We start from the raw sequence: 115,784 nt of genomic DNA, 5'->3' as shown, positions 1-115,784 counted from the left end.
CTCGGCCAGTCAGAAGATGCAGTCTTCCTGCTGGTGGGAAAGTCTCAGAGGTGATTGGTCGGACTTGAACTCATCACTGTGTCTGAGATATTGGGGTCCTCTGATTGGCCAGCCTGGGTCACAAGCCCACAGTGTGGTGTGGTGTGGTGGCAGTGCCATGACTGATGCTTCTCCAGGACCACGTGGAGTAGGACACAACAGCTCTCCCAAAGGACGGAAGACGAGCAAACTACAGGATGTATCCACTCACCCACCACCTGCCCTTCTAGTCTTTACCTACACGAACTCAGTCTGTATATGGTTGTAATTATAGTACAGATAAATGTGTACAAGGCACTCAAGATCATAACATCATAAACATCGTACATGGCTTCGTAGTTTTCATTTTAATCAGTGTGTAACTGTCCATGAAGGGAGACACCAGGTAATTGAAGCTATGGGTTTGGATGAGATCACCTAGGGAAGATGGTAGAGAGTAGCAGAGGGTCAAGAGAAAGTCCTGGGAAAGACAAACATGTAAGCGGTTGACAAAGTCGAGTAGAGCCCCTGAGAGACATAGAAAAATAGGGAAACTAGAAACCAGAGGAGGAGGAAGTTTCTAAAAGGAAGGATGGAGAATAAAAAATAGCTGGAGAATGTAAACTTCAGAAGATGCTTCTAAAGCGGGGTGACATGGACATTAAGTCAGAGCAGTGTCAGGAGAGGTGACTCGTCCCAGGTCCTACAGCCAGAAAGGTTCAGAACTGGCAACAGAACTCAGGTGTTCTGGACCTTTTTTGACACCGACTGTCTGCAACCACGGATAGAGCTGAGGTGGACAGTTGTGCTGCGGAGACAGGACAAGGAGCCAAGTCCTGGCAGCCTAATTAGGAGGATTTAGATCGGATACCGAAAAATACTTACAAGGTTATAAAGGGCTGAAATGACGCTTGATGAATTGTGGCTTATTTTTAGGAACCACTTGAGAGCAGGGGAGCCGCAAGGCACTGACGAGGGGATCCAGAGACAACAGGCCAAACGGCGTCTGCTGGGGTCTCTCAGGCCGGCAGCAGTTTTCTTCTGCTATTAGCCATCGGGTTCTTTCTCCTTGCTGAGATTGCTTCACCTTACCGTCCCATTGGATGCCAAGGAAACAAAATACCCGAAGCCATTTTTTTTTTTTTTTTTTTTATGTCCTTGCTCACATGGACAGGAAAATGCGAAATCCAGGGACTAGCACAAGATGACGTGTCTTGGATGTGAGTGGTATGAAGGTGACGCTGGGGCTCTGTGATGATACGGAGGCGGGGGCTGCGGAGGTGAGAAGGCAGGGAGGGGACGAGGGCCGGGCCCAGCGCGGGAAGAGGGGAGGGCAGCGGCCCCATCACAGGTTCACCATCAGCCAGTCCAGCAGCTGCAGCCGCGTGACGTTGCCCGCAGCCTCGTGCAGCTGTCGTTCCTTCTCATAGCGCAGCACCGACTGCAGAACCTCACCTACGCTGCGCCCTTTTTCCATGGCGGCTGCCGAGAGCTGAAGTAGCTGAGGGAGGGAAGGAAAGCAGTGGTGAGCGGCCGAGCATCCCACCGAGGGCGGGGAAGGGCTGCCGAGGCAAGGGCAAAAGAGCCCCTGCGGCGGGGGGGCCTCGAGGGGGACGCTGAGGAGATGTCCGTAACCGGGCCGCTCGCTGGCCTGTCTGACAGAAGAAAGGTGGTTACATCGCCCTTAATTTAAGTAACATCCCCCTGTCCGTGATACGGAAAATGTGATTTCCCACTAAGACTAAAAACCTCCTGCTCCCAGTGGGTGTTTGGTCAATGGTCTTCTTGCCTTCTCAGGATTCTAAAGTTCTTAAGTTCACTGTAGCATCATAAAACGGGCTCCATCATTGTCCCAAGACTGACAAGGGCAGGAGAGAAAGAGACAAAGGACAAATGTGGGTGCTGCTTTCCCTGCCCCATAGACCAGACAACACTGGGATGTTAGAGCAGGAAGGTGACTCAAAGATCCATTCAACCCCCACGAAAACGCTGCCCGGAGAGGTGAAGACTGTCAGTAATACAATGCTAGAAATTAGCGGAGGTAATACTCATACCCAGGTCTCTTCCCAAGCTTAAAATGAGAAACCATGAGCCAAAGCAAGTATTCTAATGTGAGCACAGTCCATTGCTATCCCACCCGGAATCCTCGCAGCAACAAAGGAATCAAAGTTTATATTTTGTGCATTCCGCACCTGACTGTGTGAGAAAGTCAAAGGGCAAATGAACAGGCCAAAAATCAGGAACTGTTCCAGGGGAAATTCCGTGCAGACTGAAGTATTGCGTTGGCCAAAAAGTTCGTTCGGGGTTTCCCATCACATCTTCGGCTACACCCAAATGAACTTTTTGGCCAGCCCAATAATGAGGATACTCCTGAAACAAATGGAAAGACAGAGTCTCCGCAAAGAGGAGATATAGAGAAGACCCAAATGGAAATTTTGGAACTAAACAATAATACAAAATCCCAAATGAAAACTAAATGGACGGAGATGAGAGAGGAAACCCAGTCAACCTGAAGAAGTGCGTCACGCTGAACAGGGTAAGAGACTGATTCAGCCTCTTTCAAAACGACTGAGAAAATAAACAATTCCGAAAGGTTTACCTCTATGCCATTAGAATCCCAGAAGGAGAGGAGAAAGAGGGGAGTACAGAACACATACTTAGTGAAAGCTTCCCCTATTTGCCAACAGACATAACTGACACATTCAAGAAGCGTAGTGAAGCTGAAACAACATGAACCCAAAGAAATTCACTTCAAGACCCGCTGCAGTCAAATTGCTGAAAACTGAAGAAAAAGAAAAAAAAAAAATCGAAAAGCCGTCAGAGAAAAATGGCACATTTTGTGAAAGGGAACAATTCGAACGACAGCAGGTTTCTCGTCAGAAACCATAGAGGACAGAGGAGGTGAAACAGCACTTTTTAAGCACTAAAAGAAAAGAACTATCAAACCAGAATTCTATGTCCAGCAAACATATACTTCAGGAATGAAGGTCAAATAAAGAAAAATTCGTATTAAATTAAGAGAATTCATTGCCAGAAAATGCACTCTTGTTGTTCAGGCAAAAGGAAAATGGTATCAGAAGGAAACTGGGAACATAAGGAGTGAACAAAGAACAAAAGAGACAGTCAAAATCTCAGGATAAACGGTAAACGATTCGCCTCCATTCTTTAAAATGTGCTTTACGGTTGAAAGCAAAAATAACATTGCCTAAGGATTTTTGCAACTAAATACATAAAATAACTGCAACCTAAGGCAGAAGAGTAAAGGGACCTATATGGTAGGAAGATTTCTACATTCCAATTGAAGTGGTAACTATGGACTCTAGTTAGACTCTGAAAAGTTAGGTATGTTATCGTGATCCCCAGAGAAACCACTAAAAAACTACACAAAGAGATGCAGACGAAAACACGATAGATTAAAATGGACAACTAAAAACTGTTTAAATAATCCAAAAGAAGGCAACAAAAGGAAAAACAGGAAAAGCAGAGAGACTAAGCATAACTAACATTAAAATAATAGGCCTAAGTCCAAGCATATCAATAATTAGGCTAACTGTAAATGGTCTAAACACACCAACTGCTGTCAGAATAGTTTAAAAACATGACCCTACTTACGTTGCCTATGGAAAATGGTAACGTGAGCCACCTTACGGTAAGTATACTTTCTTAAGGAACTGGCAAACTCTTTTCCAAAGTGGCTGTGCCATTTTGTGATATAGGTAAGCTAAAAGTAAAATTATGGCAAAAGACGTACCATGAAAACACCAATCAAAAGAGAGCTTGAACCTCAACATTTGTGGTGATTCTGTTGGTATAAAGGGGGAAGAATTCAAAAGGGCCAGATGTCCATTTGTCTTTTCGACAAAGGTGCTGAAGACAACTGCATACCCACACGCAGAAGTGTGAATCTAGAATCTAGACACCTACCTCATATTATACATGAAAATGAGCTCAAAATGGGTCACAGACCTAAATATTAGAGCTGAAATTATTATTTAGAAGAAAAGAAACAAGAGAATCTTCATGACCCTGGTTATTAGGTCAGGGTTTCGCAATCTGGCTCTACTGACCTTATGACCAGGTAATTCTTTGCTGAGGGGCTGTTCTGTGCACTGTAGGATGTTTATAGCATCCCTGGCCTCTCCCCACTAGACTGCCCCTTCCCAGTTGTGACAAGAAAATACGTCTCCAGGCACTGCCTAATGTCCCTTGGGGGCAAAACTGCCTCCAGTTGAGAACCACTGAGTTAAGCAAAGATTTATCAGATATGACATCAAAAGCACAAGCAATGAAAGCAAAAAGTGATAAATTAGATGTCATCATTAAAAACTTTTGCTTTTTGAAGCAGTCCATTAAGTAAAAAGACAAGATACATACTGAGAGAAAATATTTGCAAATCATACATATCTGATAAAGGACTTGTATCCGGAATACATAAAGAATTCTTGTAACTTTATATTCTTGTAACCCAGTCAAAATATAGGCAAAAGATTTACACAGAAAACTCATCAAAGAATATATATGAATGGCTAATGAACACATAAAAAAGATGTCCAACATCTTTAGTCATTTTAATGTATGTATGTCAAATTAAATCCACACTCAGAAACCACTGTAACAGCTATAATTTAAAAAAAAAAGAATAATGAGAAACTGAAATCAACAAAAATTGCTGGTAGGAACGTAAAATGGTACAGCCACTTTGGAAAACAGTTTGACAGCTTCTTAAGAAAGTACACTTACCGTAAGATGCAGCAGTTACACTCCTTGTCACCCAAGAGAAATGAAAACGTTACGTCCACACAGAGATGTGCATGTGAATGTGCGCAGAAGCGTTATTCATAATAGCCAACTAGTGGGAACAACCCAAATGTCTGTTAACTGGTGAGTGGACAGAGAAAACATATAAAATATTCAGCAATAAAAGAAATGAACTACTGACATATACCGCAGTATGGATACACCTCAAAAACGTTATGCTAGGTGTACAGAGGCAGATGTAAAAGGCTGCACAGTTTATGACTCCATTATGTAAAATGTCGGAGAGGCAAATCTGTAATGCTAGAAAGCAGGTTGATGGTTGCCTGCAGCTGGGGGTGAAGCTGAGAAATAGCGCCTAGAAAATTTCTGAGACAGAGAAATAAGGAGTCTCTAGTCCTTATCAGATATTAAACCATATTATAGAATTACAGTAATTAAATCAATATGCTATGAAAATAGTATTAAACTAGTAAGAATAGACAAATGATTCAATGGAATAGAAGGCTTTGGAAAAAAAACAAAGATAGCTATCTGAGCTAGTGGGAAGCAGCTGCATCGCACGGGGAGATCAGTTTGGTGCTTTGTGACCACCTAGAGGGATGGGATAGGGAGAGTGGGAGGGAGACGCAAGAGGGAGGGGATATGGGGATATACGTATATGTATAGCTGATTCACTTTGTTATACAGCAGAAACTAATACAACATTGTAAAGCAATTATACTCCAATAAAGATGTTAAAAAAAAAAAAGACAGCTATCTGGAAAAAAAAATAAGAGATTGCATCCCTACATCACACCTTATGTGAAAACAAATTCAACATGGATCAAAGTTTTAAACATTTTTTTTAAAAAATCATAAAGATACTAGAAGAAAAACATGGGGAAGTCTTGTTAATATTTTGTGGTAGAGAATGTTTTCCAAAATATGACACAAAATCTAGGAAAAATAAAAGATAAACTGTCATATTTGACTACATAAACATTTTCAAAATTCTGTATGGCAAAAACAACAAAAAACACCAATCAAAAGTCAAATGATAAAAATATCACAAAGGCTAATTTCCTTGTATATAAAAAAACTCTCAGAGATAAAGAAAAAAAGACCAACAACCCAACAGAAAAATGGGCAGAGGGCATGAACAAGTAATTCATCCATGAAAAAGGACTGAAAAATGGCTCTTAAACATATGAAATGGTATTCACCCTCGTTCCTAATAAGATATGTGAAAAGTAAGGCGACACCTGGCAAAGGTCAAAAGTCTGGAATGGACTGTTGGTTAAACTGTGGCAAGTAGACACTGTCATATTGTTGGTGCAAGCTCTACAAAAGGCATTGGGGAATACATATCCAATCTACAAGCACATGCTCAGATACATTGGAATCTGTGCATACAGCATTGCTTATAGCAGCAAAATACTGGTAACTGAAATGTCCATCCGTAGAAGAGTGGTGACATACAGCACCTGCATACAGTAAATATGCAGCCATTAGAAAAGAATGTGGCAACTCTATATGTTGCAGAAGAGAATATATACACATAGATAAAAGACTACCATTTGTGACTTAAAGAAAGATAAGTATATAAAAGTATTAACTTGTACATGCATAGGCATTTCTGGAAGGATAAACAAGAAATTGATCAGAATGGTTTTCTCCAGGGAGGGCAATGGGATGGGAGATAAAGATGAGAAAAAGCCCTTAATTTTAAGTGTGCATCTTTTTTTGTGCCTTTGGATTTTGAACTATGCACACATACTTCTTCAAAAATGGATGCAAATTTGTTTAAAGGAATTGGGCTCATGGGCATCCCAGTGTTACCAGGTTCAATCACCTGCATCGCGTGAAAACGTTTGCATATGTTAATTAAATCTCTTTCCAAAAACAAATTGTGACTCATTTTTAGGTAGTTTCTTTGATGTAGACTTCGTCCAGCTGTTCTTAAACATATACTGACGCTCAGAGCAAATCCACTCAGTTGAAGTTGGACACGCTGCTGCCCAACCCTTCCACTCTTCAAGGAAAGAGATGACAGTCTTTACTTTGGGCAAAGATGTGCGTGTGTGTAGAACAAGGAGGCCTGCAAGTCCACTGTCCCCATTTTAGAGAATTCTATCACAGACATTCTGATTCAAAATAACCTAAAATCAGAATGTGTTATGTATGATGGGGATGACTTAAAAGATGGTGTCAGAACAAAGCCCGCTTCACACTGTGCACATGAAAGCTAGGCTTTTTAGATTTTTTGCATCCGTCTACAGCTTTTGTGAATACAGGCCCATCCGCTAATTACTACGTGCCAAAACACTTGTCTGTTGTACAGACTGGAAAAACTGTAAAGAGACAGAACTTGCCGAGGACTCTTAGGGATAAACCTAAGATTGGATCTCCACGTTCTGTCCTTTAGCCCAAGTGGAACATATGCACACAAATCACCTGGGGATTTTGCTAAAGCGAAGACTCTGATTCAGTAGGTCAGGAGTGGAGCCTGAGATTCTGCACTTGTACTGAGCTCCCAGGCGATGCCAATGCTGTCGGTCCACAGACCGCACGAGTAGCAAGTCTACAGATGACACAGTTTCTCGCTTAGCCTGAGTGTGGCCTATTCTGTATGCTACACAGTTCTGTGTCTTCCCGGTCATCAGATAAACCAAGTAACCCAGTTACGAGGGTTACTGATACCCCATATTAAACAGAGAAAGCCTCTTTCTCCACATCCTCTGGTTTCTAAGAAGATGAATGCTTTTTATAAATAATCCCGGCCTCTCGTGCCACCTTCTACTACTTAAAATGCCATTGTTCTACTTTTCTCAATTGAGGGAAAATAATAAAAAATCCTGAGTGTGTGTGTGTGCGCGTGCGTGCTGTGGAGATGGCCTCTCTTAATTCTCCCACACTAGCATGAAACGGCAACTACATAAACAAAAGCTTTCTGGACCCCAAATTTCCCTTCAGTGAGCAGTTCCAAGGCCTAACCTGGGAGAAGAAAGGAGTTAGAAGGCACACTTACCTTTACCAGTAAGAACAGTAATAAGCTGATTTTCCATCTGCCTTATTCTTTGGTCTTACTTCTCAACTGACTCAGAACCCACGGTGAGGGGTAGAGGGATGTTATTTATTGAATCCCTTCAAATCCCCAACACTTCCTAGACCACCAGCTAAGAGAGGAATGACAGGCTTGAAAAGGCCATCAGTCCACCCTTCACCCCCCCCCCCCCCCCCCCCGCCTCCCCGGCCCAGCAGCACATCCCCAGGATGGGATGCTTCCCAGCAGCTCCTTCTCGTTCTTTGGGCAAAGCTGTCATGCAGAATTCAACCTGAGCCCAGACCTTAATCTGATTCTTTCACCAAGTCTCTTGGAGGTTCCTTATTTGTGCACTCCCATCAATATACGCAGAAAAAAAAAGAGGAAAAAAAATGATTTCTCTCCCTTTTACCCTTTGATACGCCTCCTAGTGGGCAAAATTGAATTTTAATTTACCCATTATCTCTACCACGAGGCATGAGCTTCAAATTTTTACTGTCCCCATTCTACCCTTCTCGTGGCTCTCTTTCCATTCAGAAAGAAAAAAAGAACTTAAAACCCTAATTAACCCCTAAAAAATCTTCCCAAATTCCCGATTCTACTTCCTTACCTTCTCCTGGATTCCTTCATCATAACCAGCAAAGTACAACACGGGGACATTGAGCTCAGAGGCGGCCACCCATTGAAGAACGGCTTGGAGTTGCTTGTTCTGAACCGTATCGGCTAGGTTGTGACTGCTGACAATCACTTTGGGTGCTGCAGACCCTTCGGGGAGCGGTGCTGATATGCCTCTCAATTCGTTGTAGATAGCTTCATAAGCATTCTTCAGGAGGATCTCTGCTGCCCCTGTGCCCTTGGTTGACAAACACTCATGTAGACTATCTGGGGAGGATGAAGTTGGCCTGTTGGTGTCCCCAGACTTATTACTTTCTACTTCTGCCAATGGAGAGTCACAGGACTTGGCAATAATGAGACACAGCTTCATCACTGAGTCCATCAGATGTTCTACCATTTGCTTGTTCATGTGGTCATCTAGCTGGTTAGCAACCTTCTTGGTCAGCCCAGCAAAAGTACCTCCAGCCTCATCGCCTTCATTTAGTTTGATGGGAGAAGGACTTACAGGTCTTTCACACTGGGGACTGTCTTCTTCCTTAGTTGGCTTGGGTTCAGAGCTACGGTCGCTCTTGAAAATGGTCTCACCGAGTAAGTTCCGGATGAAGTTGAAGAAAACGCTCATTAGATCCTTCTTTTCTGCTGCTTCTTGGTCAACCCCCATATGAGGAGACCTAAGGCCGGACTCATCAGAAACTGCAGGGGACTTGTTGTTGGCCTGCAAGTTGGTGCCGCCAGCAGCTTTAAGGAGACTCTGTGCATCCATGCTTCCCCCCTGGGCCAGGTGGTACTGAATCAGAAGTAAGGCGGATACGATCAGGTCCCTGGCCCAGGACTCAGAGTCATGCATAAAATTCTCCAGTTTCTCTGGGTGATGCATAGAGGGACTGAGGTTGCTAGGATCGAGAGGAACTCCCGAGGGAGAGTCTGGCGCAGGTTTATGCTGTTTGTTGGAAGCTGCAAGCGGTGCACACTGGAGGTCTGGAGATTTTCCTTCTTTCTGCTGGTTTTTATGCCACAGGGACAGGCCCTCTTGGATGATGTGCTCGCCCAGAGTTTCAACACAAGTCTTCTCCTTCTCGGGTTTGGGTGCAGGAGAGCCTATTTTTTCCCTCAATTTACCTTCAGATTTCATGGATGCAAAGCTGACGTTTCGGTTTTTAGGGTCACTCGTTCCTTTCACGGACATGAGGGAATAACTCTCAGACTTGTCCTTGGTTTCCCTGACAGTCTCAGGAGGTTTCTTGGCAAATATCACTGAGTAGAGTTTACTCAGCATGGCATCCATGATATCTGTGGCCTTCTGGCTTCCATGAACGAAGAGACTTCTTTTCACGGCCGAGACAAAGTCCGTATCAGTCATGAGGGCCCCTGTGACGTCGTGGAGGTTCTTCATGAAGGAGTCGATGAGATCTGAGACCACCTCTTCCGCGTGCTTGATCAGGACCTTCTTTAGCAGGATGGTGGCAATGGTCGTGTCCTTCACTTGGATCTTCAGTGTCTTCATGATGGAGACCATCATATCAGACACCACACTGTTAGCATAGGTGATGATCCCTTGACTGACAGAAGCTGTGAAGTCATTGGGCTTTTCCTGCTCTCTCAACATCTCTCCCTCTGCGGGTAAGGACCTTCTGCCCTCTGTGGCATCACTTGCGTTACAAGATTCAAACACTTCCTTATAGAAGAAAGACTTCTTAGAAGAAGGCTTGTCGTCTGGACCCCTGCTTTCCTTGGTGCTGTCCTTGATCTTCAAAGCACTTTTGTATTTTAAATTCACGGGACTCTGTGATGTTCCTGAGGCTCTGTCAGAGGAGCCAGGAGGCTTATCCGAGGTGGAGTTTCTGGAACAGGCAGAGACAGTCTCGTTCACCAGCTCTGATGCCACCTTGCTCAGGCTTTTTTTGGGTGCGGGCTTATCCCCCACGTACACTGACTGATGGATGCATTTGCTCTCAGAGCCGTCAATCCTCTCGTTGATCTCCTTGCGGGCCATGGCTATGACGAGATTTGTGAGGCGATTGGCGTAGAAGGAAACTTCGTCTACTGAGCTCCTGTTACCAGCGTGGGCACTGGGGCCCTGACAAGGGTTCTCTCTGTGACTCATCTCAAAATGCAATCTCCCTGGACTGCCCTTGCTGGTGGTGTTATAATAGTCCACACAGAAACTTTTGTGTGGGTCTCCTGAGTGGACCATTTCCCCACCTAATGATGCTTCTCCAGGCTTGAATCTAACATCTTGGAACTCTGCTGTGCTTTTCTCCAGGTCTCTGCGGAGCCAGCTGAGCACCCTGATGGGATCATGTGAGTCTTCCTGAAAAACAGACAAGGATTCATCCAACTACAACAACGCAAAGATATGGGATATTCAGGACAACCTCAAAGAGCAGTTACAAAAATGGTCGCCTCTCTCAAGTCTTAACTGCTCCGTCAGCCCCATAGATGTAACTGACATTTATTGAGTGCTTACTAGGTATCAGGCACTGCTGCAAGTATTTTAGGCCTGTTATCTCATTTAATATTATTCTGGCAGTAAACTTAAATGCTAGCTCTCTTATTACCCACATTTTACAGAAGAGGAAATTGAAGAACTGAGAGATTTAAGTCAGTTTCTTACCTCAGGTTATACAGCTATAATCATTGACGGAGGAGGAATTCCAACCCAGGCAGTGACTCCAGGGCCCATGCTCTTGGCCACTGCACTATACTGACTCCAAAAACAACTGTCCTTAAGATATGACTGTCAGGGCTCCCCCAGTGGCTCAGTGGTTAAGGATCCACCTGCCAAAGCAGGGGACATGGATTTGATCCCTGGTCCAGGAAGATCCCACATGCCGAGAAGCAACAAAGCCCGTGCGCCACAACTCCAGAGCCTGCGCTCTCGAGCCCGTGAGCCACAACGACTGAGCCCGTGTGCCACAACTACTGAGGCCCACGCACTTAGAGCCCATGCTCCGCAACAAGATAGCCACTGCAGGCTTCCCTGGTGGTGCAGTGGTTAAGAATCCGCCTGCCAACGCAGGGGACATGGGTTCGAGCCCTGGTCTGGGAAGATCCCACATGCCGTGGAGCAACTAAGCCCGTGTGCCACAGCTACTGAGCCTGAGCTCTAGAGCCCAAGAGCCACAACTACTGAGCCCGCGTGCCACAACTACTGAAGCCCGTGCGCCTAGAGCCCGTGCTCCGCAACAAGAGAAGCCACTGCAATGAGAAGCCCGGGCACCGCAATGAAAAGTGGCCCCACTTGCTGCAACTAGAGAAATCCCGCACACAGCAATGAAGATGCAACGCATCCAAAAATAAATAAATAGATAAATAAATTTTTAAAATACTTTAAAAAAGAGAGAGCAGCCACCGCAATGAGAAGCCCGTGCACCGCAACCAAGAGTGGCCCCACTTGCTGCAACTAGAGGAAGCCCGTGCGCAGCAACGAAGACCCCATGCAGCCCAAAAAATAAATTAAATAAATAAATTTATATATAAAAAAAGATCTGACTGTCAGCAGCTACAGAGGTAGCATTTGAGCTGAATCAGAGATTTCATGTATTGCTACTAACTGTTATTTTTTTATGGTTGATCTGTTTTGTTTAGGTCTCTTTATTCCAGCATAGTTTTCAAAAAATTAGAAAATTCAAGGACAGTTGTGCCCAATTCATCGCTTTACTGGGCTACACAAGCACAATCTGATATGTTCAATGGCTTCCAGTGGACTCTTTGACGTGACTTAAGTTAAAAATCTGATTTGTAATTGAGGACTTAGTATCTGTGGACAATTTATTAGTTTTGAGTGAATGCAGATTCTTCGGTGGACATTAGCTGTGATAAGCACATGGACATATTTATATGTTCACCTACTGTAATCTACAATCTTCACTTGAACATAGGCTAAAGTAAGAATGTATGTAAAAGTATCCTACTTACCATCAAATGTAAGGGATCGTTGTAATAACGAGTTATATCTATCTGGGGAGGACCACAGGTACTGCCCATCTTTAAAGCATAATTTGCTACTTTAACTACCAAGTATCATAGAATTGCTGGCTACTATTTGTTCAATACTTAGGTCTACTACCAGGCACTGTGCTTAGTGCTCTATGCATGTTATTTTATTTAATTCTCATACATACCCTGTAAGGTGGGTATCCCTCTACCAGTTTCACAGGTGGAAAAGAGGCTTAGAGAAGTTAAATACTGACTAACATCTCACAGCTACTACACGATGGGGGCTAGGATTCAAATCTAGTTTGGACTCTAAAATTGGCACTCTCCACCCCTACAGTATTCTGTTATGTTTGGATGACTTGGGAAGAAGAGAAAAGCAGCTGGACCTCTACAGGCTGGTTTAAGTTGCTTGTGGGCTACCGAGCTTGGTTCAGAGTCCTCCTAAATGGTTCTGCTAATTTGAATAATAGCTACTATAAGGAAATTTGTGCTCTAGTAGAAAACTATGCATAATCTATAGCATACCTTTCCACATTTTCTGATTCTGATTCTCTCAGAGCTATTTGATAACTCTGTAAACTGTAGATAACTGATAGCAATGCAATATAATTCTTGTCTACACACATGTTAATTCTGACCAGGGAAGAATTACTTACTGTCTCTCCCACTGTGGAAAAGGTCAGTTTTGCTTCCATTTGCACATTCACTTCAATATTCCTGATCTATATATGTCTCTTTCCTTTGATTCTCCTTTGAACTGCACCAGCTCCTCATTAATGAGTTAAATAAAATCTTTCACGATTTATTTTTATATTCATAGGAGAGTCATTATTTCACCTTTCTCTGAAAATGATCTTTTAACAGTTTTGGAAGTCTCTGCCAGATGTCCAGCAGCTTTGCCTAACAGAGGTAAACGTCATCATGAGGATGGTGTACCAGGTGCGTCTTTCCTTAGGCCCCCAGAGGTGAATCCAAAGGGCAACAGAACTTTGCAGACGTTCTGTTTTTTAGTTTTAATTTTCCTCTCTACGAATTTTGGTTTTGGTTTTCATTTTGGTTCTTCCATGGCCAATAATCACCAGTGGCAGCAATGCTTGAGAATGTGGTTTTATTGTATCACCATTTGGTGATTTCTTTAATGGATTAATGGTTTATAGAGATCTATTCTCTGTTGGTGACAGACAACAGAAAATCTATTTTGCTAGTATTTTTTGCCTACCTTAAGCTCAAATCAGTTTGGAATTTCGTGCCTAGTTGGAAGGAGAAGGGTTCTTTAACCTCCGGACAGGTGAGTTTGGGGTTTCTATGTTTACCTTTGACACATGACTAAAAGTTTTTTTTTTCCATTGACATATAGTTGACATATAACATTACATGAGTTTCAGGTGTACAACACCTGTAATCATTCGATATCTGTATACGTATTGTGAGATGATCATCTCACAACAAGTCAAACGTCCACCATCACCACACATAGTTCAAAAATTTTTTTCTTGTGCTGAGCTCTTTTAAGATCTACTCTTTTAGCAACTTTCAAATATACAAAATACATACTACAGTATTATTAACTATAGTCACCATGCTGTACATTATACCCCCAGGATTTATTTATTTTATAACTGGAAATTTGTACCTTTTGACCTCCTTCACCCATTTTGCCCACCCACCTCTGGCAATCACCAATCTGTTCTCTGCACCTATGAGTTTATGTGTCCTTTTTTTTTTTTTAGAGCCCACATATAAGTGAGATCATATGGTATTTGTCTTTCTCTGTCTTACTTATTTCACATAGCAGCTATTGTCACAAATGGCAAGGTTTCCTTCTTCTCATATTCCACTGTATATATGAACCACATTTTCTTTATTCATTGCCCGTCAATGGACACTTGGGTTGTTGTCCATGTCCTGGCTGTTGTTAATAATGCTGCAATGAACACAGAGGAGCAGATATCTCTTCGAGATGGTGACTTTGTTTCCTTTAGATATATACCAGGAAGTGGAATTGCTGGATATGGTAGTTACTATTATTTTTAAATAATTTCCTCATATGATTGTAAGATTAAATGAGATAATGTGCGCAAAATAATCTGTACCCTTGAAATGGAATGTATCAGACAGGTAGTACTCCTTAAACATGTCAAGTGAAGATTAGACTTCAGAAGGGTAAGAGAAGAGGAGGAGAAGTCAAGACGCTTGATCGTAGGGTAATGTGGTGAAACGCGGTTAACCAACTGTGGAGTACTAGGGAATATAACTTGACTTCCTACGTGTATGGGAAGTAGTGCTCTGGGTGAAAACAGAAGTGCCGGAAGAGAGCATGGCTAGGGGTGTGTCCTGCAATTCATTCCCATCAGCCTGGGTGGGAGGTGTGAAGAGACTACTGAGTTTCCGTATGAATCTTTTAAAAAATTATTTTTCTGAACCAAAGGTCAGTAACAAGGGTGAACTTCTAAAAGGACAAAATTTAGTTTTAAGAAGAAGCTGTAGGAAAGAGAGCTGCCTGTATGCATGTCTGAGAAAGGGACAGAGAAAAGGTGGTGGAGTCAGAGCAAAGACTTCCAAGAAATGGAAAACTCAGTGGGTTCCAGTGTACAAACTATTCACCAGGGGGACCAACCTGATAGCCCACTTTGCGGAGGTGATTTAGGGGAGATGAATGATGTGTATCATAAACTATAATAAAACAATTCAATATGTATATAGTGTCTGTGTGTAACGTCATTTAGAGAGGGCATTTGATGAGCAGCCTTCTTTGCAGTGACTCAGGGACTCAGGCTCTGCTTTTGCATGGTTTCACCCTCCCTTAGGGACTCAGAATCTTTCCTTTGAGCCAGTGTATGGGAAACACCAGAGACTGTGGAGGATTGAATGAGAAACTTTTGTTGTCCAGGCCTGGAAGTGACAAACATCACTTCTACCCATATTCCATTTGTCTTTGCCTTTTTTTTTTTTTTTTTTTTTTGTGGTACGCGGGCCTCTCACTGTTGTGGCCTCTCCCGTTGCAGAGCACAGGCTCCGGACGCGCAGGCTCGGCGGCCACAGCTCACGGGCCCAGCCGCTCCGCGGCATGTGGGATCTTCCCGGACCGGGGCACGAACCCGTGTCCCCTGCATCGGCAGGCGGACTCTCAACCACTGTGCCACCAGGGAAGCCCTGTCTTTGCCTTTTGAAATTGTGATTATGATGTACCCCAGTGTGGGTCTTTTGATTTCATCCTATTGGGAGGTCACTGAACTTCTGGATGTTTATATTCACATCTTTCATTAGATTTGGGAAGTTTCCAGCCATTATTTCTCCAAATATTCTCTCTGTCCCTTTTTTTCTGTCTTCTCCTACTGGGACTCCCATGCTGCATGTTTGTTCTCTTGATGGTGTCCCACAGAGCACTTTGGCTCTGTTTCTTTTCTTCAATCCTTTTTTTCTTTCTGTTCCTTAGACTTGATCATTTCCATTGTCCTATCTTCAATTTTGCTCATTCTTTCTTCTGCCTGCTTAAATCTGCCTTTGAATCCCTCTAGTGATATTTTCATTTCAGTTATTGTACTTTTCAGCTCCAGAATTTCTTTTAGTTTATCTTTAGGTTTTCTATCTCTTTATGGATATTTCCACTTTGTTCATACACCATTTTCTTGATTTTCTCCACATTTTTCCCTTGGTTCTTTGAGAATCTTTAGGACAGTCGTTTTAAAGTCTTTGTCTAGTAGATCTGCCACTGGGTCTTCTTCAGAGATCTTCTTCAGAGATTCTGTTGATTTCTTTCTTTCCTTTGAATGGGCCATACTTTTCTGTTTCTCTGTATGGCTTGTGAATTTTTTTTGGTTAAAAACCGGACATTTGGGCTTCCCTGGTGGCACAGTGGTTGAGCGTCCGCCTGCCGATGCAGGGAACACGGGTTCGTGCCCCGGTCCGGGAGGATCCCATGTGCTGCGGAGCGGCTGGGCCCGTGAGCCATGGCCACTGAGCCTGCGCGTCCGGAGCCTGTGCTCTGCAACAGGAGGGGCCGTGACGGTGAGAGGCCCGCGTACCGCAAAAAAAAAAAAACACTGGACATTTGAATCTACTGGATGAAAGTTTAGAATTGAGGCTCTAAGCTGTTTATCAGTGTTTGAATCATTATGTGTCTGCCATTCAGAAAAGCATTAAGTGTAAGTAATAATGTCTTCCTACCTCCACATGGTATTAACAAGTTAATATTATAACGTTTCTTGAGCAAAAGAATCTCTATTCTGACTGGAAAAAGTATTCTTATAGAGCCTAACTCAGAAATATTTTAGGAGTCTAAGTTCACATAGTTGGGTAAATTTTTGGTAAATAAGATTAGTTTAATAACTTTGGTTTAATAAGAACAGCTACATCTTTTCTGATTTACCAGAGTTAGGTATAACATTAAGTATGTGTTTTTATTTTATGTTGATGTGCTCTTCATAAACTTATACAGGTTATGCAGATCCAATCAGCTAGTATTACTTGTACTTAATGTTTAAGATCATGAAAAATATAAATGTGTTTAATCAAATTGAATATTTATCCTGACCAACTTTGTTTCAACAGTTATTATGTTTTATAGTATGTCAGCTTGATGATAAAGTTCCAACATCTTTATGTAACTTAAAACACTGGACTGGTATTAAATTGAGCTAATTAATGGATATTCACTGGATACTTAGATCATTTCTAAGTAAGATAGAACAGTGAAACACTAATAGCTAAGCATAATTTATATGCTTTTGCTTTCTATTTTTATTACTATAGAGAGGTTAAATCTTTGGGTCTGTTAATGAATGTGTTTGTTTTTGCCACTTAGATTGTATAAGGGATGTGTATGTCTGTAGAGAGTCGTCCTGTCTGGTCCATAAGCTCTGTTAGTCTGCACTTCAGCTGCTATGTGACAGTTCACCATTGTAAACCTCCTCTCTCCCAGGTTTCTTTGTGAAATAGATTGGAAAGTATTTAGGTTAAAAATTATGATTAATATAAGTGGCTGAGACTCTGTTTAGGAACAATAGTTTCACAGGAATCCAACAGAATGCATGCCTATTTTTCTAGGGACTGCAGGTGAAACCTGGTGGAGAGAGTTTCTTAGTTTTGACTCCCTGCTCTCAGGACAGCAAACAATGGAGGCCTTTAAAAGCCAATTTGGAACTTCCCTGGTGGTCCAGTGGTTAAGAATCCACCTTCCAATGCAGGGGACATGGGTTCGATCCCTAGTTGGGGAACTAAGATCCCACATGCCACGGGGCAACTAAGCTCTCGCACCACAACTGCTGAGCCCACGTGCCGTAAACTACAGAGCCCATGGCTCTGGAGCCGCATGCTGCAACTAGAGAGAAGCCTGTGCACCGCAGTGAAGATCCTGCGTGCTGCAACTAAGACCCGGCGCAGGCAAAACTAAAATAAAATAAAAGATCCTGTTAAAGGCCAATCTGTGACTCCTTATAAAAAGTTCCAGTAAAGCAAACTTAAGGCTTATCTGGTTGCTACAAGTATATAAATAATCAGACCAAATCTGACGAGACTAGCCTTATTTTGTGATCAAAATTTATCTTATTTTGAGATTTTTTTCAATAAAAATGGAGGTAAGTGTAGGAAAAACATTTGTGCTTCAATAGAAAACTATGCACTATCTATAGTCCATAGTCTGTAGACTGAGCATTGCATATAGCCGTCCACATAACCTGATTCTGATTCTGTGTGAGCTACCTTACAACTCTGTAAGCTGCAGATAATTAATAGCAATGCAAAATAATTCAACGTGTCTACAAACACGTAACTTCTGTCCAGTGGAGGTTTAGCTGTGGAAGAGGCCAGTTTTGCCTTGATTTGCACATTCGTTTCAACATTCCTGATCTGTAAGTATACCTTTTAAAAAAATTCTCCTTTGCACTGGCTGTAATACGTCTCACCAATTTCCTCATTAATTAGTTGAAAAAATCTTTAACATGCATTCATTTTTGTATCTAATTAAGAGTCTCGATTTTGCCTTTTGAAAATTATTCCTTAATGTTACCTACTTTTACAGATGGGCACACTATTTGCAAATAGGCATGTTTCCAAAATTAGGCTGTAACATGTACAGTCTTATTATAATGCAGACGTAGATTTTACTTTTCAATCCTTTTCACAGAACATTAAGGAAAAACAACCCTCTAGCACAGCAGCGAGCTTCGTGATGGAGTCTGAAGAGCTGTGTTAGCTTGGTGGGTTTTAGCTTTTCAATTGTCTCTATTTACGTTTTTTAAACTAAAATGTGTGCACCCTATGTGCATGACTCCACTCAATCCAGAAGAATTTTGCAGAAGTAGCCGATGAAGTCAGAGTGACTGGCGGAAAGACTAACCCTGTTTCTTTTTCTGTTGATGGAGTTGACAATCAAACACCCATCTCCTCCAAACCTTTTGCCCTCTTGCATCCTTTAACTTTCTTATAGACTAGCATCTTGAACAGTTGGGGAAGGTGGATGCCCCATTATTTCTGAGTCTTTCTTAATTAAGAACAGGGAAAATTTTCATGGCCCTGAAGGAGAATATGAAAAGGGTTAAGGGGTTTAATTTTCTCTCCTCAGCCGTCTTCTGCTTCAGTAGCTTAGTGTTAAGTCAACACATACACCTCCCGTCCTATTCTTCACCTCTAACTCAATTAAACATACTTTATAAAATGTTCCCTATCTCCCACTTCTAAATGATCTGTTCTGTAAACACCCAGAGCAATTGCTGTCCAGAAAATCCATTTGGCAAACTACCACGAACTTCTTATAATTGGTGTCTACTAGTTATTTAGAGCACATGCGTATTTTTTATTTTCCCAAATGAATGATACGGTCTACGAGGACAGAAACTTTAATTCTTTACTACATCCGCTAGAGTGCTTCTCACTTATTGAAAAATTGAGAAATTTTTGTTAATTTAATATTGAAACTCATTTTTTTGTTGTTTTTCTAAAGAAAAGGGCAGGAGTAAATAAAAGATCTAGTGGAAGCAGTTTTAGTTAGCACTCATTCTACATTAATTGGATATCTAGTATCTGTATGTCCGAATGTCTTAATGTAGATTTGTTAATGTTTTCTTTCTTAGGCTATGTAAGGCAGACCAAATAGACTGTGGACAAACAGAATATGGATCATGTAACATTACATGCAAGTAGATGTTTGATAAATGCTAGTACTAAGGATGAGGATTACAATGGGGATTCCATTAGATTGTGAGATCCTTAAAGGGAGAGAATTCTAATTTATTTTTCTATCTATCTCTGACCCTAAGACTCAGCACAGTGTCTGTGCCAGTTATTCATTGTTGTCTCTCAACTCCAGGTCCACCCTTTTTTGTCTTGCTTTGTGACTCTGGAACTGGACTCTAAACACTTCTCCTTTGGCAGCTGGCTTTGTTGACCTAGGGCACTGGAGGGACACTATGTGGTCATCACAGGTGGGAGGCGTTTCCCTTCTGTCCCCCCTGTACCCTCTGGCAAGTGTCTTCAGCACCACTGGGATGCAGGTGGCTGTCCTGTTGCAGCTCACTCTCTCCAAGGAGATCTGAAGCAGCCTTGGTTGAGGGCGAGGGAGCTTTCGTGAGCCTTAGTTTCTTCCTTGTTTACTCTTTCAGCCTAGGGGTAGTAGCTGCCTTCTGCGTTTGCTGCTTCTGGAACTCTTTGAGTCTTCTTTCACAGCTTTTAGTAGTTAACTTAGTTAAATACTTTTCACTGAACAGGTTTTTAATATTCAGTTACTGGTGCGGTTTCCATCTTCTGACAGGACTCTGACTTACGGTGCCTGATACTAAGTTGAATGATGTAGGCAGAATGACAATATCACTTGTTCTAAAGGAGTTCATCTTTCCCCCAATAACTTCATCTTCAAGAATAAGAGGTGGTGGTGGAGAGAATAAAGCTACTCTTAATGGCACAGATTCCTAACTCAGTACTTATAAGGCGGCTCACACTTACCATTTTCCAGTCCTGGGGTAGGTCATCTCCGGGGGAATAGACATCAACTTTGCAAACTCCAGTTTGGCTTTGTAACCAGTCAACCCTATCCGACATCTGCAAGAAGAAAAAAAAATGAGAATGGGTCATCAAAAGGGCTAGTTTTACGGAAGGAGAAATAAGGTAAAAGGCTGAGATGTGGAAAACAGGTCTCCACAGAGACCTGTCCCAAGAGCTACTCCACACCCACTTAACTCTGGACCTTTTCATCCTCAGCTCCCAACTGCAGGAAGATTTCTTAAGCATATGTATCTCTAGTGCAGAGGCCAGAGGCTGGTGTATTCTAGAGGTGCTTGATATAGATTTGCTCATGAATGAACCTAAGCAGACGTGTCCTGCTCTCTGTGTCCTGGCTTGACAGACCTTCCAGATCTTGGATTTTCAGTACAGGCTCAAAGCTCAATGTGATCAGAGTAGAATTAATTTACTTGTCCCTCTCTGTTCTTGCCTCCACCAACTTTTTACAGTAACGTAGGCTTCACTGTAATTAATTCCTAGAGCACTAACTTACTTATATTAGCAGCAAGTCTAGTATCTCTTCCTTAAGATTAAGGGCTTCCTTAATCCCTCTTCCAATTAGCCAGGGGTCCTGGAGGAATTCTCATTCTCCAAGGTTCCACCAAGTATCTGAATGCCAGGAGAAGGGAGACGTCATATGCACCATCCAAAGGGCCCTGGAGGCAGTGATGTCCTTTCGCTGACGTTGATTTTTTCATAAGCTTCCCGACTCTTTGCTCTGTTCCCTAACCTCTGTAATGGCACCGCCATCTACCTGGTCTTCCAGAAAGCTGAAATTTATTTTACATGTATTCTTCCCTCCCAAGCCTCCTCTAGCTACTATTTCTCTCTTCTCTCATTTGTAGTCATTTTTCTTGGAAGAATTGCTTATACTCGCTGCTCTCACTGCCTCATCTCACAAGTGAGCATCATGGTCCCTAATCCACTTACTCCTTGGCCTTTGGCCTTAGTCTCATCCACTTTCTGCAGCACCACATCTTTGCTAGTTCTTGGAAACAGGACTAGTTGTCATATTTGCCCACTGATCATCTACAAGTATGGGCAGCTTCTCTCTGCCCTCTTTTTCCATGACAGAATGCCATTACTAGGCTTCCACACTGAAGTTTCCCTTCTTGTGTTATAAATGTTGCTTAGATCTATACTTCTTAATAAGCAACATGGGATAAGATGGCCAATTTTTCCTCCCCAATGCCTCACAAACATCTTTGTGAAACAGGCATATATATTTATATTTTAATTCCAACAAATATACTGGTTTAAAATTCTGTTATAATAAAGTCCAAAAGCTTACCCTAATTTTTTTAACAATGAAATTGTGTTGTAAAAATAATTGCTTGAAATAAATGGAGCATTATTAGCGGTTGAATATCTGGTTAATTGGAAATATTTGCTTTAAAGGACTTTAGATCGTGGTGGGCTATACATCTCCCCCACAGATAAAACCAACACAACTCAAACACAGATTACACATGATTTAAACTTAATTGTAAGTGGATTTATTATTTTTGTTATACGTAACATTATGGGTAATTACTAAAAAGAAAATATAAGATCTTTCAAGAGCCACCTGTTCTTTGCTCCCAAAAGAATGCGTTCCTGTTTTCACATCCCACTAACTTAGATTACTGAGCTGGGGAAACTGCTTTCTTTTCTCTTCCTAACACTGCAATACAGTAGATTCCTTGAATAAGCAATGGGTTTTCCACCCTGATTAGACCTTAGAATCGCCCTGTTTAAAAATACTGAAACTTAGGATCAACTGTTTAAAAATACTGTATCTGAGAGACCAATCCCCATAGAATCTTATTTCAGTGGTTTTAGGCTGTGGCAATGTAGGCACTGAATTTCTTAAAAGCTCTCTGGGTGATTCTAATGTACATCTAGAATTGAGAACCCCTGGGCCTGGGCTTATATGGAGAGATCCTCTCCGCAGTAGACTTGCAAGCTCCGGAAAGATAATTATTCTTTTCTTTAAAAATTTTCTCTGAGATTTCCTAACCTTCTTGGTACCTTATTTTAATTTTTTTTTAAACCCTAACAAGGAAGCTTTTAATGTCAATGAAGTTAAACCCTGTATTGTTTCTCAGCAGCTCACTATTTTGTGTATATATTCGAACCCTTGAACCATTACCATGCATAAGGAAGGGAGGGCACTGTTCTTTGGCCAAAGAATCAGAAGACTTGGAAACAGGCTGTCCTGGACTGTTGACAGTGCAGGTCTTTTAATCTCCAGTTTACATTTCATCTTAATGAGTTACTTCTAATAGAAAATGACAAAATCAATAGGATCTACTGACCTTAGATTATATAGCACAATTAAAAAGCAAGGATGGAAATGAAGTACAGAAAGGAAGGAAGCTGTGTGATCACTTACTCTTACTGAGGACAGGTTCTGAGCTATGAGGAAAGCTCTGGACTAATTTCTTGTTGTCTTCACTATTCCTAAGTTTATCCACCCCTCCTGCCATGAAATATAAGGAACCTGCAATGGAAAGACACAAATAAAAATGGCTGATTTTACATATGAACTTTATTGCTCTTATTACCAAATAATGATTTTGACCTATTATTTTTCACATGGGGTACATAAGTGATGAGCACAAAATGACATTCACATTCAAATTCCAGGTCTCATTCTTGGTGCAGTCTGATGGTTCCTACGTGACAACAGAGGTTTCATCATCTGGCCAATAATTTCTGAAATGACTACTGTTATTCTCCACCTTCAAATCGTTGGTAGACAGACTAATTTAACAACGAGGACGCTGAAAGTTTTTAGCCTAATCTCAAACCTGGCTTAAATAGGAAGTCAGAAGATAAGTAGCTAGAATGGAGAAGAAGTGCCCTGAGTTCATGAATCTCAAAACACTTTTGGACTTCCCTGGCAGTTCAGTGGTTAAGACTCCGCGCTTCCAGCATTTCCACTGCAGGGGGCGCAGGTTAGAGCCCTGGTTGGGAAACTAAGGATCCCGCATGCTGCATGGCAGCGGCCAAAAAGATAAAACAAAAAATCAAAACACTTTGTAGGCACTCCTTTGAGGACTCGGGAGAAACATACATCCTCATGTTACAAAGGGAATTCATAATTAACTTCAAAACCAGCTTCCAGATCAATTATTTTCCTTCTAATTGCCTGCTGAAAAAATGACTATACGAATACAGCCTATTTCTAATTCTAGATGGCTCAATTTTTCTTTCTTAAGGTGGAGAATCTGAGAAAAAAAGAAATGACTTGCTCAAGTGTGCTAGGCTGGTTAAGACCTGCATGAAGCTTGACTCTTTTAGGGGATATGTTCACCCCAGGGACTTATCGAAGGTGTAAATATTTATCCAATGATTTACTAATAGACCTCCTATCCCAATAAAACAAATAAATCGATATGCCAAAAGCACTCTTGTACTTCTTTCACACCTGCTAGTTATATAGAGTCAGCAAACACTTCCACTCACATATGTCCTGAGGTTTTTATTCTATTTTCTATAGCTTCTGTATGTTGGTCTGCATCCATGAAGTTTGTTTTAGACTTTAAATTCCCTAAATTGTCCTGGATAATAGTGTATATAAAGAGGTACTTAAATACCTTTGGATGATAGTGATATTCAGACTCCTGAATCTGTATACCTGTCTCATAACGAAATGGAAAAGAGAGGAGGGTCTAGAGACTAATGGAGCCAAGGAGTGGATTCATCCATTTCTTAACCTCAAAGTTAGTGAATAATATCCTGGAGTTAGGGTGGAAAATAAAAGACGCAAAGGATGCTTTGTGTTATCTATTAAGTTTGATGAGGAAAGAAGGCTAACTATATACAATGTGAAGATAAATGGACCTTAGGAACCATTTATTGTAACATACTCATTTTAAAGATTAGGAAATTGAGGCCCATAAAGGGAATATTAAAACCAATGGATAAGGCTTTCCTGGTGGCGCAGTGGTTAAGAATCCGCCTGCCAATGCAGGGTACACGGGTTCGATCCCTGGTCTGGGAAGATCCCACATGCGGTGGAGCAACTAAGCCCGTGCGCCACAACTACTGAGCCTGTGCTCTAGAGCCCGCAAGCCGCAACTACTGAGCCCGCGTGCCACAACTACTGAAGAGCCTGTGCTCTGCAACAAGAGAAGCCACCCCAATGAGAAGCCCGTGCACTGCAACAAAGAGCAGCCCCCGCTCGCTGCAACTAGAGAAAGCCTGTGCGCAGCAACGAGGACACAACACAGCCAAAAATACATAAATAAATAAGTTTTAAAAAAACCACAATGGATATATTCATTGAAATATTTACAGCTCTGCAGGTTAACATTCCGGAAGCTAAGAATTTTTTCTATGGCCAATAGAGGGACCCTGTGGACAATGGAAGGACTGACCTAAAATGTTCCTTAAAAATGTCAATGTGATTATTACCTCAGAGATAACTGAGGAGTGCCTGTCATGAATCAGGAGTGCACAACAATACAGGGGCTTGGTTATGGTGCTGTATCCCAGACCACAGCTCCCTCTCGAGACATGTTTCCTGTATTCATCATAAGGATGAGCTCTTGTTTACTCAAGGTTCCTAAGCTCACAGAAAAACTCAAATTTACAGGCAGCATAAATGAAGCTTTTGCAGGGTTGATACATATCTGATCAAGTTTTGAAATTTATTCGACTAGTTTTGTTTTTTTTTTCCCAGCCCACCCCTCGACTAGTTTTTATTACTAGTTTAAAAAAGGAAGAATATATTCTATTACATCCATTCTCTTTTTCTCTCTCACTCCCTTTCTCTAAGTGCCTGGCGTATAGTAGACACTCAATAAATTTGGTTGTTGATGAAATCAGTTTCATGCGATTTTGTTTAAATAAGGATTAGAAAAGTGTGTGTGTGTGTGTGTATCTTTTTCTCAGTGATACCACTCACTGTTCAGCTTTCCTGTGGTTCTCCTATAGTTTCACTTTCCCTTAGTAATAACCTCTTCCTCCATTGCCCTGTTAGTACAGACATTTTCTCCACAGAGCTACATATATCCTGCCTTCCCCCAGTTCTCTGTTGTCTAGCCACCGAGTCAGAACTAACAGTGAGAGGATGGAAGTGGATGAGAATTGGGGCTCTAAGCTATACCAGTCTGACTTTGCTATTAGAGCACTGGGAACAACAACAAAAACAAAAACAACAACTCTTGGAACAGCCACACATGAATAGGAAAAGTCAGCACACAGTCAAGCTTCCAGTCACATCACGAAATTGGAAAGCAGACAGTAAGACACCCTCATGTACCCAAAAGTATGGCCAAGGAGATCTGATCAATCTGCAACAAAATTAAAACTTCAACAGCAAAGATGGTACACTCAGCTATCATGGTACTGAGGGAGAGGCTCATTTATTTCCAGAAGATTCTGATGTGAAACTAAAATTGACCGGACAAAGAGGGAGGCGAGGTTGAACATTAAAAGTTAGCCCAGCACTTATCACTGAATTCTCCCTTTTAACCACAGAGGATCAGAAAATGGGCTGTTTTCTCAGTCCAGTGGGATTTCCTACCTCTGTAGAGCTGGAATAGTGAACCACAGAAGACTCCAGAATATACTTTTAAAGTCAATGAAGATGCTGGGATGTTCGTGCTCAGCTCAAGATCTTGTTTCCTCCCCTCAGCCTTCCGTGTACCTCCCCCTTGTTGGGAATGGAGAGTGACATCAGAATCACAACTGGTGATATCACTGTCTCCATGGCAACAGTGCTGAGGCTGCCAGAAACTGAGTGATCAAAGGCCAAGGGGAGGGGTGAAGATACATTCCAAGGCTCGGATGCTTAGTTTGGAAGGACCGGCCTTGCTTTCTCCAGATTAATTTTCTCATTTAAGTGTCTAATTTTGGTAGGGGATATGGGAGGGGGAAGTTATGCCAATGGATTCCATTTAAAAGAACAAAGAAAGTATTACACATGAACAAATCCAGATGGGTGCAGAGCATAAGAAATTAAGGAATTGAGGGTCTACTAAATTTTTTTATGCAAAGCCCATGGAATCACTTCATTTTGTGGGGTCCAGCCTGGACTCTTCTTGACTATAAGCATCTTAACTTTTATATAAAAAAAAATTCTGAGATATTTTGCCTAAACTGACCATCTCTGGGTGATAATAAATCTTAGATGGTCAGATGCAGTAGCACTAATCCATCCTCTGCAATTCTCGACCTGAGGAACCATACTGAGATTGATCAGACCAAGAGCGTTTGGTTGGCCATTTCTAGGCTTGAGGAGACTTTAATAGCAGTACACTCTCTTTGGAATGTTACCTTAGGTACTCTTAATGACTCTCTGAACACCGCTACAGGATAAAGATTACAACTGTTAATGAATTCAAAAACGACTTACTGGTTTACAAGCTTCCTTCAACAAGGTTATTTATCTACTGATAATCTTTTATATTGTTTCAGTTTCTTCATCTTTAAAATAAAGAAATTGAGTTTGCTGATCTCTTAAGATCCCCTCCAGCTCTAACATTCTGTGATTTTGACACTTGAGTGCGATGTGAACAGAACACACGTACACTCACACAGCACTTTGCAGCGGACAAAGCGCCTTCACGTCCATGTCACTTGATCCTTCCGGTAGCATTCTGAGGAAACAGGACAAGTGTTCTCTTCCCTGTTAGACAGATGTAGAAGCTTACCCAGCTCACAACAGATACCTGGTAGACTAGAACTGGGCTCTAACATTCTGAGTTTTTGAGTTTTAAGTCGATGCTGTTTCAGCAATACCATGCCACCTTGAAAGTAGTATTGAGAACGTGAAGCACTCTTTGACGTGGAGATGAAACATAACTGGCAATATTACACAGGTGTTAGGATGCGGCCAATGATAATGGGATCTATCAATTCATCAGAATCAGGAAGGTATGTTTTTATTCATATCGACTCCAGAATCAAATATTAGCAAAATGTAAGCTGAGTGAACATAGGATGAGACCAAGAAATGTAATAGTGTAGCGTTAGTAAACTTCTCTGATAAAATTTCTTCAAGAGTTTCTTTCCTCTTCCAATTCACTGTGGAAGATGACGTTTCAGTAAGCGGAGGGGGCGGGGTAGAGTGGGACCAACCAACCTTACAAGCCTAATAACAGGCCACTTCTGATCACTACATGTCTTTTGTCTATCCCAGCAACGCACATTCCTTTCTTCCTGAAAACACAAAGCACTGAAGAAATGACCGAGCCTAGAAAGATTCCCCCAAACGATTCTGTTTTCTGATACGCCCTAGGTAGATGTCTCACGACAGGCTGCTGATCGCTGTCCCTACTCAGGGAGCTTGAAAGGTTGCCCCGAAGAAAGTATTCAAAAATGCAAATCTTTCTGGAATTTCCATAAGCTCTGGATACTATTATACTTTCTGGAACAATGTAGACTCCCAACGGATCCACAGTTTAAAAAAAAAATTGCAAACCTTTGCCCTAGAGAGAGCCATCTTAAGTTTCCTCCTAGAAAAACGTGCAGATGGCATACACGCCCACTAACTTTGACACGACACTTCAGGAAGTTCGCAGACTTCCTGAAGCCCACTCCTTTTTCTTTGGCCACTCTATGCGGCCCGCAGGACCTTAGTTCCCCGAACAGTGTTCGAACGGGCACCGCCTGTGGGTGGCTGTGTTGGGTCCTTCCGTGGAAGCACGGAATCTTAACCAATGGACCACCAGGGAAGTCCCCTGAAGCCCACTCCTGGGTGGCAGTCCAAGTTAAGAATCCCTGGATTCATGTCAGGTGGTGAGATAAAGGCTATGATAAATCAGAGTAATTAAAGGACAGGTGGAATGATAGAAGACGTCAGACAAGTCGTCTCCGAAGTCACCAACCCGCAAAGACTTGAGCTGGTGACACGCCAGGAAAAAGGAACAGCAAGAGCCAAGGCTCCGGACGGAACCTGCTCCGGTTCCACGACGGCATCCTTTCTCATCCTCACTTTTTCTCTCTTAGTCCCCGCCCCCTCCAGTCCCCTGGGCCCGAGTTTTCTCCTTGAAGAGCGTCCCGAGCGCAGGGGCCACGCCTCCTCCTTCCCCACCTCACCGGGGCCGCCCCATTTGACACTTTCAGGGCACGATGAACTGAGAGTCGGGAGAGCTGCGGTGCTGCCATTTTGCCCTTGAGTCAGTCCCCGGTCCACTGTGAACTTCAGGTTCCTCGACAACACGAGGTTATCTTTACGGTGCACTCCAGACCGGGGATTCCGACACCAAGACTCCTTTCTTTCTACTTCCCCTCCTCCCCGTCTCCCTCGCGTCCCCCCAGCCCCTCCAGCTCTCTCCCCAACACTCTTCCCGCCCACTCTTCACCCTAGCCTCGGACCCGCCCCTTCCGTTCCCGGTTAGCGCCTGCGCAGACAGTCGGGAAAGATACCTTTTGACCCAGCTTAGTGGCCGTAGGCGGCCGAGCGCCGGCGGCGGGGCATTGTGGGAGAAGATGGCAGCCGCCGTTCACCCCCGAGTTGTCCGGGCCCTGCCAATGTCACGTAAGTGTCACCGGGAACGGCGGCCCCGGATCGGGAGTCCAAGATGCGGATCTAAAGTTTCGGGAGTGGCTCCGTGGTGCAGCGGTCACGCTGAGTCCCTGGGCACCCTGGTTTTTCCAGGTCCGGAGCTGCCTCTGTCCAGTTCCTCTTTTTTCTCCCCTTCCCCGGCTCACGTATTAAATTGTGCACCTGGGAAGGGGTCTTCGCTGGGAGAACGTGAGCAACGCGAAGGGGAGAGGAAAAAGGGGGACATGTGAAAGACCGAGAAAGTACTGATAGGGTTGTAAGCGTTTGGGATTATAAGAAATATTGGGGGGAAGGCGGGGGAGGAATCTGAAAATGATGGGGGGAAAAAAGGGTAGTGGAGAAAAGGTTCTTCATGAATTGACTTTATGACGTTGCGCAAACTCTTAATCGGCCTCAACTTCAGATTCTGCGCATCACAGTGGAAATGATCATACTACAACGTCAGGGAGTTTCCGAGAAGATTCAGTGAAGTAGTATTTGTAAAAGCACTTTCTAAATCAAAACCATTCCTACAAATGTGGAGGCGTTGAGGCCTCGGGGAGCGAGGGATGCTCAGGACAGAGAAGAATCAGGACATTGGTGGAAAAAAAGGAAGAAGAATAAAAGAATATCTTAGGATTTGTCTAAGTGTAGTTTATTTTCCCTTCTACTCTGATCGGATCTGCTGTGGTCCTCAAGTTGAAAACACGCATTTGCTCTTACACTCACTAAGAGAGGCTAGAAAAGCAAGGAAATTGGGAATATAGTTACACTTCATCATCATTATTTCACCCTCCTCTCCTTCACAAACATGCCCTGCATCAACCTCCAGAAACTGCATTTTTCCATAGTGTATTTTAGTTATTACAGAATATCATTTGCTCTCAAAATTAGGTGCATGTCAGAATCATTCTTAGAGCTTTATAAAAAAATAGAAATGGAGGGCTTCCCTGGTGGCGCAGTGGTTGAGAGTCCGCCTGCCGATCCAGGGGACGCGGGTTCGTGCCCCGGTCCGGGAAGATCCCACATGCCGCGGAGTGGCTGGGCCCGTGAGCCATGGCCGCTGAACCTGCGCGTCCGGAGCCTGTGCTCCGCAGCGGGAGAGGCCACAGTAGTGAGAGACCCGAGCGCTACCAAAAAAAAAAAAAAAAAAAAGAAATGTAGACTCATTGAAGAGCTATTCAATCAGAATTTTTGAGACTGGCTCCTTGTACCTTAAATTTTAAAAAGCTCCACAGGTACTTCTAATGTTCAGCCAGAGGTGAGAGTCAGGAGTATTTGGAGGATTCTTTTTTTTCCATCTTGGGTAGAGCTCCTCCACGCCTCTGGGCAGGTGGTTGGTGCACATCACTTATAATGGATGGTTTCGTAGCGCTCACTTCTTTGCAAAGACATTTGCTGGTTCTTGTTAAACTGTTACATTGGTGCCACATTAGTGTAGGTTGTGAATGGTAATAACGACAATTTACTGAGTTCCTGCTGTCGGCTAACCACAGTTCTAGACATTTTCATAAAATTTTTTCCTTTAACATTTTTTTTTTAATTTGACACGGTAGCTTGTGCTGTTTACCACTCTGCTTTACACTCTCTGGTAAAGTAAGCTTTTGAGTAAACTCGGGAGAGGCAAGTCTAGTGTGTAACATAATCAAAACACTACAGAACTGTATAAAACATATATAGTGAAATGTGGCGAGACTATTAAGTACCACAGGAAATCAGAAAAGGGAAAAAGTAGATCATCTGAAGTAGGGAGGGAAGATTGAAAGGGCAGTGGAGAATTGCAGCGCTTCCATTGATTTAAAAAAAATTTTTTTTTAGGGTTGTTATGATCTGGAAAGTCAGAGGGGTTGGACATTTTCCTGGCACTAGCAAGGACAAGGGGGTGAGAATGGAGGCAGTGAGATGACTACCTGAAGATCTGGAATAGTAGGAAAGGAGGTTGAATACGTTAGATGGGGTCAAATAATGGAGGCCTTTGAAAGCCAAGCAGAGTTTAGACCAGTGGTTTTCCAAGTGGATTTTGCAAGAGGAACCAATGGTGTATAAAAATACAGCATTAGAACTTAAAGAAAAAAAGTTTTCTGTAGTAGTAACAATAGCTAACACATGGTTCAAACTATACAGCAGACACTGTTCTAAGGGCTTTCATGTGTGTTGCAAAATGTGTATAACATTTTGGTGCTACATAGAACGTGCATGTAATTCACAAATAAATACTTTAAAAAAAACCCTTACGCGGTGTGGAAGCAAATATGTTTGGAGGCTATTGGTTTAGATACTAACAGTAGGAAACCAAAGTAGGTTTAATGAATAAAGGATATTATTTTCCTAATGGTGTTCCTAATAAATGGAAGAAAATGGAGAGGCTGGAGCCAAAGAGGGTAATAACATATTTATTGAGAACCTACAGTGTGCAAGGCACCGTGATGTACTTACCCATTTATTATTATTTTTAATTAATTAATTGATTTATGGCTGTGTTGGGTCTTTGTTGCTGTGCGCAGGCTTTCTCTAGTGGCGGTGAGCGGAGACTACTCTTCGTTGTGGTGTGCGGGCTTCTCATTGTGGTGGCTTCTCTTGTTGTGGAGCATGGGCTCTAGGCACGCAGGCTTCAGTAGTTGTGGCACGTGGGCTCAGTAGTTGTGGCTCGCGGGCTGTAGAGCTCAGGCTCAGTAGTTGTGGTGCGCGGGCTTAGTTCCTCCGCGGCATGTGCGATCTTCCTGGACCAGGGCTCGAACCCATGTCCCCTGCATTGGCAGGCGGATTCTTAAACACTTAGCCACCAGGGAAGCCCTTACCCATTTATTATTAATTTTCGTATCAGCCCTCTAAAATGTAACTTTCATGAGGCCAGGGACTTTGTCTTTTTTACTATGTTAGTCACAGTTTCTAGAATAATGCTTGGCTGGTAATTGTTGAAAAAACAAATAACCATGTGAGGTTAGTGTAATATTACTTTCTGAGGAATTTCAAAGTAATAGTAAAACACTCCTGGAATTCTTAGTGTGTGCTTTACACACATTGACTCCAATCCTCATAACAGTCCTTGCAGATGTTCATACCTAGACTCCAGTAATTCTTCTCATTTTATTTGCTCTGTCCTTTATCCTGTGCCCTAACTTCCTTACTCATCATTCTAATCATTCCCTTTCATACATTCTCAACTCCCCAGCCCTTATCCCTTTGACATAAAAAAATCAATACTGATTAAAGCAAGCTTTCCACATATGCTTTCCACGTATTTCCTGCCTGCCCCTGAGCGGCTGAGGGCTAAGCTAAGGAAAACCCCAAACGAATTGAGTGTCCTTATTTTAAATCCATGAATGCAAATCTCAAGTGGATTTTCAGCACATTTTTTCTAGGAAATTTGCTTTCCCTTTCTCCATATGACTAGTTAACACTGCCAGTCTCCTAAAACTTTTAACACGTGCTTCTGTCTTATTCTTAGCGTTACAGAGAATGGAAAGGAATCAGATGGGAACAATCTTTTTCCCACCATGAAAATCTAATAGCTGAGCTGGGATAATTCTCTGCTTTCCCCCCTCTTACAGTGTATGAGCTTCTCCTGGTCTGATGGAAGGCCAGTTCCCTCATTTGGCCTTTGATCCCATCCTCCCTTCCCTCTTCCTCCCCTCTCCTGAGTCATTAACATTTCCCCTCTACTGGGTCGTTCCCATCAACATCTAAATATGTTATAATATTTCAAATTAAAAGAACCCTTCCTTGTCTTTCTGTTCCTCTAGTCCCATTTTTCTTTGTCCCTTTACATCGTATCCCCAGAGAAGAATTTTCGATACTCCTCTTAGGACCTCCCTGCCGCACTCTCCTAATCCAATCAAATTGCTCTTGTTCAGGCCATTTACAGCCAACATTTTCTAGATCCTAGGGTCCTCTGCCCTCCTCTTACTTCACTTTTCAGCAGCATTTGATAGAGTTGACTATTCTCTCCATCAATCACTTTCTTCTTTTGGCTTCTGGACACCATTTTCTTTTGTTTCTTTCCTCTCACCTCACTGGGCCACTTTTCAGTTTCCTTTGCAGGCTCTTTGGGTTAGTCATGTAACCCCTCTGAGCCTTGGTTTCCTCATCTGTAAAGTGGCAATAAAGATAGTGTGAAACAAAATAATATCTATTAAGCGCTAAGAACGATGCCAGGTGCCTTTGTAAGTTTAGCTGTTATTTATACATTATTATTTTGTTACTATTATGTGTCTGATCTGCATTGTTTGTTTCTAGTCTCTATGGTTGCAGTAACTATTCGGTAAGCTAGGCTTTTTCTCCAATTCCATACTTTTAGATGGGAAAATCAGTGGTTTCTGGGCATAGTGCCACTGGAAAGTCAGCTCTAGAAAGCAGAACAGACTTATTGATACTTTCTTAGTTACTTACTTATCTACTTTTGATGATTTTCATTAGTTTTTTATTAAGTCTGAAGTGTACTCTTATTTTTATTTTTTTAAAACTAATTAATTAATTAATTTATTTTTGGCTGTGTTGGGTCTTTGTTGCTGTATGTGGGCTTTTCTCTGGTTGCAGTGAGCAGGGGCTACTCTTTGTTGCCATGCGCTGGCTTCTCATTGCGGTGGCTTCTCTTGTTGCGGAGCATGGGCTCTAGGCCTGCGGGCTTCGGTAGTTGTGGCGCACAGGCTCAGTAGTTGTGGCTCGCAGAGTTAGTTGCTCCACGGCATGTGGGATCTTCCCAGACCAGGGCTCGAACCTGTGTCCCCTGCATTGGCAGGCAGATTCTTAACCTCTGCACCCCCAGGGAAGCCCCTGAACTGTACTCTTTTAAAAAAATAATCTCTAGGCTTCCCTGGTAGCGCAGTGGTTGAGAGTCCGCCTGCCGATGCAGGGGACATGGGTTCGTGCCCCAGTCTGGGAAGATCCCACATGCCGTGGAGTGGCTGGGCCCGTGAGCCATGGCCGCTGAGTCTGCATGTCCAGATCCTGTGCTCCGCAATGGGAGAGGCCACGACAGTGAGAGGCCCGCGTACCTCAAAAAATAATAATAATAATAATAATAATAATCTCTTACCTCTACCTCCAACCCATATCATCAACTCTGTTTTTCATTCATCATCAGTTTTACAGTCTGTTCCAGGTACGTCTTTTGCTGTTCCCTGTGCTGGGCTTATTCATTCCCACCCCTACGTTGTTAGATGTGTTATGTGTTTCACGTGCAAATCTATCTTTCCTGTTATTACTCTTACAGATCTTTCTCAAAACACTTTATTCAGGAGTCCTTCCTCATGATTCTCTAACTTACGGCACGTTTACTTTGCATTCTCTCTGCTCCTTTCATGTAGAGATTTATACTCTCTTAATTTGTAACTGTTTATTATTACCTTTCTCAACGTGATTTATCTTTTTAGGTAAACTATATCCTATAGGGCAGGGAGTTTGCTTTCTAACTTTTATACATTTCCTTATGTCCTATGGATTGTTTGTTGCAATAATTTGGTTTATTATTGCTGTTGTTACTTAAATTATAAAAGTTAAATTTAAACTGTAACCTAAGTAAATGAAAATACTGATAGCAAAATAATGTCGTGTTTCTAGGAAAAGAAGCTGTTTGAGTTCATGGTCAATTTTATGTATATTCTGGGGTTCTCTTTAAGGTTCTTCTGTTACTACAATAGCCACATCTGTGTTTCGTGGCCCACCCCAGCGCCAGCTTCATCCTGCACTCACACCTCATGGGAAAGGTGGGCGTTCCTCAGTCAGTGGGATTGTGGCCACTGTGTTTGGAGCAACGGGATTCCTGGGCCGCTATGTTGTCAACCACCTTGGTAAAGTTCCTTGCGTTCAACGTACTCCAAAGCCATTTATTACAGTTGCCTAATGAGAACTGTTTCTTTTCATTGTAACGGTGTTTTGAATTACTCCTATCTTGGATTTATGTGATTTTGGTCTGCTGTATGTTATGAACAGGCCCAGACTTCCTATGTTGGACGTTAATACAGGAAAGGGGGCTCTGAAAAGTTATGACATCTCTAGCATGGCAAAATATGTTTCTTACTAAAAATAGAATCAATTCACCTATCATACTAGAATTTAAATGTGACAAAATCACTGTTGTATAATGTAACCATATTATGTTAACGTTGACCCTTGTTCCAATCCATTCTTTTTTAGGTCGCGTGGGGTCACAGGTGATCGTCCCCTACCGGTGTGAGCCATATGATACCATGCACCTTCGCCCAATGGGTGACCTGGGCCAGATTATCTTTCTGGTAAGAGCCCCTGTTACTGATTATTGGAGTTGATAAATGTAAATTACTAAGGTCATTTTTAGCATAGAGAGGCAGTATAATAAAGCAGCAACTTCATCCCGGAGTGGACCAAGGGCATCCTCCATTCACAGGCCATTCTTGTAAACCCTAGTCCAGCAGTTAGCAAACATTTTCTCTAAAGGGCCAGATAGGAAATATTTTAGGCTTTGCAGGTCATAGGCTCTTTGTCATGTTTACTCAGCCCTGCCCTTGTAGCCTAAAAGCAGCTACAGATAATATACAAACAAATGGCTGTGTTCCAATAAAACTTTGTTTACGAAGCTAGATTGCAGGCTAGAGTTGCCTGTGGGCCATAGTCTGCCAACCTCTGCTCTAAACCTGTGCTGGCCAGTAGCCATCAGCCATGTGTGGCTCTTGAGTCCCTGAAATGTGGCTGGTGTGGATTGAGGTGCGCTGTAAGTGTGAATTACACATCAGGTTTCAAAGACTTGGTTCGAAGAAGATAATATTCAATATATTGTTAATAATTTTTTACATTTATTACATATTGAAATAGTATTTTGGATAAATTGGGTCAAATAAAATATTATTAAAATGAATTTCACCTGTTTCTTTTTATTCGTTTAAAAGTGGCTAAGAGGAAATTTAGGATTACATATGTGCCGCGTGTTATGTTTCTCTTGGGCAGTGCTTCGATAGAGAAAATCACAAGTAGGGTGTTTTATAACTTGGTTGGCTTGGATAGACTTGACTTCCAGCACTTCTTCCTGAGCATTCACTGTCGTTATTCTTCAACCTGCAGGTTCTTCCTTTAGGCCAATAGTTAGTTGCCAGCAGGGTAGGGGAAATTGTGTGGGGAGAACCTTCAAGGGAGTGATGAGAAATGCGTGGGCCCTTCTGGCTGTCCCAGTGACCGGAGACCGTACTGGTTTATTAGGCAGGGGCCAGGGATGCAGAGCACCCTACAGTGCGCAGGTCCTTTCCACAGAGAATGACGCTGTCCCGGTGCCTGCAGTTTCCTGTGGAGAAACAATCTATTTTATTCACACAGATTATTTGTGACCTCATTAAATTTTGACTTATTTTTAATGGCATTTTCATTTATTCTTTACTGAAGGTTCACAAGCTAAATATAATATTTATATTGGAAATTTCTTACTTCTGAAGTGTTTTTCTTTTCCACAATCTTTTTTCTCAAGTATCTGCTTGGTGTTACAGTCAGAGGAGCCTAGCCTTTTCCTAGTTCTCTGTGACTGAAGATCATCAGTCATCTTGTCAATCCTCAAAACTGACGTATTTCACAAGTGATGGATGAAAACTTTTACCGGCTTGCAAATGTGGAGTCATTGGAATTAAGCTGAATGACATGTATTCCATGCTTTCCATGGGTGTTTATTGTGTCTGCTCCCTTCCTGGCGTTGAGCTAAGCTCTGAGTGTGTCTTGTTGAACAAGACCACAGGGAACTCAGTCTTAACAGGGCGTACAGACACAAAGTGCATAACTTTGAATACGGTCATGTTTATGAAAGGGGAAGCCCGGGAAAGTTGTAACAGGGGGGACGCCTCACTATATCGTTGTTGTTTATTTTTGAGAAGGAGGGACCACATGGGGTGTGGGGTGCCGATCTCCCCACTTTAGTCTCTGTTGGAAACTGCCGTCTGAACAGCCGTTTGGTTCCCCAGCCTGATCGTGCCCCTGGGCCTTTATTCCTGGGAACTTGGTTTCCTTTTGACTGCTCCTCTCCGGGCATCACTCTTGGGCCATTCACGCAGTTATGCCGCAAGCTCTTCCCCTCTGAGTCTTCTTGGGTTCACCCTTTCCCGCCTGTGTCATCTTCTCTGAAAAGGCCGTGTTAAGCTCATTATGTGTAGAGCGCTTTTCTCGTTGAGTGTGTTGCTCAATGCTGTGCTGCAGATTTTCTGTATATTTCACTTACTCGTCATAGCAACCCCGTGGGGTAGGTCGTATTTTCAAGTTTTGCATGGAGTCTGGAGAGAGCATTTGTACACTGATAGTAAATGGCACGGTGGAATTTGCGTTCCGTCTCTTGTACTGCATCCTCCACAGTCAGTTGTCACCAGCGCTGCCTGGCGAGGGCTTCATCTTTTTACTCTTGAATCTGATTCCCGTAGCCCTCTCTCTCTTTTCTAAATTGCACAGGCATTCTATTGCTCGCTGTCTCTCCTTCTCCCCCAGCCCCCCGCTTCTCTTCCGTTCTCCCCTCTTTTCTCACTCTCCCTCCCACCCCCCTCACTCACAGATACAACTAAGAAATCCATACTACTTATTATCTTCCTTCAAAATGCTTTCAAATTTTATTTTCGTTTTAACACAGAAGATGCTCTGCCTTTGTCCGGGGGTCTTTAGTCCCTTGTCACTGTTTTGGACGAGACACATTGATCTGACCTCAGTCCTAAACGCCTGCTCACAAGTGCAGGTCTCCACCGAAGTCTGCCATCAGCTCACCCTGAACTGATAGGCAGGTCACTTCTCTCTGAGTGCTGTTTTCATGTCTTTAAAGCAAAAATGACCAGATCTGGGATTATAAAGAGTAAAGAGTTAAAAAGAAATAAGAAAATAGTCATGAGTATTCCCAATTTAACGTTAACCTTTGAGAGACACCCCTCCTATCTTCCGTCTAACTGGTTGGTGCTAACAAGGGAAAGTCAGTTTACCTCCCAAATGATCCTCGGTTCTTTGGCTGTATTTCATTCAGGAAGGGAGACTGGATTGCTAGATTCCTTTACAGGCTTCTGTGGGGCAGTTGGGAGGACAAAAATTGCTCTGCCCCGTGAAAATGAATAGTGTCTTTTCTAGTTCTGTCACCTGCTATTACCTGAATAAAATGTGCTTTGAACTCTTTGTTTCCAGAAGAGCCAGAGAATCAGCAGCGTTTCTGTTGTAGTCAGTGGAGCCGGTGTGAAAGGGCACCGTCTCCTGACGACAACAGAGGGCTCGTTGTGAGTCTTGCTGATGGGGGGAGCTACAGACGTGTTTTGTGCCAGGGCGCACCCCTGATGTTTTCATGTGACTGGCTCCTGCTCTTATAGGAATGGAACGGGAGAGACAAGGACTCGATCCGAAGAGCTGTGGAGCACAGCAACGTGGTCATCAATCTCGTTGGGCGAGAATGGGAAACCAAGTAAGTCTTTGACCCTCGTTTCTCCTTTGCAAAGCTGGCTTAAGGTTCAGTAGACATTTGTTGGGCACGTAACATGCCAGGGATCGTAGTTGTGATATTTTTCATTAGTTCATCAATGAGTATTGACTGAACAACCTTTCCACAGCCAGTGACCACCCTCCCCACCTAACCCCAATCCTCCCCCAGCCGGGGATTCAGTTGGTGGTAAGTCTGGTATAAGAAGCAATAAAAAGCCACTGCGATTGTGCCAGTGTGGTGCGTGTCATCACCAGCTGGGGTGGGGTCAGGAAGGAGGGTTTTCCTGTCCCACTGACCGGCAAGCTGAACCCTGGGTTTTCTCGCGTGAACAGCGTTCTCGATCTGTTCTCCCTGTTGTTAATCAAAGATGGCATGAGTACCAGTTTGAACAGTTCCTTTTAGCCCTTGTGTGGGTCGTTTATCAACAAATAATGTTTGAATCCTGTGCTTCCGCAGCACTCTGTTCATGCCTCTTTCTTCACATTTATGAGAGTTTGACTGAGACTCATTTAGAGACGTCTGCCTCATCACATAGTTTTAAGTTCTTTGATGACTTGGAGGGTCTTATCCAACTTTATAGCCCCCGTGATGACCAGCAGTGCTTTGTACAGGGCAGACACTTCATTCGTGTTGTTGGATCTAGTTGGTGACTGATGCATTTTTTTTCTTTTTTTAACATGGAACGCTCCATGAATTTGCGTGTCATCCTCGCCCAGGGGCCATGCTAATCTTCTCTGTATCGTTCCAATTTTAGTATATGTGCTGCTGAAGCAAGCACTGATGTATTTTTTTAGTTTCCTTGTTTTCCCCTAGGAAAGCAAAGGCCTGGGGGTGAGCAGTGATTTCCCCTCCAGCACCCAGTGCTTCTCCCCTCCCCGCCCAGTCAGTGCAGCCAGATGTTTTTGAAGGGCCTCAGCCTTGGGATTCCTTGAGGACAGAGAATAGTATGCATGCTGATTTATGACTTATAGTAAGACTTACATTATGTATGGTAATGGCAGTGAGGAGGCCTGTAAAATGTTTTTAAAATATTAGTTTTGACTTTGGGTGAAATCGTTGCTACTTAAAAGTGTAACTGCTGATATTATGAATTCCAGCAATAGTATGAAAACCGGCTTATCACAGTATGCTTTGGAGTCCTGAGTCAGGTGTTCTTAACCGATCCCTATTTTTTCCTGCTAGAAACTTTGGTTTTGAGGATGTTTTTGTAAAGATTCCCCAAGCAATCGCTCAAGTGTCCAAGGAAGCTGGAGTTGAAAAATTTATTCACGTTTCACATCTGAATGCCGATATTAAAAGCTCTTCTAAATATCTGAGAAATAAGGTAAGTAACAAGTTGATCTGGGGAGTGGTTCACAGAGCTTGAGTTTCTTAGCCCGTTGGAAACGTGAGTTTAAGTGAGAAAGGTTTCTCACTGATGTACCCAGAATCAAGGGGGATTTCTGATTCTCCATATCCAGGATGTGATTGTCGTGTGGCTGAGTTGTAGCTGAGTGCCTGCTGTTTGCAGGGAACTGTGCTAAGCGGCCTCAAAGATGGGTCGATCATACTATTACCCACCCTCCAGGGTGTAAAGTTTCTTGGCACATCATAGAATTACAGAGTAAACACAAAAGGTAGAGTATGCTTCCTGCATAAGAGTCATACCTGTGTCAGCCACCAAAGCTAAAGGACCATCCTTCTTTCTCTGACCCCTTGCATAGTCATGATCTTATGCCATGCTTGGAGGGGTAATGTGAAGGCTGGGGGTGACAGGATAAGTATTTGCCAGGGAAAATGGCTGTTCACATTGTAGTCAGCCTTCTTGGACTCCCAGAAACCCCACTGCGGTCCAGATCGTGCCTAGGGATTGAGCAGCCTGGTTTGGAGTCGGTCTGTAACCTGCAGTGTTTTATCATCAGGGACTCAGTAGGGATTGTGGTGCCCGGGAATGCCTTCAGCAGTTGGTTCCTGCCGTAAGGAGCCTGCTTTGGGTCAGATTGATAAGGACCGCAGAGTCCCTTGACACCGGCTCCAGCTTTTGGTTCCACTGCATTCTTTAATTGACCAGATTATTTGTTAAGCACCTACTGTGTGCTCCATGTTGTAGTAGGCGCTGGGGATACAGGGTAAATAAAACACACATGGTCTTAGCCCACATCTAGTTTCTAGTCCATTGAGGGAAACAATTCCAGATGCACTAGGTGTTGCACTAGGGGATGCACTAGGGGAATCTTTCCAGAAACATCCTCAAAACCAAAGTTCCTGGAAGGAAAATAGGAATTGGTGCAGAACACCTGACTCGGGATTTCAAAGCGTTCTGTGATAAGCTGGTTTTCATACTATTGCTGGAATTCATATATCAGTAGTTACACTTTTAAGTAGCAACGATTTAACCTGAAGTCAAAATTAATACTTTTTAAAAATTTTACAGGCCTGCTCACCGTCATTACCGTACTTAACGTAAGGCTTACTATAAGTCATAAATCAGCGTACACACTATTCTCTGTATGAGAGCGAGGGAGAGGGAGTGAGAGAGTGAAGCCCGTGCCTGCCTCTGCCCTAGCTTTCAGAGAATCACCCGCATTCGCAGTTGTTTGGAGGGGGCGGAGGTGCGGTAGTCAGTGGTGAGGGTGAGGGAGGGGTTGGCGGTGCCCAGCCCGCAGGCTTAAACCCCTGCGTGGATGGCGCTCCTGTTGAACAAAACGAGGAACCCTTGAGAAGGACCGGGTGCTGGGGGCGGGGTTCTCAGCCTTAGTGGCCCATTAGAATCATGGAGGGGACTGAACAATCCTGATGCCCAGGGCACCCAGACCAACGGAAATAGCGGCTCTGGGGGTAGAACTCGGACATCAGTGTTTACACGTCCCCCTGTGTAGTCCCAGCGTGTAGCACAAGTTGAGAGGCGTTATTTGTGGAGAATGGAAGAGGATGATCCAGTTTTGGACTCAGGTTGCAGCTCAAGTGCATGTCAGTCAGCCAGGTCCCAGTGGAGAATGGGGTTTAAGATCCTGGAGCTCCGAAGAAAGAGCGTGGCTGGGGATATGAACGTGGGAGTCCCCACTGTTTGTTGTTAATTGAAGCAACACGAGGGGACCAGGTGGCCTCATGGGAATGAATCGAGAGCAGAGAGCTCTGGACAGCACCCAGAGGAGCACTGACGGGGGGTGTGGGGGACGAGGAGAAGGGTGCTCCTGCAAAAAGCAAACAAGAGGACTGAGCAGGGCGGACGGAGGGGCAGGAGGGACGCCAGGAGAGTCTGAGGTTACAGAAGCAGGGGGAAGATGAAGAGGTGAGTCAGAGCTGCAGGGTCAGCCGGGGTCTACACCGCAGGTCCTCGGTGGGCTTATCAAGAGCAGTTTGAGCAGGTGTCGGGGCAGCAGTGAGTGAAGAGCAGGCAGGGGCGGAGGCAGCAGGGACAGTAAGACAGCACTGTTCTCAGGTGGTTTACTAAGAGGAAGGAGGGGGCAGGAGGCTGGAGGGGCATGTGGAGTTGGAATTTCTTTTTTCTTTTAAGGTAGACGACCTTGACGTTGAAAGCTGGTGGGAAGGTGCAGGTAAGGGGAGCCTGACTGCAGATGTGTAGGCTGGAGTAATGGGCAGGTTTCTGAGAAAGTGACAGGAGGTGAGTTCCTCCACTCTGGTCAGGAAGGAGGAGAGAATGTTGCTTCGTGCCCCTGGCTTTGTAGATTCAGCACTGGGAACACCAGGTGGTTTTTCTCTGCTGCTGTACTTTCTCCTTGAATTAGAAGATGAAGTCATTTACTGGAAGGAAGAGGGGAAAGTAAGGGAGAAATCTGAATAGAACAGAAAAGGTTTGAAATTTGTCAACTGGAAATGTAAACTAGTTAGAAGGAAACCCTATTTCTGGGAAATGTTACGAGCCCGGTTAAAACTGGGGACAGGAATTTATGTGTTACCAATTGATGATTTGTACTTGTTTATTTTCCTGTAGCTCTGAAGGCAGCAGGAGTGCATGGCTTAAAGAAGGAGGCTAGTGGGTTCTTCCAGGACTGGGATTTTGCCTGGTGGGTGGAGTAGAGGACAAGGGGACAGGTAGTCTACAGTATCGCTAAGAGAGTGATGGACAAGTTGGGCCATGGAATCTAATGTGGGGCAAGGGACGTTCGGAGGGATTGGTGTGGAGGAGGGCAGACCCAGTGGAATGGGGTCCCCGAGAAGCTGAAGGAACACATCTCAGGAGCAGAGGAGCAGAGAACAGGCTGGCGGTCCAGGAGCTGGTCCTCTGAAAGCGGCACGTCTTCATGTAGGGCTCAGAGGAGGGGCACTTGGGTTGTTCTGGTCTGAGGCCTCCAAGTGGAGAGTGGCTGAAGTGGGGTGAAGACGAGGTCCCTGGAGTTGAGAAGCTCAAGAAACGGAGGTCCAAGTCCACCGGGGCTCTGATGTCACCCCCAGCGGGTGCGGGTAGGCAGGATGGCTGAACCAGGTGCTGGTATCTGCACCTTGTCTAGGAAGTGAGTCTACTCTGATTTTTCTTCTTTCTTCTTCCACATAAACTTCCTTAGAATAAATATGGGAAGAAACCCAGCAAGAGCTATAAGAGGTGGAGCGTTTTTATGTGTTAGTATTTTTTAAAAAATTTCCGTGTAGACTTGTCTCCTCCTTACCATGAGGAATGTATTCCAAATCCCCCAGTGGATGCCTGACACCGAAGATGGTACCAAACCCCATATATACTTTGCTTTTTCCTATATGCACATACCTGTGATAAAGCTTCGTGTATGAATTAGGTACAGTAAGAGACTAACAACAATAACTACTAATAAAGTAAACAGCTATAACAATAGACTATAATAAAAATTTCATGAATGTTTATGAATGTTTCATGGATGGCCCCCCATTCTCTCACTCAGTATCTGCTGATTGTACTCCCCCTTCTTGTGACGATGTGAGATTCACGTGCCAGCAGGCCTGAGCAGGATGACATGAGATTTCATCACGCCGCTCAGAACAGCACACAATTTAAAACTTACGAATTATTTCTGGAATTTTCTGTTTAATATTTTTGGACCGCAGTTGACCGTGGGTAACTGAAATTGTGGAAAGCGAAACTGAATATAAGGGCGGGGGCGGGGGGTGACTGTACCTGAGTGTTATGAATAATATGATTCCCTTAACCTGGAGGAAGCACGACCTTGAAATATGCGTAGCGTCCCCGTAGTGGAAGGAGTGGGAGCTTCGTTAACTCACCGCAGAACTGTTGTGTTTGGTTGTTAAGGCTGCTGGAGAGAAAGAAGTGAGAGACGCATTTCCAGAAGCTACCATCATAAAGCCATCGGACATCTTTGGAAGAGAGGATAGATTCCTCAATTATTTTGCAAGTAGGTCTTTTTCCTTAACAGTAGGAGGGGGAATGCTGGTTAACCAGGTTGAAGTTAATCACAAGCAAACCATGTTCTCTGGCTGGAAGATGGAGGTTGAATTTTTTTCTCCTCGAGTTGCCCTTTTCTCCCCAAAGGTTCTCTTTTTCCAGTCAGCATGGTCCCTCTCTTGATCTTCGTCACTCTGTATCAAAAGAAGCAGCTTAGATGCCTGGAAGGAGCCTGGACTTGGGAGTTCGAGACCTGACTATGAATTGGGTCCTGGGACTGACCAGCTCTGGGACTCTGGCAGGTCTTTGAATACCGCAGCTTCTTCATCTGTTAAGATGAACATGATGATGTCCCCCTGAGGACCAGTGTGCTGGTTAATGGAGTAGCTAGCTTATGTTACAGCACCTGGCATGGGGTCAGTGCCTCATTTGTACTTGGCCTACGAAGCCCCGCTTTTCTTAGTGCTGCCTCACTTTCAGTCTGTTTTCCAAGTCACTTAGGTGTTGGTTTTGAAAGACAAAGAGGTAGCATCCTATTTTGTCAGACACATGTGATAGGTCATAAGAGTGGGGTCCTAACCCACAGGATTAGTGGCCTTAGGAAAAGAGGAAGAGAGAGATCATCCTCTCCCTCCCTGTGTGCGCTGAGGAAAAGCCATGGGAGAACGTAGCCGGCTGCCTGTAAGCCAGGAGGAGCGCTCTCACCAGAAACCAGATCAGCCGATACCTTGATCTTGGATTTTCCTGCGTCCAGAGCTATGAGAAAATAAATTTCTCTTGTTGAAATAAGCCACTCAGTCTGTGGTATTTTATTGTGGCAGCCCGAGCAGACCACACAGTCTTAACCATTTCTAAGTGTACAGTTCAGTACCGTTATGTGTATTCACGTTGTACTGCAAACAATCTCCAGAACTCTTCTCATCATGCAAAACTGAAGCTCTGTATCCATCAAAAAACTTCCCATTCCCCCCTCCCCCCAGCCCCTGGCAACACCATTCTACTTTCTGTCGATGAATTTGACTACTCTAGGTACTTCATATAAGTGGAATCAGACAGTTTGTCTTTTTTGTGACTAGCTTATTTCACTTAGTATAATGTCTTCAAGGTCCATCCATGTTGTAGCATGTGACAGGATTTCCTTCCTTTTAAGCTGAATAATAATCCATTGTATGTATAGACCACATTTTGTTTATCCATTCATCTGTCAGTGGACACTTGGGTTGCTTCCACCTTTGCATTATTTTATCTGATTAATGCTGATGGACACGGGTGTACAAATATCTCTTTGAGACTCTACTTTCAGTTCTTTGGGATGTATATCCAGAAGTGAAAATGCTGGAGCATATCGTTCTATTTTTAATTTTTGGAACTACCATGTGTTTTTCCTTAATGTCTGTACCATTTTACATTTCCACCAACAGTGCACAAGTTCCAATTTTTCCATATCCCCGTCAACGACTTGTTATTTTCTGGTTTTTGATAGTAGCCATCCTAATGGGTATGAGGTAATATCTGATGGTTTTGCCCTAATGATTAGCGATGTTGAGCATCTTTTCACGTGCTTGTTGTCCATTTGTATATCTTATTTGGAGAAATGTCTATTCATGTCCTTTGCTCATATTTTAATTGGGTGGTTCTTTGTTATTGTTGAATTATAGGAGTTCTTTATACATTTTGGATAGTAACCCCCTTCCTATCAGACATATGATTTGCAAACATTTTCTCTCATTCTATAGGTTGCATTTTTACACTGTTAATTGTGTCCTTTGTTTCACAGAAGTTTTTAATTCTGATGTAGTTCAGTTTATCTATTTTTACTTTTGTTGCCTATGCTTTTGGTGTCCTAGCCAAGAAGTCATTGCTAAATCCGTTGTCATGAAGCTTTTCCCCTGTGTTTTCTTCTAAGGGTTTTGTACTTTTAGCTCTTAGATCCATTTTGAGTTAATTTTTGTGTATGGTGTGAGGTAATGTTCACTTTCATTCTTTAGCCTGTGGATATTCAGTTTTCCCAACATCATTTGTTGAAAAGACTATCATTTCTCCTTTGAATGGTGCTGGCACCTTGTCAAAAATTTTTTGGCCAGATGTGCAATGATTATATCTCTCTATTCCATTCCATTGGTCTATGTCTGTCGTTATGCCACTGTTTTGATCACTACACACTGTTCTGATTACTGTAGCTTTGCAGTAAGTTTTGAAATCAGGAAGTGTGAAACCTCCAACTCTTTTTCTTTTCTTTTTCAAGATTGTTTTGGCCATTTGGGATGTCTTAATATTCCATATGAATTTTAGAATGGAATTTCCTGTCTTTCTGCCAAAAACGCCATTGGGATTTGGATAGGGATTGCATTAAAGCTGTAGGCTGCTTTGGGTAGTACTGACATCTTGACAATATTAAGTTTTCCAATCCACGAACGTGGGATGTCTTTCCATTTGTGTCTTTTTAAATTTCTTTCAGCAATGTTTTGTAGTTTTCAGTGTGCAAGTCTTTAACCAACTTGGTTTAGTCTCTCCCTAAGTATTTTGTTCTTTTGGATGCTCTTATAAATAATTTCTACTTTTAAAAGTTTTTTTTAAGGGACTTCCCTGGTGGTCCAGTGGTGGGGACTCCACGCTTCCACTGCAGGGGGCACAGGTTCAATCCCTTGTCTGGGAACTAAGATCCCAGAATCCACATGGCGTGGCCAAAAAAAAAAAAGAAAGTTTTTTTAAGAAAATCTTTTTTTACCTTTACATTTAAGCCACTTGGGATTTTGTTTTGGCTTATGGCAAGATGTGAGCCATTTCTTTTTTGTTTTTTTCCTTCAGAGAGTAGAATGATTATCTCAGCGTCATCTATTAAATACTTCCATTCTCTACGTATCTGTGGTACTGCGTTCATCATACACTAAATTCCTATTTTCACCTGCATCTTTCTCTGGGTTAGTTTTATTGTTGATCTGTTGATTAGAATAGGGTGCAGGTAGAGTGCAGTCTTGGGAGTGGCCATGCGCTTAGCACTGCAGAGTGGAAGACAGGTAGACAAGCCACCTGACTACTTTCCCTTGTTCTTTGTGTCCCTTAGTATTTGGCCCTTTTACTTTCTATGTTTGTTGTGTGAAAAACAAATGGCTGTCCCTTGTAGGACCATTAGCTGCCTCAGAGTCAGCTGCATTTATTTCCTTACTTTTACTACGCAAAATGGTTATTCCAGCTTGGGGCACCTGGAGATGTGTGGGTCTTCAGGCAGCCTAGGCCTTCGAAGAATGTTGTCTTTCTTCCGCCAGGTATTCGATGGTTTGGTGGTGTCCCTCTTATTTCCTTGGGCAAGAAGACAGTGAAACAACCAGTATATGTAAGTACCCTGGATAAAGGAGCTTTCTCTGACTTCAGGAGTCAGGTGATCAGTTTTCCAGTTTTATCCTAATCCTGTAATTCCATCATTTTCATCTTTGTCAGCTTGCTTTGACTGGTTGCCTCTCAGTTTACCTAAGAGGTACATGTATTCTCTGTCTTCACTTGTTCATTCATTTAAGAAAACTGTATTGAGCCCTTAATGTGCTAGGCACACTGCACGTCACTGGGAATATTGAGATGCTAATGACACAGACACACGTTGCTGTCCTCAAGATGGTCAGAGGCAGGTCAGCAAAACAATTGTCATGCAGCGTGATAAGTGCTGTGACAGGAGAGGGTTTTACGTAAATATGTCAGAGGACACCTACTCCAGACTTGAGGGTCAGGGAAGGCCTCCAAGGAAAGGACATCTTACATGAGACCCTAAAGATGATTCACATGCAGAGGGAGCGGTGTGTACAGGGGCCCAGAGGTGAGAGAGCATGTCGGAGTCCACGTTGTGTTGAACCAGGGTCTCTCAGCTGGGGCACTGTGGACTTCCTGGGCCGGTAACGCTTTGCCGTGGCGGCTGCTGTGGAATGTGTGGCCGCATTCCTGGCCTCCAGCCACCAGGTGGCAGTAGCACTCCCCAAGCTGTGACAACTGAAACTGCCTCCAGGCATTTGCCAATGTCCCTTGGGGGCCAAAATCACCCCTAGTGAAAACCACGGGGTCTGAAATCATGTAAGATTATTATTATTTTTAAAAGTCAAAATGGTAGAATATTGGCAGTTCCGTGTGGTTTGGACTAATGCTTTGTGATAGCACAGTGACAGGGAGAGGAGGAGGAGGAGGGGGTGAGGTTGGAGCCGGTGGGGGAGGCCTGGATGCCCGCCAAGCTAACGCGCTCCGACTGGAGAAGGTATTCAGATGACCCTCCCATGTGGACGTTATTTGAGCTCTTGAGATGTGGGTTCTTTTAGGAGAGTTCTGAAAACAGACAATGACGTCATCTTAATCTTATCATTCTGTTGTTGTGATCCATGTGGCCTGCTGTCCTTCCTTCCTCCCTCCCCTCCTCTCTTTCTTCCTTTCTCTCCCCCATCTCTCTCTGTTTCTCTCTCTTTCAACAGTTACTTAAACATGTGTTATAATTTCTTGTAGATTGTGGATGTCACCAAAGGAATTATTAATGCAATTAAGGATCCAGATGCCAGAGGGAAAACTTTTGCCTTTGTTGGGTAGGTGGCTGGAGTTTGACTTTAAAATAGCGCAGCCTGTTAAAATGAAAGAACCGTGATTTACAACAACAATGATTTCTAAACCTGTTGCTCACAGGTCTGTTGGTTACATGTTTCAGTGTCTTTCTTGGATGATATTTATTCCAGAAACCTTACTGTCTTGGCCCTGAGGCCAGTATATCTCAAAGAACCATCCAAAGGCCATCATTATCAGAAGCTCCTGAATGCTTATATTAAGTCCGAATTGAGGGAACCTAGGAGTCCGCTTGAGTAAATGATTCTTCTGTCACCAAAGTCTGAGAACCCCTGCCCTAGACTGTTATGTAGCCATAGTCCAGTGACTCCCAAGGATGGTTTTGTGCTACTCCAGTGATGTTTTTAATCTATCAAAGGATAATCAAACGAAACACTTTTAGGGAATAAGTACAGTTGCAAAATCAAATGAATTTTGCTAGATCATCACGATGCCCCAAAAGGTTGGAAATGGCTGGCTTAGGGCACAGTTTCTAGGGCTTTGCAAGACTGATCATTTGTTATATGCTCTCTTTGTTGAAGTTCGCTCTCAGGAAAAATGGGGCACAGTTAAGCTATGGGACTTACCTGAAATTATTCAATCATCTCACAGCTAGGTTTAGGACCTTTTTACTGAATTAATTAAAACTAAAACACTAAGACCCGGGCTTCCCTGGTGGCGCAGTGGTTAAGAATCCGCCTGCCAGTGCAGGGGACACAGGTTCGAGCCCTGGTCCAGGAAGATCCCACATGCCGTGGAGCAGTAAAGCCCGTGCGCCACAACTACTGAGCCTGCACTCTAGAGCCCCTGAGCCACAGCTACTGAAGCCCACGCGCCTAGAGCCCGTGCTCCGCCACAAGAGAAGCCACTGCAACGAGAAGCCCGCACACAGCAATGAAGAGTAGCCCCCACTCACCGCAACTAGAGAAAAGCCCACACACAGCAACGAAGTCCGAACGCAGCCAAAAATAAATAAATTAAAATAAAATAAATTAAAAAAACAAAACAAAACACTAGGACTCAATCTGCCCAGTGGAAAAGTACCAAATTCACCTAATAATTGGCCCAGAATCCTACTTGCTTCTTGAGAAAAGACATTCTTCTCTCCAAGCCAGGAGACATGGTATATTTTCCCAGCATTATGGATTCATATATTGTCACATTTCACTATCACTATAGATTTAGTTTAGTAAAGTTTTTTTTCAGTGCAAAAAACTCTGTATTGTGTTTCCATGTCAACCAGCTGCTGGAAGATGTATGTCTCCCTGAGTTCCCAATTTAGTACATTAGTGTGTAATCAGTTATATACTCTAGGAAAATTTACAAAAAAAGTGTTCAGCACGGTTTCCATAAAACACTAGGCTCAAAAGATACCAGGTTCTAGTCAAGAGATATTTAGACCAGGATTCCAAGGAATAGAGGAGCAGAAATGGTTTTATAGACTTTGCTTACTGCTCAGTGGAGATGCTCTGGGATGAGTTAGCCATTGTCCTCTTTACCTTTGCCCAGCCAGTCCAGCCTCTGTGCCAGGCGGCAGTAGGTCATACTTATCTGACACAGTGATGGGAAAAGTAAGATACACAGGGCAGTGTAGGCATTTTTCCTCGCAACATTGTAGATGTGTGTGCACACTTCTGTTCAGCCCCAGGGAAAACTTGGTTTATTTCCCTGAGGCTAAGGCAGAGGCATGGCTTTCATTTTGCCCGTAGTTTTCTTGTAGTTATTAGTTACATGATGTTGGTCCATTTTATCAAGCGTCCATTAAATATCTATTGATACACACTACATACACAAAACTGAGAACCAGTAAACAAGTTCAGCAAGGTTACAAGGCACAATGTCAATATATAAAGATCAATTTCCATATATTAGCAAATGAACAGTCTGAAAATAAAATAAAGAAAATAATTTTATTCACAGTAGCATCAAAAAATAAAATACTTAGGTATAAATTTAACAAAAGAAATACAAGACTTACATGCTGAAAATCACCTAACATTGAGGAGGAAAATGAAGGAAGACCTAAGTAAATGGAAAGACATTTCATGTTCATGGGTTGGAAGAGTCAATATTGTTAAAATGGCAATTTTCCCCCAATTGATCTGTATATTCAACTCGATCTTATCAAAATTTGACCATGCTTTTTTGCAGAAATTGACAAATTGATTCTAAATTTATACGGAAATGCAAAAGACCCACAATAGCCAAAACCATTTTGACAAAGAAAAATAAAGTTGGAGCACTTAAGCTTTCCAATTTCAAAACTTACTTGAAAGCTATAATTATAGAGACAATGTGGTACTGGCATAAGAATAGACAAAGAAGTCAATTAAACAGAATTGAGAGTCTAGAAATCAGCCTTTATGTTTATGGACGATAGATTTTTGTCAGAGGTGCCATGATATTGCAATGGGGAAATGATAATCTTTTCAACAATGGTACTATCCACACGCAAAAGGATGAACATAGATTCTGATTTCACAGCAGACATCAAAAAATTAACATAGATCCAAGACCTAACCGTAAGGGTTAAACTATAAAACTTTTGGAAGAAACGTTTAAAAATCTTCTAGACCTGGGGTTAGGCAAAGATTTTGTAGATACGACATCAAAAGCATACTCCATCAAAGAAAACAATGGATAAATTACACTTCGCTGAAATTAAAAACTTCTGTACTTCATGAGACATCATTAAGAAAAAGATGAAAAGACAAGATCATCAGCTAAAAGGCAGGATGGGGTGGGTGAGAGAGGTATATGGACAATTTGAGGATGGAGAAGAAGATAGGAAGCGCTCCCTGAGAGAAGGGGAAAAGAGCACTCCTGGGAGCGCACAGTAGGACTGCAAAGCAGAGCTGAGCCTTCCCCTTGAAATTCATGATCAGAAATGTAAGGGGAAGCCAGTTAGCCCAGGGCTGTTTTCTCTGCAACTGTGTCTTGCTGGGGGTTCAGGCACAAAGAAGGCAGATACTTGGATTAACCCGAGAAGGGGTTTTGCTGTGCTAGGATAGTGGAGAGGTGCTGGGGACAAGGTTTTGCTGAGGATATTTGCAGAGGAATGACTACAGTATGGAACCATGAAATCTAAGCTGGGAAGGACACGGCCTTCAGTGTACCTTTCTCTGAGCAGGGGCACATAGACCAGTCTTTGAGTCACAGTTAATGGAACACAAAGGGCTTTAGAAGAGCTGAAGAGCAAGTGTATGACATAGTCAGTTTGCCCAAGATACCAGTATTGCTTGTCATCATGAGGATTGCAGTTGTTCTTTGGCATAGCATGTATTATATGCGGTGATTTCTGGAACTTGAAGGAAGCTATCTGAGGGCTTTGTCTGGTAGTTCCTCTAGCTGACATTTTCTTCTTCTTTTTTGTTTTTTTTTTGTTTTGGGGTGGGTTTTTTTTGGTGAAAATGTCAGAATGATGAGGTTCTCACAGAATTGCCTTAATTCAGCTCTCAGCTGTCACAGGCTTTCTAAGGCAAAGAGATTAAGAAATGGGTGAAGAGATATCAAAGTGTATTATAAGCAATAATAGTTACTAAAGCTAGGTTATACTGGTACAGAACTATTCAGATCGGTGGAATAGAACAGGAAGTCCAGAAACAGTCTCAAATATATGTAAGAATAGAGTGTGATAAGGGTGATATTTCAAAATTTGGGGAAAGGGTAGATTTTTCAGTAAATGTTGATAACATCTTTATCCTATATCAGTACAAAAATACATGGCAGGATGACTTATTTTCTGGGTAAAAAAACAAAGCATTAGAATAAATATGTGGACATTTATTTATGTCACTAGTGACTATAGAGGGATTTTCTAAACATAAAAGCAAACAGTGAAGTAAAAGTAGTCAGTAGTTTTGATTAAATGAACTGTTTAAACTTCTGTATGCCACAAGACAATTAAACATTAAAAGGCAGTAATATAAACAATAAAAGACATTTCCAACTATATCATTAAAATATAAAAATTTTTACAAACCATTCTTATAGAAAGACTCCAGGAGAAAAGAGAGAAAAGCAATAAATGTAAATGGCCAAAAATATATGAAGAAAAAATTTAATCTCTAATATTAAAGTAATGCTAATTAAAATGTTGAGGTACCTTTTTCTACCTGGCAGATGGACAAAATTTTGTTTGCTCATTTTTTTATGACTAAGCTCATTTTTGGTGAGGGGACTACTAGCATTTTCTATTAAGTTGATATAACCTCTTTGGAAGGGGTTTGATAAAAGCCTTAAAATGTCAAAATATACTTTGAGCTAGTTCTATTTCTGGAATATATTACAGATACACAATTATGGATATATAGAAATATTTGCAACAAGAATGTTCATTAAAACATTATTTTAAAAAAGAAAAATATTTTTAGTAGCTTAAATATCCAAAACCTGAGAATTGGTGATAAAATAATTATGATTACCTGCAGTACAATACGGGCAACCATTAAGCATGCACTAGAATGTTTAGTGACACAGAAAGGTGATTGGGATTTAACGTTAAATGAAAAAGACTTTACAGAATATGATGACCTGTGTGATCTTATATTTATAAAAGCAAAAAATGTATAAGGAGATGAGGGACTTCCCTGGTGGCTCAGTGGTGAGGAATCCACCTGCCAATGCAGGGGACACGGGTTCGATCACTGGTCCAGGAAGATCCCACATGCCGCGGAGCAACTAAGCCCGTGTGCCACAGCTACTGAAGCCTACACCTAGAGCCTGTGCTCTGCAACAAGAGAAGCCACTGCAATGAGAAGCCCGCGCACTGCAATGAAGAGTGGCCCCCGCTCGCTGCAACTAGAGAAAGACCACACGCAGCAACGAAGACCTAATGCAGCCAAAAAATAAATAAAAATAAATAAATAAATGAAATTTTTAAATAAATTAAATTAAATTTAAATATAAGCGGATGAGAAGTTAAGTTTATTATTATTATATTAAGTTTATTAACTTCATCTTTGGTGGGTGGTTTTTCTTTGTGCTAATCTGTATTTCCTATAGTGCGTATGTGTTTCCTTTTTCATAAGAAAGATGTTATTTTGTAAAACTAAGAACGAAAGTTTGTGAGGAGCAAATAATCTGAAGAAGTGTGAATTTTCTGTTTGTAGGCCCAGTCGGTACGTCCTCTTTGACCTGGTGCAGTACATCTTTGCCGTGGCTCACAGACCCTTCCTGGCATACCCTTTGCCACATTTTGTCTATCGGTAAGTAAAGCGCTACTTTTTGTGCCTTCTAGAAAAGAGCTAACTAGAGACTTCGTTTGTAATGCTCCCACCCAGGGGTTAGAGGGAGTACGTCCATTGCGGTGAAATCTGGGAATCTCTAACCAGGAGGTGCTTCTGTTATCTTGACAGTCATCTAGGAAAGAGCCAGAGGAGTCTAAGAAAGGGAATGTTGATTTGTGGGTGAGAAAAACACTGTGTTGGAAGGTTGAATCTGCAGGTCTTCAGATTCTCCTGTTAGAAGCCACTGGGTTTAATTGGCAGCGTCTTGCTTGGCAGGTCATGTGAAGGAGCAATCAAGTTTCCCTCTGTTTCATCCACTCACCCAGGAGGGGAAAGGGCCCCTCCTTCATTAAGGCAGTCTGATCCCGGGGTTGGGGAAAGGAGACAGGTCAGTTCAGCCGCTTCCTGCAGTTGCCTTATTTGCTCTTCCTGCTTCTTGCTTCACTTCTCCCCTCTGTAGGTTTAGCATCTTGGAATGATCACACACTGAGGTCCTGGTCAGGGAGACTTTCACATCCAGTTTGCCAGAGACTGACTGATGAAGCAGCACGGCAGCTCACTTCTTCATTCGTTTGGTCATTCAGTGATTCAACAAACATTTCTTGTTGCCAGCTGTGTCTTAGGCAATGTACCAGGCACTCAGGATGTTACAGTAAACCCTCAAAAAAGCTTCTGGCCTAACAGAAGTATCAGAGAGATGACAGTTAGAAGGCAGTGTGATGGTAATGTTTATTGGGAGTGTTCCGTCTTTCAGGCTGCCTTCTTCATCTCATTTAACACTCGCGCGACTCCGAGGCGAGCGGGGCAGAGTGGGGACTGAGTGGAAGAGCAGGGCTGAGGAGTATCTCCGTTTAAAGGACCAGCGGAGCAAGAGCAGTTTGTCAGGGGGGCCGGAAGAGAGTAACCAGAGGCTCAAGCGGGGAAGGGAGAGACTTTGGCCTCCTGGGCACCAAAGGAAAGGGCACGCTTTAAGGAGGGAATGCCGTTTAAGGAGAGGAGCTTTGCTATTTTGTTCACATCTGTGTCTTCAGCACCTAGAACGGTGTTAGGCACACAGTAGGCCTTTTGTTAATGTTTATGGAATGAAATGCTGTAGAAAAGTCAGGTAAGATAAAGACAAAAGGGCATGCACTGGGGCTAGCGGTGAGGTCATTTGTGGTGGGGGCCTCGGGGCAGTGGAGGGGTATCAGCCAGTTTGCAGGGAGCTGCTTTCGTGGTTGTGCCTACGCCTGAGGCTTCTCCTGGAGCTGCGTATGCCCATGGCGTGGCCCCTGAGGACCCAAAAATACAGACTGGAGGTGATCTGTTAGCGTAGGACCGGAGCAGAGGATTGTAGGCGGTGTGTTTTGTTTCGTTTTTGTAAGCCAGCGAAGTGGCCTTTTTTTTGCCATTGGAACAGGTTCTGAGGCTTGCTATGTTCCTGGAGAATTTCTGACCTATCTTCAGCTTCCTTTTTCATTTTTTTATACCTCCCTTTGGGATGATGTTTTTCAGGTTTTTAAAAAGCTGCGGAACCCTGGGTTTGATGACTTTTGACCTAAAGGCCCATTAGGACAATCAGATAAGAGCAGAGCCGGCCTGGCCGTAGGGATGGTTGCTGCTCAAAGCACATGCTCCCAGCTCTGCCTCCAGTCCTCAGTGGGGGCCCCGAGGAATTCCTAGGGGCCTCCCTGTCCTGAAGACACGTGAGACGGAACTCAGGTGGCAGATAAGGAGACCCCGGGTTTCAGTAGGGTGAAGAGATGGTGCTGAGGAAGCAGGAGGCCCCTCTTGTCCGGGTTCTCTCTTGGCTTCCTCATTTGAACTGTAGATCTTAGGCATCTCCTTACTTTTGGATTTTTGGTTCTCTCGGGTCCCCTACTTTTAAGCTCACGCTTTGTATCTTGCATACCACCTGGCTCGCCCTGTGTCCTTGACGGAAGCCTGTTTGAACGTCTGGGGCTTAACTTTGATTGAATGTGACAGGTGTCACTGAACGTTGGATCTTTTGCGTTTGTCTTGTTGCTGAGGCAGCTGTACCGTAAGCTTTCCCGATTCACCGTCCCTCTGGTGGGTGCCTAGGAGAGCCACAGGGAGGTGATGCGGCTGTTGGCGTGGAAGGCGAGGCGACCTCCCAGGCACTGGGGCCAGGAGGTTCGGATGTTTGTTCGTTTCTTTAAAAACCTGCGGTGACTTCCTGGCTCCCCGGCAGCCTCCCGTGCTTGCTTGGCTTGAGCATCGAGCAGAGACGCTCACCACATGTGCCATGTTCATTCCTCTTTCCAGATGGCTAGGTCGACTCTTCGAAATTAGTCCGTTTGAGCCCTGGACCACGAGGGACAAAGTGGAGCGGGTGAGTATGAGGTGACGGACACTGGCCCGGGCGGATGCCGGGCAGAGAGCCGCGGAGATGGGGGAGTGAGTGTCGAGCTAGCTCCCGGGCTCGCCTGGCTCAGCGCCACGTGCTCGTCTGCCGTCCTCGTGCACAAAATGCACCCAGGCCCAGGCTCTCCGGGGTCCTATCTTTGACATTTTCAATTTTCCTTTCTCCGCTGGATCATCTCCATCCGCGTACAGACAGACAAGCCCTAACGCTAGCTCTGTGTGTTTTTAAAGGCCGAAGTCCCTCCCTGGGCCCATCGTGTCTGGCCGCTGCCCTGTTTGTCTGTGTCCGTGTGCATCAGACGCCTCAGAAGAGCTGTCTCTACCCGTGGTTGACAGCTTCTTACCTCCTTCTCGCTTTAACCCACTCCTGGCTTTTATTTCCTTGTCTCCCCGAACCTGGCTCTGTTCCCGGTCACCTGTGACCTCTGTGCCGCCAACTCCAGCGGTCAGCACTCTGACCTGCCCTCACCCAATCTGTGAGCCACGTTGGTCAGAGGCGCTGCTCCTGTCCTCTTGAAACCCCGGTTTCCACTTGCGCTCTCCACATTCTCTTGCTTCTCGTGCTCACTCGGTCTCCCTGGTTCACCCTCCGTCCCTGGTCTCTGACGGTGGGGACCAAGGGCTCTGTCCTCAGCCCTTTCCTGTCCTTGCTCTTTCTCTGAGTGACCCTCATCTCGCCCCGGGCTCCGGCTGCTGTCTGTGAGCTCCTGGCAGCGGCTTCAACTCCAGCCCTGGATGGCCTCCCCGCCCACCCAGTGGCAGGCCTCACATCTGTTTAGCTGTGTAATAGTTATCCAAAACACGGCTCGTCCGAGAGTACAATGGCAAACCCGCTTCTCTCCTAGCCCCTCTCAGCTCAGTTAATGATATCACTGTTCTCTGTGTTGCTCAAGCCAGAAATCTGGAAATCCTCCATGATTTCTTCCTTTCCTTACCCATCTAAACAGTACTGCCGCATCCTTCCTGCTGTGGTGGAAATGTTCTGTCATCTCTAGTGTTCAGAAGGTAGCCACTAGCAACAGTGACTGTGGGACGCCTGAAATATGGCTAGTGTGACTGCAGAAATAAGATGTGAGTTTTATTAAATTTGTGTTGGACGGCACAGGTCTGGCCCATCAGCGGGTATTGATGGGAAACCAACTGTATGCTCGGTCTCACCTCCCTCTTCCTACCTTTTTATTCAGCTTTTTATTATGAAAATGTTTATAATAGCATGGAAAATTCTCCACTTCCAGAAGGGTAGAGGAAATAGTCATCTCCACTCTACCCACTCTGATCCAGGAGGGTAGCTCATCCCTTCCGTAGCCTCTGGACCAGCTCCCGCTGCCTCTCGTCCCCTGCAATGCGCTGATCCCTTCCCATCTCGCTGTCTCCAAGCCGGTCTCCCTCACTGATCGTTTGCCCACTGTGTGTAGAAGTGTTTGTGTCGAAGTGTTTCTAGGGAGGTCACAAAATAAAATACACACGCTCTGCCGTCTCTCCCTTTGAAAATCTCTTGGCCTTTTACCGACAAGCAACAGCCAGGGTGTCCTCTGAATGTTAACTTAAAAGCTAGAATGTTAGCAAGATGGAAACACAGTCCTTGGGGAACAGATGTGAGCGGGCAGCTGTTATCCCAAGGTGTCCTTTCTGCGTTCAGGAAAGATCGGGCGGGAGAACTGTGGCCAGGACACTTCCGCGTGTCTGACGGATGCATGTCTTACGTGTGTCGCCGAGGAAGTGTCGGGGCAGCAGGCTGCTGGGTTTGGGATTTGATCCGGGGAGGCAGCTCGACGGCTCTTTGGTGGAAGGATGGCAGACGTGCTCGGGTGGGAGGAGGGGGGTGCACACGGCTCTGGGTGTGGAGCGAACCTCTTCGTGTGCTTGTGGATGAGCCGGGGTCTCTGGAATCTCAGGACTCACCCTCCTTCCCTCCAAACAAGGTGGGTTTGGATTTTTAGATCTATAGTCAGCATTAGTCAGCCAGGTTAGTCATTAGTCAGTAGTCATTAGTCAGCCAGAGCTGGAGACAAAGGTTCTTGGATTGTCACGGAATAATCTTGATTCAGCAAAACCGAGGCGGAAAGCTGTCCTCGGAGAACAGGCCCAGGGGATGCTCGGGATGGGCTGGTTTTGCCTCAGCCCCTGTTTCTTTACTGAGCCTCACAGATGTGACGACCTGTCTGCTCCAGCCCAGACTGACTGCTGTTTAACCCTCACCGGAGCCTGTGTTTTGTCCTCGCGGATAGACCTTGAGCTGACACTTGCCTTTCCCTCCACAAGCCCTTTTCTGTGGTCTGCTTTCAGTGGTTCTGGGCATCAACCCCTGCCCCGTATCCTTTGAACCCTGTGAAGTCTCAGCAGCGGGACTCAGGCCGGTTTGCGGGTTGGAGTGTTTGCGAGGCCAGCACTCCGTGTCCCTGGCCGCTTTTCAGTGCTCTCTGCGCGTCTTGTTTACTCACAGGTTCACATCACAGACATGACCCTGCCTCACCTGCCCGGCTTGGAAGACCTGGGTATTCAGGCCACGCCCCTGGAGCTCAAGGCCATCGAGGTGCTGCGACGTCACCGCACGTACCGCTGGCTGTCTTCTGAGATTGAAGATGTGAAGCCGGCCAAGACAGCCACTGTTTAGTGGCCCCTGAGCTGCCCTTGTTTTTTGGTGTCATTCGGGTCACTAGCGACCAGGCCACCTTTGGCAGAGAATCCTGTACATAGTGCCTAAGAGCCCCTATTAAAACATCTGAGATCAAATTCTTTGCCAACATTTTCTTTCTTGATTTACAAAGGGAGAGATTCAGCCATCTAGAATTTGAGCATTATTTTCTTTAAATTTATATATTTAATGCTGACACCTATATATCTTATTCTCTGAAATCCTGGAAGATTTGAATGTCCTTCTGTCAGGCCACTTGTTGTGAATGTTCCGGAAGATGAGAACCGCTTTTTAAGGTCGGAATATTGTGAAGCCCCCGTGTGATATATGATGCCTTTTAATAAACGCTAATTGAGAAAAGACACAACGTCCCATAACTAATCTGAACTTACCCATACTTTGGGTATTTTTAAACGTTTATCTTAATGATCTCTACACACATTTAAAATATAGGACATACATGGAAAACCGTTGTCTGTAGCCATGGACCCTCCGACTACCTGCAATAATTCCATAGTCTTCTGCCCAGCTCTGAACTTGCCGAGGCCTCTGCCCGCCTGCGGTTAGGACAGCCTCTAGACGGTTTCAGACACGTGGGTGCACAGGGATCCCCTGCCGCGTAAAGGAGCGCCAGCGCGTCGGAATTAGGACTGTTTGCATAAGTTGTCAGCCTCACAGCCGAGATCCAGGTGCACAGTTGGTTCAGTGGCGGCAAGTCCCTCAGGACAGTGTGATGACAGACTCCCAGGGTTTGTGGTGAAGCTAATGCACCACCTTCCTCGGCGGCCCAGGGTTGGTCATGCAGCCGACCGCGGTGCAGCGCCTCAGTCTGTGGGGTGGGAAGGTCAGTGAAAGCCCTGTTCATTTACAGTAATGTCCGCCTCAGCCTTGCGGAGGGAGGAACGTGAGTGCTTACGTGCGTTCTCTCCCTGACCCCTCTGCATGCTCCAGAATCTTTTGTCCCCGGATGGACAAAAGTGTGATTTCTGGACCAGAAGCGTCAGCACCCCCTGGGAGCTTGTCGGGAAGGCAGGCCCATCCTGATCTGTTGAATCAGGATCTGCATTTTTAAAACGTCCCCGGGAGATTTTTGTGCACAGTGGTGTGAAAAGCACTGATGTGCAGAAACGCTGCATCTCAGGAGTGTGACTCCCGTTACTAATTCAAGCGGTGGAGCCCCACCCCAGACCTGCTGAGTCAGGACCTCTAGAGACAGTGATGCACGTCAATTAAATCTCAGTGAAACTGGAGGAAAAAAATAAAACAATATTACATGATGAATCTGAAAAAAAAAAAAGAATCTGATGAAAGGGCCTGGGAGTTTTATTTTCCTTAAACATGCCGGTTTATCCTCATGCACACTAATACGTGAGAATCAGTCTTTTAGGGAAAGGAGTCCAACCCTGCTTCCCTTTTTTTCTTCAGTTAAGAGATATCTTGTTGGTTTGGAGGATACTTCTGCCAGCCACAAGCCAGCCAGCAGGCACACAGATGGGTGGATTTGATTTGAAAACATGATAATTGTGTGATGTACAGTATCTGTGTGTTCTAGCAACGCTATTTCTCATCGGTTTGTATCCTAACTCATGATGTTGCATACTTGCTTTCTCTAAAACCATAATTTACCCAAGATGGTTCTTTCCTGTCACACCTGATGCCCCCTTTTTATATTTTGTAATACATCCTTTATTAATTATTCTTTTATGAAAGTTGTATTATTATAACCTATCTAACATGTAATCAAAACATAATGCCTTATCTCATATAAACAAGGCATTAAAGGAGAATAATACACCCATAATAAAATAACATGTACTCCAGTGATGATGTGAGCACAGTTGCACTGAAGGGCATAGTGAAGTGGTCAACTGCTTGCCTTCATGTGGGCAGTCACCATAGGCACACAGGTACACTGGCCTGATGTGGCCAGAAGAGTAGGTCACCCATGCATGATACACTAGCAGCTAATATTTATTGGTCACTAAATGCCAGGACTGTGATGTGTGCTTTACCCGCACCATCTCACGAAATCCTTACCACAACCTGTGATGACCCAAAAGGGTTAAATCAAGGTCAAGTTCACACAGCCACGGAGTGTTGGGGTGAAGGCTGAATCCAGGCTCCCTGACGTCAGGGCTGCAGAGAGGGTCCGTCTATCTTGGCCACTTAACTGCCGAGAGCTTCGTTGCTCTTCCTGATGTCAGCTTCTGCATTAGTGAGCAGCTTCTTGTAAAGTTCAGAACAAAACAAAATCTAATTTGCCCTAGATTTATATAGTAAATCACATTCTTAGAAAACTCAACATGTATTAACCCCGTACCAGAAATCCCTTATATCTGTCAAACAGTTAAATTTGCAGTTCAGGTGAGTATAAATGGGTTTTTAAGTCACGTGAGATGTTTCAAGTCTTGATTTGTGTGTTCTGACTTACTGTGCTATGTCCACCCCCACTAAATGCCCACAGTCCCCTTCCATCATTGTGATAAAGGTTGCACCCACAGATTTCCAGGGTGCCCTCCAGGGGCTGTGTCACACCTGCTGAGAACGACCACTGTGACCCCTGCCGGGGACATCTTTGAAGGTGTGTTGCCATTGTGTCTTGGGAGCTGGGTTTAGGCAAGGTGACCATGGTTTGGTTTTGTTTAAAATTTTTAAAAATTATTTGTTTACTTTAAATTTTATTGGGCTATAGGTGACTTACAATGTTGTGTTAGTTTCAGGTGTGCAGCGAAGTGAATCAGTTATACATACACATAGATCCACTCTTTGTTTAGATTCTTTTCCCATATAGGCCATTACAGAGTATTGAGTAGAGTTCCCCGTGCTGTACGGTAGGAAGGTGACCATGTTTTAATGGTAAACCATGGTCAACGCCTGAAACACCATTTGAGCAGAGTGTGGTATTCCCCTGACTTGCTACCAGCTGTGCAACACACGCCTCTGTTGGCTTTTCCGTCGGGCCCAGGGCACCCCGTCGTCCAGCCAGCCTTCCCTCTTTACGTCTGATTCTCTCCCCAACGGCACACTCTTCAATAGAGGACACGCTTGAGGTTCAAAATGCAAAAGGCCACTGTTGTATCTGTCCATCTCTGAGTGCTAACTTAGCCGGTAAATTAAAGCGTGGACTTGCTGTTCGTCATTTGCCACAAATTAGCACAATAACCAAGCTTTCGGTGGGGGGCTGTTTGGGGTTTCACTTCACGTCAACCAGCCCTAAATGAGGTGGCTTTCTTCTCCATCCCTCCCCTTATCTCCTTCCTTCCAGAAGCTCCACGTTCTCTGTCTTTTCAAGAAAACTCAGCTTTTTCGGTTCCTCAGCTCGGTCCCAGGAAGCTCTTCCAAGATCCGCTGTCGCTGTCCTGGTCGCTTGTTCACACGGGACAATCACACCCATGTCTCCAGCACACGCATGTGATTTCCTCAGCTCAAACGATTGTCAGAAGTCCCACCGTTAAAGAATTTCATCCATTCAACTAGTAACAGAGAAGTTAAGGGAAGATGCAGCCCTGAAGTCAGGGAGCCCGGATTCAGCCCTGGCTCCAACACTCCCTGGCTTTGTGAATTGACCTTGATTTAACTTTTTCAGGTCGTCACAGGTTGCGGTGAGGATCCCGTGAAATCCTGTGAGTAAAGCACACATCACAGTCCTGGTGTTACTAAGTCTAAGCTCTCTCTGCTCGCCACACAACAGGCCTGTGAATTGGAGACAAGGTGTGGAGGCAAGGAATACGACTTTATTCGGAAAGCCAGCAGACCCAGAAGATGGCAGACTAGTGTCTCCCAAAAACCATCCTATGGGGGTTTGGATGCCAGTTTCTTTTATAGCACAGAGAGGGGGAGGAGATGAGGAAGTAAAGGAAAAAGGTCATAAGTTTTGCAAATATACCCTGGAATGGCCCCCCTCTTGGAGGGAATGTGTTAATTTCTTCTTTCTTGCAGCCATCCACAGGTAGACAGGTCCGGATGTTTCCCTAAAGAAAGGCACTTTGGTTTAACATTCAGGCAGAGGAGCAGGGTTCCCCGAGGCAGGCCGTTATGTAGAGACAGTATCCTTTTAGTGAACAGAAGCTGCGGAGAGCAAAGGTTCAAGTAAAAGAAACAGATCCAACGTGTAGCCTGATTTGACTTCACACTGGCATTTAGTGAGCAATAAACCTTCACTGCTGGTGTACTTACCATGGGTGGCCTACTCTTCTGGCCTTTCTTGTGCCAGCTGACGGGGATATAAGGAAGAAGTTGCTTTCTACTCAATGAATTCATTGTTTAGTGGCAGGAAACAGACATATAAACAGTAATCATTGTTAGATTTTTCAGTTTCCCAAAGGGCAGTTTATCAGTTGAGAAATTTTCAAATTATGTAATTTATTGAAGCAATAAATAAAACTAACCTTTAAACTTTTAAAATTTCAGCCCACAATTCTAATTGTTTATAAAGCTAGTGAATTTAGCAATTAGTTTTAAGGGTTTCTTATAATTTAGTTACTTGAATTTTCTTAGTTATTTTAAACTCATTTTTAAATTTAATACATTTTTGGCTACGTTTTGCAACTGACCAATATACAAAGCCTTCCCACATATTTAAAAAATTGTAGTGAAGCTAATAATTGTATAGATATTAACCTTCAAGTCTGGCAATCATGATACTATTTACAAACTTAGCAGAATTCTCATCCCTTTCAACTTAAAAATCTAAGTCTGAGTTAATAAAGTGCACATTTGAAATTGGAATCTTAAGATAAATTTGTCAGACTCCAAAATGCTCAATTCTTTAAAATTACAGATACTTTCAATAGCACATATGTGCAGTTATCCTCAAATTTAGCACAAACAGGAATGAGATTTGAATTCGTTCTGTGTATTTAATTTTAAGGCGTCTGGAGGTTGAAGACCTTTTCCGACTTAGGAAACAATTGTACCGTCCCAAGCTTTTAGGAGTTCCCTCCTTAGTGCACGGAGATCGCGTGGGACCAGGGATGTGTCCTGGGCGCAAGATCTGGGATACACATGTCCAGGGTGATTCTTTCCACGGCGAGGAGGGATGAGTTGAGTGTCCATCTATAGGGGCTCTTCCTACAGGGACTTCAATTCCTGCTCTCCTAGGGGTGCATTTGTGGCCCATGTTCTCTGGATTCAAGGTGCATATGACCTGATCATCAAAGCTGATTTCAACCGCCCCTCTTATCATGACATTGTCATTTATACTTTACTTACATGTATGTATCCTGTGATCCTACTCTAAGTTCCTAGTCCAGATTCTAAGTTCCTGTCTTCCTGGGCCCTCCTGTGTATCTCCCTTGGCTTTGCTTGACTCTGATCTCCGGTGGCCTTGGCCTGCAGCAGCTTGTAGCAGGATTTCGGTTCCCAGCCAGAGACTGAAGTCAGTCTGCGGCAGCGAGAACACTGAATCCTATTCATGAGACCAGGGGCCAGTGACAAGGCCCTGCCTGTACAGCTTTGCAGAAAACGAATTTCCACAAAGAAACAGAAAGTAGCGAAACAAGTAAAGTGTTTATTAGGAGGAAAAAAGAGTATGTGTGGATAGACACACGGGTGGGCTCAGAGAGAGAGTCGTGCCCTCGTGGTAGTTTGAATCGCTCATATGGGGCATTTCTTCCAGGTGTCCTTTGGCCAATCATCTTGCTTTGCCTGGTTCTGAGTCCGTATTTGGTTTATCTGAGGGTCTCCCGTGTATGCGAGCATATCTCTTAGCCAAGATGGATTCTAGCGAAGAGGCCTATGGGTCGGGTGACATCACTCCCTTTTCGACCTCCAGGAAGGCTTTCTGCGCATGTATAGTCGGGAAGGTCTCCTTGACCTCGAGAATGAGAACTATGTGGTCTCTATCTAGGCGGGGCTCAGCTTCTCCTCTTCATCTTGGAGTATCTGTCCACAGGGGACAAACTCCAGCTGTTCAGCCTGGGGCCTATCTATCTCCTGCCTCAGCTCTAAGGTCACATTGACCTTTATCCTAAGGACAAATAGAAGTTCTAGAGTGGGAGTGTGTATGGCATACCTGTGAAGGGCTCTGAGAGCTTGAAGAAGAAAACCACCAGAAATGGATTTCTAAAGCTGTCTTGAGCATAACCAGGGGACAGGTGTGAGCTGGTGTGTGAGTGTTTGGGTGAGGAGGGAGCTGTCACTGAGCGTGAAGAGAACAGCGTCAGCGATGCACTGGGGGCTTGAGAGATGCACTGGGGTGTGAGAGTCAGGTGGTTACAGTGTGTTGGGGGAGGGGAAGGAGAGAGGAGTTTAGCCCTTACCTTGGGGGTGATGCCCAGTGGTTTAGCAGGTAAGCTCTATGCAAAACTCCACCTCTTAGCTGGGAGACAAATCCCTAACCTCTCTTTCTCAGCCTCAATTTCCTTGTCTGTAAAATGGATGTGATGATAATAATACCTACAAACACCTACATCGGAGGACTGTGGTGAGGAATTAAATGAGATGATGCTGAGTGCTGAGCCTGGCACACAGTGAATACTAGGTAAATGTTAGCTGTTATCATTTAAGTAGCAATGCCATGACTGAGTCCATACATTCATTTCCTGACTTAATAAGTAGTAGCTGCCTTTCTTAAGGCAGGGAGGGATCCCTGTTTTCAAAGTGATGGCAACAGCAGCTTAATGAAGGTAACTTATCCCATTAGTAAGTAGCTGAGCTGGTTCTGACTTAAGGGCACTCAGGAGAAAGACATGCTCATGATCTCGGAGAGACAGCAGTGAGTGGTGGCTTGAAGCAAGATCTTAGCTCCCTGCTGAGGAATCGAACCTGGATAGGCTGGATGAAAACCAGGAATCCTAGCCACTAGACCAGCAAGGGCTAGAGGCTAGAAGCAAAGGTTCCCTGACTCTTACCCCTGCTTGAAAGCAAGCTTGTTTCAAGGAGGCAAAAACTGTAAAAACAAGTACAAAGTTTATTATTAGAGACACAGCACAACATGTGGGAGAGCTCACGGAGAAACAGTTTCTTTAGTTAAGACAGAGCAAAGCAGAGGTACACACCAGAGAGGAAGGCTGTGGGCATCCTCCCTAATGACGAGGAACGCAGTAAAGAGACGGTTACGTCCTTTATACAGGGCAGTTCTTCCGGGTCTTTGTTTACCTTTGGCCAATAATCTCATTTCTTTTCCACGCCTGCCCTGCCCTAGGGCACTCCTCAACATGCCTGCGCAACTTTTTTCGAGATGGATGCCAGCCCGGAGGCCTATGGGGAGGTGGGGGGAGGCTTGTCACCACCTATTCTGGGGTGGAGCCCCCGCCTTTTTGACCCCTAAGGAGCCTTTCTGCGCATGTGCAGTGTCTCCCTTGCCCCAAGGATGGGAAATACGAGACCTCTTGATCTTTTGCTCAAGCAAGGTTTTAGCCCCTCTCTGCCCCCGCCATGACTGCTACCTTAAAGTGTCCACAGGAGACAAAGTCCAGCTCTTTACCTCGTTCCTGTTGTTATTTCCACCTCGAAGTACACACAGGAGGCTGGTTGTAACTATCTAGCCTAGAGCCCGCCTGCCTCCTTCTTCAGGAAATGTAAACAGGAGGCCAGTTGTAAATGCCTAGGCTGGAGCCCATCTGTCTCATGCCTCAGACACAGTGATGTAATTCTGGAAGGCTGTGGGGAGCATGGGAGGTAGAAGGAATGGAAAGCAGAGTTGAAGACAGGCCTAGGCACCTACTCGGCGCTCTATAAATATTTGCTGAGTGAATGAATTGATGAATGAATGGGGTGGGGAGATTCTTTCCTTATTCTTAGGTGAAAACTCCATCTGACCCCAGATTGTTCTGGTCTTGTTCAGGCAATAATCACTTCAATTTTGTAATAAAAGCCCAAGATATAATAGGCTCTATTTGGTCATCAGGACGCCCAGTGTTGTGTAATCATTCAAATTCTAGCTTGGTACCCTAACTCTCTTCTCTGCCCCCCAGCTGGGGTCCAGGAAGATAGTGTGGTTGCTACTTTTTTCAGCCTTCACTTATTTTCATCCCCAGTTTGCCAACAGAGGCTGTCCTCTCTCTGGGACTGGGCCAAGGGGGGCCGGGGGCGGGGGTGGGGATTGGGGAAAAGGGTACAGTCTTATGGGGTGAAGATCTTTGCTGACTTCAGGTGTCTGAAGCAGCAGGTGTTTGGAGCTGAGTGTTGTGAGGTATTTTCACAAAAATGATGGTTTGGGTGGTAATTGAAGCTGTAGAAATACATGTTGCAGAGGATACAGCATCATATTAATAAAACATCACCCATTATCACCTTAGCACAAATGAGGGTAGCTACACCTCACTGATAAGCATGTGAATAAGGATGAATAATTTATGGAGATGATGTGTGTTGGGAGTGTTGGATGGAAGCTGCCCTAAGAAATTTGAATTACGGGACTTCCCTGGTGGTCCAGTGGTTAATACTCTGTGCTGCCAATGCAGGGGGCGCGGGTTCGATCCCTGGTTGGGGAGCTAAGATCCCGCATGCTGTGCGGCGTGGATGAAAAAAGAAGATATTTGAATTAAAGAGCTGTAAGGTAGTTTAGAGATTATCTATGCCAATCTGTACATTTTATAATTGAAGGAACTGAGTAAAAACGAGAGAAATGACAGCTCTGTAGGATCCGGGTGGACAAACGCTTCTGAGTCCAGGCAGTCCGTAAATAGGACAATGGGAAACAGAAGCATAGGGGAAAATTTGTGCTTCCGTGGAAAACTGCATTGCCTGGAGTCTAGACTGGATGAGGTCCAGGTTAGCTGATTTTGATTCTAGGGAGATGCTTTACAACTCTGTAAGCTGTAGATAACCAATAACAATGCTGTTGACTAAAAAAATATACTCAACAACCTAAAAGTTGGGAGTTACGTTTTATTTGGTGGGAATTTTTCGGGCTTCAAGCCCAGGAGGCAGCATCTCAAGTAACCCTGAGAAAACTGCTCCAAGAAGGCAGGGGAGAGCGAGGATATACGAGAGTTCTGCAACAAAGGGCAAGTCGTAGGAACAAAAGGTTACTGTTAATAAAAGAAAACTAGACATTTCAAGTTAAGGAATTTAGCGCTTTTCTATGTCTGGGAAGATGCAAGAGTCTGGGCTCACTGAGATCATTCCTTTGATATGCACCTCAGCTATCTGGGGCGAGTATCCTGCGTTTTCTCATCCTGAGTTTCCTCGGGGCTCACCGTGGGGAGTGGCTGCAGTCTGATGGCTGCTAGATGGCAGGCATGCTTTGTTTCCTTCCTGAGTTCCCTCAGGGCTCACCAGCTCACTGTTGGAGGGCTGCAATCACTGATGATTATGACGTCGTTGTTTACTGATAATGACAGGCAATATTCTGTTTATCAATGCAAAGTAATTCTTGTCTATATACATGTAAGTTCTGCCATGGAGTTTCAGCTGACCTGTCTCCCCCAGTTTTGCCTCCAATGGCATGTTTATTTCAAGATTCCTGAGTTTGTTTTTGTTTTTTTCTTTTCAAGATTCCTGAGCTTTGGATTCTCCTTTGTACTGGTTGTAACACCTCACCATTCTCCTCAGGAATGAATTAAACACAATCTTTAATGTGTTCATTTTTATATCTGCCGGAGAGTCATGACTGTTACCCTTGCTTCACAATTATCCTTTACTAAAAGGACAAAAGGACTGTGGGGAATATGGGCAGCTCCCAGCTCTTCGCCAGCTCCCTCCAGAAGAGTATTTCCGGATGGGGAAGTCGGTCAATGATACCAGATCTTCAGCTTTTCAAGGAAAGCTGAAAATTTTTCAGCCTTTTTTTGTAAATGTGTGAAAGCTCTTTATTTTTATTTTATTTTTTTTTTGTGGTACGCGGGCCTCTCACTGTGGTGGCCTCTCCCGCTGCGGAGCACAGGCTCCGGACGCGCAGGCTCAGCGGCCATGGCTCACGGGCCCAGCCGCTCCGCGGCATGTGGGATCTTCCCGGACCGGGGCACGAACCCGTGTCCCCTGCATTGGCAGGCGGACTCTCAACCACTGCGCCACCAGGGAAGCCCTGAGTTAACTTTTGGGTGTATCAACTGGAGGTGCCTGGGGAACGTCCAAGTGGAAATATCCAAAAAGCAGAAAGATATTTGACTAATAAGCCTATGAAAAAGGGCAGTAAAATTAGTAACCAAAGAAATACAAGTGTAAATGGCAATAAGCTATTTCCTGCCTATCATGTTAGTAAATAATAATAATTATTATTATTATACAGAGTCTGCACAGATCAGTGATATGGTAATCCTCCGTACTGCTGGGAGGGTGAGAGGCGGTGGTATATAAAATGAAATGAAGAGCACTTTGGGAATATGTACGAAAATAACACTGCAAGGGATTTACCTTAGGGAAGTAATCTTGAATGTAGGCAAAGAATTAAATTTTGCTTCAAAGACGTTTATTGTTGCATTGTTCATAGTTGTAGAAAATTGGAAGTAACTACCAACCAGCAAGGCTTGGATGAATGACTGATAAAATTCCATCCTGCTATTCGGAATAAGGTTTTTGAAGAGTACTAAATGGAAAAATACTCAACTATATCACTAAATTTAAAAAAAAAACAAGTTAAAACTTCACATGATCCCATTTTTATTGTTAAAAATGTTTTTCAAAGGGACTGGAAGGAAGTAATCAAAATGTCATCTCTGCTTCTCCCCCGGCGTTGGGATTACAGGCGTTTTAAGTATTTGTTTGATTTTGCTTCTCTTTATTTTATAAGCTTTCTGTAATATTTGACTTATATAATAATAAAACTAATAAATACAATAATAGCAACAAAATTAAATTGTAAAAAGCTGTCACAGCTATTTTAAAGAGCATTGCCAGAACATGACGGTATTTAAACACTGATGCCAGCATGGACCAGGTAAACTGAAAACGGAAGGACAAGCCTGGAGTACGAGGACAGGGTTCATCATTCGGTTGAAACTGTAAACAGTTTTTTGCTGGTATGTATATACATTCGTGTACTTTCTATGACAAAGCTCTAATCCAAAGTTGGTCCTCAGATAAGCATCAAGTATTTATGCCCAAGAGTAAGTAAAAATTCTTTGCATAAGGAAAGAAACACGTATCATTGGAGATAAGCAGAAGCTTCTGGAAGTATGGTTTTCTTCACAAGTATTCTAGGAAGACCGTCTTCAAACATTAGAATATTATTGGTTTCAATATTTTGCGGGGAGAACCGCCTAATGCTTTCTTCAATAGATATCTCCCTTCTGTGACAGCTTATATATGAAACAGATAAAAGCAAGATACTCCATGGGGGCAGGAAGCGGTGAGGGGGATAGAGGGTCTGGGGCTCTGCTAGCCTGTTGTCCACCTTCTAGCCTTACAATCAGCTGCGAATGCATCTGTATGGGGTCCCTAGTCTTCTCAGAGGTAGTTGGAAAAACCCATCAGAGCAATAGGGTAAAAAAGCTATGCTCCCTGGAAAGGTAGAACTAGCCCAAAGAACTAGGAGGGAAGTGTGCTGATTGCAAACTGCCCAGACTAGGGAAGAGTGGACCAGGAAAGCTTTATCTCCAGCTGTGGGCAGTGAGAGAAGGGACACAGGAGAGGAGAATTCAGTTCTTTCCCAGGACCCACTTCAGCCCTGAAGCACAGAGCTTTTCCAAGAGCTACTCTACCAGTTTGAAAGCCCTGCTGTCACTTGCAGAATGAATCAGCTAGATTTAGAATCGAGCTGAGATACCAATCATAGGCACACATGCACACGATTAAAATTATGTGTCTATTTTCTCCTACTTAGGCACATAAGGGGTGAGACAATTTATAGGTTGTAGCTCCAGAGGGGTGCAGGGGACCCTATTCCTAAAGAGCTAGATATATGGCAAAATCCCTAATTAAGATTTTGCAAACATGTCCCTCCCTCCCCTTGCCCGTTCCCCCCCACCAATAATAATCCCATTGTGGCAACATTAAAAATGGCTAAGAGAAATCACAGCAGTAGTTACAGCTGTCCCAGAAGCATCCCATAGCCCAGGCTGCCTCCCACCCATAGTGGAAATAGTGTTACCGAACCTGGCTTTGGGTCTCCTCGATCAACGTGCAGCAAAGCCAATCTACTGACACTAGGTTGTGGTGAAGGAAAGTACAGCGTTTATTGCAGGGCCGAGCAAGGAAAAGAGGCAACGCATGCTCAAAAGACCCAAACTCCCTGATGGTTTTCAGCAAAGGGTTTTTAAAGGCAACGTTTTGGGTGAGGGTTGCAGCTTGTGGTCTCTCTTCTGATTGGTTGTTTTTGGTGGTGTTTTGAGAATCTTAATCATTAAACTTCTGGTTCCAACTAGTCTGGGGTCTATGTGCTTGTGGTCAGCATGTGGTCACCGTCTTCCACCTGGGTGGTGGTCTCAGTTTTTGCAGAACAACTCAAAGATCTGTGTCAGATGGTTACGTACATCCCTTGAGGGGAACTAGGACTCTGTTTTATCACTGAACTATTGCTTAAGCTCTCATTACTTTTCTTGCTTAACTGCTTTTCCTTTGTTCCTGCATTGCCTCACTTCCTTAATTAGTAACTGCTTGAATCTGCTCTTGGGAACTCAAGGAAGGCCTAGGAGACCAAAGCCTTTTTATACAAACAAGAAATGGGACATGGAGTGACTTTGGCACCGGGGAGGGCCCTGCAGGGTCCTGCTCGGTTCCAATAACAAAGTCCATTCCTCCCATCACACAGAAGCACACGCACACGCACACCACCACCAGTGGCATCACCACCACACATGTGGAATCTGCCCATCACCTGTGGATGCTTCTCTCACCACTTCTTTTCTGCCTTGAAGATGTGCACCATCCCGACTTTGGACGAAATGCGATACCCGTCTGGCTACCGCTAGACGGAAGTCTGTAGCTAAGACCGTCCAAAGAAGGAAGAAAAGAAAGAGAGCACCAGGGCATCCTTCCAAACATTTATTTAACAGCTTCTCTGGCTCTCTCATGTTTCTCCAGAGACTTCAGAAAAAGAGAAATTTCCTGGAGTTTCTAATTGCCTTTATTTTTATTACGAGGAGGCATATGCTTTAATGGCATCATTAAAATCTTTTATTTTGTTAATTATACAATATCGTGAATATTCATATAAAAATCTTTTTATGGACAGAAGGTTTCATTTTTCTTGGGTGGTACCTAGAAGTGGAATAGCTAGATCTTATAATTAACTTTAGGAGCGAGTGTTCTATAAATGCCAATTGGGTCATGTTGATTGTGTTATTCAGATCTGCCATATCATGATTACTGGGATAGGAAGAAAGACGCATAGAGGGGCCCTATGACCTCCACTCCCTGGTGTTACTCCCATGATTCAATTACGTTACGTGACAAAGAGGCTTTTATAGATGCAATTGTAGAAGAGACCAAAATATGGCGCCCCAGAATACGCCTCCTTGTCCTAAGGATTATTTTGAACTGATTATTTTGAGAAACAGAAGACACAGGAGAAGCTCTGAAACTAAAGTAGAAGTTACCCTTTTACAGGAGGAGTTTACATTTACAAAGGAAATCTCCGTTTGTAAGAGTTTCTCCTTCTCTGTACCTGGAAGAGAAGGATGACTATAAATCACAAGAGACTCTTATCAATGGATGAGGTACCAGCTTAAGTCTGCATAACTAGTCTTACTTTTATTTACCTTACTTTTCCTGATCACTCCCATAACTGGCCTCCACCACATCCTTCTTTCTCTGTTTTTAGCTGAAGATCATGATATTTAAGCCTGAATTCTAAGCCCATTCCTTGAGGATTTCTCATTTCTCTGGTTATCTCTCCCAAGAGCTATACATGTAATAAACTTTAGTTTGTTTTTCTCTTCTTAATCTGTATTTTATTATAGTAACCCCAGAACTTAGAAGGCTAGGGGAAAGGTATTTTTCTTCCCCTACACGTTTAAAATGACTTATCAGTTGACCTCAAGATTAGGGAGGCTGGGCTTCCCTGGTGGCACAGTGGTTGAGAGTCTGCCTGCCGATGTAGGGGACACAGGTTCATGCCCTGGTCCGGGAGGATCCCACATGCCGCAGAGCGGCTGGGCCCATGAGCCATGGCCGCTGAGCCTGCACGTCCGGAGCCTGTGCTCTGCAACGGGAGAGGCCGTGGCAGTGAGAGGCCCGGGTACCATAAAAAAAAAAAAAAAAAATTAGGGAGGCTATCCCAGTGGATGTGCTCCATTTACATGAACTCTTTAGAATCAGACAGTTTTCCCTGGCTAGTAGTGGAAGTAGAGGAAGTCAGAGAGATTTCAAGTGTGAGGAAGAGGTGCTGGCTTTGAAGATGGAGGGGCCCAGGTGGCAAGGGAAGCAGGTAGCTTCTAGTTGCTGAGAGTGGCCTTGATTAACAGCCAGCAAAGAAACAGGGACCTCAGTCCTACAGCTTCAAGTAACTGAATTATGCCAACAATCTGAACGACCCTAGAAGTGACTTTTCCCAGAGGCTACAGAGCCCAGAGTGGCTGACACCTTGATTTTGGCCTTGTGAGACACTTGGGAGAGAACCCATTTAAGACCACCCTGGCTTGTGACCTACAAAACTATGTTGTTTTAAGCCACCTCTTTGTGAAAATTTTTTATGCAGCAAGAGAAAACTAACGCATGTACTAACTTTTTGGTCCAATAGTTTTATCACTTATTCTCTCCAGGATTGTAGATTTGCCTATTTATCTTTAGTTATGACAGTTTTTGCTTCATGTATTTTGAAGCTCTAAGGTTCACATACATGTAAGATAGTTATGCCTTCCTGACTGATTGACCCTTTTGTTGTTATAAAATTTCTACTTAATCTCTGATAATACTCCTTGTTTGGAAGTCTTCCTTGTCTGGTATTAACATAATCACACCAGGTCTCTTCTCTCCAAGAAGATATAACAATGCTTAATGTGTATGCAACTGACAACAGAGTGTCAAACCACATGAGGCAAAAACTGATAGAACTGCAAGGACAAATAGATTAATGCACTATTACACTTGCAGACTTTGGTGCCCCTCTGCATATACTGAACAGATCTACCAGCCAGACAATCAGTCAATACATAGTTGAACTCAAAAACACCATCAATCAACTGGATATAATTGACATCTATAGGATACTTCATCTAACAACAGCAGAATACACATTCTTTTCAAGCTTGTGTAGGACATTCACCAGGTAGACCACATTCTGGGACATTAAACTCACCTTCACAAATTTAAAAGACTAGAAATCTTACAATGCGTACTCTTAGATCACAGTGGAATTAAAATAAAAAGATAGCTGGAAAATCCCTAAATACATGGAGATTAAACAACATAGTTCCAAATAACACAAGGGTCAAAGAAGAAATCTCAAGAGAAATTTTAAAATGCTTTGAACTAAATTGAATTGAAAATAGAATTCATCAAAATTTATGAGATACAGTGAAAGCAGTGCTAAGAGGGAAATGTATAGCATTAAATGCACATAATAGAAAAGAAGAGGAAGAGTCACGTGGTGAACGAGTTGGGGAAATGGTGGCTGTAGGAGTGAGCAGGCTTGGGGTGGAGGGGGTAGCACAGAGGAAGCATTTATGACCTTCTACTGTGAGGTGAAACAAATAAAGAAGAGAGATTCCGTTCTAAAGTCCAAAAATGAGATTGAAAGATTGACCTGTCCTGGTTCCTCCTACTTCAACTTGAACCCTGATGTTCTTCAGATAGATCCTGAAGTGACAGATGAAGAAATAAGAAAGTAGTTTCAGCAGTTATTCATATTGGAGCATCCTGAGAAAAAAGAGCGTGATGCTGATGGAGCACAAAACCCTTTTGAAGCTGTGGACAATGTTTACAAGTTGCTACTGGACAAGGAACAAAAGACGAGGGCCCTGGATGTAATTCAGGCAGGGAAATAATACCTGGAACACACTGTGAAAGATTAAAAAGGGCAATTAAAGAAGGAAGGAAAACCTACAAATGTGGAGGAGGATGATCTCAAGCTGTTCAAAGAAGCAGTATACAAACAGACCATAAAACACATTGCTGAGCTGGAAATTAAAAGGAAAGAGAGAGAATTGAAAGAGATGCATGAAAGGAAATGAATAAGGGAAGAAGAGATTGCAGCTCGAGAAAATGGTTTTTAAAAATCATTTTTTTCTCTTTTTTCTTCACATTGGATAATTTCTATTGATATGTCTGGAAATTTATGACCTTTTTGTCTGAAGTTGCCAATTTGCTATTAAGTCTACCCAGTAAATCTTTAATTTCAGATACTATAAATTTCAATTCTAGGTTTCCCATTTGGTTCTTTTTTAGAGTTTCTAGTTTTTCCTTGAGATTTCACCATCTCTACATTCATTATGTCCATCTCTTTCTTTAAATTCTTGGACATTTTTATAATAGCCATTTTAAAGTCCTTGTGTTTGAATGACTACATCTGAGTCATCTTCTGGTGGGTTTCTATTGACTTGTGTTTTAATGGGTCACATTTTTCTGCTTCTTCACATGTCCAGTAATTCATGATAATATCCTTGACATTGTGAATGAATCCTTGTAAAGCATCTGGTTTATATTGTTTTCCTTTAAAGAATGTTGAATTTTGTTCCGACTGTTAATATACTGGAAGTTTATTTTGATGTTGTTGAGACTTGCTTTTGGGCTTTGTTAGAGTGGGTTTAGAGTGGCCCTTACCCTAGGGCATGGTTCTTACACGTAAGCAGTGGTCTTTCTATTGTCTTAGCAGGATACCCAGGGTGTTCACTAAGATGTCTCCATTGTGACTCAGCCGGAATTCCTGTATCTGCTAAGACTGTGTGACCTCTAGCATCTTTGTTATGTCTTAACCCTGTAGCAGTTGTACTAGGCTAGACCTTGTGGAGTTTCTTCCTGGGCTCATTAAGTCTATCCCACGTCTGGGAATCTGGAGGGAATCCTCGGAAATCACCCTCTTTCTAGGTAGCTCCTTTAATTTTGGTACCCGGCACTGAAATTTACAGATGCTTTAGCAGCTCCCAAATTTAGCTCTCTGACTCCTCAGCTCAGGAGACTATCACTCTCTGCCTGGGGCTGACCATCCTATGCCATAGTTGCAAAATTGTCCCCAGATCAAGAGATGGGGTAAATGTAGGACTCAACTCATGCTTCCCTCTCTCAGGGATCACAGTTATTTGCTGCCTATTGCCTGAAAACAGGTGTCTCATATACTTTGTTCAGTTTTAGAGTCTTGGCAGGAGGGAAACTGATTCCAATTATTCCATCATAGCTGGAAGCAGACGTTGATTCCAGAAAGCCAAAAAAAAAAAAAAAATTATGGTGCTTTTCCATCTATTTTCAGCTGATTCTTCAGTAAATTTGACGTAAGGTAGAGATACCCCTTTTGGAACTCATCAAATTAACCTTCATTTGCCTGAAATTCCAGAATATCTTTTTTAAGTGCTTCTTCCAATTTTTTTTTTCTAATGGATAGTTTCACCTTGAATTATTTAAAGTCTCACTGGAATGCCTAAATGAAACAGAAACTGAGCTGTTGCTGGCAGGTGGCAGCTGGTAAGTAACGTAGTGCTTCAAATCATCATCCATGAGATAACATTTGAAGAACTGAATTTAAAGGCTTATGAAAGTGAATCGCATAGACAAGTGCGGGCTGCCTAAAAATTGTGTCTACTCTAGTTCTGATGGTAATGACCAAGACTTCCCTACCAGGTCACTGATGCAACTCACAATCAGGTGTGGTTAAAGAAAAACAACCCAAAACTCATGTTTTGGTCGTGATTCCAGTTCCCCTCTTCTTTTGCTGTTTTGTTCTGCAATCTGTATTCGTCTATTTTCCAGGCTAATTTTTTTCCCTTGGGCCAATTCTGCTCTTTTATAGATACTCAGGGCTGGTGAATAATTGCAAAGAATTCTGTTGCTCTGCCATTTCTCCAAGTTAAATGTTTATCAATTTTATTGACTACACCATTGTCTCTTCCTAATTAGGTACAAATGTATTAGGTTTTATGATGCTAATTCTGCAGCAAGATTCTCTTTCCTCTGTTGCTATGGTGAAAAAGATTTGTCTAAGCCTCTTGATTATTGGTGGGAAAGACCACCTTTAAAGTGGGTTTGTTACTCAGCAATTTTGCTTACCTTGTGGGTTTTTTGGGGGTCTTACTATGTGATATTCTCACTCCTGGCTGAGCAGCTGAAGTGAAAAACTATTGTCATGGAACCCTTGTTTCTGCATCATATATAGACTTTAGCATAATGATAAATATATAGGCAACCAGTCCAGGAGGTCAGGAAGGACGTTAGGAAATAGATATCTGTGCAAAAGAAAAACTCTGCAGATTATCCGTACTAACCCCCAAAACTATAGCATAAAAAAAATGTGATTAAAACACTGAAACAAATACAACCTGATCCAGAGTAGATATCACTTAACCTTCTGATTCTCAGTTTCCTTATCTGTGAAATGGGGTCATAATCCTTGCATCAAAGGATGGTTATGATGGTGCCTAACACTGGCTGGCCCATAGAAGGTGCTTACAAAATATTTATTTCCTTTTTCCCTCCAACACATGGTCACAATCCACAAATCAGCTTTTTCTTAGCCACTGTTATCAACCCTATTCCTTGTCAGATGAATGAATCCTCTGAAATTACACAGATATTTGTAACCGATTAAGAAAGGGTACAGTTTAATCTCTTGAGAACACATTAGACGTTAAGAATGGCCACTGAGCTTGAAAGAATTTAAAGTTCATCTCTCAGACTCCTCTGCTTTAAATATTGATGATCCCCAGGCTTTAGCCGAAGGCTTCTATCTGCACGTAACTTGAGTGATTTTATCCAGCTCTTATGAAGTCAACCACCATGTACACGGTGATGACCCCCAAATTCACATGTCTCCAATCCAGATGGTTCAGACTCAATGTGGCCAAACTTAAATGTACCTATTCCTTCTTCTCCTCTCATGTGAATGGTGTTATCGTTCAAGCAATAATTATAACAACAAGAACAGCTATAACCACCAAGGCGGTAGCAATAGCAGCTCACATCTGCTGAGAACTGCTTCCATTCTGAGCATTTTATATACATTATTGCATTTGACCCTCATAATAATACTATTGTAAGATAATAGAAATATATATTGGTCTCTGTTCCCAGTTCCTGGCACAGAGCTCGTGAAACCATTGCAAATTCCTAAGTGATAAGAACACTAGGGACATCTTTTGTTCCATGGAGGTGACTCTGGGTGAGCTCCTGTATGGGGGCTGGTCACCAGAAAGACCAAGTCATGCTTAGAAGCTTGGAATTTTCAGCCTCACCTTCCATCTTCCAGAAAGGGGAGAGGGTTGAACAATCGAATTAATATTTCATCATGCTGGTATGAGGAAGCCTCCATAAAAATCTCAGTAGTATGGGATTCAGGGAGCTTCCAGGCTGGTGAGCACATCCACACTGGGAGGGTGATGTACCCCAGCTCTGTGGGGACAGAAACTCCTGCGGTCAGGACCCTCCCAGATCTCCTCTATTTATGCCTTCGTCTGACTGTTGAACTGTATCCTTTATTCTGTTCTTTGCGGTTGGCATCTGAAGTGCGGAGCAGTCTTGTCGGACTGGGCCCTTGCCATGTGGAATCTGATTATCACCAGGTAGATACTGTCAGAATTGAATGGAATTGTAGGACACCCAGCTCGTATCACAGAGAATTGCTTGGTGTGGGAAAAACTCCCACGCCTTTGGTGACCAGAAGAATCAAAAATGAAGTGTTCTGTGTGATAATAATGTAACACAGGAGACACACAGTAGGGAGCCCCAGAAACCCACACGTACACTTCTGGTCACTGAAGTTTTCATTGTGAATCGTGCTGTAAGTAGAGAGAAAGAGACACCCAAGAAGTTTCCTTCTTTACCAGTGCCAAGACAATTTAATGGCGGAAAGAATGGTGTTGGGACAATTGGGCATCTACATGCAAAAAGGTGAAGTGGGTGCTCAAATCACATCAGACGTAAATATTAACTCAAAATGGTCATAGATGTAAGAGATAAAATGATAAAACTCTGAGAAGAAAACATGAGTAAATCTTGAAGATCAGGTGTTGTTAGGCAATGATGTTGAGATATGACACCAAAAGTCTAAGTGATAAAAGAGATGATTGAAAATTTTCAAAACTGAAAATTTTTTCTTGCTGCAGATAATATCCAGAAAGTGAAAAGACAGATCTCTGAGTGGGATAAAACGTTTGCAAACCATATATCCGATAAGGTACTTGAATCTAGAGTATATAAGTAACTCTTACAAATTAATAATAAAAAGACAAATAACCAAATTAAAAATGAATAAAGTCCTTAGATATTGCTCCAGAGAAGATATACCAATAGCCAACAAGCACAGGGAAAGACGGTCACATCATTAGTTATTAGGGAAATGGAAATTAAAACCATGGTGAGATAATACCTCACACCTACTGGGAAGGCTATCATCACAATAAGGTAATGACAAATATTGTCCAGGATGTGGAGAAATTGAAACCAACATTTATTGCTGGTGGTAATGTGAAGTGGTGTGGCCACGTTGGAAAACAGTACAGCAGTTCATCAAATTGTTAAATATAGGGTTACCACATGACTTAGCAATTTCACTCTTAGGTGTGTATGTTAGTACAATGAATATGCCAACACAAAAGCTTGTTCAAGAATTTTCACAGTGGCATTAATAACAGACCAAAAGGAGAAACATCCTAAACGTCCAACAGTGGATGAATGGATAAACATGTGGCATACCCATGTGACGGAATATTAGTTGACAATAGAAAGAAATCAAGTACTGATGTATGCTACATTGATGAACTTTGAGAACATTAAGCTAGGTGAACACAAAAGACCACATATCGTATGTTTCCATTTAAATGAAAAGTCCAGAATAGGCAATTCTATAGAGATAGAAAGTAGATTAACAATGGCCTATGGCTGAGGGGGGATGGGGTTGGGGAGAAATAGAGTGACTGCTAATAGGTATGGACTTTCTTTTTAGTGTGATGAAAATGTTCTAGAATTAGATAGTGATGATGGTTGCTCAACTCTGTGAATATTAAAAACAATGAATTGTACATTTTTTTAATTTTATTTTTTCCCTCTGGAGAGTTTAAAAAAAATTTTTTACTGGGGTATAGTTGATTTACAATGCTGTGTTAGTTTCAGGTGTCCAGCACAGTGAATCAGTTATACATATGCATAGATCCACTCTTTTTTAGGTTATTTTCCCATATAGGTCTTTATAGAGTATTGAGTAGAGTTCCCTGTGCTATACAGCAGGTCCTCATTAGTTATCTATTTTATATATAGTAGTGTGTGTGTGTCAGTCCCAATCTTCCGATTTATCCCTCCCCCACACACTTTTAAATGGGTGAATTTTATTGTATGTGAAATATATCTTGATGAGGATGTTAAAAAAAAGAAGAGTAGGTCAGTGCCTAGCATACGGTAAAGGATTTAATAAATATAAACTCTGACACTTAAAAAATGTGTTAAGCACACATCTCTGGACAGTTGGCCACCTCGCTTTAGTGGTGAAGGAGAGCATTGTGTCAAAAATGACGGAAGGTCTGAGAACATGGAGAAAGGGTGGTGGCAGTGGCAGATACAGGGGGCGGGGAGTAGACATTGGGAGTACAATTAGCCTCTAGCACAAAAAACGTAAGTGCAGAAATCATTATTTTATGCACGGTACTTAGCAAAGTCCTGAGGATGACCCAAGTTCCTCGTGGCTGGGTTTTCCTACCCACCAGAGCATCCCGTGAATTTGCCTGGAACCTCAATTCTCCAACTTAGGACCCAAAGCCCTTCTTACCATTTCTGAGTTCATCACGCTTTTCTCTGCTCTCCCTTCTGCATCTCATTTCATCTTCCGCAAGAAATCCTATTTCTTTCAATATTTTGTGATTCAGAAAAACAGATTTCGCTGGAAATAGAGGGAGTGTCAGGGAAGGGTCATTCTTTTCCTTTTCTTGATAAAACGGTTTACCCATATCCAGTTTCCTTTGTTTGTGTGTGTGGCCGTTTGCCTTTTCAAACCTCCAAGCACTTGTTAGGACATATATTTCTCCCAACAGTAGCAGACCTTGGAGAACATCAGAGCTGCACGGGGTGTTTTATTCTGACATCTAGAGGCCACGCAGTGGTGGTGCGCATGAATGCATATAATTAGAGATGGAGTGTCAGTCTGATGCCCTCAGCACTGGTCCAGCACCCTGTGTATTCCTGGCACCAGAGCTTGACACTGTCTGAGATCAGAATCAGGCTCTGTCATTTCTTAGCTGGTAAACGTGGGCACATTACTTTAGTGGGGGTAATCATAATACTTACATGGTGAGGGTTAAATTCCTGAAACATCAGGATAGTTTGTGATACAAAGTAAGCCATTGTAACTATAAGCAGAAGCTTCATGTCTCTGTGTGTTTGAGAGCGAGAGAGAGACAGACAGACAGACAGACAGAGAGAATGAGGAGGGGGCAATTGGCAAGTGGGAATAAATTGAGAGAGAAAAATCTGAAACCTATTGTTTCAGGATAAGAGTTAAAATTGCTTCATCAATGACAATTCTGACTTTTCTCTTTTCACTTGGATTTAAGGTTCCTTGTGCCCACTGTTCATTTTTCTCCCTTAAATGCCTGTGGATTGGAAAACTCTTTTAGGAAAATGGAAGGAAAGTTGTATTGGGATTTTTAAATGTTTAGCTACAGAAAATAAAGTCTGAAAACAAGCTAGATAGAACCTCTACATGATGCTGGGAACCAATGAGGTGAAATGGAGGAGAAGGATGAAGAAAAGATGTGCTTCGAGTTTATCATCTTAGAAGATGGTACCATTTAGTCCCCCTGGCAGCCCTTTTGTGGCTAAGCCCCTTGAGGCTCAGGGAGGGGGCGGGCTTCCCCCCCCTCGCTGCCGGGGGTGCAGGGATGGATTGGATACAGACATTTGGGTTTCAAAGCCTGGCTGTTTCTCACTTTGCTATTCTGGATCGTAGAGATGGTGAGGGAGGGGAAGCTGTGGGTTCAGAAGTAGAGGAAGGGGTGAAAAAATTTGAAAGTCAGATAAGGGGACTGCCCATCCCCCTCCCCAACCCTGGGTGTTAACTGAACCAGCAGGACCTGAGTTGCTCTGGGGGTCCCACAGACATGATTGTGGTAGCTTGCTAACCACTGCTGGATGGGCTAAGAGCTCCCAGAAAATGCAACTCACTTGGACAGCCGTGAACAGAACACACAGGAGCCATTGTGTCGATCTAACATCACTAGACAGTTCAATCACCTACTGGCATAAAGAATACATTTTAAGCCACATATTAGAATGTGTGGGCTGCCAGGCGTCTATCAGGATGACAAACATTTATAATTAGATCATACGTCATGGTATCTCTTGGTCAAGAATTACCTGGATTAGTTACCAATTGCTGTGCAATAAAATCATCACAAACTTAGTGGCTCAGAGCAACATCCAGCTATCATCTCACAGCTCCTGTGGGTTGGGAGCCCCTGCCTGGCTCAGCCGGGTCTGCTGTAAGGCTGCAGTCAGGGTGTTGGCCAGGGCTGTGTTCTCATCTGGGGTCGGCCGGGGATACGTCTGCTCCCAGCTCGCGTGTTTGCTAACAGCGCTCAGTTCCGTCAAGTCTTCCAGACTGAGGAAGCACTCAGCTCTTTCTGGCTCTCAGTCGGGAGCCGCCCTCAGTGTCTTGCCATGTGACCTCTCCCTTTGGTGGCTTGATTCTTCAAAGCCAGCAGGACGGTGCATCTCCCAGCAAGATGGACACTACCTGCTTATGTAACGTAATGACACACATGTAGTCGTGCACATGCTGTCCTCTTTGTCATAGCCTGTTGGTTAGAAGGAGGTTTCAAGCCCACCCTCAGGGGAGGGGATTAGGAAGACTTGTGAATGGCAGGAGTCAGGCCTCATGGGGGCCCCTGAGAGTCTGTCCACCACGTTGCCTTACAACCAGCACCAGGGCAGAGAGCAGTCATGGGAAGCTAAGTCCAGTGAGACTGGCCCAGGCCATGGCGTACCTCAGGACTTCTGCATTTTCCCCGGGGATAAAGGAGCAGGGGTCCTCCTCTGGTCCCTTCAGGAGGACTTCCTGAAGGAGGTAGGATTTCTGGCGCTGTCTGAGCGACAGGAGAGAAGCAGTTTGGTAGACGTCTGAGGAAGATTGTTTTATATGAATAGTTTGGGGGTGCGTTGAGATGGGAGTAGGAGGACTGAATGTACACTCTTTAAAAAGCGGTTCCAGGGCTTCCCAGGTGGCACAGTGGTTGAGAGTCCGCCTGCCGATGCAGGGGACACGGGTTCGTGCCCCGGTCCGGGAAGATCCCACATGCCGCGGAGCAGCTGGGCCCGTGAGCCATGGCCGCTGAGCCTGCGCGTCCGGAGCCTGTGCTCCGCAACGGGAGAGGCCACAACAGTGAGAGGCCCGCATACCGCAAAAAAGAAATTTAAAAAAAAGTGGTTCCAGAGTGTGGTCTCTGAGTCAACAGGCTGTGCACTTTCCAGCCATGGGTCCCGCCTGCCCAGGCGATTTTGCTTTTTTCTTCTCTTGCAGGTGTGGCAATGCAGTGGGAGAATCAAGGTCTTGCCTTGTTCCCGGGTTGCCCACCTGGAGAGACACCACAAGCCCTACTCCTTGGACCTGAGTATTCTCTTGAAGCATAATGCCCTGAGAGTAGCTGAAAGCTGGATGGATGAGTACAAAGACATGGTCTACATGGCCTGGAACATACCTCTCCAGGTTCGTCCCGGACTTGAATAGAAGCAGAGATGGATGAAGAAGGAAGAGGTGGTGGTCACGGCGGGAGATGGGAAGGGATCAAGCAGAAGTACCATCCTAGCCCTAAAGAATTTAAGTCAAGTCCCGATAGGGTGAGGATAGTGACGTTAGCATTTGTGTCCCAGGACTAAGTTCCAGGTACTCATGACGCATCACAACGTACCTCTGGCCTAAGGCTTATTTTTATTATTTTAAGTTTTCAGATGAAGAAACTGAAGCACAGAGTGGAAAAGAAGTTGCTTAAGGTAATAAGGTCGAAAGAGCAGAGATAGGATTCAAACCAAGGAAACTTCTAGATTCCATGTCCTTCATCCATCATCTATACTGGGGGATTCCTTGTGGGGCAGGGTTGGGCATGGGTCCACTGTCTAAAGACGACATAAACATGGCGGTTGGGGTGTGGGATGGTGGAAGCAGGCACCGGAATCCTGTTGGATGCACGTGAACGAGGATGACTTTCTTGGCTAAGGCCACATCATTTGCCCTAGTCCTCGAGGCCGGCATGACATGCCGTCTCTGTTCCCGAGCTGTGCCTCTGGGCTGAAGCATTCTTCCACTTCGATTGGCCACAGATACCACTTCTAGAGAATCTCCAAATCTTGCTGCCAGAATATTCCTTTTGGAAGCCTTTTCTGGACATGATGAGGAATACTTTGTGTCTGGTTGATGTGAATATTATCTCCAACAGGAGCAGTCGGCATCAGCTTGCTAATGATGAGACGTAAACCCCGCTACGCAGGCGTTGCAAGTGCCTTTGCAACTAACAGATATTCCTAGGGGTCAAGCTTCTTCCACTTTCCCTGGAAAACTATACATGATTAAGGATATCTTACAGGGAATTAGGGAAACACTCAGTTCCCTCACGCATTATCCATACCCTTTGGTGGAGTCAAGGTACAGACATGTTCCGTGTTTTATTTGCAGAGCTCTGGAATCGATTTTGGAGACGTTTCTCCCAGAATGGCATTCCAGAAGAAACTGAAATGCAAAACTTTTGACTGGTATCTGAAAAATGTTTATCCAGTCCTGAAGCCAGTCCACAGCACTGCGGGCTACGGAAGAGTAGGTTTCATGAAATTGCATTTCAGATTTTAAATGTTTGGATGTAAAAGACCACGAGACCTGAATCATCTCATGACTGCCTGGACAAGGGTTTCCAAAACCCGTCCTCCCCGATTCCCTACCTGCCCCCAACTCCTTCCTCAACTTCTTACGCTTGAGCCCTCTAGTTTCCCTTCCTCTCTTGCTCCCCGGTCCCCGTCTATTCCTCCTCTCTGCCTCTGGTTCCTTACTTTGCAAACCACAGCCCTTGCTCTGACCCTCACAGTTTCTCAGCCAGTCAGGGCGTGTGGCCTCACCCACCTGACTGCAAGTGTAGGAGCCGCTCCTTTATATATGGTCTGATGCTCTGAGGGGGTGTGTGTTCCCAGGAGGTGGGCATCACAGCAGAGCCTCACTTCAGCTCAGAAAGTAGCTGCTGGGATCCCAAATTCCCACTCCCTTTGGCATCCTTAGAGAACCGGGCAAAATGCAGGGCCTGGGGAGGCTTGGGGACCCTCCTTCTCTGCCTCCTTCCAACAGTGTTGCCTTGTGTTTTGCTCCTTCAGATGAAAAACCCATTGGATGAAAGTGTCTGCTTGGACCAGGGAGCTATTCCAGGCAGCAGCCGATCATGTATTACCTCCATCGGTACAGTTCCCAGGTATCTTCCCTGCCCCGGCAGGGTGAGTCTGCTGTGGCTCACCCCCTGGTAGCCTTTGCCAGATTTGGACTTGGCGTTAGACGATGGAGAAGAAGGTGCTGGGCATCCCTGGTAATGGGTAAGGAGGAAGCCTGAACCCATGCTTGTCACTAAGCACTTCCGAGTTCATGTGAGCAGTCATTGCGTTTCAGGTACAGGGAGGATAGGAAGAAAGGCTGTGCTCTGGCACGTTCATTCTCCATGGTCATATCTTCATCGAAGAAAACCTCCAGTCTCTTCCTTTTCCCCTCCTCCCACCGCCCCTTCTATCCACCCACTGCCCCTTGTATGCCCTGGAAGGTGGACAGGTGATGCTACGTGTGGTTCCTTCCATAGAGAAGGAAACAGAGAGGCTGAATGGAAGTGCCTCCATGGGGTAAGGGAGGTCTGGTACCACGTGGAGGGGGCACCCAGGGGACTTTTTCCGCCTATCACGTGACTTTGCATGTGGCCCTCACAGGAACTTTTTGAGGTCTGCAGGACAGATTGAATTTCCATTTGAGAAAAGAAAAAAATGGAGATACAGAAACAACCTATTTGTCCGAGCTCACTGAGCAAGGCGGTGAGAGACTGAGAATTTGAAAGGTTTCCTGACAACAAGCCCTTAGCTGGGACTTATAATGACAGCTTCTGAAGTTCAGTTGTGTTGTTTTTGTTTTCAAAGATAAGCTCCCTCATCTATGCAGGAATTGATTCTATTGGAGCCTTTGTATGGAAGGAAGAAGGCTAGTGTCCCTCCCTCATGCCTGGTCTTTCTAGAATCAGCTGGGGATGAGGGGTGGTCAGAGAAGGGTGCAGAGGTCACTCTTTGTTACCCACGAAAGTTCAGTGGTCCCCCCGTGGTGACTGGGTGTCTAGGGAACCAAGAGCAGTCTTTATGCCCTCTGTAATGTCAAGGGCATCACCACTGAGTCTCCATGGCAAATCCCCTTGTCCTCTTGCAGAATGTCTACTACCACCTAACTGGGGAAGTCTATGTGGGACCACTGATTGCTGAGACAGACATTGATGACTGCTGCCTGACACACCCTGGCAAAGGGGAGAAACCTACTTTACAGACATGTTCTAAGGCAGTCAAAAATAGACTGCACATACACTGGGATTTTAAACCGGTGAGTCAAGTGTTGTTTTTTTTTAAAGATGGATATATTAAAACATAGTCTGAGAGGTTCAGATTTGATCTAGTAGTGTTTTAGAAAGATTAATTTTGTAGCAGTGTATAGGGAAAAGACTAGAAAATTTTCTAGTCTGGGCATGAAATCCTGAGTCTGTTGACTAAGGCGGGGTGGCCAAGGGGAAAAGATTTTGGAATGTGTTGTAACTTAACAGTTAAGAGTTTGCCTTCAAATCCTAGTTCAGTCACTTTTAGCTATTTTCTTATCCTCTCTGAGACTCAGTTTCTTCATCTCTAAAGTGGAGATGATAGTTTCTCCTTTACGAGCCTGTGGAGATGATTAAATGGGATAATATATGTAAAGTATTTAGCATGGTGCCCGGCACATAGAAAACGTTCAATACTATTAGCTGTCGTGATTAGCCTTATTATTAATGATAATCAGAGAGTCTGGAACACTAGAATGAAATTCGACAGGCACTGATGTAAAAGCCCTGATTTACCATCATCATCAATTGACTAAGAACAGGGTGGAGGGAATCCAGCAGAAGTCACGTGACAGTGGCATGAGGGACATGGCTGACCACGTCTACATGTGAATTAACTGTGCGTTGGAGCTGCATTCCTAAGCCACTTTGGCAGGAATGGGATGTCCTGAGGGAGAGGGGCGGGTAATGCTTTGTTTGTGAATGTATCTCGGAGCATCTTGGTGCTGTGTTTGCTTAGGTTCACATTGTAAGAGACATGGACAGTCTAACAGTAATTGCTCACTTAAAGCTAATAACCCCTTGAGGAATGCTATGGACTGTCTCCAGGAAAAGATATATAGGCACTATGTGAACAATTGTGCTAATGTTTTGCTGAAGTTTTTTTTTTTGTCTACGTTCATTAGAGATAACGGTCTGCAGTTTTTTTGTTTTTGTTTTGCTACTGTCTTCGTTTTTAGTATCAGGTTGATACTGGTCTCATAAAGTGCGTTGGGAAGTGTTCCTTCTTTCTGTTGATAAAATTAGTCATGTTGACAAATATTACAGAAGAGACCAATTTCTGGAAGAGATCGTCTTTCATTGGTGTTAGTCCCTCTTTAAATTTTTACCAGAATTCTTTAGGGAAACCATATGGACCTGGATTTTTTTTTTCAGAACCTTTTAAATTATGAGTTGAATTAAAAAAAAATGATATAGGGCTATTCAGATTATTTCGTCTTGATTGAGTTTGGTGGTTTATGGTTTCTGAGGAACTGTTCCACTTCTTCAAATTTATGAGTATAAAGTTATTTGTAGCATTTGATTCATTTACTTATTTTTATTTAGATATAATGGACATATAACATTATATTAATTTCAGGTGCACAGCATAATAACATGATTTATATGTATATTGCGAAATAAGCACCGCAGTAAGTCTCGTTAATGTTCATCATCACACACAGTTACAATGTTTTTTCTTGTGATGAGAACTTTAAAGGGGTTTTTCAATTTAATAAATTCCCTTAAACATTACAGACTGTATTTATAAATTTAGTACATTAAATTTTCTTTTTTAAGAACTTCAATTATCTTGACTTTAAACTGAATGATTTCTTAAGTTCTGTTAAATGTTTCAAAAGTGTTTGCGATCCAGTAAATTTCAACATACAATCACAGATTTATTTAATTACACATTTTAAAATTGGTATCAAAAGGTTAATCTGTAAGACAGTTTTTCTTAAACATTGTAAGTACTTAAAAATAGTAAATGTACACAGAGTCTTTAGCAATTATTATGTGTTTGATTCCTTTCACATCTCAACTTTATCCTAAACCTCCAGATAGTACTTACGCTAAAGAAACAATGATGACATCCCAAACATTTTGAAGGTTGTCTTTCCAAAAGAATTTTGGAAGATCACTTACTTTCTTAGCGGGTTGAAGTTGCTGATAGAATAGACATCTTGGCTGGTGTGAGATCTGGAGCTGCGGGACATGCAGGGGAATTCAGCCCACCACTCTGATGTCCAGGCTGGGTCCCTTTGTATGATCACTATGTCAAGAATTCCAAAAGTTAAAGAGGGAGACATTTGTGTCGCTCACGGTGCATTTCCTGATTTCAAGTCAGGTTTAAGTCCCTTCATTCCATCTAATCTCTTCATACCCATCTTATCTTTTAGGACCACAGCTCTTTCAGATGTGAAAATGATGTTTGTTGGAATCTTGGGTCCCTTTTGTGCTCTGTTTTCTTTGTAGACACAAATCGCACATTCATTCTACTAAAAAGTTACCAAAGATGTTTCCCAGAACTGAGAGGGAGGGAAGGCTCGATAATTCCTTTGTTGTCTTCCAATTCCATGATTAATGTTTTGAGTCAACCAAAAGAGGTTCTGACCTCTGAAAACCACAGGCGAGATGGTGCCAGTGACTGAGAAGGGACTTGTTTGGAGACAGGCCAGTTTGAGGTATCTGCACTTTCACATGAGGAACACGGAGGGGAGAGGAGAGACAAAGCTGATATAATGGAGAATTTGAGTGATAGTCATTGTTCAGAAGTTTTCTGGATAGCGTGACAGCAGAGGATCTCTGGGAGAGGTCGTGAGAAGGAGGAAGCCACTCGTAGTTGGGTTTGAGAAGTGGCCAGGATGAGATCCCTGAGGGACGGCCCTCACGCGTGCTGGAGGGCACAGCTCCAGAAAGGTCTGACACTAGCCAGAACCCCCAAATTGATCAGGCCCGCTTTTAAGGTGCTAATTCTCTCTCTCTCTTTTTTCAAATACATTTATTTATTTATTTATTTAGGCTGTGTTGGGTCTTCGTTTCTGCGCAAGGGCTTTCTCTAGTTGTGGCGAGCGGGGGCCACTCTTCGTCGTGGTGCGCGGGCCTCTCACTGTCGTGGCCTCTCTTGTTGCGGAGCACAGGCTCCAGACGCGCAGGCTCAGTAGCTGTGACTCACGGGCCCAGTTGCTCCGCGGCATGCGGGATCTTCCCAGACCAGGGCTCGAACCCGTGTCCCCTGCATTGGCAGGCAGATTCTCAACCACTGCACCACCAGGGAAGCCCGCTAATTCTAAGACAATATTTTAATTTAAGGAATAATATAGAATGTAGATCAAGAGTAATATAGAAAATATGTTAATAATTATTGCAAAATATTAGGAAAGATTAAATGTCCAAAAGTAGGGGAGATTTTTGTTCATCCCTTGAACTGAATATTATATAGTCATTCAAATGATATTCTCAAAAAGTGTGTTTTCTAAAAAGTGAATGACACTGGAAAACGCACATGATATTATGTTAAGTTTCAAAAACAGGGCATAGCAGCCAGATAGACAATGTTGTCTTAAGCTAAAAAAACGAGCACATGTTCTTTTTGTACAAGTGAAAAAGAATCAAAAAATCGTTTAAAAAGTGGCAGGCCATGCCCCTGAAATAAAAACCAAACCCAAAATGTATAAGACCCAGATGAACACACGTAAGAGAATCCAGAGGGGGAGAGTCTGAAGACATGTAAGGAATATTGCCAAAGTACATGTCACATGGAAGTGGAGAGAAAATAGAAAAAAAAAAAGACCATTGATTTTATCTGCAAGGTCACAATAAATTGTAATTGCCAATATTTACTGATCACATATTATGTACCAGACATTGGATTCAGCATTACCTAATTTAGTCCTTACTCAAATCTTATGAGAAGTATCACCATTAGCTCTACTTTACCTATGAAGTAACTAAAACACAGAGAAGTCGAATAATATTCCAAGGTCACATAGCATGTAAATATCCAGGGTTCAAACACAGAATCTTATCCACTGTTTTTGCCTCACTGCTTGGGAAGTTTGACTCTGAAAGGGAGAAAAACACTGAATCCTGGTTGAAAAAGATGATAGAGTTAAGGAACATTTTTTCACCTCGAATATTTGGACATTTGGATGTATTTAAAGTCATAGAAAAGGGATCTGCCAAGAGGGAGAAATAAGAGAAGGATGTTAGACAGGAAGGGTGTTTGTTTCTCTGGCATCGAGGATGGCTGGGCTCCAAGCACAGGGGGCCGATAGTAGAGACAGAGGCAGGGCAGCTCCTTTGAGACCACCCCTGAGCAGTACCCCGAGATTGCTCATGGCATTGGGGAGGGGCTAGATTGGCTGGGAGCAAGGTCTTCTTGACAAAGGGAAAAATAAAGGCATTTAGTGAAAGTGAGGGACAAGGGCTGGGGCAGAAGGAAACAGCATGCTAAGGAGGCTTGGAAGAGCAACCCTACGGAGTAAGCCAAGTTCTGAGGCCAGACTGCTCGAAGCACTTTTTAGGGGCCAGGCCTGCTCAGTTGGTGGACCCTCTCCAGGAGCGATCTGTGGTCTGGGAATGGGGCCCAGAGAAAGGAGCGGTGGGAGTGACGCGGGCAGTTCAAGAATAGGAGAGCATAATTCCAAAATGTTCATTGCAGCTCTATTTACAATAGCCAGGACGTGGAAGCAACCTAAGTGTCCATCGACAGATGAATGGATAAAGAAGATGTGGCACGTATATACAGTGGAATATTACTCAGTCATAAAAAGAAACAAAACTCAGTTATTTGTAGTGAGGTGGATGGACCTAGAGTCTGTCATACAGAGTGAAGTAAGTCAGAAAGAGAAAAACAAATACCGTATGCTAACACATATATATGGAATCTAAAAAAAAAAGAAAGGTTCTGAAGAACCTAGGGGCAGGACAGGAATAAAGATGCAGATGTAGAGAATGGAGTTGAGGACACGGGGAAGGGGAAGGGTAAGCTGGGACGAAGTGAGAGAGTGGCATGGACATATATACACTACCAAATGTAAAATAGATAGCTAGTGGGAAGCAGCCGCATAGCACAGGGAGATCAGCTCGGTGCTTTGTGACCACCTAGAGGGGTGGGATAGGGAGGGTGGGAGGGAGACGCAAGAGGGAGCAGATATGGGGATAAATGTATACATATAGCTGATTCACTTTGTTATAAAGCAGAAACTAACACACCATTGTAAAGCAATTATACTCCAATAAAGATGTTAAAAAAAGTACAAAAGAATAGGAGAGCCCTGAATGACCGATGCTGGATGGATGCAGCCAGGGAGGTGGGAGGTGGTGAACAGAGGGCGTCCAGGGTGGCCAGGGACGGGGGCAGGTGAGATTGGGGGAGCAGGGTTGGTGGGGGCCGTTGGCGATTGGAAGAGATGAGAGGAAGGGAGGTGGGGTCAGAGAGGGAGCAGAGATTTGGACGTAGAGCTGCAGCCCTGCTTGGTGTTAGGCAAGCACGAGGTGGGGACAGGTCATCGAGGTGGAGCAGTGAGATCCGGGCTTCTCACCAGACGTCCACATGGATGCTGTGAGCTCTGAGGGTAAAGGGGACCACTTCACCCAGATACTAAGGTAGACTCCTGCAAAGGGGTGGAGAGGGGCATGGGGAGGGAAGAGTTAGGAGAATGGAACAGGACAGATGGCATGACCGTCAGTGTCAAGGTGAGCAGATAAGGAGCAAAGAGGCCAGGGGCGTTGCAGGTGGCACAAGGGAGCACAGAGAAGGATGCCCTCCCTCCCCCGTTCCCCGTTAGGATGGGGAGAGATGGAGATGAACTAATATATATTGCACATCTTCCATGTTAGGTACAGAGCTCAATAAATATTAACCCCAACGTTAACCCCGATATCAACTCTAGACCCATGTTAGAGATGGGGAAATTGAGACTTAGGATAGGTAATTTGCCCACATCTCTCTCTTCACAGTGGAGCAGAGATCCAACCCAGACTCTTTGGCTTTAACGCCCTTAATGTTTCCAGCAGTAAACCTTGGTGAAGCTCCCACAACAGGGGTGGCAGGAACTGCCTCCCTCCCCAGAGAAAACAGGTGGAGAAAATAGGCTGAGAGTCCTGAACAGAGCTTATACTCCAGTCCCACCACTGGAGTCCCTTGCTGAGGAGGCGTTGGGGTGGGGGAGAGTTCTGATGGATTTCACGGGCTCAGGGATGAAGACGTAGAAAGGAGGTCGAGTGGAGAAGGGCCACGGCTCTTCAAGCTGCACCCTGTCTTGCCAGCCATGCTGACCTGATGCTTCCAGCTCAGGAGATACGGATGAGAACATAGGAACCCAGCACAGCATTTTTACTCCCGGGTCTGGGGTTAGTTTGCGGTGGGACTAGGAGAGAAAGCACCGGGTGATCTAACTCAGCACTCGGCTTCGTTTCTCCACTGGATGACTCACAGAGGATTGAGGGAGCCCTTGGGCTTTTCTCTGAGCACAGCAGGGAGATGATGCTCTACCAGGGCACTTCAATACCTTCAGTTCTTCTCCTTCCATCCAGGGAAGAGCCGTCCTAAACAGAACCACCGAACGGTGTCTGGAGACAAAGAGGTGCACTTCAGGCGGCTACATGTTTGCTCTGCAGACCTGCACCACACACGTGTGGACGCTCCAGTACACGGTCGGAAACTGGGGGTCAAACAACGCCCAGGGATCCTCAGAGAGCCTGGGTTCTTGCCACAGGAATGGGCTCTGCCCCCAGTGCTGCTCGAAGTGGAGGAGAGGGAGAGAAAGAAGGTGTGTGTGTGCGTGTGTGTGTTCACTGTGACTTCAGCCAGGACTGTCCTGAAAGGTGCAGCAAATCGACCTGTAATCTTAAAAAAAAATCCCTCCATCCATCCCCTCACAGCAGCTTTCTTCGGATTATTCCATCTCTCCCATAACAGAGACTCCAGGGGCTGAGGATAAGAGAGAACACACCTAACGGACCACTCCCACTCTGCCTAGTACATGAGAATGGTGGAAAAATCCAAGTCCTTCCAAGTCTTTCTCTAAGGAGCTTATAACATTTAATAGACTTGATTAACTGTTTCCTTCTACCATCCCTGAAAATTATGGAGAAAATGAGGCTTGAAACAGAGAGGCATCACTTGTTGGGAAACAAAGAAGGGATTGTAGGTAAATACTAAAGACCAGGGGTCCTTACTGCTGCCCACTGGATAAATCCTTTCCTGTAAGTGCTGAGTTAGGAGGATCTGTCTAGGGGTGCCAGCTTTGGCAAGGTCTTAGGGGCTGGTGGGAGCGAGCATCACGGTGGGAGAGGAAGTAGGATGACCCTGTGTGCGCTGTGTTGTTGGGTTCACCTTTCAAGTATGTCCTTTCTCCAGAGGGTCACCTTTTCCTCTTAGTTTCACGTCAGGGTTACTTGGGTATGATTCTGGGAATTACCAGCCTTCCTTTAAGCATTAGGCAGACAAGACACTGATAATTTAGTGCAGAATTAAATCAGCTAAGAGTTTTTCAAATAAGAAATATACAAGTCATAAATATACAGCTTGATAAAATTTTCGCAGTGACCACGCTCATATCAAGGACTAAAGCGTTACTACAATTTAAGATTTTATGGTGCAAAAATTAAGGAAGAGGATAAATGTTAAGCAAATGTACAACTTCTAGCTTCTGCCCAACATTCATAGCCATGTTTTAATAAAAGCATGTGCCCAACAGAAAACCGGGCAAAAGACACAATATTCTTAAGCAAAAGAAAAAATGTTTAACCTCGCTCATAGAGTAATGCAAATTTAAACTGTACTGAGATCAGTCCTCAGTTAACTTGGTGAAAATTAAAAAATATGACGGCACATCCTGGTTGGCAGGGCTGTGGGAAACAGGCAATCTCATACTTTGATGGTAGGGATGCAAACTGGTACAGTCCTTTTGGGAGGGATATCTGGCAATAGCTAAAAATACTATATGTGCATCTTCTATTTGTGCCAGTAATTCCACCTCTAGGTATTTACAGCTCCATAAACAAGAAAATACTTACGTACAAAATAATTCTTTGCAGTATTGATTGTAATTGTAAAATGTTGGAAACAGACCGTAGGCTCAAACATCAGAGAGTGGTCCACCCAATGGGGTGCAGCTATAAAAAAGAACGAGGACCATTTTTTGAATGGATATGGAGCGATTTCCAGTGTGAAAGAAGAAAAACAGTCTAGAGTATGGGTTTTTAGGTAAGAAATGAGGGGGAAAGATACATGTATCTGTTCATTTCTGGTTAATCTGCATGATAAACCAGAAACTAATGAGGTTGGTTACAAATGGGTGGTGGTGGCTGGAAATAGGGTAGAAAGGATTGGCTATGGGAACAGGATAGAAGGGGTGTGGCAGGGGGGTGACACTTTTCAAACTACAATTATAATTGTAGCCTTTTAGAACCACGTTATATTTCATATGCTCAAAACACACATACGGTAAAATCAATAAGGTTAGAGGAAACCCCAAATGGAGTCCAAATAAAAACAAGTGAACTTAACTATATTTTGATATTTTAACTGAATGCACATACCCTCCGAGAACACTTAGCATCTAGCATCCAGATCTTGGTTTCTTTTTTCCAGTAAAAGGAGTTAGGGCTCCCTGGAGAAGTAGCTGATTGTAGGGCTTGGGGACTGGGACATTTTCCCGTATTGGGGAATAAAGAACTTCTCAAAGAATGATGGGAACAAGTCATAGACTGCAGCAGCCAGGTTCCAGGGGCTCCCACTGGCCAAATCTAAGACAACTTGAGCATTAAACTAAACAGTGATTTTATTATATAGACTGTAAGCCATAGAATAAGATAAGAATCCCTGAGTCCATACCAATGAGTGATTGGATAAATGGATGGATAGATAGATGGACGAATAAATGAATGAAAGGGGGAAAAAGTAAAGCTCTTTCTGATAGTAGAAAGTCAACTAATAAATGTAGGAGAAATTATGGAATTAGAAATTTATTTGGCAACCCCCATACTTAAAATTGTTTCAGGCAAGAATTATCAATGGATGTTAACACTAGTGGGTGATGAGAAACAGGATACATACAGAGTATCAAAGTAACTCCCCAAAAGATATTCGTTAACTACAAAGGGAAAATAATAATTTCGTGGTGGAGAAACCGGGCAGACACCATCTTAACAAGATGGTCAGTATTAACATCATCAGTTACAGCAAAAATGGACATCATGTGCCTCCTGATATGATGCTCCCAGAAGAGTACATCATTTCTGTGGTATTCCTGCCCACAATATAGAACCTGAATCTATAATCTTGAGGAAATATCAGTGAAACCCAAACTGAGGGACATTCTTCAAGATAAATGGTCTTTATGCTTCATAAACGTCAGTCATAAAAAAAGACAGACTGAGGAACTGCCCCAGAGTAAAGGAGATTAAAGAGACAGGACAGGTGTCCCGACTTACCTCTCGTGTTTGCACCGCCGCTTCTCTTGAATTCTGGCACTTTTTTCAAGAGAGATGCGCCTGAGGTTGTGGTCATGTATCCTGGGCTTGGTGGTCCCTTTGCTCCAGGCCCCAACCTAAACATACCAGCCTCGAACATCCCAATGCTCTTCAGAACAAGCACCTTCCTCATTTGTGCCAAACCTAAGAGCTAAAGGGCTGAGGGCTGGGTCATAACAAATTGAGATTCTAGAAGTTCTAAATTTAATCTCTTATAGAGTCCTTTTATTTTCCTTGTAATCCATTTTTACAATAGGAAATGTGCTTTTAGCTAATTTCCTAATTTTAAGGAAACTTGCAAAGTCCTTTTAGAGAGAATTAAGTGAAATAGAGTTAGGCCAGTAATGTCCTGGTGAAAATTATCACTAGGATTGGTGAATAAATCAACTTCTCATGACTTTAAGTTGTTATAATTTTAAAAACACAGTTTTTTTTTCCTGCAAACGTTTTGATAAGTGTAGTTTCAAGGAACAAACCTGTCTCAAGATTTCAAGTCTACTGTCCATGGAACTATAAAAATCAAATCTCTCAATATTACCAGAAAGGTGTTTGACCTTCTTAAAAAAAGCCCTAGGCAGAAACTCAACTTTATGACAACAAGATAAGAAATAGGTGTAGTTTTCACTTTAATTGATGTAAGAGGTTGTGTCCATATTCCCAATACTTTCCTGCTTTCTCTGACAAGTCATTACCGTAAGGGCAGGACTTGTCTTTTCCAAGTACCTTGTCAATGTTCTTCATTCTTTAAAGGTTCTTCATTAACTCCTAAATGAGGCTGGTGTTTTCTGTCTCCAGTACAGTTTCTAGCCAAGGCTAAATTGCAGAAGACGGGCTTATGTTTTCCAGTTTTCACAGGTGCTTTGTCCTGAGGCTGGCTGTAACCCCCAAGTCCCAGCTTCTGCCCCCAACCCCCATCAAGCTCTCTACTTCCTCTCCAGGGGCCCTGCCGGTGGGCCTTCCCCACCAGGCTTGCAGCTCATCTTGACTAGTGTTTCCATGTGAGAATTCTTTCCCAGCATTGCTTGGGAAATTTCTGTGTTTTTCCAAATTTCAAGAAAAAACCCAGTTGAAAAGTCAGGAAAACAAGAAAAACCTCTATAATTCTCCTGCAAGAATTAAAGCTTTATACGTGACACAGAGATGTTACTGATTTGAAGGAATCCATTGAAGTGCAATGGAATGTGAGTGCAGGAACCACTGACACACAGAGTCCAAGGCTAAGGGTGATAGTTTCTGAGACCAGGACAGGAACACTCAGGAGAAAAGCAGTGATGATCTAACCAGTTTGCCATCCATAAGCTATAGCCATGTTGTAAGTGTCTGTGACCTGCCTGTCTCTAATGGTGAGTAATTGTTGCAAATAAAATAATAATGAATGAATTTTACTAATTTCTGATACATTTTTATGCACTGTGTACTTTATACAAATCTTGGAATGGTGTTCCAAGAAATAATAAATTTGGGGAGCGAAATATGTCTTGAGCAATTTCAACGTATGATTCTGACTAGCGCTGTTAACCTCTCACTAGGAGATCTGAATGTTACATTATTTAAATAATACACAGTAATGTTTGCTAGTGTTTGAATATTTGCTAAGACTATAGTTTTCATACATATGACTAAGCTTAATATTTCTTCTTTATTATACAGCTTTTTAGATATCCATGAATAAAGAGTATAATTAATTTTAGAAACACTTAAAGAATAACTTATGATTTGGGGAATTCCTGAAAATTCTCAAGAGTTCTAATTTTTGTTCCTGAAACCCAAAGATAGTATCTGTTGGTCAACTACTGGGAATACTACCTTAACCTTGCTGGAACCTACAGGGTGGTCTCCCCCAATGTATCGCCCTGGGTTTTCCATTAAGCAATCAAACAAGTTTCTTTCAGGATTTCCTTATAAAACCTTTGTCCTTTTTTTCTTTTTTGCCAAAATTTTTAAAGCCACTTCATTGAGGTATGAATGACATGTACACAATTAATGCGGACAATTTAACGAGTTTGGCGTAAGTATAACCCGGGAAACCATCACTACCTTCAAGGCTACAGACATCCATTACCTCCCAAGGTTTTCTTTTGCCATGATTATTATTATTATTATTACTAGCACACTCACCATAAGATTTTTCCTCTTAGGAAAATTCTAAGTATAAGATACAGAATTGTAGGCTATAGGCACTAGACTGTATAGTAGATCCCCAGAACTTATTCATCTTGCATAATTAAAGCTTTATACCCTTTGACCATTATTTCCCTATTTCCTCCTTCTCCGACCCTGGTAACTGCTGTTCTATTCTCTGCCTCTATGCATCTGACTATTTTTAGATTCCATATGTAAATGAGATCATATGTCCTTCTGTGTCTGGCTTATCTCACTTAGCATAATGTCCTCCGGGTCTATCCATGTTGTCACACATTTGCCAAGCGTTTAAAATTGCCTTTGACAAACGAGTTTCCCAGTGGTCTTTTCTTCTCAAGTCTGTGTGTACCTGGGCTGTGGTTGGCCGGGAGAGCTATGGCTGCGTGGACAGCAGCTTAGACACAGTGTGTGGAGGGCTCCTGCTGGGGCACAGTGGTTCTCACAATTATAAGTATCTTCAACAATTTGTTCCCAGTGACTTTTTAATCAAGAGCTTCTCTCAAGGGCAGGAGAGTTCTGCTGAAGGTGGAGTAAAGTGTACTTCCCCACTTTCCTCTGATCTGTGGGGGAAAGGTCAAAATCTAGGACCATGGGTTACGACGACGGTGGCAAGAAGAGGAATCTGTAAGTAACACCAAGATCCAGCATCATAATCTGGGGAACCCCTTTCTTCCAAAAGTCCCACCCCAAACCCCATCATGGAACCCCTTCACCACCTGCTGGGGTCTTTCTGCACAGATTTGCAGAGGGTGCAGCAGAGGTGCCACAGATTCTGTGAAGAGGCTCTAGGACAGATGCTCTGCTTCCTAAGCCATGGGTCCTGCCACTCTCATGAGGGCTTCCCTTCCCCAGTTGGAGCCAGACACTAGGTCCTGGGAGAGCTACTGCTCTGGGGACTGGCTACCTGCCGAGCCTTGCTTTGCTGCACTGGGCTAGGACACTGCATTTCCGGAGTTGCCCATCATGGCTTAGGGAACAGGGAAGATAGACTGAAGGGACAGAAAGGAATTGACTTGGGGGCAAAAGGGGTGGCCACTGCACAGCCAATTTGGGTGATGGAGGACCCTGCGGGACGGATGTGGCTGTGTGGGTACCAGCAGGGTTAACAGGGCAGCAGATCTTGCAGGGTGATGGAAGTGGCGGGGTGGTCAGGGGGCTAGTCTTGCCTGCAGTAGCTGCTGCAGGAGGCCCCGTGGTGCTGGGTAGCCCTCAGGGAGCTCTGGAAAAGGCAGGTAGTGAAATGTTGGCAGCTGAGCCTGGGGATTGGCCAAGCAGGAATGTGTGAAAGAGCCAGGAGAAGGGGCCTCGAAGTGTGGCTGCCTCTGCCCTTAGTCCCTTCCCTGCAGGAGGACTCTGGCTTTCTCAATGTGCCTGAGGTTTTCCAATCTCCATCCTCAGATGTTAGGACCTTTGCCTCTGGGATGAACTCAGCTCCAGGGGAGCAGGCACTGGTTCTATTGATCAATGGCAACTCTGCTCGTGTGCATTTTCTGTTCAGTCTAGAGGGAACAACAGGGGGTCTTTACTCATGAACACTTTGCCCAGCAGACCTTTTTTTTTTTTTTGCTGTACGCGGGCCTCACTGTTGTGGCCTCTCCCGTTGCAGAGCACAGGCTCCGGACGCGCAGGCTCAGCGGCCATGGCTCACGGGCCCAGCCGGTCCGCGGCACGTGGGATCCTCCCAGACCGGGGCACGAACCCGCGTCCCCTGCATCGGCAGGCGGACTCTCAACCACTGCGCCACCAGGGAAGCGCCCCAACAGACCTTTAATCACAGACAGGCTGTTTTCCATGGAGGACTCTTCTTTGGATCCTACCCCAGCCCTTAGGAGGCTGAGAACTCTCCTAAGGGAATAACGTCCCCACGTATGAGACTCACCTTTCTCCCTTGACCACTCTGGGATCAGGGAAGATTTCTTAAGGCTGTAATAAGAGACACCCCTAAAAAGTGAAGGCATCTCTTTTACCTCCCCCCTACCTGTGTGAACTCCCTGTAGCCAAGTTTTCTTAGAGAGAGAGGGAGGTTTCAGCTGTCCTGGGCTATATCCAGAGCCATGGCAGAAGCAGGTCCACTGATACTGATCAGAACCACTCTCCAAGTGAGAATCGATGGCCAACACAGCAGCTCCCTGGCCATCTCGAGGGTTTCTAAACATCCTGCTTATGTACAGAGAGGTTTGAAAAAATAAAAGCAGTCCAGGACCAGTTCCACTTGGAACAGCCAAGGCCCCTGGGGGAGCGGTGGTGCTGGCTGTGGCTGGGTCGGGCCTCTCTGGGCAAATAGACCCGCTGGCCGGTCACTAACGGAGTGCAATGTGGTAGCATAAACAGGCAACTGTTCTGAAATCCAGCTTGCCCTGGCCCCAGGCTGGAGTGGTCTGGCAAGCCCAGCAGGGGACAGACTTCGTCTCAGGCAGGCTTTGAATAAGTGAACCCAGTTGAGCTCTTCGCCAGGACTCTTGTCTGTCTCCACTCCATCCTTAGATCCTTCTGGCTCCAGAGGATATCAAAGGTTCCTGCTTTTCTTGGCCAGAGGCCTCAGAGAGAGAGATTTGTAAGAGTCTTTTCATTACGGGCTCTTGGTTACTGGAATTTGAAAATCTGGCTGTGAACACCTACACTAGGCCAACTGTTGGCACCAGTGTGAAAACAAGGATCAACTTCTACCGTCAAATCCCTTTGAGTCAAATGCGGAAAAACTCGACCTGGCAGTGCTTTCCCCTGAAATAGCAGCAAGAAGAGAGACAAATAACCCAAGTTTAATAAGAGAAAACTTTAGGCTGAATCAGGCATTCGCTGGTACTCGTGTTCTAATAAGTAATACCTTCAACTTGAGAAAACTTTAGACTGAGTCAGGCATTCTCTTGTACTCGTGTTCTAATAAGTAATACCTTCAACTTTGTCATCACTTCTGATATTTGTGATTATAAATGACCTCTAGACAGGGGATGCAAGTCAGCTCTGAAGCCACAGCTGGAATAAAAGAAACCAGTGTATTAGAAGTCCTTGCGTGACTGGTTCAAGATGGCGATGCCGGAAGATGCTGAACTCCCCTCCTCCCATGAATACGCTGAGTCTAGGTACACATGGAACCATTTCCTTTTAAAAATCCTAAAGGCTGGTTGAGTGATAACGTCACATTGGGCAAACAAGAAAACCACATCGAGGCAGGTAGGAGAGGCTGGGACACAATCTCGCACAAACCCTACCCCTGGTGTGCATCTCACAGCCGGGAGGGAACTCGGAACCCAGAGTTCCTCCCTGAGGAATGAGGGGTTTTGACCCCACATCAGGCATCCTGACATGTGGAACGCATGAACCCCCCAAAACCTCTGGCTTTGAAAACCCACGGGTCTTGGGTCCTGACACCCACAAGACTAACAATCTGTGAACTGCCTCTTAAAGGACTCCCACACTTAGACTTGCCCATCCCAGGGCCCAGCTCAGAGCAGCCCATTGCCTCCAGACTTAAAGGAAGAACACTCCCCTGCTTATATTAAAGCATTGGCTGGAGGGGCCGGCACCTAATTTAGCATTGCGTCTAGGAGTCTGCTGGAACGCTCTCCAAGATGCAGATGGGTGGGTGCGGTCTTCCTCGCTCCCTTTGCTGGGCTCCCCGAACATCAGTGTCTCCAGGATGCATGCTTTTGCACACGTCCATGCCCCAATTTTTGTGGCTGCTGCCTGGGGCACACCTCTTGATCACCTGGCCCTGGAGGCCAAGGGACTGTAATAATCGGTGTCACCAGAAGGGAGCTCACAACCCAGGCCGGCACCCTGATTTTTGTGACTGATGCCAGGGCCCTCCTCCACACGATCTGGCGGCCAGTGGGGCTTCCACTCTTGGGTCCCCCAGGACGGTGACCGACAGAGAAAGAGTTCTTAAACAGCTGCCACCCCCAGAACACAGCAAGAGGCAACAGGCCCCTTGGAGCTTGGAGGCCTATCAGCTGATTATTATAACTACAGCCAGAGGAGCAGCCTTCTGATTAAACACACAGCTAAGGGCTGACTGTCAACCTTTCCTGAGACCTCGGAGGGTGACGTTGTCTTTGCACTCATCCTCTGCTGTGCTCCAGAGGCCAGCGTCTCCTGCAGGGGAGCTTTGCATGCACCCAGCACCCTGGTTTCTGTGCCTGGAATCTCAGATGTTGCAGTAGCCACCCAGGGTCTGCCCCTAGACCACCTGGCTCTCGTGGTCAGGGGGCTTGCGTTCCTGAGTCCCATGGGACTGTGGTGGTTGAAGAGATGATTCTCAGCAGGCTACCACCCCCAGGGTACTCAGGCTGTGGACTGAGGCACACACCTCAGTCTTTCTGTGAAGAAGGACTATTTGCGTGTCCTTTGGCCTGAAAGGCAGTTTTCAGGTCTGACACACATTTAAAGGCCTATGGAACCGCTCTCAAGGAATGTAGGCTGTGGGTGCCGTCCTGGCTGTCTTCCTCTGCTTTGCTGCAGCTCACAGGTATCACCCAGAAGAGAGTTTATACGCTCATCTTGAGCCCTGATATCTGTGACTGCCGCACAGGGGACACCTCCAGACCACCTGGACCTGCTGGACAGTGAGGCTTATGCTTGTGGTCCCAGAAGACTGTGTGTATTTGCATATGTTTAAAAGCTGATGCCTGAGGGTCTGGTTTCCAGTTAGCCTGGATCTAGGTGGTGACTGAGATCCTCCCCTTTGGGACACTCACAGGTCTTGGCACACCCTCAACTACTGGGAGCTATTAAAAATATAACAGGCTGCTTGGCCAAGCACAGAGGCTTAAAAGACAACCAGGAGTTGAGGCAGGGTTGAAGGAAAATGTTCATCTCTTACATGAAACCACTCCTTCAAGACTGGAAGGGGTGGTTGTTTCACCTACTGTATAGAAACCAACACAGAGGAAGCAAAACGAAGAAACAGAGGAATGTGTTCCAAATGAAAGGACAAGATAAAACCTCAGAGGGAAAAGAAACCTTAATGAAATGGAGATAAGTAATTTATCTGATAAAGAGTTCAAAGTAATGGTCATGAATATTCTCCCTGAACTGGGGAGAAGAATGGATGAACACAGTGAGAACTTCAACAAAGAGACTGAAGATATACAAAAGTACCAAATAGAAGTCACAGAGTTGAAGAACTCAATAACTAAACTGAATAAATACCCTATAGGGGTGCAAAAGCAGACTAGATGAAGCAGAAGAAAGGATCAGTGGACTTGAAGACAAGACAGTGGAACTCACCCAATCAGAGCGGCGAAAAGAAAAAAGGAATGAAAAAAGAGAAAATAGCTTAAGGGACTTATGGGACAACATCAGATGGAAACCAAAAGAAAGCTGGAGTAGCTATACTTACATCAGACAAAATAGACTTTAAAACAAAGACTGTAATAAGAGACAAAGAAAGGGCATTACATAATAACAAAAGGGTCAATCCAACATGAAGATATAATATTTGTAAATATTTATGCACCCAACATAGAGGCACCTAAATATAAAAAACAAATATCAGATCTAAAGGGAGAAATAGACAACAATACAATAATAGTAGGGGATTTTAACACCCAACTTACATCAACTGATAGATCACCAAAACAGAAAATTGATAAGGAAACATCAGCCTTAAAGGACACATCAGACCAGATGAACTTAACAGATATTTACAGAATATTCCATCCAAAAGCAACAGAATACATATTCTTCTCACGTGACAGAACATTTTCTGAGATAGATCATATATTAGTTCACAAAGCAAGTCTTAATCAACTTAAGAGGATTAAAAATATATCAAACATCTTTTCTGACAACAGTATGAAACTAGAAATTAATCACACAAAGTCAACTGGAAAATTCACAAACGTGTGGAGATTAAACAACATGCTACTGAACAAGCAATTGTTCAAAGGAGAAATCAAAAGAGAAATAAAAAAATACCTTGAGACAAATGAAAATGGAAATATAACATACCAAAATTTACGGGATGCAGCAAAAACAGTTCTAAGAGAGAAGCTCATAGTGATAAATATCTACCTCAAGAAACAAGAAATGTCTCAAACAACCTAACTTTATACCTCAAGGAACTAGAAAAAGAAGAACAAACAAAGCCCAAAATTAGTAGAAGGCAGAAAATAACAAAGATTAGGGCAGAAATAAATGAATCAGAGACTAAAACGATAATAGAAAAGATCAAAGAAACTAAAGAGACTAAAAAGATAATAGAAAAGATCAAAGAAACTAAGAGCTGCTTCTTTGAAAAGATCAAAATTGACAACCTTCAGCTAGACTGACCAAGAAAAAAAGAGAGAAGACTCAAATAAATAAAATCAGAGATGAAAAAGGAGATTTTTTTTTTTTTTTTTTTTTTTTTGCGGTATGTGGGCCTCTCACTGTTGTGGCCTCTCCCATTGTGGAGCACAGGCTCCGGACGCGCAGGCTCAGCGGCCATGGCTCACGGGCCTAGCTGCTCCGTGGCATGTGGGATCTTCCCGGACCGGGGCACGAACCCGTGTCCCCTGCATCGGCAGGTGGACTCTCAACCACTGCGCCAGCAGGGAAGCCCCGAAAAAGGAGATTTTATAACTGATACCACAGAAATGCAAAGGTTCATAAGAGGCTACTATGAAAAATTATATGCTGACAAATTGGACAACCTAGAAGAAATGGATAAATTCCATATATATATATATCTAATAAGGTGTGTGTGTGTGCGTGCGTGTGTGTGTGCATACATGTGGTGGAATATTATTCAGTCGTAAAAAAGAATAAAATCCTGCCATTTGTGACAACATGGATGGACTTCGAGGGCATTATGCTATGGGAAGTAAGTCAGACAGAGAAAGGCAAATAGTGTATGATCTCTCATATGTAGAATCCATATATATATGTATATTATATGTATTTATATAATATACATATATAAATACATACAAAACTAGGCTCATAGGTACAAATTGGTGGTTGTCAGAGGCAGGGGGTTGGGGGGGGTGGGAGAAATGGATGAACTGTTTTGGTTTTATTTTAGTTAAATACATTGAATAATAACAAAAAGACACCTAGCCAGAGAGAGAGAGAGCTTAATTAAGTAAGTCTGTGAGTTAGAGGACAGAAAAGCCAAGGTAAATAAGGTCCCTGCCGGGATGGCTCTGGGACAGGGCCCTGCTTACTCTGAGACTGGGTGTTTCTTTTCTCTGTCTGGAAGGGACCTTGTAATGCAGTGCTTTTCTTTGGAGAGCACGTGTCCACATGGAAGGGGAAGCACCTGTTTCCTCTGTTTTGGATGCACGTTCTCCTGTCTCCTGCTAGGGGTCAGAGAAAAAGGACCATTTGAATCCCTTTTGGTTGTGTCTTTTTGAGACTGTAGCTGCCAGTTGTGTGGCCTGGATTCACTAGGGTTATGCAAACTTAATCATGCTTTTTTGGGATTTTATGGTTTTCATCCATTTCCCCCACCCTTCCCACCTTCTGTCCTAACTTCTACTTCTCTGACACTTGGTTGAATCAATATAGTTGGAGCAGAAAGGGAAGCAGGCCCACGTGGATTGGGGCGGGGCTAACAGGGTGGGCGGGGGGTGGGGGAGGCTCTCAGGTCTGCCTCAGGCTCAGGAGGCCTCCAGAGGAAGGTGGGATTGGAGGAGGCGAGTGAGGAGAGGGGGACTCTTTCTGCTCCAGAGCCTGACATGGTCCCAGGGTTGTGATGGCAAATGAACAGAGACGTGGAACTGGGAGCAAAAATGCCAAAAATGAATTTGCCTGGACGGCATGAAAGGGCAAAGGAGAGATGGGGGCCCACCCTGGGGGAGAGACAGTGTAGACCTGCGAGGAACACAGCAACCCACAGAAACGTCCTTTATCCTGCCTTCTCCCTCAGGAATGCATAGAGAAACAAATGAATAAATAATACTCAAGTTTTATTTTTCATTGTAAAAATTTCCAAAACACATAAAGGCAAAGCCAAACAAATAAACAAATACAAAAGCCTGCATCAGCTTACCACTTTGGAGTAATAATTATAGATTTCTCCTTATTTCCTTCTCATCTTTTTTCTTTGAATCTATGTGTCTGAATATGTTTATACACTTTATAAAATTAGGACCTTATTTTATATACAGTTGTAGCTTGATTTTTTAAATTTAATATTTTACCCAAAAAATCCAGCATTTTTCATTATTTCTGGATATAGAGGAGTTATCTGCTGAAAGACAGAAATTTCTAGTACAGGCTTTAGAAGATGACTCTGGAACGATGGTGTGGGTGAGTCTCTTTTGGGCACGTTTTAGGTGGAACAGAGCACTTCCTCAGCTGACCAGCCCACCGAGAAGGAAGAAGGAAGAAGGCAGAGGGAGGTGTGTTAGAAAAAAGAGTTCTGTTCTCCCAGGTGTGGTGGGAGGGAGCCCACAGGGCTGGGGCTGGTTTGTAATGATGGGGTCAGTGCCTCCCAGCTGAGTACAAAGGGATTCCCCACCTTGGAGGATGCCCCTTAGAGCTGACATTTATTGAGCATCTACTAGGTGTTGGGCACTGGGGGCTGTGCAAATGCCATTCGTCATCCTCCAAACAACTTGAACAGATAAGCATCATTATCCACACTTTACAAAGGCAGAAACTGAGGCTCTCAGAGGTTAATTTACCAGTTCAAGGTCACACAACCAGTAAGTGACTGGATGAGGACTACAGCTTGCATTTCCAAGAGGGCAGCAGGATAGAAAAATATAGGCTTTTTTTTTTTCTTTTTCTTTGCGGTACGCGAGCCTCTCACTGCTGTGGCTTTTCCCGTTGCGGAGCACAGGCTCCGGACGCGCAGGCTCAGCGGCCATGGCTCACGGGCCCAGCCGCTCCGCGGCATGTGGGATCCTCCCGGACCGCGGCACAAACCCGTGTCCCCTGCATCGGCAGGCGGACTCTCAACCACTGCGTCACCAGGGAAGCCCGAAAAATATAGGCTTTGAAACAAACAGAAAACATGAATTTGAATCACTTTTGTTAAAATACAACTTTCCTTTAGACTCAAAAGTGATATGTATTTATCAAAGAACGTTGCTACCAATGTCTTTCTATCTCTGGTCACTTGATTTGGGAAGTCTCTGCTTATCTGATTTTCCCTGTCGGGATCTTACATGAAGTCATTCAACAGACATTTATTTTTCGATTACTATGTTTAGTCACTGATAAGGGGAATAAAATAATGCATATGACTTAGACCCTGCCTTCAAGACATAGACAGGACAATGGGATGTGGCAGCCACATACACACTATAACACCTGTAATGATTAGTGCCATAGAGATCTGAACCCAGGGCTGAGGAAACATCCATGAGAGGAGGATTACACCTGTTCGGCCAGAGTCTAGGAACCCTTTGGGATGAAGGTGGTGTTTCCCCCTTTGAGCCTTGGTTATTTCACCTGTTAACTGAAGGAACTGGACAAGAGTGATTTGTGGCTTTGGCATTCTGTGATTTCCATTCCCTTATCTTCCACAGGGCTGTCACCAAGGACAGCTACTTCCCATAAGTAGGAAACTACATGTGAGTTACATATGTGTTCCCAGACAGCATGCTGCAGAGCTCCCATTACATGGCTGCCTTCAAAGCCCCTTCTCTTGCAGTGACCCCGTCTGCACATTTGCTTTTGTTGGGCAAGGAGAGATCTGGTCTCAGATCCAGGTCTGGGATATTTCCTTCCCACTTTCGGCTCCTTTCCTCTTTCCATGCTTTCAGGTGTCTTTCAGTGGCAGATCAAGACCCACTCCACTCCTCCCCACACCCACATTCCCCGAATGGGTAAGATTTGTTCCAATTCAGCTCTGCACCCCTCTAGATCTTAGCACAGTTCTTTGTGCATAGCAGATGCTCAAATAACGTGGATGGATGAATAGCTGTTTTCTCTTTTGGAACTTTGCATGCAGTTTAAAAGTGTCTGTGTTTGTTTTCTCTAGTTTGTGCAACAAATTAGCACAAACGTGGCTGAAAACAACATAAATGTATTATCTCACAGTTCTGGAGGCCAGAAGTCTGAAATGGGTCTCCCTGGGCTAAAATCAAGGTGTGAGCAGGGCTGTGTTCCTCTCTGGAAGTCCTAGGGGTACATCCCTTCTTTTCTGTTTGTTTGTTTTGTTTTTGTCTTTTCCATCTTCTAGAGGCTGCCTGCACTCCTGGGCTTGTGGCTTCTTCCACCTTCAAAGTCAGTGGTGGCTGATCAAATCTTTCTCACATTGTGTCACTGCACCACTGACTGTTCTGCCATCTTTAAAGGACGTTGTGATGACATTGGGCCCCTCTGGACACTCCAGAATCATCTTTCTTGAAGTCAGTTGATCAGCACACTTAATTCCACTTTGCCGTGTAACATATCGTAGTGACAGTTTACAGGGATTAAGATGTGGACACCTTTGCAGGGGCCATTATTATTCTATCTACTATGGGGCCAAGGAAATTTATTTAAGGATCCTGTTTATTCAGCCATCCACCCCTGCACTCACCTTGCATTTGTGCTCTTACTGTGTTCCATGTGCTCTGCAGGGAGCTGGGAGATCAGGGGTGCCCAATGCACGGCCTGGTAGGAGACAGGAGTGAGCAACTGCACAGCAATCTGACAAGCCCTGTAATGTGGGTGTGCAAAGGGGGGCTGTGGGGTACAGAGCAGGGGCATCACCCCAGGCTGGAGAAAGAGAGGACACCTGGCCTGAGCTTTAAGGGGGCTGCGGCTGGGACTGGGGGACCATGCAGAACGAACCGCGTTTGCAAAGACCTGGAAGGCATGGAAGTTAAGAATAGTCTAATTGCTGGAGCATAAGGTGCTTGCCCACACTCTGCTTGTGCTGTCCTTAAGGAAGGGAGTTGAGGCTGGATAGGTGAGAATGGGCAGATCGTGGTGGACCGTGGGTGCAGTTAAGGTGCTGGACTCTATGTTGTAGCCACAAGTAAGCCACTGAAGGATTTCAAACAGAGGAGCCATGGTGCTGATGTGCCGGCCATATGCATGGTGACATTCCAGGGATTCTTCCTTGCGTGCCTGGGGCTTCCTTCCTGCCAGGGAATACACACGGTCTACCTTTTTCTCAAATGAGCACACTGCAGCCGTATAATACCCTTGTTGCCAACCTCCCTGGGCTAACCCTGGTGCCTGCTGTTGCTAAGGCTGTTTTGAGGTCCTCAAAGGTGACTTTGCAGAATCTCTCCACATATTATGCCCAGGACGTGGCTCTGATTACTTCCCTGCTTTCCGTTTCTTTTTCCCCCAGAGTCATCTTCATTACGATCCTAATTAGGACAGCATCAATGAGCTGTAAGTGCATCTGCACGAGATGATCGCCTCTCTCAGCAGATTTGTTGCTTCTCTGAAAGTAGTGGCAGAGCGATGATGAAGCAGCTGTGGGACAGCAGCAAAAGCACTGGTTTTAGCCAGAAAATCTGCCTGTGAATCCCAGCTGTGCCACTGAATAGCATTAGAACTTGAGGAAGACACAGAAATTCAGTCATAATTCAAATCCACAGTCTGCAGAATGGGGGATGTACTAGCCAGCGTAGGCTAACTGCTGTATCCAACATTTTAGTTAGATTAACAGTATAAAAGTTTATGTCTTATTCATAGAACAGCAATGCAGGTGCTCTGCTTAGCTCTGCTCCACTTTGTGACTCAGGGACTCAAAATCCCTCCAACTTATGGCTCCCTCAACCCCCTCCACCCTGCAGTCCTCGGCATCCTCCTTAGCTGGTCAAAAGATGGGGAAAGGAGAGAGAGTGTTCAGGTTTGCATAGTTCTATGAGCCAGCCCGGGAAGGGACCCACATCCCTTCTGCCCACATTCCACTGGGCTGAATGTGGTCACGTGGTGCTGCATCCACTTAGTTGCAAGGGAAGCTGGGAAATGTAGTCCAGCTGCGTGCCCAGGATGAAAAGGAGATGGTTCACTGCACACCTGGTCAGTCTTTCCCCAACTATCTGACTCTAAGGATAAAACAGTTTCGAAAGTTAAATTAGAGCAGTGCCTCATACATGTGAGGGCTGAATGTGGGCTTTTGAGCCTTGGAGAGAGTGCCTCAGAAAACAACAAACACTCCAGGAAGGAAAGGTGAATTGTGGCTTGTGACAGCACGCCTCCTTCATGGTCTCTTTAAATCTATCAGGAAACAAGATTCAGTAAGAACCAGTCCATTAGCAGCAGCAAAACACACTTCAAAAGAAAATAGTGCCTTAGCCCTGGCACACTTAGGACAGAGCAGCTTTTCTGCCAGGAGGTGCTGCTTCCTGTCTGATCTGATAGAAGCAGAGTCCCTGGCCTTCCTCATCTTCCTTTGCTGCTTCTTTTCCGATTACTTGCCCCCCTCCCCGACTCCTTAAACTCACTAAACACACTGATTCCCCTCACGGAGGGCTCATAGGAGCTGACTCAGGAGCGATAAGTAGGAGAGGGGTGGGTTAAGTTGGACAAGATAATTTAGAAGAATAAATAAGGCAACCTAGGTCATCAAAAGGAGAATTAAATGCCTTTTGGCCTAGGAGAAAGGTCCAGATTAATTCAGACGCTTGTGTAAGGGAGTATGCAAATCACTTGAACAGAGAAGAGAGAGACTGCTCATGGAAACGTCTTGTGATGAAGCGAGACAGTGTTTCTTCCAAGTGTTAGGGCCCTGATGCCTTTCCAATCCGCTGTCCTGCTCTGCCCCTTCCTCATTATGGGAGCTTAATTAGGAATGGAAGACATTCCATCTCCCTGCCTGCATATTTCGGGGCTGCTGATGTTATGAGAGCAAGTATTTATTTTTTTAAGACATAATAAGAAGATTATTTCTTCTTCTTTTCTCTCAGTTCAAGCCCTACCTTGGAAAAAACAACAAGAAGAAACTCTTTAGTGAACATGCTGCTAACAGAGCCAGCCCGGGGGACAGATCCATCTCCATTAAGTGTCCAGATTTTGAGAGCTGCAGTGGGCTCGGTAATGAACTCTGCGATCTGCAGGCTGGGGGCTGGCTGGGAGGGGTCTCTAAGAGTGGCTTGGGAAGCAAGTCCCTCGCTGATAATCCCCAAGAAAAAGTCATCCAAAGAGAGCTGGTGCGCCGTGTGCGTGAGGGCTGAGGGGTAGGCGGCAGAGAGCGATGAACGGGGGTCATTTGAAAGAAAGGACGTGACAAGTGAAGGAGGAATCAAGCTTGTGGCTCAGGACTCGGAGCTTTTATCCAGCCACGAGCTATTCTTGGTCTGCTTGCAGGAGGGAGGGCTGTAGGCTGCTTCTGCTTCGGAGTGAGGATGTGAACATGAAGAGGGGGCTGGTCTGGGGCTGAGTGGGCAGAGAGGAGGTTAAAGCTTGGCCCAGGAGTCAGAGAAGGAGCCTGGCGGTGAGTACGGAGAACCCAGGACTCAGGATCCCGGTCCTAGAGCCTCTAGGGTCCCTGTTCCAGGAAGGAGAGGGATGCGGACCATTCAGAGTTGATCAGTGAAGACACTGGATGGAGAAGAGCTCTGACTGCCCTTCTGTTTGATTATTTTGCTTTTCCTTATGGTGGATCTCCTTCAGGAAGAGGGCTGCGATGTGTGTTGTTAAAAACCTGGGTTTGAATTCCAACTCCACCGTTTGTCCATTTGGTGAATTGGAGAAGTTTGTTAACCTCTCTGAGCTTCAGAGAATGGTGAGGATTAAAAGGATAATGTATGTAAAACCCCTACAGTGTCCGGCTCATTAGCAATCGTTTGTCAAAGTTAACTGCTGCTGTGAAAAATGCTTAGTTTGATCAAGGAGATGACTGGAAATTTGGGGAAGGCGTCCCAGACAGCATGATAAAGCTGTCCTCGTGCAAACGCAAATGGAAGGCCTTTTTCATGAGGTTTGCCCCCATTTGGAGGCCAAAGACCTGGGTCCTAGTCATGGTGCCACCATTGACGAGCTGCGGGACCTGCAGCGGCTCAAGTAAGAATTTCAGGAGCAGGTCCTCGTGTTAGAAATATGATGCTGACTGCTTGGCTGCTACACGGGGTTCCATTAGGGTTCGTCAGGCAAACTGGAAACACCTTGTGAGAGGTAAGAGTCTAGGCAAACATGGGGAGTCATCTGTGGGTGATCCCCAGAAGCAGAGGCAAGATGACTAGGGAGTGAGAGGAAGAAGTGGGGAGAGGGCAGAGAGTGGGAGGAAAGTGCTAGAAGCTCTGGTAACCTTAAGATTGTTTTCTATGTCTGTGAATCTGTTTCTGTTTTGTAAATAAGTTCATTTGTGCTGGGTTTTTTTTGGTTTTTTTTGCGGTACGCGGGCCTCTCACTGCTGTGGCCTCTCCCGTTGCGGAGCACAGGCTCCAGACGCGCAGGCTCAGCGGCCATGGCTCACGGGTCCAGCCTCTCTGCGGCATGTGGGATCTTCCCGGACCGGGGCACGAACCCGCGTCCCCTGCATCGGCAGGCGGACTCTCAACCACTGCGCCACCAGGGAAGCCCGATTTGTGCTGTTTTTGAGATTCGACATATAAGTGATATCATATGATATTTGTCTTTCTCTCTCTGACTTACTTCACTTAGTATGATCATCTCTAGGTGCACCCATGTTCCTGCAAATGGCATTCTTTCATTCTTTTTAATGGCTGAGTAGTACTCCATTGTGTATATGTACTGCATCTTCTTTCTCCATTCCTCTGTTGATGGACACTTGGGTTGCTAGCGGTCGGCTCTTGTGGGTCAGTATGAGCTCCAGCACATCACTGGCAGGAGACCAACAGAGAGACTTCTAGAGCTCTCAAGCAGTGAGAAAAAGTAATCAGATTGGGGATATATTTTTAAAGCTTCCTCCTATGATGAAAAAGCGTGAGTGACATTCTTGCTATATCTCATTTAATCTTTATACCGCTCAGGGCCAGCTTTAGCCCATAGAGAACTTTTGCACAAATCAAAAAAAGACGCCCCTTGCTCATTATTTGTGGAGCAGCTGCGCCAGGGTGCACGGTGCAGGGTATGGAGTGCAGGCTGCCCCATACGGGGTACAACCTGCCAATTCATGAAGACAGAGGTACTGCCAGGACTCCCTTTTCGTAGATGAGGAATTGGCAGTCGGTATTAGTTAAGTAACTTGCCTGCAGTGGGAGAGATGAGATATAAATCCAATGTACAGCCTCAACCCAAAGTGAATCTTCATGCCTGGGCTGTCAGGTACCCAGATTGCAAGGGCAAGGAGGTGGAAGGAAGAGTAAGAAACCTAAGGCTCTAGATTTTTATGGCAGAATTTTATCCCTGGAGTTGTGCCAACCCAAGGTAAAGTGAAAGGAACTATAGTTATTAAGATTCTACTAGATGAAAAGTATCCCAAACTTCTTCACGTTCATTTGGGACCGAGAGACATTTTAGCTTCATTTTAAAAAATGAGAACCCCGAGGCTCAGAGAGGTTGGGAAATGCACCCAGGGTCACACAGCTGGGGAGTGGCATCTGGCCTGTGCTCCTTCCACAGCACCTCCCTCGAGGTTGTGCTCTACCAGTGGGCAAAGGAGCCCCGCCCTTGTGGTGCGTCTCCCCTTCCTCAGAAGATCAGAAGCATCTGGATGGGGAACAGGCTGCCCACTTCCTAATATGTTAGGAACTTGACATCAGGGCAGTTGTACGGAGATCATTTATTTTTTTCACTTATTCAACAAACATTGAGTGTGTGTTATGTACCAGCCACCCAGTTAGGTATGGGGGCTGCAGTCAGAATGTCAGAGGCCTTCTCTCTGACCTTGTAAATTACTCCACAGTCCTCTTGATTTCTCTCTACAATTCGTGGCTCAAGTCCCAAATGCTCGGCCCCAATCTGCCCGGGGCTCTAAGGGAACCCAGGATGCTCCCGTGGTTTGCCGTTTCCCCAGGTGAGAATAGAATCAGGACACATGGAAGGTATCAGAAATTGCAACTTCCCGGGACTTCCCTGGTGGTCCAGTGATTACGACTCTGCGCTTCTACTGCGGGAGCCGTGGATTCGATCCCTGGTCAGGGAACTAAGATCCCACATGCCACGCAGTGCCCCCCCCACCCCAGAAAAAAAGAAGTCGCGACTTCCCTTTCCTGTTTCCGAAACGTCACTTTGCCCCTTCCCTTGACAATTCCTGAGCCGACGACATCGAGACAGCGTGAAGCCCGCCCCCCGCCTGCCCCCCATTCCCCATTCTCCATCTCCTTGTTTTCGACCTGTTTTGTAAGGATGCGGGGCTCTTCCCTAGTGCAGGGCCCCTTCCTGGCTTTGGGAGGATTCGGCTGGACGTGTTTTTCATGGAAATGGAATTCAAATTGGAACCTTATGTCTGGTTTCTCTGTGCCGCAGAGCGTGGCTAGAGTGTGGCCTACATCAGCCAGACCCGGATTCCGAAAGTCTGCTGACTCGGATTAGCTAAGCTGATGCTTTCTCCCTAAATGAGAGACTTCATGCCTGTCCTTTTCCTGTAAGGATTCCCTTCTGGTGACGAGATAGTGAAATACGATGCCCAGGTGTTTGTGTGTGTGTGTGTGTGTGTGTGTGTGTGAGAGAGAGAGAGAGAGAGAGAGTGTATGTGTGTGTGTGTATGGGTGTGTGTATATGTGTGTATATGTGTGTGTGTGTGAGTGTATGTGTGTATGGGTGTGTGTATAAGTGTGTATGTATATGTGTGTGTGTATGTGTGTATGGGTGTGTGTATATGTGTGTTTGTGTGTGTGTATATGTGTGTATGTGGGTGTGGGTGTATATGTGTGTGTGAAGAGCAAGTGCAGAGGGTTAACTCTGCATTCAGGAAAGTTCTGGGCTCCCCTGAGCTCTACCATCCCACTCACTTCCCAGGAGGTGGTCTGTCCTCACAGCTCAGCTGGGTTGGAACCTCCACTGTAAAACGTCTTAGCTGAGATACTCTCTGCAGGTCACATGGCTTCTCCGAGGGGTTCGGTTATCTCTTGCTGCAAGACAAGTTACCCGACACCTACTGTCTTCCAATATCACTTTGGTATCATTACAGCTCACAGTTCTGGGGCTCGGGAACTCAGAGAAGTTGCAGCAGGGATGTCCTGTTATCTGCTCCGTGATGTCTGGGGTCTCAGCTGGAATGGTTTGAATGGCTGAATCCCGAAACAGCTAGGGCTGCTTGAGGAGTCTGTCTCTAAATACATGTGTGTGTGCGCATGTGTCTATACACTCATGTCTGTATGTATATACTTTGCCCCCCCCATTAGATAGACTGTCCTGGGGGTCAGGGTCACAGTCAGGCCTGTTTCATTCAACACTCTATACCCAGTACCTAACACAGTACCTGGTACACAGAAGCTGATCAATGATTATTTGTTAAGCGGATGAATGACTACCTCTCAGGTCACCAGTACGCATGGCCGAGGCAGCAAGTGATGAAAACAAGATGAGTCAGCACAGAGACCGCCCTCCCAGGGAGCTGCCGTCTTGTCCTCTCCCCACGCATAGATTCTGCTCAGGTCACCCTGGACTGAGGGGAGAATTCTATCTATTCAGCAGCTAATACAGCTTGAGGAGCCCAGGATGCGCAGGTTCTTATCTATACGGTTGCCTTGGCTAATAGAAAGTGTGTGCGTTAGCTAATTTGCGCTTTTCAGTTGGATAGGTTTTGGGATAAATGAGAGACACAGAGTACTTTGAGACTTTGTGATGACAAATCCGTTGGAAATGTCCTCTCCTGTAATTCTCACCTCTCCAGATTTGGGCTGTTAGTGTAAGGTCCTTCACCTTATCCTCAGATGAGCATGCCTCCATAGGCAGTGGTGCAGGGATGCGTGCGAAGATGGGGGCAAGTGGCATCTGGGTGATGAGGGTGTGTGTATCCTCTTGCTGCCTCTGTGGCCGTGTCCCTGCAGCTGGCGACACACGTCCTCCTGGGCATCACCTCCAAGAATCAGGTCTTGGGCCGGCGGGAAGGGGTGCCTAGAACCCACTCCTCGCTCTGCTGTGGGAAAGGTCTGGTGGGTGACACCTGGGGTAGCCGTGTGAGACCAGCGTTGGAAAACCGCTCTACTCGGGAGTTGCTCATGCTGTTGCTTTTGGAGAAAATGGGGTTCTTTCTACCTAGATTGGCAGATGCCTGGAGACCCTCTGAAATGGTACCAACCTAGGGTTAGGGGCACACATCCAGAGTCTGAGCGTTGCAGAACCAGGATTATAATTTACCTTAGACCCCAGAGTCCTCTTGTATAAACCCTCACTGTGCAAGTGAGGAAACCAAGGCCCAGGGAAGTGCAGTCATGTGGGCTGATCACTGGACACCCCAGGCCTGGAAGTCAGGCTCCCCAACTCCAACTTCAGTGCTCAAGGCTCTGGATGTGACATTCCTTTGCACACTGTAAGGCACCACGATCAACTGAGGGCGTTATTCATGTTATTATGAACCCGTGTCCCTTGGTCACTTGGATGGGAAACGTACATGGAGAGAAAACAGCTGTCACCTCTCCCTCTTCCCCCCTGCACCCCGACCACACCCTCCGGGCACTGCCGCCTCCCTTCCTCTGGACTCTGGCCCCCTTGCTGCTGTCCTGGACCCGGGCCTGGGGGGCAGCAACACATGCATTTCAGAAAAGAGGGTGCGGAGAAGGAATCGTGTGATGATTGGTGAACCT

The 115,784-nt window shown here is 44.2% G+C and overlaps 3 protein-coding genes, 1 non-coding gene and 1 pseudogene across 5 annotated transcripts; 3 read left to right on the top strand and 2 right to left on the bottom strand.

The window, feature by feature from the left end:
* Positions 1-1,204: 1,204 nt before the first annotated feature.
* Positions 1,205-28,831, bottom strand: AKAP3 (A-kinase anchoring protein 3). 2 transcript variants are annotated; one of them, XM_060306403.1, is made up of 5 exons: positions 28,709-28,831; positions 22,722-22,829; positions 20,291-20,386; positions 8,409-10,724; positions 1,205-1,519 (listed from the first exon to the last, which is right to left on the bottom strand). In XM_060306403.1, exons 3-5 carry the CDS (start codon positions 20,384-20,386, stop codon positions 1,364-1,366), a joined length of 2,568 nt encoding a protein of 855 aa, XP_060162386.1. In that variant the 5' UTR covers positions 22,722-22,829; positions 28,709-28,831; the 3' UTR covers positions 1,205-1,363. The 2 variants fall into 2 exon arrangements, with proteins under 2 accessions (XP_060162386.1, XP_030690307.1); XM_030834447.2 differs by lacking the exon at positions 28,709-28,831 and adding an exon at positions 25,863-25,991.
* On the top strand, positions 28,696-60,028 carry NDUFA9 (NADH:ubiquinone oxidoreductase subunit A9). The gene is made up of 11 exons (XM_030834671.3): positions 28,696-28,820; positions 34,445-34,615; positions 34,962-35,059; positions 38,111-38,202; positions 39,403-39,544; positions 43,439-43,541; positions 46,798-46,865; positions 48,011-48,087; positions 53,212-53,307; positions 55,594-55,660; positions 58,136-60,028. Exons 1-11 carry the CDS (start codon positions 28,772-28,774, stop codon positions 58,304-58,306), a joined length of 1,134 nt encoding a protein of 377 aa, XP_030690531.1. The 5' UTR covers positions 28,696-28,771; the 3' UTR covers positions 58,307-60,028.
* On the bottom strand, positions 38,892-38,998 carry LOC115841139 (U6 spliceosomal RNA). The gene has a single exon (XR_004034712.1). It is a non-coding gene; the product is annotated as a U6 spliceosomal RNA (small nuclear RNA).
* Positions 60,029-69,140: 9,112 nt separating the features above from the next.
* LOC115840956 (dnaJ homolog subfamily C member 8 pseudogene) lies at positions 69,141-74,364 on the top strand (annotated as a pseudogene).
* Positions 74,365-82,157: 7,793 nt separating this feature from the next.
* Positions 82,158-111,139, top strand: GALNT8 (polypeptide N-acetylgalactosaminyltransferase 8). The gene is given in 9 exon segments (XM_060307000.1): positions 82,158-82,346; positions 82,800-82,985; positions 83,949-84,086; positions 84,632-84,686; positions 84,689-84,726; positions 85,710-85,877; positions 92,170-92,338; positions 106,950-107,012; positions 111,078-111,139. Coding segments are annotated over 9 exon segments (1,068 nt in total).
* Positions 111,140-115,784: the final 4,645 nt, after the last annotated feature.

Source organism: Globicephala melas, chromosome 10 (genome assembly GCF_963455315.2).
Source record: "Globicephala melas chromosome 10, mGloMel1.2, whole genome shotgun sequence".
Classification (NCBI taxonomy): domain Eukaryota; kingdom Metazoa; phylum Chordata; class Mammalia; order Artiodactyla; family Delphinidae; genus Globicephala; species Globicephala melas.
This window is presented reverse-complemented; position numbering and strand designations above follow the sequence as displayed.

Excerpts from the sequence above, each read along its gene's own strand:
- NDUFA9 (XM_030834671.3), top strand. The coding sequence starts at position 28,772 with ATGGCAGCCGCCGTTCACCCCCGAGTTGTCCGGGCCCTGCCAATGTCA. Across the intron at positions 34,616-34,961 it reads CTATGTTGTCAACCACCTTG|GTCGCGTGGGGTCACAGGTG; the intron begins GTAAAGTTCCTT and ends ATTCTTTTTTAG. Across the intron at positions 39,545-43,438 it reads CTAAATATCTGAGAAATAAG|GCTGCTGGAGAGAAAGAAGT; the intron begins GTAAGTAACAAG and ends TTGGTTGTTAAG.
- AKAP3 (XM_060306403.1), bottom strand. The coding sequence starts at position 20,386 with ATGTCGGATAGGGTTGACTGGTTACAAAGCCAAACTGGAGTTTGCAAA. Across the intron at positions 10,725-20,290 it reads TACCCCAGGACTGGAAAATG|GAAGACTCACATGATCCCAT; the intron begins GTAAGTGTGAGC and ends TCTGTTTTTCAG. Across the intron at positions 1,520-8,408 it reads ATGAAGGAATCCAGGAGAAG|CTACTTCAGCTCTCGGCAGC; the intron begins GTAAGGAAGTAG and ends TCCCTCCCTCAG.